The following is a 144,179-nucleotide window of genomic DNA, read 5'->3' as shown; positions in this document are numbered from 1 at the left end:
TTTGGATCCTAATGGAATGATAGAGAACCATGGGACTTTGCTGGTTCCTGCTCTTTATGAGTTTTGTGATTAAATGCCTGTGGCAGTGAAGACTCTTTTAATCTCTGTCTTTGTTTGTTTGTGTCTCGATGGTTTTCTCTAGAGCGTCCTCTCTCCCTCGTCCAACATGGGCCTGGACAAAAGCCTCTTTCAACCAGCCGAATGCGGGATCCTGTTCCAGCCCCAAAAGGCGGCGTCTTTTTAACTCCCATTTACAAGACTATGATGCATATAATATTATGAAATGATAATATGATATTTATATAGTACACTATTAGGATTTACCTGTCAAACATAGACAGTGGGAAGGGCCTCAGTGCAGAGGGGGGAGAAATAAATTGAATCTGGGCCAGGCACACATGTAGTTAAAGAACGATATCTTCCACCCAGATAATTGAATTTCCCAGAAACTCTCTCAATCCCAAGTGGAGAATAAAAGAGAAACCTGTGATTAAGTTGAAGGTGAGTGTGCAGGAATGGAAAATAAACTCTGTAATTAGCCAGTGCATTAGATTTAATTTGAACGGTGTTGAGCAGTATTCCCATGTTTCCTACAGCGGAGCTGTGGGTTAATTGAGACAAACACCTGTAATCATTGCCATATAGCATCTGGCTACACTTGAAATAAAGGACTCAACCTTCAATGAGTACAAATCTTTTCATCTATTTTATGAATGGTAAATAAAGAAGGCAATTTCAAAAACAATAGCTTTAAAGTCCTGGCACTGCAGTCAAAAGCTAGAGTGATGTATTAGCTGATGCTTTATTGGTTTTACACTTTTTAAAAAAATATATAAAAACATTCTGATCTGAGTGACTAAACTTACTTGGTCACCAGGCTTTCCCGGAGCATTAGGTGCCTCACCTGAAATAAAGACTCAAATACTGACATCTTTAGGAAAATAAGCAGCGGAGTTACATCACATTGGCCCACATGTTTAATGAGTGAGACAAAGGTTTAAAGTGTGAATGAAATGAGATGAGCTGTCAGAACAATCACATCAAAGGATTGTCTCACATCAATGAACACCAGGTTGATCTTATAATCAGTTGCACACACGGTTTAACCAAAAGGACTTGATTGATTTAAAGTTATTTCAAAGTTAGTTTAAAGTTTATAATCTGGACTAGCAGAACGGCCAGACTGTGGACTGTACTCACCCTGTAACATGTAAAAGATAGTCGTTCATTTATCCCCGCCACATGAGATCATGCGTTGTCAGGTAAACGTGCTTTAGAAAAAAATTACCTTTTTTTTTTTAAATTTGAGTCACACAGTTCGGTGTTATTTTTGATTCTTCAAGTCAGACACAACAGGTAAGGAGAAGCCGACACTGTCTGTTCGCGCCTGCACATTTCCAAAACCACTATGGACCTTCTGTCTTTGATTAAGCTGCCAAGATGCTGAAAGCAAAGCTATTGGGTACTGCCTGCAGGGAGTGCCGAACAGAGATACCACGATAAGTCTCTCAAGTGTTAAGGCTTCGCAATGGGTTTTTTTACTCCCTATTCAATGTCTCACAAATGCACAGAAGTATTTCTACCCTCACCTCATTATCTGGCAGCTATTTCAATTCTAGCCGCTGCTTGGTATGGTAACAAAACATAAGCTGGTGTGTTTATATATCAAGCTGAAATGTTTTTGGATTTCTCAGGTATTTGCAATACGCTGGTAATGAGCAAAGTGTGATCCAATTATTGGTGCAGCAATGTAAACAGCACTCGCAAAGCCTCTCTCTGTCTAACACAAACACACACAGGCAAACACTGCAGCATGGAAACACTGCCACACCACAAACATCTGTATCTTATTTACTCTTGTATTGAATCTTACTGAGTTTTGACACCTGGTGTTTGTTTGCTTTGTTCCAAATTAGCAGCTGAAGTGTATTGCAACAGTGTTGAACTTGGCTATTGGTTCACTATATGTGCACACTGACGCATCTCGAAGCAAACTACATTTTGTACGCTTCGGTCATGTGCAATTAAATTCTCAGTTTTCAGGTTTATGATAACAGAGGAATTATGTGGGGCAAATAAGGGAATGACACTGTGGCATACAACACAACAAACTAAATGAAGCATCTAGGCATCAGCTCGGAGTCTGCATCATTGCTTTTGTGTTGATTCTCTGATTTATTAAACCAGTGTTCACGTGCAGAACATTTAGAAATGTGAATCAAGGCTGCAGCTATGTGGTACTGTGCTTTAGCAGAAGATAAGATGTGCTCTGATGAGCACCTAGAGCAATTCAGTGACCTGCCATCTCCTTTATAATGAGCTTTGCGAGGAAGCTAGTGTGCTGGAGAGAGCTGCTCTGGGAGCAGGAGCGACGCACTGCTGTCATATGAACAGTTGAACCAACGCAATGAGACGGAAATCTCAGTGGGATCAGAGATACGAGCAAACCTTACACATAACTGATGATATTTAATTCAATACTAATATTAAAAAGTGACAAACTGAGGTTTAAGTCAGAGTTGCATGCAATTACATCACTACGAGTTTGCTTGAAAGTGTGCCAACATCATCATCAGCTTTTAAATTGGACCAAAGATGTCTTCAGTTTGCTCTCATACGGGACAAAGAATACGAGCAAACCTTCAGACTGAAGAAGCTATAACCAGAGGTTTGGCATATTGTGCTTAAAAATGAAATAAATCAACGAATCGTTACAGCTCTATTGATTTCGAAATATCATTTCAGCATGACATGACTTGATCACATATATTGTGTTGATAATTTCAAATGAACAAATATATTCTATATAGTAGGGTTCCAGGTTTTTAGGAGAATACAAATGTTGAGGAAGTGTGAGTGTGAATCTGTTAAAATGGCTGAATTGTTCTGCTTTTCATGTGCACAAGTGGTCTGAACATCATTTCTCCTCCAGCTCAAGGGTTGGGGAAGGTGCTTAGACATAGCACACCTCTTACTGTAATGTCATTTGTTGATGTCAATAAACGTTCAGGCATACCGAAGGTATTAAAAAGTAGGTGTTTAATTCAAAACCACAGCCATTCAACGGGTTCTTTGGACAATGTGCACCAAACTCTCTGAGAAGAAAGGAAATCGACTCTGACAGCCAGATGGTTTGTATGCATCTTACAGGTGGGCAGTTGTGGGCAGGAAATTGGCAGATTTGCTTGTTTCATTAAAAAGTGATGAACTCTAAAATGCTTCTTGCCAGACAGAAAATGTTTCTCTAACTTGACAGAAGCCATTTAAACAAGGATCGGCAGATGACTGCTTTCACAGATGAGCCGCTGACTTAACTGCCATTTAGTTTTTTCTCTGCTCCATTGACATAAATGAGCTGTCTTCTGGCATCACTACAGGCTGCCACGGATGAGTAAAGGGTATTTGCTGAATTATAATTCTTTGTCTAAATCAAGTGTATTGCTTTGCAACAGTGCTGACTTTGCAAACTAAAGTATATTTCCACCACACATGCCCGGAATAGTCTAATACCCCTTATCCCCATTCAACACGCAAGTTATTTCCTATTATAAGCATTTTTTACTTCCCAAGAGCCAAACTGCTCGGTCGGCAGTGAGAATATGAATCTTTCCAACGGAGGAATTGGATTATCAACAGCTGGTGAAATATTAAGGAGTGAAACACCGGCCAAAAAAACTAACAAAATCAAACAACTGTTCGTTATCCAGCACAATGAGACTTCTACTTCAATATTCAATGCTGAAGCAGTGAGTAATTCTATAAAACTCGGGGCTTTTCAAGCAAATGTTAGTCTAACGTAAGAAACGGGGAGTGATAAGGTCAGCAGGATGCCTGCTTAGAAGTAGACACATTTAGAAAGGTTATATAATGTGGAATTTAAATACATTTTTACGTATTTATTGAACAACGCATGCATCGTTCGCATGCACTGAGACAGAAGCATTTGTTGCAGCGCTGCCGGGGGATGCTGCTGAGGAGCATCAGGGAGGAGAGATTCATAAATTAATAATGCAACACTTTGACACTTTTGACTTATTCATGAAGAGCTTTCAGTTGCTGAAATATACTCTGGATTTTCACATGCCGCTGAGGATCTTTGAAAGCCAAACATGCAAATCAAATATCTCCATGAAAATTGAATGCCTGTCTCTTTCACCCTCTCTAAGAATAACACTGAGTGCAAGTCTGTTGTGTGATTAAAGAACATTCACATTACATCCAACCTTTAAAATTACTGTCTTCTTTCATTTTTTCGCCAGTCCTTAAACTTCGGTTTCATTAAAAACCTCATTAGGCAAAGTGTAGAAGGTCCAATCAATGTTGTAGCATGTAGCACGATCCTGCTACCGGTACATACACAGGTATTGTTAATAGTGTCAAGCGTTCCACTTTGGAGATTTATATAAAAGGATGAAAAGCATTCTCACGTTTGTAATGTTTCTCAGGGCCTAATCACAGTTGCTCCTGTAAAGATGAATCAATAAGAAGATGGAGAAGTTCCCACGGATATCTTGTTGAGAAAAAATGTCACAGTTGAAGTTTGTTCTGTGTATTTCAATCTCACAATAGCTCTTAAATCAGAAGGAGAATATATTCCTTGTTGGTTTGTACTTCTAATTCTTCAGCAAAATAACCAGCTTTCTGCTCAAACTTTTGATCTCTTTTAACCGGTCTCAGATTAAATTGAGTATAGTTTAGTTCGGAGTTCAGTCATTAACTTAAAGGCGAGGGTAAGCAAAATAACAAAGTAATAACAAAATGAAAGATTAACAAAATACACAGAATATCGGAAAAAGCCTCGTAGTCAATGTCATTTTCATCTTTAAGGTCATCGAGGGAACAACTTAAAAACACCTCGTCACCAGAGGCAGGGAAGGAAGGAAGAGGGAGCGCCACGATGGACGAGGATGCCATGAAATATAAAGCAGCTGAAGAAGCAACCTGAGCTGTTGGCCCCACTCAAAACAAGCAGACATGAAGGATTATGAAAAAAACATCAAGTGGGAGAACACACCTCAACAGGGAGTTGGCTCCGAAGGAAATTAGTGTTATCAGAAAAACTTCTGCTTCCAGCAGTTTTCATTCTTTTTAGAGAGAACTGATGAACATGATTTAATGTTAGGGAGAGCACCTTCAGGTGAGTAGAAGATTTGGTCTGCTGTAATTTATACAAACGCAGGATATAATATTGCGTATTCGGTGAATTAGTAAACATTACAATCATGTATCAGAATTTCAAATGCATAATGTTTTCACTGCCACTGAAAATATACAGAGTGAATTATGGCAACATGTTGAGGGTAGCTTGCCGTTTTGGATAGTAGGAAGATGATTGATGGATGGATGTGTTTATCACGTTTCCTCTTCCCATTCAGAAGCTGTTAGGCACGTGGAAATTAGAAAACGTGCAAACAACTAGTCCTTCAATTTGCTGTCAGCAGAAAAATCAAACATCATGAGTCCCATGAGTCCATGCCACATTTAACAGTCTACAGCCATGTTGTACACGTTGAGGGCCCCCATAAGGCCGACTGAGGAAGAAAGCACTTCATATTGACAACACAGAGCACTAGTTAAAAAGCACACATCATAATAAAAAGTCCAGCAGTCAGCGTATTCTCATGATCAGAGGGGTGCTTTGTGACACATGTGGATGTTAAAGAGAGCCTTACAAAGCTTCCGCATGTGTGCAAACTGTGGGAGTTTAAGTTGGTTGGGGAAGGATAATTAATAGGAGAGCAAACAGGAGCAGCTCAGTGCTGCTCCATTAGAGGGAGAGAGCATCATTGGCCTAATGTGCCCGGAACCAGCGGTAGAAGAAGAAAGAGCTGTCTGGAGTCCAAGTGGAAACACTAATGAGCTGCTTTTAAAGACAGACATGCAACTGGCCAACAGGCTGAGGCTCGAGGGACTAACACAAAGATGTAAACAGGCACGCACACACACAGACACACACACACACACATATGAGCACGTACACAAAAAATTGTCAACTTGTTATCCTAAACTAAGGCTGTTTCCTCAGCTAATGAGAGTAGAAGTGGGAACAGGATGCGAAGAGACAGAGGATGACTGACAAAAAAAAGGCAGGGAAAGTAAAAGGAGGGTAATGGCTGCTGGATTCGAACAGAAGACGATACACTTCCTCCCTCCTCCTCACCGCTCCCAAAAAAACATCTCAACGTCATGGCACAGCAGTCTACATGCACATTTGTCTCACCCTCCCCTGAGAGTGACTTACATTATTCTGCAGAGAGCTGCTGCTGCTGCTGCTGCTGCTGCTGCTGCTGCTGCTGCTGCTGCTGCTGCTGCTGCTGCTGCTGCTGCTGATGATGATGATGATGGGAGAATATCAAGGACACGCACACTCAAACAAACACGCTCTCAAACATGCACTGACATGCACGCGACCTCAACAATCCCTTCCACGGCTCTCAAGAGAGCAGAATTACAGCGGGGGTCATTTGTCATTTGTGCTCCTCTCCAAATTGTTTTGTATTGCATCAAATCGAATACACATTTCAGACTCCGTGGGTAGAGAGGGTCGACCGTCAACCACAGGGTTGCCGGTTCGATCCCTGGCTCCTACTGTCAGTATGTCGAAGTCAGCTTGAGTGGAACACTGATCCTCAAGTTGCTCCCGGGGCGATTTAAAGCTGCTCCTAAATGCTTCGGATAGGTCAAATTCAGAGGTCAAATTTCATGCATGTACCTGTATGTATATGGAGGATGTATATATATATTTTTTAAGTTTAGACATAATTGTTCATTCATCAGTTGTGCTATAGTGATATTTTACAAATCAACTGAACTTCCGAACCAAGTGGATAGTTTAGAGTTTCAACTATAGATTTTATTCCATATAGAAGTATTTTTTATTTATTTATTTTATATGAAATGTTTGATGTTATAAATAAGTCTACATCAAAGACTTTCACATGCTGTGTATACCATGGCAGCCATTACTTTAATATGTGTTGGGCCATTGTTGGGCCAACTGTTACAAGTCATTCAACAGGACTGGTTTGTTCTACTAGATGTGCTTTTTTGCATTAATGTGATCGAATACTTTATGAGGTATTTACTTGTATTGGATTACCAAACACAGTCTGGTATAATAAATAAACTGTTCCTTCAATGACGTACCAGTATATTCACTGTATCAACATATATATGAATACAATTGTCATGCTATGATGTCAAAATCCATATATCATGGAATTATATCCATTATTTGTATTTGTATTATACTAACATACTGTGAGGTCGAGTTGTTTGTATTAGCTGCAAACAAAATCAATATGGTAACATCACAAAAAGGCAAAGCTCCACCACTAAGCACTTACATGTTTCAGGATATGATCAATAAAAATAAATCAGCTGCATGGGAACATAAAGGAGACACTTGCTACATTCGCACCAGTCAATCACGCACCATACATCTGCTATTGAGTTATATGATGAGCAAAGCAATAATCACGCAGCCAAACAATCCGTTGTTGCCTTGTTCATTTAAGCAGAACATCTTTGTCTGCATGGGGAAACCCAATGTTGAAATCCAGGATGTCCACAAACTCTACCCAGCTTTTTAGAAACAGAACAACAAACATGACCTCACTGTTCCCTTATTCGTGGTACAAGCTGTATGCCATGTCCACTGCCTATTGGAAGCACCAATGACACCTCCAGCCTACTTTTCCTACGATGACAAGTCGAAATGTCCGCTGGGAAAACAAATTTAACACTGCAAATAAAGTTGATTGATTGATTGATTTTGTTAATCATTTACGTGTCTTACATCCGTATACCACATGGGCTTACAAGACCCCAGACGACAACAAACTCGTCTAAACTTCTAAAAGTAATCATCATAAAAAAAGAAATAAAATAAGATCCAATTTACATGACACAAACATTCTGTTATTAAACGAGACAAGAGGCCACCGTGCTCTTTATCTTGCCGAAACAAATATCTTCTCATTTAAGCGCGAACTCAACATTATACAAATTAGGAGAATACCAGATTCTCCCTCGGTTGCTGCAAAGGGGCAGAGACATATACAATGAAATGTTTCCGCAACAAGATCCCCTCTGTAAATACATGAATAACTTTAGCTTCTTAGCTTTCACCATCTACTGACAGACAGCTAATGCAAGCCGATGCATGCTCATTGGGTGAATGAATTGGTCTTATCTACTGATTTTGACATTTTCTTTCGGTGGTTAAAAATATAGGAATCCTAGAATTCAAAATTCTGTTCTCATAAAATCTACTACTTGAAAAAACAGTCGGGAACATTAATAGGTAAAGCTCACACTTCTCAGTCATTTCACAGCACTTCCGTGCACTTAACACTCATTCATTTCTAACTATTGTTGTGACAGAATGCCCTCGGTCTTGTCGCAGCAGTTTATTCATCGATGACTAGGTTGGTAGCTCTGGGATAAGTTCATTGACCTCGGATGTATGTTGTCATAGTCAGAGCTACATAGGTCTGAGGGGAAATTCTAGACGAGTAGTAACTAATTGAAGGATTGAAACAGAGTGGTGAAGGTCGGGTGACATCACTCTCTTGACGTGAGGGGAGCAAAGAGCAGAGCCCTGAGGGAAACAGTGATGGTCCCAGTAGCTGCACCAGACAGATGGCTCGAGTCAGAAGGCTTTAGACCGACTGAGGGTGCTGGAGGCTGACAGACGGCTGCAACAGGGCAGCGGGTCTGCCTGTTGGTTTTGTACCACAACGGTTTAGGTGGTTATTCAAACTGACAAACATCAACGTATGGACTTCAGTCATCAGTTTAAACTGCGTTCGTAGGAACAATCAAAGTGCAAGACATCACAGTGGACATTATGGCAGAGGCCAAATCTCTCAGAGAACACAACACAACTTGTTTTCGGCAGCAGGATAAAATGAAAGAGTTCTTGGCAGACTGCTAGTTGACTGATAAACCATTGTCCCTGTCGTGTGCTGATTACTTGCTGATTTATTATTTATATCCCAAAAACTTGCAGGTTCAATAAAAATCCAAGACGATTCAAAGAAATGATCCACACACTGTATTAAAAGTTCCCAGTAATCTTAAGACACATTCATCCTTCAGGTGAATGAGATCTGTGTTTGATTTTTGTTTTTAAATAATATCTACATACAGAATAGATAAACACTGATCAGATTATTAGTTACAACAGAAAAACATGTGCATTGATCAGATCATTGTTTACAATAGCATGCCTAATGCTACTGTCTTTTAACATAAGCTACGCTGAGCGCTACGTAGAGTAGTAATCACTCACAGTCAAAACAATGATTTAACAAACCTAAAAACTCAGAGCTTGGAATCTCTTATTCACCTCTTTTAATATTCATTTAGATGGCAAAGAACTAAGGACGCAAAATGCTGTCAGTTGATTTTACTCCTGTTATCTTGACATCACAACTTAAGGTACCCTGAGGGGGTTCCCATTTGTTTCTTATAATTGCAATCTACTGGTGTGTATCCTTGAGAACAAACAAAGCTGATGAATAGATTTTCTAACTCAAGTCTTTATTTGAATTGTGTGGAAATGTGCATTGTTTTCCTCAGCACGAGTTATTCTCAACTTCTGATGCCACATTATAGGCACAGTATTGCCATTAAAGGTATTTATGCATTACTATCCTCTGCAGTCATTTAGAAATTGCATCACTTCACTTCCGTGCTTATGAAGCAAAACATTGCTCTACAGCGACAGAAGTGGTCAAACCTACACAAGTGATATTTAATTATTGTCAGAGATCAAGTCGTGTGTTCTTGTCGTCACAATTCAACAATCACGTCACCTTAATGTAACAAAAAGACTTCCTTGAGATCATGTCTCAATTGGTAACTAATTGTGGCTGCGATCTCAGCGGCAGATGTTAATTAATGTAAAATCGAATGCGATCAGTCGAGATCTCTCCGTCTGACTTCCACTTTAATCCGTCTACAGTGTGACTCCGCTATCGGGTCGACTGCAACTGCCTTTCATGAAGGTAACGGCAATTAAAAATAATGAAAAAGCATTAATATTCTACCTTGAGATAACAAGATAATTAAGTCAGGATCGTGAGATTAGAGGAGTTAAGAAGCATGTGGAACGATGGCTCACATATTTGGCTGAAAGACTCGACCGTCAGCCAACTGCATGTTTAATAACCAACTTTTTACAGTTTGTGATCTCAACAAAGATTATATACACAATAAGCCATGGTTTGGAGACAATGTATTATCTCCCTGTAATGAGATACCTGAATTATGATAACAAGAACATAGAGTTTCACAATAAATCTTGATTACCAGGATCACATTTTGATAACAATACATTGAACCAAATGCAACCGTGGCTGCTTTAAACTCAAAGAGACGTGTAGGAAACGGCAACACATTTTAGAAGGTATAGCGCATCATCAACCTGTCAGTTGAGGCCTGACGCTCTGTGTAGTTTCTCAAACTGTGCCGTGACGCAGGCCTTCTGTAGGTTGTTTTTCAGACCGGAAGTTTAGCCGGCATTTGTCAGGCTTCAGTGTGCAGAGTGTGAATCCAGCTCTGCAAGACATGCCAATTGTAATCAGTAAACACCAGACCTCCTGTTGTTCTCACCAAAGGGAGGGGGTGCAAGATTGCTTTGTGTAGGTTCAAAAATACCCTTAAATTGATCGGGGACACAGGATCCCTGGAGCCTAGGGTCGTGTACTAATATGCCTGCTTTGTGTCTGTCTGTCTAATGTGCTGCCCTTTGACTGGCTGCAGTCCCAACGGCTATTTTTAGACTCATTCCCATGATAATGATGTCAAAGTCCTTGATATGTCTGGGCAAAGGCTTATGGGAAGATATATTTAGTATTGTCTGTAAATGTGGACAGCATAGGTTGACTTTTTTTTTCCTCAAAGAGCAGAGCCCTCAGCCATATGCAATATACCAATTGGTTTAACGTAAAACACACACACACACACACACAGAGACTGCATGATTGTTCTTTCCGACTTGTAAGATTTTGTGGAGAACAAAGAAGGCGCAGACAAAACCCAGCAGGAAACATGTGCTTCAGCACAATAAACAACAAACGCTGCCTGAGGATCCCGGTAGAAATACCCATTCCAGGTGTGGCAGTTGAAATGTCACGGACGCATGTGGTGCGAAAGGTCACTGAAGTTCAGCTTGTCCCCTCCGGTTGTTGAATTGGACGGCCCAAATGACTTCTGTCCGGAGTGCAGACTGTTTGTTGTGCTCAAGTGTTACATGTTTTAAATTGCTTTTAATGCGTGTTGTTGTGAATTCTCTTCACGGACCAAATTTCCCTCAGAATAATGTGCAAATTTGAATTCAACAGAACAGAAGTAATTTGAACATAACTAATTTGAATTTCACTTGATTTACTTCATCAAATTCCGAACTGATTAGAACACAGCTGCACTGGGGCGATGACAACAAATGAGACAGCGCTATTGTCAGAAACAAATCAAAAGAAAGACGTGACAATGGTCACTGTGAAGAAGACTATAAACATAGAGAGAAATAATGTGCTTTCATGTCAGTCACACATCCACATATAACTCTCATACATGCCTCAAAACATGGATATTTTGACATCATGACCACCTGGTTATTAAGTTGTTGTCATGTTTTAGCATTAAGGACATGAACCCAACATTTGATCCAAGAGAAGAATAACTGATCAATTAATCGAAATGAAATCAAACCTTTTCCAGCGAAAATGCCAACGTCAAAATAATGAATGATGAACTGGGCGTTTCTTACAGGTACTAACAACTCCTAATGGCATGGCCCACAACACGTTTAGCACGAAAAAGACCTGGAGTCTGAGAGCTCCAGTCTGCCATTTAATAATGTAGGTGCAAAATTTACTTCGAAAATGAGAGGAAAATAAATCTGCTTTTTGAAGCACGGAATTACATTATATGAAAAGAGCTGAAAAGTCCTTCATGCAGAGTATTTCTTTGGCAGAAGCCCTCTTTTAACTCTAGTGGAGAAAAGATGACTGTGTTGTTTTCTTTTTATTCGTCTTTCCTTGTTTTGAGCCGTGTGATTTAGTCTTAACATAATCATAAGTCAGTACAGCTGGGTGTCATGTCAGTTCAGCCAGGGGTCAATGTGGATATTAACTTATTTCTTAACTATGGTTTCATCGTTCAGCCACTCGTCAAATCCGATATACACTGAACTGCCGACGCCAGACTGTGTAACAACACCTGACCCCTGAAAATGATGAGGAGGATGAGGAAGATTGCCACGTGAGTGCATAAATCTGCATCGCAAATGTGAGCAATGAAGGAGAAGATGGAGCCATTATCTCTGAGCGGAGCGTCCGTGTGTGCAACATGTACTGCATACATGCGGCGCTCTAAACCGCAGGGATCAGAGGAGATCAAAGAGTTAATCGACTGTTAAGGTTCCATGATGTAGAGATCAAACACTTGCAAGTCTTACGATCACAATCAGCACCTACTCCATGCCAGCTGCTGCTGGATCCTCTCTGGCAAGGTCACCGCCGACACAACTCTGGATTGGTTTGGACTTCTTGTGCGTATCACGTGTGGACCTGTTGCAATGAATCCTCAGTTGTCATGGTGAAGCCTTGTTTACATGTTGAATTAGATTTATTGGATGAAAATGAAACATCCAAAATGTTTGTTTATCATTTGTTTATCATCTTTAGTTTACAGACAATAGATTACAGAGTAAATAGTTTGTACGTATAAAGTTTGAATTAAATATTCTTACTATTGGGTAATGCGAAGAAATACAGTAAATAAGCAGGTAACACGTTTATGAAGGATCAGCCTGGATCTCCTTTCACAATAGTTTTATTTTGAAAGACAGCTAAACTAAGTGGGACACTTTAAAAACGACTACTTTATTTATATTAACTTAAAATATGATGGATTGACTTTTATTGTGCACGCACCTGGAAGTAGTACAACTTTATTATTTACTTAATTAGCTGTTCCAATATCATCCAAATACCATTGTGATATTTTTCAGGTAAAGCCTTATTCAAACTTTATTAATTTACTGTTTACACTTTTATCTGTTTTAAATATTGATAGAGATAAATTCTGTTGAAGCATAACAGTATTTATGTGGACATAGACTGTGCTGTCTAATTATTTTTGGAATAAGTAATGCTTTACAATATATTACAGTCAGCATTTGATATTTATTTTGTCATTTCACTGGTTAAGTGAACATTCGTTGCCTCAGCTGGAATCACTCATGCAAGCTTTTCAAAATATTTGGGAAAAACTTAGAACACTAGAGAACATCTTGCAATAAAAAAATCGTCCGCGACGCCAAATCGGGCCTCGGCTGCGACGCTATTTCAATCTGTAGACAAAATCTACACAGACAGAAATGTAGACACCTGTTAAAGTCCTTAAAACCTCCTCTGTGGTAGGTCCTGCTACAGTAGGTGTCTCCAGGACCACCTACTGCCACAATGACGCACACACAGACTCACAAGGTGAAAACAACACCAGCTGTCATGGCTGGTCATTAACATGCCATTTGTTAGTGCCGAGCAGCTCACCACACTTTGTTTTTGTACTGTATGCTTTAAAAAAAAGACTAAAAGCTCAAAAAAGGTTTGTGAGTGAAAGTTTGTTTCCGTGTCTTTAATTGCTTTTGATCTAATGATGAGACAGGACATAAGAGCTCCTCTAGGTTCTTCTCTGACATCAACGTTAATTCTTTCACCACAAAACTACAACACTGTTCCCAAGTATATCATTAGAATCTAAAAACCAAACCATTTCATCGCTATAAAGGTGCAAACTTCTCCCAGGCTTCTCCCCCTTGAGTTTTGTTTCCCTGCAATAACAACACACATGTACACTTCAGTATTTAATACTAGAATTAAAATGTTTTACACTGTAATCTACATTTTAATATCATCATTTTAGGATAAATGTTATTACAATATCAATATTGTTACATTGTTACCATGTGAATATTCAAAGGCTTCAGTGTAATTATTTAAAGATGCATCTCATACACCTGAATGTTTATGCCACATAGAGATTTGAAATGATGCTGTAATTTGTAGGCTGTCACACAACATTATCATCCTTCTCCTCAACCTCTCTCACTTCTTTTTCAATCAGGTTTGCTTGTACAACTGTTCCAGGTCCGATTCAGCCAACACTCTTCACAAACTTATTTCAACTTGATGAATACGCCCTGTGCATGTGCAGGTTTGTGAGATTTGATTGTTAGCATGATCAACAACCCTTAATTTGCTTTATAAGAACACCTGTTGTGCTCCATTTGTGAGCAAGTTTCATGGACAACAATGAAGAAAACACATAAATTAAAAGAATAACTTCACAGTGGGATCCTTGGCCGGCTGTTTAAAAATCAGCAGATGAATAAACACATTCAGCAGAATCAGTAGTGGTATCAGTGGGCCTGAAAATATTGCCAAAGCTGTCTACACAGTCTCGCTCACAAAGCCATACTGTGACAGAAATAAAGGATAGGTTCGACAAAAAACATCTTCCTGAAGCAGAGTGGGCCATGACTAAAATGGGTGGCGTTCAAATCGACCCGTTGTCGCAGAGATGGACGACAGAATGTAATCGATTACAGGTTATGTCACACCTGCAGAAAGACACTGTGTGAACATTCTCCGAACAAGAACTGTACAAGATCGGAAGAAACCCATTTGCGCTTTTGACAGCTTTCCTCTCTTCTGGTCCAGACTGACTCTGATTGTCTCGAGCGTTTCCTTCCCAGGGAGAGCAGTGATTCAAGCTGGTATAGTGACCAAGCTGAGCGTTCACCTTTTTAAAACCATATGCTCCATAATCCCCGAGTGAAAGCCCGTGGAGCCCAAGACAGAAGTCATCTTTAATCCTCTCTGGGCTTTTCAGGAAGAAGCCACCTCTCACCACATCTCACACTGTTAGATGTTCAGACATGATGAGGTGTAGACCGGCACAGAATCACATTAGAGTAGGACGTTGTCTCATTTATCTTGTCCCAGATGCTGAAGGTCAGGTTGTCCAGGTGTTTGGCCACATCTGTCAGAGGTCCTGAGAGTGGCTTTGGATTCTCCTGCAGTGTACGCTGCTTGGACTCTTTCCACAGCAGCCTTGCAGTTGTACAGGGATGTCTTCAGCTCTGGGCTCCTACTCCGTGGTTCTGACTGTGTCTGAAAGAGCTTCTATCTCTCGAGTGTCACTCTTCTCCATCCTGGCCTCCTCTTCCTCTTTTTGAAAGTGGTGAAACTTCGTAAACTGCTCATTAATCTGCCTCTCCGTGTGTCGGGTCTGGACACGATTGTGTTCTGCTGTTTGGTCGAACCTCAATCACACTTTCTTTAACTTTTGTCCTGTAAGAGCTTCAGGGATCACTGGAGCAGTGGGTCTGAATCTGTGGTCGTTGTGTGTTTTTGAACCTCTGTAGATTTGACACACGCTGATAGTCCAGACAGAAGAGTTAAAGTTTCTCAGAGTGCAGACTTAAGCTTTCTCATCGCTGTCCTGTAGGCCTCACACAGATTCTTTAACGTCAAGTTTAAAGGTGGTTGTTCCTTTGAAAATCTTCCCTTATAGAGTGGACACTCGTGTTTTTATTCCTCCCTTTTCTCAGGTGAGTCTCGTGAGGGGTGGAGCTTTGTCAGACGTGTAACACAGGTGTCTTTCATTCCAAAGTACTTTTCGGTCATTGCTCAAAGGGAAATGTCGACCGATAATGTGCAGAGCTATAAAACTCATTCTTTGTTTGTTGTTACTTGCTTATATACACACATACATATTAATTATTAATACATAACAAATATAACAAATATAAACAAATATACCACATGCTCCCAAAAAAGAAAGATTTACTTCCATCAAGTACCAAAATATTTAAATATCTGTACTTACTCTCACACGTCTATTGGTAGTTAAACTTTCCTGTTCCAAGGGGGATTTCTCTCAACCTTAATAATTGATAATAACTAATGTTCAAAGTATTAGTAAATGGTCTTAATAACCATTAATAAAGCCTGCTTATGTTTCTGGACTTTCCTTTTTTCCTCCACCTGCAGCAGCAGTGTAGAATTAGCGCAAACACGACAACTGGACCTCTGTGACTGCTGCAGCACATCTGTATGAGAGCATATGATATGCGTTTGTGAATAGGTACCAGTGCATTTGTAATCCAGAGGTCTGCCAGAAGTGCAGGAGCCAGAGGGAATTACCATCTGTTGGTCCTCTGCCAACATCCAACGCAGTACTAATCGTCTTCCTCATGCATAATTACCCCCACACACACTCCACAGGGCTGATTCTTCTCCACGAGATTGCCTCAGTCGCGCTGCCTCGGCTCACTCCTAAAGCCTGATTTAGCAGCAGATTAACACAGCGGAGCGTCAGCAATTGTTTCAAAAGCAGACCCCAGGTCAGCGCAGAACTGATTCCCATGAAGGATCAGGTCTGGCTTTAGTAAGGCTACTCCGAGCTCTGCTTTGGGATGAATTACAAGGCACATTGTGACGCAATTTTAAACTGTTGTTAATCAGTTCCTCCAAATCCATGACTTCCTCTTCATGTTGTAAGTCCTTTCCATAATTAGAATTTGCTATAGCAGGTACAAATTTCACTCTTTTTGGTCAGGATTGTTCATGCACTCATATCTGAAACGCATGAAGGCTGTTGATGAGCAAGAAAGCAAGAAATGAAAGTCGGTGTCTTTCCGCTGCTTCAGACAAGTACGTCTGTCTGACTCGACATTTTCAGTTTGCAGAGATGCTGGAGATTGTCCATAGACTTTTCTGTCAGGTTGACCAATGTTATTCACTGCTGTTGTAACAGGAATCTTAGTTTCACGCTGACCAGAGGACTTGGTTTGATCCAAGCCAGTTACAAAGAGAGGCAAGAGAGGATTCTTCTGAAGACAAATACATAACTAAAGAGGATGCAAAGAGAAGGGCCGACGTATCTGAGAAAGAAAGGAAGGAAGAAAGAACAGATGAAGAGGTTGTTTAGTATGCTCCATGTGAATTTTAAATGTCTCTGCTTTTTTATCAGATTTGAAAATGTCTTGGTGCATGCATTTCTCTCCCTCTCTCTCTTTCCTGCTCTGTATTTCTTTCTCTGTCAATTTCAAAAGCCTTTCTTCCTATCTTCAGATCTTAAATCTTCGACAATCTGTTTCTTTCTCCCCTCTGTCTCTTTAATTCTTGAGGCAGTCAAAGCAGAACAGACAGCATGCTCAGAGAACAAAACAGAGCGCACTGTCAGTGAAACTGAGCCTCCACATTTCACCTCTTGTCTTTCTCATTTTCTTTCCTTCCCATTTCTTGTTTCTCCCTCTAATCAAATGGCCCACCTGCCTTTGAGGTTCGTTTAGGAGCGGTGTCACACAGGGGCTTTCGTATTTATTCTTCTTCTCCTTCTCTCCTCTCCTGAGGATCCTCTGCAGTGTTGATGTGTGACATATCATTCCCCTGGGCGTTGAGGGAGCCAGGTATCCTGTTCAGGCGGTAGGTTCTCCGGGCTGTTGATATACTCACAGCCTGAGGAGATCTGAGGTGCTCCTCTCGTCTGTGTATGTTTGGCTATGGGTGCATTTAAGCTGTGTGTACATGATACGTGTACATAGCAGGCTGCAAACTTCTCAGCCAGCACAGTAAAACATGTTCATTTGCATTCAAATGATTTACAAGTATGCATTTGTACACAGTACACGTGCAAGCTATGCACAAATGAAATGAAGACTCTTATGTACGGTACACATTTGCCTGTCTCTCGTTGTCTGTCACACACAGCGACATGCGTCGAGGTGTAGATGACTCATTAACTCAGCCATGGCCATGCATCCCTGATTGAACTGATGAAGATAGATGGAGGAGGAGGGAAAACAACCTTTCCTATTCTTTCCCTTGCCATTCTTCCTCCCCCGCTCCCACAAACACACACACACCTCTCTCTCTCTCTCTCTCTCTCTCTCTCTATCTCTCTCGCTGTCCCTCTCCTCCTCTCTCACACTGCCTCAGCATCTCGGAGCCACCGGCAGCATCAACAGTGAGGGAAGAGACTGTTTTCACATGCCGCACACAGAGTGGAGCCAGCACTGACGCGCAAACACACAAAAAAAACGCACACACTCACACACATGCACCGCCAGAAAACGGGAGGTGGACCGAGGCTCCAGCAGCAGCATGTCCACTGGCTGCAGTCAGACATGTAGGAGGAGGAGGTGCTCTGCTCTCCGTTCCATGTTTGCATCAGTCCTCTAAGCACCTCCCACCTCCCCCCCCCCCCCCCCCCCCCCCCCAAACGCTCGCTCCCTGGCTCTGCGGTTGCTGAGGGGCTGGCTGGAATGACCCAGGAGAGCGGGAGACACAAGGAGATGCGCTAGACGGGGCTGCCGGCCGGGAGGACTCTCTGATCCTTGATCCCGCCTCTTCTCTAGGCTGACATATACAAGGCTAGACCTCTGATCTGCCCCACAGATGCATGCCCATATAGGAGGGCATGGCTGTGTAGAACGAGGGTCTTCAGCCACAGAGAGGACGACCACCACAGAGACACGCAGGTAAGAGGCATCACAGCTGGGGCTTTTCTGCTGGATTTCCATCTGTATTGATCTGCGCAGATGTGAAGGGATCAGCTATGTGTCGTCTGAGATTACTTTGCTCCTTTGATTCTCATCTGTGTTCGTCCATTGGCTTGATCATTTACGAAGGTTCTGCCGTGTGTGTCTTGTTTGTTAATGCCTGCTGTGCTGCTGTGCTGCATGGTCATTGATTAGAAGGGAGATGGGTCTGTGAATGAGCGCTGTGGCAGCAGGATAATGGAATATGTCTCCTGGAGGACATGGTCCGATATCCATCAGACGTCTGGGGAATGTCAGCTGGAGAGAAAAGGGTAAAACAGGGAGGAGAAAATAGAACATAGACAGACAGCGCCAGAGGGTGAAAGTCCATGGCATTTGAATATGATTTATTTGAGTGCTATATCCTGTGGGCTTCTGCTGGTTTTGGGGGTGACCATTTGGCTTTGCTTTTCCTCAGTGTTTCATTTGTCATTTGTACATATTTAACTCGCACTCCACATTTGGCAAGTTTTTGAATGAAAGTCTTGAGGCTGCGTGTCAGTGTAGCTGAGGGTGCTGATGTTGAAGGAATGCCATAGATGATTTTGGAAAAAAAAGGGTGCTCACTGTAGCCAGAGAGCACGGTGGAAGTTGGGGTAGAAGCCTCGGGACAGAGAAGGAAGCTCTGATTTGCTACATAATTAGAGTTGCAAGCTGAGAAAACACAGGAAAAGGAACACTGACAATCATATTACGAAAGATGTAACATTGCTGTTGCAACCTTGAGACTCTCCCGTGGCTGCCCCTGCAGAAAAGGGAACAGGCCCGTTTACTGCCTCTGCCAACAGAATATTTCTCCCCTCAACCCTCCATTAATAATCTCAAGCCCCAATACATGACTCTAAAATTCTTATGGTGCCTTTTTTCTTCTGTAAAAGTGCATTTCCAGAGGTTGACCCAGGGTGGATGTGCTTATTCAGGCGTGCCTGTCTGGCTGAGAGCGATGAGGTGTCTAGTGACGTTGCATGAAGCATACATCACTGGACGCAGCAGGGCCAGGGACCCAGGAGGAATCAACAGAAGGAAAGCCATTACTCCGATGACCAGACTTCTCGGATCTCATCATGTGACTGGGCAAGTTATAGAGACACTGGAGGCGCAAATGGAAGGAATGAGACAGGTGGAGCGCCGAGGCAGGCCGACAGTCAGAGAGCACTCTCCTCAATGCCATGATTAATTCCAGAGGCGGTACATTCAGCATATGCCGAAAAAATATCAATATTTTGCAGTGTACGACGTGTTTCAGAGTGGATGGTTGCTGATTTAGAGGTTGATTTCAAAAGCCATTCTGCAACATCCATCTAGAATGCCACTCAGCCCATCACTGGTTAGGCTGCCAGTTGATGGAGTGGATGTCTGAGGTTGATTGGGTGTTCTTTTGCAGAAAATGCATGTGTTGGTTGATCATGGTTTTTATAGCAGTGAATATAGACACAAGCGTCATTGGGCAATAGAGGAAACGTCCAAATGTACAAAATGTAATCAAAAGCACATTACAGTCCTGGAATAATTTCTGTGATCTTGCTATGAATTGTACTTTCACATGCAGCTGCTATTTTATCCTCTCTGTAAACTACCCCTTAGTCATTAGAGAGAGCAGAACATCCCAAGGATAGTAGGGTAGAGCAAATTGATATAACTTGTGGTGCAGCCTTCGCCCAAGTGCACAAACAGACACCGAAATATGGCTCACAGAGACGTCCTGATCAACAGCAAATATAAAGCCTGGACATACTTTCAGAATCCAATCAGCAGTCCGATGCACATGTAAGGAGACTATACTTGGCACAAGCTGGCAGCTCTGCAGAGGCACGTGAAAAGCACATTATAAAAACAGACATGGCACTCGACAAAACCTACAGATCACACCAATTACAGTGAACGGCATTTAAATGAGGGGAAACATCACGCATTGTTTCAGTCTCGCAAACACTTGCACGAGTGGATAGCTGTGTTGCAAGACATGTAAACCCTCTCTGGACACGCTCACAACCAACTGCTTCCCCCGTTAGAGATGATTTGAAATCAAAGCACTGCTCCCATCGTCAGTCTTGTTTGGCAAAATGATTTCTGTCCATCTGTAAAAGCTCTGCAAGATCTAAAAACACTTGATGTTTTTTTTCTCACATTTAATATTTTTGTTATTATCGACAAATCTCATGAAAAGACTCAAACCACCAGGGAGGTGATTGTGAAACGAGAGCTGTCTGTGCTGCCACAGTCTCGTGCAGCTAATGCATCTTCCCCATTGATCTCTATTGTAGCATTTGGGTGACACGTGTTTACTGTAATTGCAATGAGCATATAGGCAAATTGATACAACTTGAATGTGTAAATGAAACGGTATCTTTCATCTGTTTTTGGATGGAGTTCAGTGGCATGCAGCTACAGGCTGTGGCTACACAGATAATGCTTGGGTTAGTAGAATTTACTTCTTCGATAGATTTTTGAATACTGTTCATTATGTTGTAGTGTCATACTGTGTTAAACCAGTATGGGCATCTCTAGTAAAACCTCGGTAGAGACATTTTTAACATGTTGTGTAGTTTAATAGGACTGAGTATGATCAGAGGGAATAACTTTCGAAACAGGACGATTGGACTCCGAAACTCCACCATGACGGGTGAAACTGAAATGTGATTAAAGAGGATCACTGATTAATTTACTTCTTACAGAAACCTTTTGTATTTCTAAAGAACAGACAGAAGAGACGCAGAGATAGAAAGAGAGGACCGCACATATCATGAGCAAAAAGAGTAGCCACTCAGAAAACTATTTGACATCTCTCTCTCTCTCGCTCTCGCTCTCTCTCGCTCTCGCTCTCGCTCTCTCTCTCTCTCTCTCTCTCTCTCTCTCTCGCTCTCTCTCTCTCTCTCTCTCTCTCTCTCTCTCTCTCTCTCTCTCGTGGTCACCCCTGACAACCAGCTGTTCCTGCTGCTGTATCATAGGACCAATCTGCCCGAGCTGGATTCATGGCATCAGATGCACATGAGACACAAAAGAATACAACCATAGTAATAAACTGGCAGTGTTACTGCGGCGATAGATATCTGAGTAACAACATGCATATCAATTGGTCTTTTGAGTCAGCACATATCTGAGAATCACGCTAGTGCTCCTCAGATGAGCAATGCAGTGTGAAGTCATTACTTTACTTGGCCAGGATCCCAAACTATCAACTGGGGGAAGCAAAACACTTGCAGCAAATGCAAAAAATAAAACCACACTTTGAAGACTGGATTGTAAGATATGTGTGTGCTCGGACCAGCTTTCTGCCCTAAATGAGAGAGAGAGAACACTGTGCTTTGACTTTAGTGCAAATTGACACTTTGCTAAACCCCGCCCCCTTCCGTTACTCCATCTAACATTCGGAGCTACCATAGAGCCCACACTGTCACTAACTGCACTCCCTGCATAAATATTAGCCTATTTAATTCTCAAAAAAGCAATTTCAGAGAGAAGCCCACAGAGGAGTCTACATTTAGGTGGAGGCGGTATACCGGTTTCATTCTGGTGCCCATGTTAACAGGTTAGAGCAGCCACACAGCTTAAACCTAACTTCCTGTGAAGACGAATGTTAAAATGACACTATGCATGAAACAAGCGTATATTGACACGCCCTCCCGACACAATGAAAACTAGCGCTAGAGGTGTAGTGCCTTGATTTCTGATGCCATGTGGCAATAACCAAGCGGAGGTATTGGACGAGTTGGGAGTGAAATGTGTAGCTCATACTACTGCCAGACCTCAACAGATCATTATCACCATTTATTTTTGGTGAGAAAACATACGTCTGAATATAAATTACTGGCTTCACAAAAGGCCAAAAGTTGAACTGAACGTTGCCTAAATCTTCTTATTCCTGATGTCTTCATTTTGAGCTTTACATATTGTAGCATTCGGCATTAACTCATGGAGAGGGAAATGGTTGAAAGAATTAACATAAACAGTCACGGAACACAAAATCTCTCTTCAACTTTAAAAGCGTTCAAGACAAAAATGGAGACTTCGTGTCCCTAGTCTAGCAACAGCCATAGTTGAAAGTGCTCGGGGTCATGCAGCATTTGGGAGATGTGTGCAGTCTTTGGGGGAAATATTTGCATGCTCTCTTAACACACACACACACGCACACAATTATAATTGTGCACATAACTATGTACGCTTTACCCACAAACACACACACATGCTTACAGTGAAAGCACAATCATTCCTGCTAAGATCATGTTGATGGCTTTTTTTCTTGTTTCACAGGGTACAAACATTGCCAAGGGCCACAAAGCTAATTACATTATTAACTGTGGTTCCATGTTCCCTTTTTCTGTCACAGCGGTGCTCCAAAGGCTGTTTTAAAATAAAGCATTTCATGGTTGGGTATCACAAAACTCCCATCGAGTCCACCTTACAGCGTGTGTCTGTACGAGTCTTCCTGCCGCCTGGTAGAAAACAGATGACTGCAGTGCTTTCTGCAGGTGCAGCCAGCACCTTAACTCTCTTTCTACTGATAATATGAACCAATTAGGTTTGCGTTTCAGCACCCGTCATCGGTCAACGACAAAAAACAGAAGGAATTTAAACGCGTCATAGATTTGTGTGCCGTAACAAGACTCCATTCTGCAGGTGAGGGCAGTTTTAGAAAAATAGCCAGAGGGAAGCTGTACACGGAGGGAGACGTGGTGGGCAGGGATGGGAATTCAGAATGAACTAAATCTTTCAGTACAGTAGGTCTTTCACCAGAGGAATGGCAAACATATTTAAAAACAGATAGATATATTTACTTAATATTTCAAAAGAATTTAATGGCTTTCTCTCTCTCTCTCTCTCTCTTTCACTCTCCATCACCCCAAATCCCTCCTTCTGTGTTGTTTCTTCCTCTCTCTCATCTTCTTGAAATCTGGTTGATGTACACAATGTTGAAATATATATACCTCATGGATATGGCACAGCAATAGCTAATCTTAGCAGCCTAAAATGTTACACTGTTATAATCTTTTGTTAAATGGAGCTCGTGTTGGGCTTTTAATATGAGTGTCAAACATTTGTTTGTTTTTTATCACTATTGTCATGTTGGGGATGTTTTGATCAAGTGAGAATAATGTCGTGGCTATTCACCCCATAAAATCCACTGACAACATTTATGAATCCTTCTTTGTTCGTGTGAAAAATACATTTTGGAAACACAAGGTTTTTACCCCAAAAAACAACAGCACAACCAATATCTCATCTAAGCCTTAATAATTAACAACTGTAATATTTTCCCACTTCTGCCTTTGTTACCCTCGCCATCTTCTCCATCATCCAACGTCCATTACACATCCAGTACCAGTTTGGACCGAGAAACGAACTATCTGTCCTCAAGTAATATGCAGAAAATGATGATCAAGATAAAAGAAGAAGTCAATATATTCCTCGAGTCTGATAGCGGACAGAGAAGCAGACGGAGAAAAGAAAAGAGACGCACATAAGGATGTGTGGAGTTGAAGATGAGTGATGATATCTATTGTTTTCCATCTACAGAGGAGAAAACAACCTCATAGGAGATTTTGACAACAATATTTCAAGTATTTTGAGATGAGGTTTTAAGGAATGCATGAATAGCTTTTCACTGTCGTGCATAATACACACACAACAACAACCACTCCTCACGTGGCTCAAGATTTAAGAAGTCTCTTCTGAATATTTTAATCGTCTCACAAGAGTCAAATCTGAGAACACAATCACTAATAATGATCACCAGCAGTGAATGTGGCGCATTTGCTAACAATCTGTGGGAAACTGAATAGCTTCGCTCTTAAACCAGATATAGCTCTGCAAAGTGGAGCCACCACATCAGCAGAGAGTGCAGCTCTTCCAGCTTTCTCTACATCACAGCCTGCTTGACTCACGACTCGAGGCATCGCTTTTCATACATTTTTATAAAGTCTGGAATAAAACAAACGATTCTCTGTTGCTCAAGACTGCAAATCTTTGAATGGTTCATAAGCTAGAGATATGTGCTGAGAAGATCTAACAGATAGAGCGTCTGTTACATAAACAGCAACCAGCAGGATGATGAGAAGAGGATCGTCGTCAGAGAGGTTTTCTAAATGTTACGACACAACCCAATGCGTGTACTAACTTCAATCATTTATCTACAGAAAGACCTGATATTGTACAAGCAGAACAACAGCTCAATCTTATTTTTCATCCTATGATGACAATTGATTTTAGTGCAGAGCAATTGAGCAAGGTATCAAGCCTTGCTATTCTCCAAACTTGAACAAACTTATTAGAACTGTGGTGTCACAAAGTGGAGGGTAGAGTGACTACATATACCTGTGAACAGAGATTAAAGCCATATGTTCAACACAGTGATTCACATTTCCCACCATGATTACCACACCGTGGCAATCAGTCAATTCAAGAATATAGAAACAGAATATGCCAGTCATACGTTCAGTATTCAGGTGGGCTGCCCGCAGGGTAGAAGAAAACATTAATGAATTAAAGGGGCAAAATCAATTTTCTAAACAGCTTGAAAGGAAGCTAGGACATGATTTTGCATGAACTTGAAAAAACGCATTTGATTAATGGGAGCTTAAGTGTACTGCATTACTGCATAAAAGCTGTTTTTCAACAGCACTGGAGCCAGAAATTCCCATTGCGTGCTTTAAGACACCTACTGTAGCAAGAAGTACCACCGGGGTGGTTTTGAGTTCTTTGCCAGGTGTTTATATGTCTCTCTGTCTGTCTGTGGACAGATTTTGTCACCAGGATAGTGTCACGACATTGCAAGATGCAGTCATGAAACGTAAAGGGAGTGTAGTTGAGATCAAAATGAAGGCAGAGTTAGAAGGTGGGCGTGGTACGAGCAAGGGTGCCGGTAGTAGTAGCAGGTTGGGAAAGGCCCCTTCCCCACACAAATTGGCATTGCGGCTCGTGTGATCCCATCGCAAAATGGTCTTTAGTTTCCATGTATGTTTTGAGTGTTTGTTTTACACTGAAAATCACTCGGTATGTCTGATCCCAACAACACCAGTGTGCTGTAATTATATAAAGTATATATATATATATATGTATAAAGTCTTTCTCTGTCTATTCTTTGTGCAGAGATGAACTAAACAGCATTAAGGGGTGCATTAATAGATGTAACATACATCCGCCTGGATTAAACAACAGGTGGGCGATGTAGTAAAATACCCGACTGAGATCTGTGTTGGTTGCAAAGACATAGACTACATGCTGAAAGGTTTCACTTGACTGTCCCTTTGCTGTAATTATGTATAGAGTGATGCTTAAAATCGTATTAATTCAATAGCTGGCTCAATGTGTTGTGTTCTGTCTACATTTTTGTCAACTGACAAACACGCATACCCATTGTGAGTGCCTTACAAATAGCATGTTATGTGCATTATTGACTAAATATTCATTCTAAGCTTGAATAAAAAATGATCATAGTAAGCAGAGCACTATTCTGTCTGCTAATGACAGAGAACATTGTCATCTCTACAGAAAACCGCTAATGAGAGAGAAAACTCTCTTGGTGATTTGTTGGAGTAAATAAGTCTGAGGATTCATCGCAATCGTTGTTTTCTTTCTGTGGAGATTTGGGAAAGGACCTGATGTTCTAATGCAGGGCTTCACTTCAAAAGGTGTAAACAGAATTAAACACTCTGACAGTGTGTGTGTGTGTGTGTGTGTGTGTGTGTAGGTGTGTGTGTGTGTGTGTGTGTGTGTGTGTGCGTGCATGCGTGCATGCGTGCGTGCGTGTGTTTTGAAACAACATTGCCCAAAGTGAGTAGAAATAGATTTTTCCTTTAAGTTAAAAAAAAATAGACACTTAAAGGTGCAAGATCCGAGATTGGAAGCATTTCAATCTGCCGGCGACTCACAGCTAACTGCAAAACTGCAAAAAAGGGCACAGATTGGGTTAAAGCTTCAAACAGAGCAGTCGCAAAGTTCTGGTCGTAAAACTATTAAAGTACCACAAAGCCGATGGACATGCAAAAAAAGTATATAGATAACTATGTGCAGATTTCCACTAATATTGCGCATCATTAAGAATTAATTATAATAGCCCTTTATAAATTGAGACGTTAATGTGAGCTTTAGTGTTAGGTCATAACAATCACAATTTTATACACACACACACACACACACACACGCATGTGTTATGTCCATAGGTGCGCTATGCCAGAATTATATTTTTAAGAGAAAAGATGTAGACGTGTACGCATAAGATGTGGCATGAATCACAATTAAGCTTAATAAACACAGAACTACAGTTTTTTATATGTTGTGTTTCGCATAATATGAAAATATCATGAAATGTGTTTCAAGATAAATGTTTAATCTGTGTTAAAAGGGAACTACGCCCATTTTCCAAATGTACATAACATTATAAAACATGAACAACTCTTTCTCAAAACTAAAAACTGGAGCGCTCAAACTCAAACATGTGACGTGGAACTGCTTCAGAGACAATGAACTGGCAAAGATGTTATAAATGGCACTGAGAGCACCCAGGGGAATGTATGAGTATATATGTATGAGATCACAAGTTGCAAATGTCCCCGCTGTGGGACTAATAAAGGACGATCTCTTCTTATCTTATCTTTAGTTTAAGACTTATTTCTCTAGTTTCTGGCTTTGAGAGAGAGTGGCTCATGTTCACAAAGACCGATTGAACCTTTCTAGGCCATGGAAGAACATTTTGGAATTCTGAATTTAGACGGAGTTCCTCTTCAAACTGAGGAAGAAAGGTAGAGCTGGAGACAAACTGAGATACTGTCATTCTGAATATGCTTGTAATTGACAAGTAATCCACAGCTTGTACAGTTATTAAACTGATGATAGTGTCTGCTGTGAGCTCAGCGGTCTAAAGATGCATCATGCTATTGCAAAGTCTCCCATTCAACTCAGGTGTTTTCATCATGTCATTCCCCCTCTTTCCATATTTTTTAAATTTGTGTCTGTCAGCTGTTAAATCAATACAAAACGGCATTGGCTTCCAAATATTATTATCCGACTACTTTGCCACAATGTTCATTCATATACAATAGTAGGTTATCATTAAGGTGCAGAACAGATGTGTGGATTAAATATGCTGCTTACTTAGTCAAGACCGACGTTGTGATTCCCCGGCAGATGAAGATGCTTTCTTCCACAAAGCCCGGCTAGATTCTGCTGTCAGCACCACGTATCTATGTACAAACACGAGCTAAGACTTGGACAAAAAGCTCAGATTTGTAGCTGAATGCAACTACTCACATTCTGTTTGAAACAGAGTAAGTGCTTGCGTAACTGAATTGTTTGGAAAACCACACAGACAGGGTTCATGTTTATCTGTTTACTGTTTTTGGGGAATTGTATATCTTTCAGCCCACAGGTCTATTCGCATGCACACACACTGCATGCTGTGTGTGAGCGTGTGCGAGTGTTACGCATGAGTATGCACAGCTAGAGCAGCCCCCCCCCCCCTGATGCGCATACACGTACACACATGGACCGTTTCCCTCACATTGATTGTGTGTGGGTATACGTTCACTCTCATCAGAGAAGCCAATTTAAATTGTTAATGGCTTCGCACTCTTTGAGGAAAATAGAGAAGTGGCTTCACTGAATGCTTGTAACCCTCCACCCGACCCACCAGCCCCGAGGGAGAGGACGCAGCCCAATATGAACATTTCATGTGATTGGACACGCTAAATGTGGTTCTATGCAGAACATGTCCTCACGTAAATAGCACTCTGCCATGCATGAATGACTGATTTAGTTTGAAACACCAGTGTTCTTTTCATTTCTTCTCTCGAAACTTTGAGCACGGCATCGTATTTAGTACCAGACTCATGCCAGGATATTTTAGGTATCTATAAAATAATAATACTCATTTGCAGAAAAGACTTTGGTTTGAGTGCCATCTAATCATTTTGTGAACATTCAGAGTCCTATTTATGTATCACATAAAATTGCTACTTATTGCAATGGGATACATTATTGATCTCTTTGGCTTCCTCAGGTACTTAAAAAACAAACCATTTGACAGTTAAGATTCCAATAAACAAATCAAGCACTGCTCACTTATTTGTTTGATTGTAGGGATCATTAAGTTGCAGCGAGTTGTCGAAAAATCAATATGAATCATAACCAGCAGGACGAATATAAACCAGGCATTTTTGTGTGCAATGCAACATTAATGCGATGAAATGAAATGATTAATGAGATAAACTGGCAGGAGAAGCTTAATGTCAAGAGTATTATCGATATAAAGTCACTTATACTGTGTCCATGGACAAATCAATTAACAGTGAACATCACTGTTTTTGTTTCATTTGAAATGTAATACTTTATGGGTGTAAAAAACCTTCTACAATATGTAAACATACCGCATTAATAAAGAAACAAGGCAGGTCCCTAAAATCTTAATCTCTATTCATTACGACTGACAACATTTACCCCCAAATTCAGTTTCCTCTCATTTCCCTTTTTTAATATTTTGACACCTGCGCTGTAAAAGTATTAGTTCATAATTTGAGGCACACAAATAAGTGAAGGCATTCAACAAAGCTATCCGTACTTTGTAGATATTTTTTGTGATCTTACAGTTGGGACATTTGTTCTCACATAATGTACAGTAAATGGACCTGCAACACACACACACACACACACACACACACACACACACACACACACACACACACTGAGAAACAGACTGAGTCACGCAGGAACCCTCCTTTGATATCGTTTCCCTCCTGACATGAGCTGCTGGTGACTGTCGAGCTGGATGTCTTTTAGGTTGATATATAAAAACAGGATCGCCATCAATCTTGTCCAGAACTTTTACGGCCTCTGACTGATAGTGGTTTGCACAGCCGAGAGCCACTGCCGAGACGAAGCTCTTGTCTGGTTAATTAATGTTCTGCAGGTAATGTGGGCGACCCGGTCTCCAGCAGCAGTGGACTACATCCTCTGGAGAAGGATCCGCCTGTAATTAAGGGCACTTAGACCACCTGCCAGGAAAGCGGCGCCATGATTAAAAGTCACCAAGATTTCCATCTGACTAAAGAGGACCGCATCACAGATGTGCTACTTAGACGTTGTGCTGGTGTAAACCAAAGGGCTGAACTTGTATTCAAATGGAGTGCAAACAGAAGAAACAGCAGAAATGCAGCAAAGGACATGCTGGCTTATAATCTCGGCGTTGATGATGAAGTATCTTCCTGTGAGGCGCACCAGTGGTAAATTGTGCTTTGCTCAGCGTATTCTCATTCAGCGACATTCTCTACTTCGTTTACTGTCATTCCTCTTGGGAATACAGTAAACGCTGGCTCTGTAAAATATATTCCAGAGACAAATGTGCTGACAACACACAGTACAACAAATATAGAACAGGAATAATGCACTTATACGAATGAAAGGAAAAAGTCAAAATTAGACAATATTCATGCAAAAGCCTGTTGGGATATGTACAATATCAAGCCTGGATTTGAATGAGTAAACTGTAATCAGTTTTCAGAGTTTGCTGCAGGAGCCCAGAAGGATGCGTCGTCTAATTTTGGCTAAAGCACTTTCTTCCAGCAGAGGGGTACCATCACAGCTGCTGACCTGCAGGTTTTTGACTGTTTTCCAGTAAACACAATGGAATTAATTATGAATTTTGACGGAGAATGAAGCCAAAGAAAGTCCACGTGAGTGTCAGTAGCATTGTAGAATTTCCTTTTCTTTCTGACTATTGTAAGCACTTCTTGTCCATGTTGGCTTGAAAGGTGAAGTTTAAAATGTATTCTTGACCTTGAAAACAGCAGCCACCTCAGCACACGGTGTCATTCAGTAGCTGTTCTGGAGCTCATTTCAGTACAATTGTAACAGTTCGATGACAACAGGGAAAATTCTGCCGATGAAGATCATGTGATATAGTGTGATTGAAAGCCTATACTGTCCAGCTGGTTGTAAGATTGCCAACTGTAACCATAAAATACCATTGACCATTAGAGCAGCTCTCGTGGTTTGGAGAAATATTCACCAGTGGTGGTTTGCGTTCTACTTAAAGTGCTAAATCCCTCTAACACAGTGACCGTACATGTGAGCATGTGAGCTATACCAATTCCATCTGTCTGCCCCACCATAATATGAATACGTGTGCATTAAACCTTTGTTGGACATTTGGAATAACTGTCACAGTTCCCTCACGTCTCTCATGCCACCAAACTATGGATGAGTCAGCGTTAACATGAAGTCAGCGGTGATGATGGTGATGTTGCTTTAACCGTTGATGACTGGGCTGTGTGATGATGACTGGACGTACTCCGAGTTTGGCCGTAACTGATTGTTTTATGTGAGCGTGTGTGGTGGGTGTTAGCATATGTTTTACATCTTGGTTATTATATCTTATCTTCAAGTCTTTATTTTGTCTACATGGCACATTTCCTCTTGAGAACAAACAGGCTAACGTTGAAGATGATACATTGGTTTTGCCAGTGGTGTTAGGGTGAGATTTGGAACAATGATCTCTGACATCAAGAAAAAAAGCAGAAAATTCCCACAAACATTGGTGTAATGGTGAGATGGCGTCGCTGTAAATAGCCGCTGCCTAAATATAGCTCTGCTTGCCCACCTGCTGTAGTGATAGCACGGGCAGTTATTCAAAATGTCCAGGATCTAAACAGGCACATGTCATGTCTCAGTTCAGAAGCGGTAATGAAACAAATGGACATGTGAAACAAGCTGATAATGGAGCGTAACAGAATATATTAATTTCTGGTCCACAATGTGGATTTGGCATATCTTGTTATTTTCACAATGTTGGCCGTTTTTGCCTGCAATCTGCCAAATGTGAGCTATTATGCTGCATTTCCATCATTCATGACATATATTCACATGAATATAATAACCCGCCTCTCCATCCAGACTGGTTGGCGGCAGTTGATGACTTCATATATCTTTCTGGCAATTTGAGGCTCCAACAGAACATGTGGACCATCTCTCTCTCGCCAAACGTCTCACTGGGTAAAGGTGCCGCTCCCAGCTAAAGGCTGTAATCTCTCTCACACCTGGCTGGTGTGGCCAATGCCAATAACTGCCTGCCTCTCAGGCTCATCAGTCTGGCAGACAGTAAATCAGCCCGAGCCCCTGCAAGAGCCCCAGAGCCGAGCTGCACGTCGCAGACAGCACATTAAACCTTCATGCAGGCTTGCCCCTCTGTCGGAGATGTGCTTGCCTTGTGAACACAAGTACGTGGATGAAGACTTGGGTGTATTCTCAAACACACGATTTATTTATTTTTTCTTTCAAAATGTCCTTTTGATCATTTATGATGCAGGAGCAGATAACAAGCACATCTTCCATCCAGAGGGAACGCTTTTGAAAAGGCTGCGTGATTACTTTGAATGCCGCTGCTCTGGAAGTCTTTTGTCAGAGTATCAGAGAGACACTGACATACATTCCATGTGTTTCTGCTACTGCTGGATTCTGATGCGTGTTTCTTATCAGCGTGCGCCAATGCTTATGTGTGTGTGTGTGTGTGTTGAGTGCTTTCTGAGCCGGATGCAGGGGCCTGGTATGACAAAAGCTTACAGCTTCAGACAGACAGATGTTCCTCTTCAGATGTTGATCTCATCATAGAACACGGCTGTGAGAACAAAGCCGTCTCCTGTGATTACGCTCACTCTACAGCCCGAACCTGGGGAATACGTTGTGCAGTGTACAGTTGGGACCCAGCTGATTGGAGTCACACAGAGAGAAATGAGTAATGCATTTATGACTATTTCTATTTTTATATCTACCACAGTGGCTGTTTGAAGTTTGTGAGAGAGAGAAAGAACTCCGAGCCGCTTAACCTAACTTATATGTGCCTTGTTTTTACTGTGACTTTGAAAGCCCACTGAGATAAGACAGTGGGGGATATGGCAGCTGGCAGAGCAAAGGCTGTTTTTGAAAAGCAGAAACTTCAGAGCCATCTTCTCACCGAAAATCATCCCCAGCAGTTGGGAGAGGAGGACCTGAGCAGGTGATTACCAAAGGCAAGGGCAAGGATGTGACTACATCCCACAAAAGAGACAACGCCCAGTTGTCCTAAAATCAAACTGAAGTGACACTACTTTTCAAAAGAGTAGACACGTGCTCACACACGCTCACACGCAGTATGTACTACGGTACTTCCCCAAAAAAGCGACCCCATTAGTAATTTGTACAAGCAGCTTTTAGCGACCCACATTCAGCAAAAGTGGAAGTGAGGTGACGTCGTATAAAGAGCGGCAAAGTCTGTGTAGGGAGGACTTCGGAGTGGATGGATGGGTCAAACAAACAGGACTCATTGGTACATATATGTACTAATACCTCACATGTGATGACGTTGTATCACATAATTATCTTCCCCATACATGAATGAAATGTACTGCAGGAGATTCCATGGTGTCTATATTTTAGCCAGTGGTGACATATAACGTCAGGAAATCACACAGCGTTGACAGCCAGAGATTTGCAGTCCCGACTGTACAGAGGAAAAGGGCAACTTTGACGTGATGATGCAGAGCAGGGGCCTGACCTGCTCGGCTGTCACCAATCAATGTTCACCTCAACCTTCAACATATTCTGCAGAGAGGAGTCCCTTGTGTGCCAATGGAATTTGACTGTTTTTCCACTCGTATGTCAAGATTTAAAATTTGTGACTGTACTCTGTTCTGTTCAAATGAGAGGTGAGCTTTAGTGGTCCAATGCAGGGGCTCTTTAACGATCTTGGTTTTATGGTGCGACTTAAAGCATGACGTTAGCAATGTGTGACAAGAATGCTGAGGAGGCAAAAAGGATGCACAGTCACCTCCTCCCCTAGCCACAGCCCTCATGAGCTCCTCCAAGCTCCTCACTGGAAATTTGCATATTACATATGCATATTACCCATCAACCCCCGGGGACAGCACTATAGAACATACATTTGTTCAATGGTTTGTAACTGGATGAACTATACAGGGAAGAACAAGAGAGAAGAAGAGAAGATAGGCTTTTTTATCCGGAAACTAAAATAGAGAAGGGTACATGGATTTAGAATTTAAATGTCACATATTATTACGGATTACATTTTGGGTTCTTTATTACAAAACCTAAGCTAAATATACTTCTGTCCATGTTGTGACATCTGGTGCTTTACAGTACGAATATTAAATCCAGCTTTCCAACTTGATGTTTCAACACATTCTTACCCCAACTCGTCAAATACTGACGCTCGGTCAGTGACCCAAAGCTTCAAACTATGATGCCCAAGGTACATCTCTCGAGTTAGTTTTGGGCATGGCAGGGACAGCATGTCAATATAAACTTGTTACATGCTGTCTTTTCAAAATAAACCTCCGTCTTCACAGGAATTAAGGTTCAGGCAAAAAGAAACACTTAGTTAGGATTATGAAAAGCGCTTGCTTGACGTTAACTTGACTGAATTTCGACGCACGTGCCTAAAATCTGACGTGCCAAAATGTCAACATTGACATTTAGTTTCACTCGGGACACAAACAGTTGTCTCTGTTAAGTGCTGTTTGTTTGACGAATCCACCACCTCTGCCACCGATACCCTACGTAAACTATCTCTTAAGCTACGTCAGTTGCTAAGCGTGCAATAATGACATGGGTGGGTTTACATTGGACTTAGTTAAAAGCAAGGTGCGTTGCATACAGACACTAATGGGTGCGCCATTAAACACAAACGGACAGAGCTAATCTTCATATTAAACCACTGTTACATTGCCTGACTCTAACCTACGCCACCGCTGCAGACAAAGACGAGGATTAAAGATCATCCTGTAGCTTTAGCAACGTGACTCTTCCTTTACTTACACTAATAGTTACAGTACAAACCATCAGATCGAGAGCAGCACTCTTTGAGTCATTTAGTCCTCTTAGTGCGTCAGCGCATGAAGATCTCTTCAGTTATCAGTGAGAACACATCATCTCATTGCACTGAGAACAATTTCCTGAAATGGAAAGCGAAGGCCTCTCATTCTCATCACAGCGTTGTGACGGTCCTCGTTTCATACCTCATTTACATAACTCTCTCTCTGCATCTATTTTATGCACTTTTTTAATTTTATTTGCCTCAAAATAAAGTTAACCAGGGATTTGTCAATGTTCTAGCGAGACAGTGACGGCCATTCTACCTTTTTATTGGGATGTTTTTTTTACTCTGACTCAACCTGATTCTGTTCAGTGACATCTGCATTAGGAAAGAAAAATACGTAAGCAAAACTGTATTTATTATCAGCAGATGTAGGCTACCTTGAAGGGGTCATTGTTGATGACGAAATATCTTGTGTGATTAGTTTTGATTGAAAAGTGAACAAAAGAAGAAGAAGAAAAAAAGTTTAGTCGACTCTAGGGAAATTAACGACTGTACCAAACGTATTAGTGTTACGAGCTGCAGTTCATATTTCCTATATCCACAGCATATGGCAAAGCACAACTTTATGACTCACTGTAAAAAATAAAGCCATTAAAGCCAACACAACAATTAATCTCTTTGGTGAGGAAAAAAATAATAGACACCGCCTGCTAACCTCCATTTAGTGCAAAGATAATATACAAACGCTTCCTAGTTTTATCACCCTCCTCTCCCCCCAAAACCACCCCTTATGACAATGAACGAGACAATCTTACACAGTGCCTCAGTAAACCCCGTTAGACAAGCCTATGTTTGCGCAGAGATTTAGTTTTGCTGCATGAGCACTTGTTGAACTTAAAGATAAATGTAGATTGATCCCCTGTAAACACTGCAGGATCACACATACTTGTTTGAGCTTTCAATAGGCTCAATAATAGTGACACCCTTTTCTTGCAAACTCAGAACATGGTTCCAGTGCAGGACCTGCTTCTTGATTTATGAACTCGATTCAACCAGAATTCCTTTCTTTCTGTAGATTTTCAGTAGACTTTCTGTGGATGACTAGTAGGCTAGATGGCCTCAAGCTCTTCAGTGGGCCAAACCTGTTATGATGCAATGCTTTTACCACTTTCCCTTGAGACTTGACTTTTAGAGAGTTCACGGCGGTGCCCTTTGAAGTATAAAGTATTCATTTCTAGTTCAGGTTTACACTGTAGTGTCGTACAGTATGTCAGTGGACTCGTGTTCCCAGTGTGCTGAGGGCCACCTTAAGGTTTCTAGATTCCAAATACATAATTCATAAATATATGGGAGTGTATTCAGTTACAGTCGATGGATGGACATCAAAGGAGGGTTCAGAAGGACAATGAACAGGTAGCTGATTCGTGACAGAGAGGAATAAATTCATAAAATAAGACAGACTACAGGGTATATAAGCTCTCACTCTAGTTTTGATGTTGCTGGCCTGTTGCTATGTAGTTTCTGGCACCCCTGTGGCATCAGGACATCAAATCTTTGGCATACTTGTATATTTGTGGGTGAAAAGTGAACCAAAATAATGACTAGCTCTTGCTTATTGAGCCAACCTGTTATGGATGAAAGACTCATGTTTCCACTGTGGTTTACATGTATTAAATGTTGTACTGCAGAGACATTTCAAGGGCTGCTGGATTATTTACAAGAAAATATTTATCTTTTCCTGAAATGTAACTGATATGTGGACTGCGTAAAATAGTCTGCAGCTCAAAATCCGTCTAAACTAAACTTTATTGTTGGCAACACTTAATGTAAGCAAATGAGTGAGTAACTTTTTTTTTTAAATCAGTTAAGCCGATTATTTGTAATCACAAGAGTTTTTTTGATGGCTCCAAATTATAATTGCAAATCACCAGCAGCCGGATGTTGCCGTCTTCTATACTGCGGTGCTTTGCTGTAAGCCGTAGCAAAGTACAGCATGAATAATAGTCATTTTCTCAAAACGGAGTATCTCTGTGTTGGTGGTGCGGGGGTGTGTTTTGGGCACTGTTTGACATTGTAAGAGAAAAAGGGGGAGAGTGCAGTGAAAGACATGATTAGTCACAGGTGTTCTAGCTGATGACGTAAACTCCTGCTGGTCACAGGGTGCATTCATGTAATAAAGGACAGATTCCAGAGCTGAGATGAGTGGGCTGTAAAAGATACGATGATGTACGCGCTCACATTACATTTCAATTGGGTATTTCATAGAAAGTGTTCATAAACATGCAGAATGACATTGTCCCTCCTTTTTACCATTGAAGCGGGTCCTCCGTATAATACATTATTACAGATTAATGTAACAGAACTCTGCCAGCTGGACAAAAATACTTTTAAGACCAAAGCCAAGCCAGAGTCTCCTGTTTCTAAAAATCAATAAAAGCAATACCCTTACAGTTGTTTTTATTGCACCATGATTGATATTGCACAACTCTAAAAAATAAACCCGTTTGATAACGATGGCTTTCCTAAGTGCACTGAACAACAAGCTAACATTCTCTCACTGTGAAGAAGTAATGAGAAACAATACAGCACGCAGTGTGTGTGTTAATGCTATTTAAGCTATAATGTTTTAGAAAGAGATTGATTGGTTCACAGTTGTTGTTTTTTTGGGGGGGGGGAGTGGGGAGCATTGTAGTGGTTTAATTATGTGTCTCGTTCGTTGGATCATCTTGTAAAATGGCAATATCCTGTTAGATGTGCAATTCTACGCCGTTATGAGCTTTCAGGTTCCCATTTTAGCAAGTATGTTCCCTGATGAAGGTTAAAGGACCAAACGCTTGGCTTTCTCATTAAATAGATGCAGGGACCTCAGTGTGTCTATCTCTCTCAAGATTTAAAGGGGTAGTCAAGCATTTTGGTTTATCACTTCAAAACAGTTGAATGACACACAAGAGACATATTAAAAAAAGAATGGTCAAAATCGAAAAGGCTGACAAATCCTGACTTTTAGTGCCTAGTGTGGGTCAAGCTCCAAATACACTGGATCCTACAATTCCCAAAACAAGAGTGTCTTTCATTAGACGCTGCCTGCCCGTTAAATACTCACTTCTTTAAAACCCCATCCCTCCAGTTTGTAACTCAGGCTTTCAGTTAAAAAGCTGAAGTCCCAAGCCTGAGCTGAGATAGCCATAAAGAAATCGCCAGGCTTGTTTCTTCAGACAGTAGAAAGCTCCTCCAGAGCCACAAAAGGCATTACACAATACAGACGGAGTAGTACTCCTCATGATGCACAAACTGAACAAAGTAAAAACAGTGCCTCTGTAATGTGCTGGCCTTCTTACACCTTCCCATTGGGGCATGAGTGTGATCAGGCTTTCGATGAGATGTGTGCAATGATGATGATGATGATGATGATGATGATACAATGGTGATGGCAATACTTTGTGATCGTTTACGGTGGTGGGAATAAATTATTCACATTTCTTATGTTAAAAATGAACTCATTGCATGGCACAAATGGTAAAACACACATACGGTGTGAATGGTTAACCATTTATTCATGATGGATTGTGTGCCTGTGTACTGTATGCAGCGGTAGAGGAAGTATTCAGATACTTTACTTCAGTAACTGTTATACAACTACATATCATATCAGTGGATTGTTATTACTGATGCATCCGCGTGTAAGCCGCATTTTACTATTATCTATAACAATGTACCTTATAAAGTAAAGTAACTGTAGCTGTCAAATCAATGGAAATACTCAAAGTACTGCAGTATAACATGTGTACTTAAGTACAGTACTTGAGTAAATGTGCTGTAATGTTTCTTCCTCGGATCAAAAGTTATTTGAAGCAGCGTTACAACGTGTCATTCCAGAAATGTTTTGAATTTAAATGCAAGGAGGTTAATGGATGAAGACGGCAGTCTCATACGATTGTTTTGATTAAAATTTGAACTATCTCTCTGGATATTTAAAGATGTGGGATGGATATTTAAAGATGTGGGATCTGATATTTTCTTCCTGATCTACAATGTGAATAGCCAGAGCTCAAACATTGAGCTTTTTTTGCTGTGTTGTGTTGTGTAGACACAAACAAGCCCCAGACAAGTTCTAAATCCGAAGGCCTGCTGGGGGAATCGCCAAATAAATAATGAATTCATCCTCGCCTCCTGACTCAAGCCTTACTTGTATTTCTTAAAATCAAATAAACAAGCTGCTGTTGGCTGGTCGATTTGATGTGGACAGAGAACAACCTGCTGATTAGCCAGTAGAGCAACAAGCAGATTTATAACGTGGCTGTTGCCGGTGTAAAATGGTTTATTTGGATCCACATGATGTCAGCTTCTCAACAACTCTCTTCATAATGTCATTACGGCTCAGCCCGAGCTAAAGTCATCTAGGTCATTTGGATGATTCCAAAGACAAGCAAATATCAGGTGTCCCAAGACTGCAGCCAATTTTACCTTATCTCTGAGGTGTGCAAGGAATTAGAAATTGGAAATCATCCAAAAAATACCATCAGTACCACCACAGACTCTCTGACACACACAAGACTGGATCCTTATTATGAGAAAAGACTACATTAAGTAGTTGCCCACCTTCCTACTCATTGTTCTCCTTTAGGCGCTCTCGCCCCTTTGTATTCATGAGGAAATCATGTATGATTGGCCTGAGGAGTAAACATCAAGCTGCAAAGTAAAGCATCATAATGAGCCTAGTAAGTCTGTGCAACAACTGGCCCTCAGGGGAAAATAATCAGCAAAGCTTCTGTTGGTTACCGATGAGCATTTTTAAAAGTTAATCCTAAATACAAGGTATTTAAAAGACTAATGGAGCGCATGGTATGAGGAGATAAAAGTTGTTGTAATTGTCTGCGTATTATATATAAGAGGCTGCTGTGAGAATCTTCTGATTCGTGCTGGTGGAGGAAAAAAGAGAGAAAAAAGTATAGAAACTACTTCCTTGCTTTAAGACAAACCTCTCAATATTTCCAAAGACACTAATATATATTTTTTGTGCAGTTTTATGGCCACTCTTCCGATAACTGGCATGAACACTTGGGTCATGACTCTTGTTAAGTCTCAGTTTTACTTTCCGCAAGGACGGTCGCACTGACATGAGCTGTGGAATTGTAACGAGGAAACGTTTGGATCTTTTAACATTCTCAAAGCTCCTCAAAGTTTCCTATTTTCTCAGTCAATCCACGTAGTTAGAAAATGTTGGATATGCACGGACAGCCAACAACCTGCCATTTGCGACCCTCGCAGATGTGGCAAGCATTAATTCTGCTTTAAAGCAGCATCATTTTTATTTGTTGTTCTTTTGCCACATGGGGGCTGTAAACACAAAATTGAATTACTACCTCATAATGTTGATGTTGCGATTGTTAGCAAACATTTGCTTGCACATTCATCAGACACAGAGCAACATTAATTTGTAGTCAGTCAGAGCTTCATTGTTTTCATCAGCCAGTCTGTGACTTTGCGGTAGTGTAGAGTGGGCTTATCAGAATGTGTGCGGTGAAAAAAGTGACTGCTGGAAATGATTTGACAAGAGGGTGAGTGAACTAAAACCATTCAGTTGGGAGACAGAAAACCAAAACAATGAGCTTAAAGATGCTAATATGCTTTATAAAACTGAGAGGGATTGCAGAGTTGCATAATAATTATCTGTGTGTTCATGACTGTGAACACCTTTCACATGACACATAATCATTTTCCCTATTGCTAATATAAGAATATTGGTTAAGTGCAGCAGTTTTACATACAATTTGTAAATACATATACTTTGATATTCTTACAAAACCCATGCCCAACATTTGCCAATCAACATATTTGTCTATCACAGTGCCTAATATGATGAAAATCTGAATCCAGATGCAGATTAAACCTTTCAAAATAGTATGTATTCTTAAAATAACAAATGTAGAGGGTTGTAGGATATAAATATGCACTCCTGGAATGATTTCTAATTTGTTTTGATTTTGTTTTTATGCATGACAATGTATTTGTTAAAATGTGCTTGATGTAATTAGCTAATGTAATCTGCATTGCATGTCACGGATATAAAGATGAAAAGAAAATATATACATTTGAAACAAGGATCTACAAATATGTTTCATGCATTGCAGTTAAAATCAGAATGACATGTTTAGGAAATTGTGACTCTGGTAATAGAGTGCTGTATTTTGTCAGGAGCAGTTACTAAACTGTCACGTTTAAATAGCAAAACATGCCAGCGTTATGTTCACCTCATTACTCCATTATTTTACAGCAGTATAGTTTCCACTGGCTCCTCCATAGAGGGCTCTTCTTCTGCTTGCATATTCACAGAACAAATCCACTCTCTCTCTCATCCTTCAGTTTCCATAGACACTTGTAGTGCCCGCAGAGCTGTCAACCTCTCATTCCATAGTGGGCAGAAACTGGCTGCAGAGAACAACCCCCACTATCTTAATTAGCAGGTATTCCTTTTTCCAAAGAGAAGCGAGGAGGTAGCAAGCACATCTAACAGCAGGGTGATCAAAGACACAACACACAAATCAATGTGTACTGTACATGTATGAGCACACACATACTGTACAAAAGTGTGTGCGCACAGTAAAAACTCACAGGCCTGTATTAAATTGAATTCATTTACGCTTGAAAAACAGCTGGACCACTGAGATATCACTGTGTCTGGACACTTCAGCAGGTTTATTATGGATATCCAAATTCAAATAGCTTTCATGATTTTTTACGCTCACAAGCATCCAACAGTTCCATCGGCCAGAGCCATGTGTTATCTAAGTAAAAAGCCAAAGCACCTGCACGTATAACCAGAGAGCCTTTGAAAGCATTAGGATGCATATTGACAGTACAGGACCCTGGACAATTACAGGCCTTATCTTTCTGCCTGACAAACAGTCTGCTTCATTATGTGCTTTTAGCTGACACCTTACCTTAGCCTTCGCCATTGAATCAGCACTGCTAATGTAGAAAATGAAATGGCTAAGAGGTTTGTTAAATATATTTTAATTGTTTAACCGTAATTTTCCTCCTTGATAGTCATTTTAGAGCTTCCATTAGTGAGTGGATGTAGTGAATGACAATTGAAGAAAGGACACTGGGCAATGCAGAGGAGGAGGAATATGTAATGCACTAACTTCTGGAGGACAGCAGGGAGGATGGTGGATTGAAATTGTTTCAAGTGTATGATAATTACTAGAAATAAAGTGGATTCTCTTTCCAGTCTGACTGTGTGAAAATATATCACGAATCGAGATTATAGTTTTGGTTATTCATTGATTGAAAAAATCCAGAGACACTAGTTTTGGCTGGATATACTGGTTGCCAACTAATGCTAGTTAGATCTTGATCAATATAATACTTAAATGGTGAATCTCAATTTAAGCTATGAATATTTAGGTTTATTGAGGAAACTTTTTAAAATAAGGATGCTTTTTTTCTCTTCAGATTACCCCTTTTGGGTGATCATGTATCCTTAAGTTGCGCTCAAATTGTCAGCCTTTGTAAGTAAGTGCAACTTAAGGACTAGTCTATACTGAAATACCAAAAACCTTCCTATGCTTTGAAGCTTGCATATAGAGAGCTTTTTCCTGTAGCATGGTGCCCAGCCATGTAGGATGTGCTGGAAATAAAAGTCTAGTATAACTCTCTGGATGCCTTCCATTGAAAATAAACTCAGTTACGAGATGCAGACATGGTTAAGATATGCCCATGGTGCTGAAATGCATTCATGAGACAGTTGCCATCAGACAGTTTGCTGTCCATGGTGCTGAAACATCTCTACCAGAGAGTTTGCTGTCCATGGTGCTGAAACATCTCAACCAGAGAGTTTGCTGTCCATGGTGCTGAAACATCTCAACCAGAGAGTTTGATGTCCGTGGTGCTGAAACATCTCAAGCAGAGACTTTGCTGTCCATGGTGCTGAAACATCTCTACCAGACGGTTTACTGTCCGTGGTGCTGAAACATCTCAACCAGCGAGTTTGCTGTCCATTGTGCTGAAACATCTCTACCAGACGGTTTACTGTACATGGTGCTGAAACATCTCAACCAGCGAGTTTGCTGTCCATGGTGCTGAAACATCTCAACCAGAGAGTTTGCTGTCCATGGTGCTGAAACATCTCAAGCAGAGAGTTTGCTGTCCATGGTGCTGAAACATCTCTACCAGACGGTTTACTGTCCGTGGTGCTGAAACATCTCAACCAGCGAGTTTGCTGTCCATGGTGCTGAAACATCTCTACCAGGCGGTTTACTGTCCATGGTGCTGAAACATCTTGACCAGAGAGTTTGCTGTCCATGGTGCTGAAACATCTATTAGACCGTTTGCTGTCCATGGTGCTGAAACATCTCTACCAGACGGTTTACTGTCCGTGGTGCTGAAACATCTCAACCAGCGAGTTTGCTGTCCATGGTGCTGAAACATCTCTACCAGGCGGTTTACTGTCCATGGTGCTGAAACATCTTGACCAGAGAGTTTGCTGTCCATGGTGCTGAAACATCTCTACCAGGCAGTTTGCTGTCCGTGGTGCTGAAACATCTCTATTAGATGGTTTGCTGTCCATGGTGCTGAAACATCTACACCGGACAGTTTGCTGTCCATGGTGCTGAAACATCTATTAGACCGTTTGCTGTCCATGGTGCTGAAACATCTACACCAGGCAGTTTGCTGTCCGTGGTGCTGAAACATCTACACCAGATAGTTTGCTGTCTGTGGATCCAACATGCTGAAATTACAAACTAGGGACTGCAGACTGCAATGTCCAGCTTCTTACTGCCTTTGTTGCGGACGTGACCTCTGACAGTGACGTGTTGGGTTTTGTTTTACATGTGCCTCTGTTTTGTCCACTTGTTTGTCGAATGACATTCCGTTACTAAACATTCTGGTCTGGTCCTAACAATCCATCTTAGCACTCATTCATCAGAATGATTATTTATTTTCCTCTTTTTGAGAAAAATTGAATTTCAGGCCCATGAGCTAATGAGCTCTAATTACTGATGATGGTTAACTCTGCCATGAGACATCTCATTATGTTGGCATGGTAACAGAGCGGGTGCCAGCCTTGTGGGTGTAGTATTGATATATGGATATTGTATACAATATGCTACCAATTAATTAAATATGACAAATCTGCAAAGGTTCAAAGATAACAGTATGGTAGTATGACTAGGGGCTTTTCCATGTTGCCCAAACCCTAGTTGACCTTGTTTGGGTGTAAATGGCAGCAGAGTATTTGTATGGATACATTGAGCACCAGGTGTATATGATATGATCAGACTTCTAAGAGAGCACAAAGTCCAGGCTGCATTTGTCCTGGCCACATAAATAATCTCAGTGGAGAGGTGGGTAGGAGAAGAAGGCAGAGAAAAGAAACCGCCGACAGACATTGTTTGCACCGGACAAATAAGACATGTTACAGTGTGTGTCCAGGGAGGAGGGGTGCTGAAACGGCAGAGAATGGAGAGAGGGTTCTGCGAGTGAATAGTCTGGATGAACTGGACAAAGGATCAGGCTCTGTTTAGAAGATACAAGTCAGATGACGGATGGATGGCAGAAGAAGATGAGGTTTAAAGTAAGCGGAGGTGAGTGAGTTGAGAAAAGGAGGGAGATAAGCATAATTTAATTGAGTGAACACAATTGGGGTGATAGATAGATGCGCTGCAGTGACAGAAAGGTGAGGAGCCTCCTAAACATTAGGATATTGATGAATTAATGGAAGCAGGTAGTGAAAGGGTCTGACTATGTGACACTTCCAGAATTCAACAGAATTCAACAGAGAATTCAACAAGCACCAGCTAACCTGGCAAAGCATCTGAACCTGAAACCAATAGACTAAAGCAAATGCCCTCTCAGAGAAAGACCTCACACCAACAAATAGATCTCTCAGGGCCACTGAAGTAAGGGACAAAACAATGAAGTTAAAACATTTGTGGCTTTGGAGATTGTGTGGAGTATGCCTTTCTATGTCTAGAAAAGTGTATACAATTGTATTTGCCAGAGGTTATTCCTACAAAACATGTTCATTATTGAAGAAATGGCAACCATTTCATCACTCAAGCATACATATAATGACTTTTATTGACAAGTAATTACTAAAATAATTTAATAATTCATTAATTTGATTAATACTGAAACCTATGGAAGCCCGTTTCCGCCACTGTGAGGAAAAAATAAAGGTACGACTATCTCGAAATTTCGACTTACTAAGTTGAAATTTGGCCTTTATTTTTTCCTCACAGTGGCGGAAACGGGCTTCCATAGAAACCCACAATATGTGTTCTGTGTATCAGAATTTTTGACCTTTTTAACAAATGGTGCCCCTCCCCCCAATGTGTACAGCATTTCCACATATTCTTTCCACTCTTTTGTCTAGCTCTGTGTTGTGTAAGTGCTCTTTTGACAATTGCAACTAAAAATAAAAACCTCAGCGTCTCTGGACAAACAGTGTCCGTAGCGGTTACAGAATCTAATTTAGTACTATGATATGAGACGCTGTCCCTGCTACGTGCAAGCTAATGAAATACTTACCCACACCATTACAGGGAGCACCACTGGGCCTTGTTTGTGCTAATTAATATCCTCTTACTTTTATGTCAGATCGGATAATTATCTTGCATTCTACATTCAACGTGTACAGAAATCCTCCTGGGTCAGTTGTAAGTAGCAGCGGGAGACTGTTATGTGGGAGTTCTCCAGATCCCAGCGAGTCTCGATCTCGTTCTGCCTCCTGCGATCAAAGCTGTTGGCAGCATCTCTTTGAAACGTACCATTTGTGCAATTATAAAATAAAACTGGAACACTGTGCTCGACAAAAGTGTTTCAGTCTGTATTTAGAAAAGGGTGAAGAAGTAGTCAATCGGGGCATGTTTCGGTGATTAGAGTGTCATTACTTAGCTCAATATCATATTTTGAGAGGGATCTGGACAGATATGTATCAGTCTCGTGTTCGTCATTACTGTCATAGCAGGAATTATGGACACCAGCTATCACCTCGGGCACAAAGAAACAACAAGTTTCAACCTCAAAGGACACTGTTGCTGCCAAGCTGCAGCACCTGCAACGAGATAGGAAGAAGACCCACACAGCGCAGACTAACTTATTAGCTAACTCCTACTCACACCAACAGACATGAATGAGCAAGGTCACACAGACCAAGAAAACCGGATAACAAAACTAAAATTGCATTGGCAAGAACCTGAACCTGTAAAATAATGATAACACAGGAGTTAAACATTACTATATGAAGAGAATGAGTCACTTTCAGTACCTGAGCAAAGCTGAAAAGAAGGCTATGTTGCACTGTCTTATGGTATTACTCAAGGCACATTCTATAATACATGTATAACATTATAATTTACCATCACACAGAGCTATGTCGTGAACCAGCACTGAGGCTGAGCATCAGTGGGTTATTCATCTTCACTGTGATAAGCATTCAAGTCTTTTGTGCTTTTGTGTCTCTCGACAGGGACACACATCACCGCCCAGACGCTTGTGTGTGTTAGTGGGTGTTTGTGGGAGACCACTGCTTTAAAAGAAGAACCTCCTGTCCACCAGTCAGCATTCAGAGATCGTAAGTACACATTTAACTTTCCGTTTTCTCAGAGGTTTTTATGGGCCAAAGCTGTCCCCTCTTTAAAATGATCATTTTAGACAGAGAAAGATTTCAAACTCTTCCTATTCTGTTGGATCTAACAAAAGGATATAAAACCTAATCCTACAAGGATTATATGCTAAATCCTTTATCAATGTGAGCCATGGGCAAAAACTATAGAGTTAAATTGTGCTTCAACACACAACCTCTTTTCTTTCTTGCTGGCTGATCATTTTGCTTTAATAGACCATTTAAAATAAGTCATGCTTAATTATTCCCCGTAACCTTCTGGGTCTCTCTGTCATTCTCAAGAAACAGAAGTTATATCCTGTTTGAGGTTATGAACTCTGTCGTGGTAAGAAGCCTGTGTTGTTATGATATTGCAGTGAAGGTGTGATCATACCACACAGCAGCGGTTTGTGTGTGTGTGTGTGTGTGTGTGTGTGTGTGTGTGCGTGCGTGCGTTTGTGTATGTCCTCTGCAGCTTTTGCTCACATCTGCAATTCTGCATTGATTATATGCCAGTGAGCAGAAGCTGATGCAGAGTGGTGGGTTCTCTGTTATAGCAAGGTGCATCAGCCAATGGCTATTGCCATTACAGGATGTGTGTGAGGGAGTTTAATGCAGCAGAGTAAATGACTGCAGTCAATTCAGTCATCAAATTTGCTGCAGTCATAAGCAATTCTGTGAAAATGTAATATGCTGTTAGAATTATTACAGGTTCTGCACTTTTAGAAATAGATATAACCCTAACCCACGCATTGTTTCTTCTTTTTAATGCATCACAGTGTATTAACCACTGTATTTTGCGAGAAAAAAAAGAGATACTCCTCAACAATTGGAAGCTTTCGTTCATTTGCATATGAAAGACAATGTTCACAAACATCAAACACATGTTGTCTGTCACCGCAGAGCTTCAGGATTATAATCAACTCACAGGCACGCGTATTGTCTCAAAGAGGAGGCAACTTGTGCTTGTTAGGACCCCATCAATGCTGAATCACTGTCCTGTATTTCATTTCCTTGCTTTTCAACTAATTAATATGGGTCAGCATCAGAGAAAACATAAATGAAAAACCCTGCTGTGCGTCGTCCATTTCAGCTGAGAGTGGGTGGCGTACTGAGCTACGACACTTTTTGGAGATGTTAAGATTGTCAACCCACCAGTGTAAACCCATCAGGATCTGTCAAAAGAAATAACATTGACACTCCCAGTGTAACACGGCTGGATACATGTTTAAAATGTAATTTTGTCTGTACGTCACACATAGACTGTAATTATCAAGCCGGCTCAATATATCATGTGAAGTTAGCCAAGCAAGATAACGTTTGCAATTATCTCACAACAGGACTAAGTGGTGCACGAGGCTGCGTAACTGTCATTGGTAGTTTCAGACCGACGCAGTAGTCCTTTCCACGCTCAGTGCCGGGCTGCAAGCCTTTATAAGTAATGCAGCGACAGATAATAAACTGAGTGTCCTTCTACTCAGTAAACGGCATATGAGATTCATCAATATAAGACAATATGGCTGGACCGAATTGTTGGAAATTTCCTTCATAACGTTAACATTAGAATTCTAAATCAACATTTAGATGCTGTGGATCTATGTATTCTGTTCAAACCCTTTCTTTCTGCACAGTTGCAGCGAAAGATTAGGATACACAAATATTATTCGTAATATTTTCATTGTGGAATTATATTCCAGCGTTGACTGCGAATGATTGTTCCTGACTCCTGTGATCCAAACATTGCCAATAACTCCAGAGCATTGTAAAGTGCAAAATTATGATTATTACGATTATTATGAAAATAAAGATGGATGTTATCATTTCCAAAATTATCTACGTGTTATTTTTCTGCTAAAATGTTCTGCTTCAATTCATATTTGTTGGCGTTAAGCCTTTCAAAAACAACATTTCCACTCAGAAAACAGCAAAACTTTCACTCCAATTTGCCAAATCCACAGCAAGGCCCCAGATGTAGGGAACAGAATATGAAAACACCCAAAACACACCAATGATTTATGAAGAGACTAAAACTACCCCTTTGCCTTACTTTGCGCACATATAATGTTCTGTTTAATTAGCAAAAATGGAGTTGGACACGCGGCCTAAATGCACTTTACACCATATACTACAGATCGTTTCAATAGGGCCCTTAGAGTCGACATGCAGCGCAATGAGGCTGTACTTCAGCATAGTTGGGCATGCTAACAGCTGAGGCTGGGAATTAGTTTTTATTTTTTGATCACAAACCAAAGTATTGGATCCATCCAACTGTTGTTGAGACATTTCAGTCTGCACCAAAGTTGTGGACTGACAGACTGAGCAACTGACCCTGCAGCTAATACAGTTAAATTTAAGTGAGAATCAAATACAACATACTTGTTTCCCCTCTCGTTTCACAGCTGCATATTGTTGCATCCCACAAAGAGAATGCCACTCCTAAATATCTCAGGGGTAGCGCTCTTCAACTGTGCTGAGTGGAGGAGGCCACAGAGGACCTGGTGTGCCGGGGATATCGACAACATACATGTAGAAAAACAAATAAGATAAGCCTCTGGTCTGCCAGGGGGACTGTAAACAGCTACTCAAGGATACGGAAGATGTTGCTCTCTCAGACAGGGAGAGCAGTGGAGTTTGTTTTTCACCTGCTGCTTTATATGTGTGGTATGCATATGATGCTTTTGCTGAAACATTCCTAATGTGATCTGTTGCGTCGGCCTTTAATGATCTCTGAATGTATGTGAACACATGTTGGTGAAAACAAACGAATGTCTTACATGCTTTTCTGTGCAGCACTTAGTATTTATCCTCTGGTGGTGTGTGCTTTTGTGAATACTTTTCTATTAATGTGGGATTTACCTGCAAAAAAGACTGAGCAACAGGAGCAGCTAAAAGACACTAACCAGGACCCCATTGAACCATTTGCACCACCCAGAGGCAGGATCGAGACCTGTTAAGATGCTGTAAGACCTGTGAAGATGCTTTCCCAAAGGTTTTCATCAAAGATAGATGTGTCACTGCCATTTAACATTGAATCACCATCTAAAATCAGCAATCCCTTCTGGCTAAAAGGTGTCATTCTCACGTTTGCTCCGGTACTGATATGGGAACTGACCCGATTCAATGGTTGTATTGATCAAATTGATTATAACAGTCTGCCGTTCGACTTTATACTGTGTTTGGTATACTGTGTCTGTCTATTCGACGATCTGAGCTCTGCTTCAGGACCATGATACATTTCCCATGTACCGACTACAGACACCCTGTTCAAAGCCATCAGTCAGACAAACCCATCAAAGGCCAGGCTGGATATTTTAGTGGGGAAAAATGTGCAGAGTGATCCTCAACCCCTGGTAGATGCCAGCTTCTTTGGGGGAGCTAACACCGCTGAGCTAGTGCCAACATGTTGATATCCATAACTGTGGTTAATATTGAGGCAGAGATAGCTGTTGCTAATCACCGCTGGCAAAACTGTACTATTGCAATCAGTCAATCACAGGTAGATTGTACCTTCTTTGAAAAGCTGACTGAATTTAGAGGTCTAATTCTGAAATCCTTCTCTCGATCACAGTGGGCTCTCATGCTTGGTGATGCTGCTTACTAATGTGTGTGTGTGTGTGTGTGTGTGTGTGTGTGTGTGTGTGTGTGTGTGTGTGTGTGTGTGTGTGTGTGTGTGTGTGTGTGTCTTACAAGTATACATCAGCGCGTGTGATCATCTCCAGACTCATCAACATGGTGCTCGTCTCCAGTCACAACACTGTCTGGCAATGAGCGGCTCTGTCACACTGGGTGACACAGCACTCCAATTAATCACAGAGAAGGACCACTAATTAAGTCATTATGTATTCTGAGAGTTTCATTTTGACAACCACTTTTCCCACTAAAGCAATGGCTGATACAGAAATACATTCAAAAGGCTTAAAGGCATAGCGGTAATGGATTAGATGGAGTTTGACAAGTGAAATGTAGCTCTGAACAAAGTAATGCTGCATCTCTGCAAGTGTTTAATTTCACTCTTTTTGCTGATAGTGTTGTTCATTTTGGTCTCACTCATAACATATCAATTGAGATTGTCTTGCCTTGTATTATAATGGGTCGAAGAACAAAGTCCTGGAGTTGAGAAAACTGTCACAGTCAGAGTTGTATCGAACTTTGTTCCTTCTTTGCTCCTCAGACTGCTGATGCAAGATCCACATCAGATAGTTCGCTTCAACTAGTCTGCTCACATGAAGTTCTACAGTCAGATAATAATGTTGAATTAAGTTTAAACGTTTTAGAATAGTTTGCAGCAGAACAGAAAAAGTCTTCTATCTCCTAAACGGTCATCTCCACTTAACACTGATTTAATTAGAGATTGGACAGGACTTTACTGAGCCCTGAAGGAGGGATTACATATCATTTGATGATATATTATATTAGAAACTGAGTACATTTCATACAGTAGTACTGAAATTAAGACGCTGAACTTCAGAAACATCTGTATAAACAAAATGGAGACATATACTGTATTCCCAACTGAACACCAGTATATACAAATGACCTCTATGGTGCGCTAATAGTCAGAGATTTTATGTTTGTTTGTTTATTTTCCATATGGTGTTTCTGTCCTAAAGAAAAACACACCGTATTACCAATGCAGGCACTTCTTAATATGCTCCAACAGAATAATTTCCAGAATTTTTAAATGTAAATGCCACTTTGCTGATCAAAACCTCATTGCTCTGTAATATTTTTCTTATTTTAATATCTTATGCAGTTTTGTAGAATCAAAATGCAACAACTCTCAGCCGACATAAAACACAGTGCTGAGTCTATCCACAGTTCCCACGGCGCTCGGAGCGGCCAAATGCTATTTGTGGCTACATTTTATTGAGCTCTTCTCAAATGAGACGCTTGACAGCCGGCAGGGACGTCCACACAAACATACACACGTTCATATGCATACGTGCACATTTATACCGAGACGGCAAGAGAGAGCGAGAGAGAGAGAGAGAACGAGAGAGGTGGAGAAACACAGAATTAATCCCAGATAGACCATTTGTCGAATACAAAGATAAAAACAGGGGTAGAGATAAGAAGGGATGCCAAACACATATTGATACCGCCTTTCTTCTAAATCAATCAGATTATTGATGATAAATCAAGTAGAGCAGTAACAGCCTTACAAACGCTATCTGCATCGTGCCAATATTTACATCACTATTCATACATGCGCACATCAGTAATTCCGTATACTTGTGCTGACTGAGAACAGCAGAATAAATAAATCATTACAATAAATGGCATTAGCATGTCTTTGTTGAACAATTAATTCAATGGCATACATTAAACTAACGGATGTACGCCTTCAGGTGTGTGCCGTTAGAGTGACATATCTTGATACTGTTCATTTTTGGAAAAAGATATGAAAGAGGTGAGAGAGAGACAGAGACACAGAGAGAGAGAGAGAGAGAGACAGAGAGAGAGAGAGAGAGAGAGAGAGAGAGAGAGAGAGAGAGAGAGAGAGAGAGACAGAGAGGCAGACTGTTAAAGACCAGCAAGAGTAAACAGATGCTGTTGGTGTGTAGAGCTCCGTAATCTCGGGGGTTTGTAAAGTGTATCGTCTTACTCATAACCTCTCTTCATTCCTCAGCCCTGAGCTTTACAGCTGCTCCATCACAGAGATGCTATTTTGCTCCTTGCTCCATGTTGCTATGGTGATCACTGACCTGAGGAATATGTAAATCATGACTTACTGAGCCCACAGGTGTTTTACTAGGTTTCGTAAAATAATGACCGACTGCAACAGATAAACTACCTGGTAGTCTTGAGAGTGTGACCACTGTGTCTCTGGTAGCTTGTGCCGTTTTTTTACGTCATTGGTACAGTTTAAATGTTTAGCTAATTAATTGATAACAGGAACTATATTGACAACGACTTTGATGAGTGATTGTCGTTTTGTAAAGCAAATTTTTTTTCAAATGTGAACATTTGCTATTTGTATGATGATTTATGATTGTAATCTGTGATGGATTGGATTGTTGGTTGGATAAAACACGCAATTTGAAGATGCAAACTTGGGCACACTATTTTTCAACAGTTTAGAAAACAATCCAATAAATGAATTAAATTACCTGCAGATTTATTGATGAACAAAATAATCTTTGATTGTTAGTGTGCTACAGAAATATTAAGACATATAAAGGCTCCTTTAGAATTGCGTCCCAAATCACAGGTGTGTGTGAGTGTGTGTGGGTGTGTATGTCTACAAGAACAAGAACTAATCTTGAGCATGTCCAACATAACAGCACAGAAACACATTTTGTGCTTCCATACAGCTACATACATAAAGACTTTCCATCCGGGATTCATTGTTATGTTTGACTGTATGCTTCTCACACACAGACACCAACTCGTGCTCGTGCACGTGTGTGATGTAAAGGCTTCCTGGAGCATGAAATAAGCTTTCCAAGAGAACAGTGAAGACGAGAGGGGCTGCTGTCCCTCGCTATTTCTTAATTAAGTGCACGCAACCCTCATCGTCAAATCGTAAATGTCACCTCAGAGCTTCTGGCTACCGTTCCAGCTCTTCCTCTTGGTTCTGGCTCTTAAGAAAAATGCTGGCGCAGTTCGAGTCATGCAGCACTTGGCCATACTCTTCATTAGATACTCTGGGTGAAGGGCTCTGTAGCTACAGCGGGTCGGTTATTATTTTGTAATCCCAAAGATAAACTCAAGAATGCAACTTTGTTTATGATGTGTGAACGGAAAATAAAAGCTCATGCAGTGTATCTGTAAAAACGCAGAACATTTTCTCAAGAGTTTCTTTTCCAAACAGGTAAATAGCTTCTCTTTTCTCTCCCCCTCCCTCTACTCCTTCTGCCTCTATATCACATCCAAGGATGGATGATCATGTTAAAAGTGACGTGTGTGTGTGTGTGTGTGTGTGTGTGTGTGTGTGTGTGTGTGTGTGTGTGTGTGTGTGTGTGTGTGTGTGTGTGTGTGTGTGTGTGTGTTTGAGTATGTGTGTGTCTGGACTGTGATGACCCGAGAGAAGGCAGCTCCACGGTAAGAAACATATCGGTGTTCAGCACCTGCCTTCCCGCCTGCCTGCCTCTTGGACTGACTGAGCAGGTTGCATGTGGAGCCTCCCATCATAGTCACAGCACACATCCCCAAAATATAGACAAAATAAAATGTAGTGTGCAGACTTAAGGCTTGGTTTTGCCAATTGATGCATTTTCTCCCTGCGCGCCGTGAAAATGAACCACATCAAATAAGTTTTCGTTGAAATCTAATTTGTTGTTCTGACTTTGACATGGGATCGATCCTGAGGAATGATGAGAGTGAAGTTGTGGCTTTGAAGATGAAGCAGCCCCGAGCCTAAAAAACAAACAATTTTGTCTGGACTCTACAAGCCTCAGCACATTTGTCACTGTGTAACAAAAAGCAACAATTATTTAGCTGACAGGTTAGCTTCTGTGAGTACAGTTAGAGGCCCTTCAGCTTGTTTTACCTGTGCTGTAATGGCTCTGCCATCTCTGATCATGTGTTCCCAGTACATGCAGCTCCTTTTATTGGGCCAGAAAATATCTTGTGTCTTTTCTACAGCACCTGTCCTATCATCTTGAAGGGTTCTATAGCACATAATCTGTCTTTCTAGCCACTGTTTGTATTCCGTTTGTTTTGTATCAGTGGAGGAGCAGTGACACGGCTATGAATGTCATTTCACACACTGTATTATCATGCCCAGCGGTTGATTATCTTAATGCAATCAGACATGTGTTTGTCCTTGGTTCAGAGTAAAAGGCCTGAGCATACGCTTGCATGCCTGCACACATCTCTGGCTCCACACATTGCTACCACTAACGGTGTGTTCACACCAAACATGAAGCAAACATTTCACGAGACACAAATGCACACAAAGTAATTATAAAAAGACGTGAATTTGCACGGGGCAACGCAAATAATGTGAATGACTCAACGCGAATGCGCAGAATTCGCCATTCCTTATTCTCGCAAGTTCAAATTTTAGGACTCAAGTGAGAAATTAGTTTGATGCTGTGTTGCAATATCAGCTTTGAGATTCTCCTCCTGTTTTCCTCCTGACATGTTGGATCAGAAGTGGAGGAAAGAGATAGTTTAGCCGTCTTTGGGCACCCAGAGCTCTACAGTAGTACCTAATATTTGTATAAAGACTGGACGAAACTCTATGTGTATAAATGTATGTGTATAAACCATAGATTGTCTATGGTATAACCAACAACGCCGCTGCCATATTTATGCCTAAAACACCTTATTTTGAGCGTTGACGCTGGGACTTCCACAAGATGTACACAGCAGCTATAGTGTTTTTTTGGGCCATGGTTGAAGAACTGTTGTTGGTATCTACATTTAGGTAAGTCGCCCTCCTCTCCGGCACATCTAGCAGGAGTGATGTGAATAAACAGAAATGTTCCCGCAGTCAATATTGCGCGAGTAACGCAAGGCGAACATTTTCTTGACGTTTGGTGTGAACATAGCTTAACACCAAACACGGATTCTAATTTGATCAATTTCAAACTGTATTCCATGCATAACTTCCTATGTTTCCCTCAGGCAGACCATGCATTGAAACAGGTCATGTCATTTTCCAGCCCAATCCCCGACTTCCCTGTCGCTCCTTCCTTCCTTTTCCCCCCACATCCAAACACATGATGCTGTATAACCTCTCAGTGGCCCCTGTCAGGACTCCACCACTTCGCAATCTACATTTTACTTTCTGAAGCTGCACACACATGGCTGAGCACACACTATCACAAACAGTGCATAAGAGGGTAGGAGACGAGCTGTGACAGGGCCAAGGCCTCAAGGCCAAAAAAAACCTCTAAGCCACTCAGCACCTTATTGACATTCATAAGTCCACTGTAGGTCCTTCACCATGGCAAAGATGTGGAATTTAACATCAAATGTTAGATGAGACATTAGCGACATCTTCCATTCTTTTATGACAGCCTTTGCACCTAATTATGAAAAGATGGATACATTTTAGTGTGTCAGAGAGGTAGAAAATCAAGCTAACACAAAAGAGACCTATGAGTATTATCTGTGACTCAATTAGACTCAAAATATCATATTCTCGCCTCCATCATCATGAAACAAATGTTCCCCAGTGCACCACTTTTTATACAGAAGATTTTCCTCATTGAACCCTTCGAAGGTTCCTGCAAAAGGTTCGACATGACAGACAGACCACCGAGAGCGTTGCCTGCAATCTTGCTGATTATCTCCACATTCACATGGATTATCATGTGGTTGCCCCTTACTCAGTTATCGCTCTGTGGTTGCTGATGTGGAGCTGCGTTATTGATCGCAGCCCATTAACAGTGATAAGAGTGCAGAGTTGCAGCTTGATTCATCGCATCTCATGGCGGAGCCATCACTCAGTGGGCGACTTTCAACTGGAATAAAAATCCATCCACAGGTAGAATGTACTCATGTGCCTTAAACAGAGCTGAAGTATGAGGGTATACTTTTCTTTTTTGTCAGAAACAAAACAAAAAAGTAAATGAGGAAAATATATGAGATGCTATCTTGTAAACAATATTTACACTCTCTCCATTAATTGTGATGGTTGGACGCCTATAGAAAACAAAAATGTAAAACTGGATTCGGTACTGTGCCATGTTGACTCGCCAACAACAAACAAACATTTGGTGGTGAAATGGTCAATTTGTCATGGCTCAAAGGGACAGTGTCATTGATTGAAAGCAGTGGCTTAGTGTAAAGAGAAGTTAATTGAGCATACTTATTTACTCTTTGTAAGATATCAAGTAGGGGTGTAATGGTTCACAAAATTCACGGTTGGGTTCTTTACGATACAGTGGAGCCACGGTTCGGTACGTTTCGGTACAGTAGAAAACTATAAATGCCAGAGAAATGTACTTGATTTTAAAATATATTTATTCATTACAACTAACATCATAAAGTTATTCTTTGACTTTGAACAATGATGGAACTATACCTGAGTGACCCATCTTCTGGGGTGTCTTCTTAGCAACACATAAGCATAAAAAACAAAACCTGCTCCTTAATGTTATGTAGTAGTGTTACTTACATCTTGCTTACATCTTGCATTGTTACTTACATCTTGCAAAAGAGATTTTTAATCTCAATGGGACTACCTGGTTAAATAAAGGTTTAAAAAAAAAAAAAAGAAGAAAAAAATGATTCAAACGTATTCGGTTCGTCATGCGTACCGAACCGTGAGCCTCGTACCGAACGGTTCAATACGAATACGCGTATCGTTACAACCCTAATATCAAGTAACCGTGTCTTTCAAATATTGAACAGTCTGACTAAAGCTGGAAAACTAATTATAAATGACAATGACAGCCGGTACACAAATTGTATGCAGTCAGCGGTTCTGCTTCTATGCAGTAGTCAAGCTCTTTTAGATATGTGCACCACAGCAGGCTACATATTCCTCTCTCCTCTCCTTCGCCCAGGGTGCATTCAATGGATTAAAGCACTAAGAGCAGCCAAGCATGTTCATTTCCTCCACACGGAGTGAGAGCAGCAGACAGCATATTATGGAGTGTCACAAAGTCCCTCGACCATCTCGCCAGATCAAAGATGGAAGATTCAAATCTTTGGAGTAGATACAATCTTCTTCATTCAGCAGCTTTTATGCAGCACTGTGTGTTTGCTTTTTGCCCAACATAAGCATGAGTTACCACACTACTATGTGAGAAAATATGAGTAACAACGTATTCCAACATAGTGGCCAATAGATTGTGTTAAAAACAAAAAGATGATGTTTCTCTGGTCAGGTTTTGGTTTCATGGCATGATTTAAAGTTGAGCATAAGTTAGAAACAAAGAGTAGGCTTAAATTGTGTACACAGTATGTCAAATGACTGAGTAATTCTGCGCAATGAATCACATATAATATGCAAAACTGAGAATCTGTAATGACAATACAGGTCTCTATGGGTTGATACTCGCTGGTGAACTGAAATATGACATTTGAATTTGTGACTTTGTTTAAGAAAGATGTGGTTTTGGACAGACTGTGCCAATACATTAGAAAACCTCAAAGAGAACACACGCTACACAACTGCTGCACAGTGGTGGACTTTGGTCCAAGCTGAGGCATGGGAAGAGTGTGGCCTGGCTGAACCCAAGCAGGCAGGGCAGCAGGGGCATGGCCGCCCAGCAGGCCAGCTAATTACACACCCTGATAAAACTGCCACTTGGTATTCTCTGCACACCTACTAAAACAAAGCAGCACTGGACAATACAGAGGTAAGGGAGAGAGACGGAGAAAAATAATGGGAGGGAGAGCTGCTACAGACGCTCCCAGACCAGCCTGAACCAGACGGCAGGGAGGCTGGGTTACAAAATCAACCGGTCGCCTTGGTTCTGAACCTGAGCCAACCTGCTATGCTAAAGGGCCAAATATTACAGTTTACTTTGATGTATGATCTTCACAATGAGAGGAAACACCTCGTCATGTCAATAAACACAAGCGCTCTCCTCGCAGAAAGCTGAAGGGGAAAAGCAGTTTTGACAAAGAGAGAAGACGCACCCCAGTGAGTAATGTGACAGTGGGGCAGAGCAGAGAGGTCGGGGTGGACATTATGGTTGATGAAGTGTTTGAACACCTTCTGTCCTTCATTATCAAATGTCAACAAGAGATATAGGCAGAGCTGTGGTACTAACTGATTACAGAGAAGCTTATTAATATTCCCTCTTCAGCTCCTTATCTTGCTGTTAAATATACTAAAGAGGAACATCGACATGGGAACATCATTTTCTGTGCGGTTCAGCACGATGCATGAAATCATATTACAGACAGAGAGTTTGTGGAAATGTGTCCCGAGTCTGAATATTTGTTGACAATGTGTCAAATGCAGAGCTGAATGTTAGCCAGAAGCACAAATATATAAAGTGGGGAGGGCGGTTTGTTGGTAGTCACACAAGGGTGGCGTTGGGAGGGGCGTGAGGGTGATATCTCATGGCAGCAATAGGAGGAGGAGGGGGGAGGCAGCCATGCTGTATTTCGAGGAGAATGAGAGTCACTCTATGTCGTTCCGCTGTCGGGCGAGCTGCTGAGAGCTGTGTGCTTCACTGAAGGTTGACAGCAGGGAGACAGAGCCGCACTGCTGCACGTCACAGACACTCTGCCTGTCAGTTTTCAGCTGTGGGCAGCTGGCTGGTGTAACCGGCTGCTGGACCTGAGTGGCTAATCATGTCATTTTCACTATGTAAGTGAAAGCTATGGCCAACTGTTAGCTAATGGTCTCATATATAAAAAAAATACCTTTGTCTTATTTACAGTATCTATACAAATTGAAAGGTTAGGTCGGGTAAATAGACAGAAATAGATCAGGAATGAAAGTTGAATATAGGCACACAATGTGAACAGTGCAGAATCCCATCAGAGCACAGGCTGGTTGGTCGACTTTGGGGAGAGTGCTACGCGGTCCTGACTTTCTCCTTTCAGCTCTGAAACTGCATCTCCTTGCTATCTAAGGAGGATTATTCAACTATGACGGCTGATTTTTTTTTTCCTGTTCTGCCATTTCACTGGTGAAATATTCTTCATTGCTTATTCCTCCGCTCCATATTTCATTTTACATATTTCTGTTTTACTGCCCTGTGGCTTAACCCTTAAGAAACCACGGAGACACAGTTGTCACTTTCAGAAATGTGTTCCATGTGGTCCATTTAGATTGTTTTATATCCCCTATAATGTTCCTTTAAGGAAAAATGGGTTTGGGTTCTTATGGGTTTTAAACTACCGGTACTTCTCTATTGCTGCTCTATTTTTCACCTCCACCGCACTGTATTTCAAAAGTAAGCAAACACATTCAAGTATACGCGCACACACACACACAAAGAGAAGTGTTGGTGTTAAGATCTATAACATAAAGGGTTAATAATATATACATACATACTCCATTTCATTTCAGTTTAATCCATAATCATTAGGCAAAGCAGGAAACATCTGACTCAGCATATCCCACAGGGTGACTGGAGAATGGTTCTCGATGTCTGCCTCTTATTTATACTGAATGTATAATTTACCTTCAGCAGACCAACGGGCGTGGTCGTTTCATGGATGGGTAAAGTGGACCCGAATGGACAGTTAAGAAGATTGCCTCCGTGGCATTCGCCCAATCCCAATGCTATGGAGATGTATAGTTCTACATTTGGCTTGCTTCCCCCTCCATCAGTTTAAAATCGTATTCTCCCTGCTGGAATTTAGATGCAGCTCCTAGTGGACAGCGATTACGGCATTATGCAACGTTTCAAAGAAATGTCAAATCGTGAAAAACTTGCAAAAGTAAATGGCGTATTCTGGAGCAGTGCAGGGGACTGACTGTTCTGTAGTTATGAAGGCAATGCAGAGGAATAATAACAAGACAGTGTTTTGGCTTTCATCAGACATCACCGTCATGTTGGCCTTATTATTCATTTTCTCTACAGGGGTGGCGCCGTCTCTGGACAGCATTAAAGTCTGCCCCTTGCTCTCTGTAAATATTTTCTTTATGGCCTGGGGGAAGTGAGGGAAAGTGGTAACAAGCTATTTCATGGATGAGCTGGATTACTTAACCTCATCCGCCTTTTATCAACGAAGAGTCTGCTCAGTGACCTGCGTTGACCGTCAGAGCCCAACATCTGTTTGGCTAACCTCCTTCACCCATCGTTCCTCATTGACAACATGCTGATCTATCACAGCTCGCTGTCCCTTCCCTCCATATCTGTCTGTCTGTTCGTCTGTATGCCAGAGAGAAAGCCGGGCGATTGAACTCAACCCAATGAAACAGGCTCAGGGTCTTTACAGCAAGGCTGGGCGTTAACTGACGATGGCTGAAGGAGAAACCCGCTGTCAGAAAAAGTTTCGTCACATTGCGACAAGGTCTGTGCTGAATTCTGAGGCCCCACTGTCGAAGTTAATGGCACAGCTTGGTTGAATTGAATGTAGACTGAATGTAAAGCATATCACTTGATGCAGGACTCAACACTCCCAATAACTAGGCTCAGGGGCTGTGCCTAAGATCAACAACAGCTGGTTTACTGGCATTGTGTATCTATAGGGACTATGTACTGCGGGCGTTTGCAATTGTTTGATGATTATTAATCTGTCAATTATTTTCTGAAATAACATTAATCATTTGGTCATGAATATAGTGAAAATTGCACATCACAATTTCCCAGAGCTCTAAGAGACCTATTATTAACCCGCCAACAGTCCCGAAACCCAACGATTTTCAGTTTACAATAATATAAAACAGAATTTATCTGCAAATATGTTGTTGGATACGGTGTTTACAAAAGGGCAAACCATGAATGGAGTATCAAAGAGCTCAGGTGACACTTCTTATTACTTGTTTTAGCCAAATATCGGTCTAGAAAGCACAAATATATTCACTTTACCATCATACAAGAAAAGCATCAAAACCTCATGTTGAATGAGCTGGTCTAGTTGTTTCAGCCCTACAGGCACCACAACAAAACAAAGTATGCCATTTCAGAATCACATGACAATTATTTTAAAACAAGAGTGGGTACACAGCAGGTAAAAGGTAATATAAGAGACTCAGACAGCAGACTGACAAACAGAGCAGGGTGGTGGCGCTGTAACCTTTGGTTCCTTCAGAGCACCTGGCACCAGCATATGGCTACACTTTAGCAGAGGGGTTGTGGGGTGAAGTTGGTATGAAGACCTATTCATTTCCATGTTGTGGTGAAGGACATGTGGTGCGATGATCACATAAATAATGTAGAAGTGAGTCAGAGGAGCAGCTAAGCTCAAGACCAACAGGTCAGCCAAGTTTGGTCAAGTGGAACCAAGGAAGATTTTAAACATGTGGCCAAGCAGATGTTGCAATTTTCAACATATTTTTATATCAGGATGAGCCTGTTGGAGACTTGTTTCCCCTCAGTGAGAATAACACGGTACAAACTTGTGAGCTCAACAGTTGGTCCGACAAAGTTTTTGGGTTCCTTCAGTGCTTGTAGATCTAGCTGAAGCTGAAATCATGCAGATATGTACCCCTTTAAATAAAACATGTCAAAATAAAGACAAAAAGGAAAGATCTCTGGCATTCGTCACAATAAAGGACGAGAGAAATTTAAGCACTCTCTATTGGTACATGTGAATAAATCACTGATGCGGAACATTCGTAGATATACTGTTTATACTGTTCAGATAACGCTGTAGGACATAGCATGATAAAGCCTGTCCGCCATCATTCGTCTTCATTTATCTTGGTCGAGGTGCTAACGAAAACAGAGTGACTCAGAGAGGAGAGAGAGAGAGAGAGAGAGAGAGAGAGAGAGAGAGAGAGAGAGAGAGAGAGAGAGAGAGAGAGAGATGTGACGGGAGTTCAGTTCAGCTGAACAAAGCTTCCACTGAGAGTTTGTTTTCCATGTTTGCATTCGTTGCTTAATGGAAAGTTGACTGGGGTTTCAGCCCAGATGGGTATGATAGTCCGCTTTGGTCATTTGAACAATCAATGGTTGAGTGGGAGTTCTGAAGAACCCAACCAAGGAAATTGTGCAAGTGAAGCAGTGTCCTGTTGCCAGTTTATATCATCAAACCTATTTTTCAGATAGAACAGTGGCTCCCAAACCTTTTTGCCGAATGTACATTCACTGCCCTGTCAGATGAGCTCAGATACACCTTTACCAGCATAACCTGGCATGTTCAAATATATGAAAACCATTCATGCATCACAGCAAATATTGTAGACATTTTTCAGATATTCACAATTGCGCAACTATACAGCACATACTGTAAGAAGGCATGGCCATGCATACACTCCTATGATTCTGTAAACACCTATTTTTCTGAGACAACATAAGGCATCTAACATAACAACCTTTCTCCATGAATTCATAACCTAATTAACTTTTACAAACCTTTAGGCTTGCTGGCCCAGCCTTGGACATTGCAAATAAAGAAAGTGGCTAACTGTTTGACAAGACAAGATAAGACAGTTAAAGAGCTCAACAACTCAGTCAATTGGAAAAATTCAGTGGTCATTTTCCACATAAATTACACTCTGAAGGGCTGATGCTCTCCCTCTCTTTGCTGTATCAATCGCCGCTCAAGCTGTTGCTTTTACCCACAGCCACAATCCATTTTCAAATAGGCAGTCAGCTTTGGCTGTTAGAGGAGAGAGACCAGGTGGTGACAGACGGATAGGCAGACAGTGACAATGGGGAACAGGGAGATTAACAGAGACAAAAAAGCGAAACAACAAAAGCTCAGAAAGTTAAAGTGAGGAACAAGTCAGAAGCGCTCGCTCAATGGATGCCATCTGGCTCTAGCAGGGAAGTCAATTGTGTAAAGAGAGGAAAGGATGCAGCCACACTGGCAGGCAGGCCAGCAGCTGAACACAGCCAGAGACAGACAGAGGAATGGGTCCTGCAGCAGCACAAATCTTTTTGTCTGGATCTGTATTTCATACGACAGAAATGACAATTGTGTGGAGCAAGCAGGCAGCCAGCATGTCAATTGAGGCTTACGGAGATGAGAGAGTTTTTATTGTTTACCTGGTAGTAGGGATAAGAGGGGTTGGCTAGACAGGTCTACCTGGAAGAGAGAAAAAAAAGACTGGGGAAAGAAGATTAGATAGAATAGAATTCATACTATCTTGATCCCTTTAAGAGGGAAATTTTTCTCTGCATTTGACCCATCCCTGTATACAGGGAGCAGTGGGCTGCCAATGGGAGGCGCCGGGGAGCCGGGGGTTCAGTGTATTGCTCAGGGACACTTCTACACGTGACACGTCCCAGTCAGGGACCATTGACCTTCCGGCTCCCAGACTACCTCTTAACCCAGTGCGCCACGGTCGCCCCATCAGATGTGAGATGCATTGAGGAAAGAGTGACTGTCAATGTGAATTACAAAACCTTTCTGTGCGTATGCATGTGTGTGACAGGGTATATGATTGAGAGACTTAATAAAACGGCATAATGGTGAACTACAGAAGAGGAGGGATTTGCAAAAAAGACGGTAATGTGAAATGCTTCCAATTTTGATTGATCAATCAATTTACATTGATTGATCCAATTCTGTAGATTCTGTAAAATACACAATGACGTTTATCGGCAAGGAAGTTCAGGACTGCCCTTCATGTATCAGCCTTCACTTTCCCCTCAGAATGAGTCGGTCGTGTTGTCCTGCCTGATTTCTGTGGGATTGGCCGGGACCGCCTGCAGCGACAGAAAGGATTGGGCTCATTGCCGATGGCTTCGTTTGATTGGCTCTGTCGGTGCAAAGGCCTGTCTGTCACCGCAAGTCACAAATCCCTTCAAACAACAGCACAGATATTTAGGTTTCATCACAGCAATTGAAAACAGATTGGAGACAGTATAGTGACCATGTTGCCAGAATGACTTTAATGTTTCCAGCCTCCTAGAGCCCAGACATGTGACGGGCAGAGTATCTTAGTCCAGGAAGGCTCATTTCACAGTACACTGGGGAGATGATTGTGTCGCCTCTTTCATAATCCTAAAAGGATTTCTGCAGATTCATGGATTTGCTACATTTGATATGAAATGTTGGCAGCCTGTGCTCTAGGCTGACAGAGGATTTCTCAGTGATTGAACAGATGATGGGAGGTAAAGTCAGGGGATCACCAACATTATTAGGAGTCATTGTCTGGGGACCATGAATGTCAAACGTGCATCCAATAGCTAACTAGAGATTTCTGCGGTGCAGTGACCGACCGAATGACATTGCCATCGATAGAGCCGCATGTCAATACAACTTTGTAAGCTATCTGAGTACCGTTGACCATAACCAGCCTATGAAGATTACAGACATTACTGCTGCCATTCATAGCTTCATGATCAAAAGTATTATAAGTCCACTCAGAGCAGTAAACAACTATGGTAGCACACAATCCTCATAAGGAAAAAACAATATTAGATTGAATTGACAAAATGCCAGCGCTGTTGGTAATGCATTCTTATGTTCATGAATTATTTAGTCAGCTAGAGGACAGAAGCTCAGCCTGTTCATCTGTCTGTCCGTCATAAATAATCACTGAGATAGCGCTCACCTATTGTCTGGCTTCTCAAGGCAATGATCCAATAATATGTCACTTATGACTCTCTTCAATTTCCAATTAGTGCTGCACAACTCCCAAGTTTCTGCAGTTGATTCCATCTCTGATTTAAATTACAATTTATAATTCAGTCATTTAACAGATTAAGTTCATCAGAGAGCTTTACAATTAGAGCAATAAAAGGTAAAATAAGTGAAAATTCCTCAAGCATCAACAGGGTAAGTAGCCAGATAATTCATGTGGAAGTGCTATGCCAATTGACACTGGAATGGACTCTTTTATTCCTATTAAACGATAATTAAGAATCTACATTCGAGACACAGAATACTAAAGGCTAAGCGGCAACCCTTGCGATTGGGAATATGCTAAAATAATTAAGTCTGAATAATGTTGCACGAACAGAAATAATGTTCCATTATTTTATCTTAAATGCATAAATCAATGTTGTTAAATCAAAGCTCAAGGTCCTCCATATGAATATGCCTGTTGACAGGTTCAATAAATAGACTATATACACTATTCCTAATATTCTCACGCAATATTCCTAATTATTGTATGTAATCAAATATATTTAAAAAAAAGAATACCTTGTATTCATCGAATTGTGACTTCTTAGAGTAGTTCCAAGAAAAGAAGGGGGAAAAGATATGTATCAAAACAACTTAATATCTCATCTCAATTCTCCCTGTTACTGTTACCGATAATACGATCAATATCCATTTAAAACAAAATCTGTCACCCCTAAATATTTCAGTTTATTTTGGACCCATTTTAAGTTCCTTTTAGATTTTTTAAATACGTGATATTGGCGGCCCAACTACCATTGCGTCTGATTTACCCATATTGAGTTTGTAGTCAGACACTGAGCTATCTTGTTTTAGCTCATCCATGACTACCTCCAGCAATTGTGATATATTAGCTCGGTAAAGGATCCACATACACTGCTTAATTGTGCTCTTCTTGTCCCGCTACAAATCCCTGTACTTTAGAGTTGTGTCTTATTTTCTCTGCAAATGTTTCTATTGCCAAAATAAAAATTAGAAACCAAATTATCATTGAAATTTTATATTTGGCACACCTCAAATAAGACCAGTAGACCCTATCAAATGCCTTTTCTGCATCCAATATAAGAATAAGCATTTGTTATTTTGTCCTTTTCTATTGTTTCTGATCCCACATGTCTCATACCAGGTCATCTGGGAGCTGTTTCCTGCCTGTAGCACAGCCACTTCAGCCACTATGGACAAAGCCTTAGGAAAAGTAATAATGAATGTTAAGTTGAGAGAAATAAAGAGACAGACAGAGTAAAAAGAATAAGAAAAAGGGGAAGGAAGAGAGAAAGCAAGAGAAAAAAAGAGAGAAGAACAGGGCGATTAAGTTTGGTATTTGTTTAGCTGGTGTTTTGTAATTATTAACTAATTGCATCAATTTAAAAAGCAACAACTTGCATTGCTTTATACTACTTTTTTCAAGTTATATACAGGTAACCATACATTTAGTGAAAACCAATAAATAAAAAGTATTTATGAAGCTTATCATAGTTATCTCTCTGTGTTTCTTAAATATTAGCAATTCTGTATGAACACAAATCAAAGCCTCCAGCATGACCTAAGAGTTGCATCAACATCTCTCTGAGTACATGATAAACACTTTATTGGATTGTATGCAGTGCAGATGTACCCAATAAACTAGCTGGTTATATAAGTATATAAAGACTGACTAAGTGGTTGGTTAATTGAACAAATTTAATGCTGGATCAACCTACATCTCTTATTTCTGAACACCCGATCACACTGGAACTGAAAATATTCAGCAATGCTGCTGGATGAAATGCAGCGTCCTTACAAGCTCATGATAACCCTGTTAGAATGCAGGCCTGGGAGGATAACAAGTAAAAGGTTATTCCGCCCAGATCCTGAGGCCCTGCGAGCTGCCGCTGCAGACTGGGACACTGGAGCAGAGTGTGTGATGCCCTGACCTCTAGTGCCCGAGGAAATGTTGGCATCTTGCCACAGTGGCTGCAGGGTGATCGAACAGCGTCTGGCTAGTCCTCTCTCTCTCCCTAGTAGCGGCCACATCACTATTCTCATCCACCCACCATCCCTCCGTCCAGCCGAGCTTCAACGAGCTACCGAGAGGCGTAGCTATAGCAACGGGCAGGCCTTCGGGGATCATTTCTTGACAGAAGTCCTCGGTGTCCTCTCTCAGTAAAAGGTCTGTCCCTCTGCTGAATGGCTGTTTATCTTTGCAGACATGTAAGCTCATCCCCCCCCCCCCCGGCTGCCTTCGTCGCCCTCCCTTCAGTTCAGCTCTTCCTCACCACTTATTTTGAATGCCAAAACTCATCTCTAAATTAAGTGAAGAAAAGCTGTAAATTCTGTGCGTCCTCCACAAAGCCACAGGAGAAAAACAGACGGAGGACATATTCCTCTGTTCCTGATTCAATAACAGTTTTGTTTGCTTGTGTAACGATCATGATGGTGGTACGTCATCATTTCCAGCTGTATGTCAGTGGCCCTATTTGAGCTTGATATGTACAAAAATATCCAATGACTTTCAGAATACAAAAACGGCTCTATGAATAACCGACACGGTTATAAGTGCAGGCTATTCACAACAAGGATATTCATAAAGTCTCCTTGATGAGGTCAAATCTTGGCGACTCTGCACATGAGAAGAGATGCTGAGGAGTTACTGACATTCATAATTACACACACCTGATGAACGGCTAGTCACTGGCCCCTCCTTGAAGATCCAACAGAATGGGTGTCCTTCCAGTAACAGGAGAGGGAGACAGATGGTGGAAAGACAAAGACATTAGTGGGACAGAAAAAATGAGAACAAATGAGGAAGGGTGTGCACTGTTAGAACCATTGGGAGAATTTAAGGTGAAAAGAATCATTCTCAATCAAAAACATCTAAACCTTTTTAGAGGCAAATCCAGCTGGTGATGCGTCGTTTGTCACCGCTGTGCACCTTCGATACAGACAGATGATCTTTTGTAAGTCAGCTGAAAATTAATACAGAATTTCGTATTCAAATTGAGTCTTTTTGAGTGATTAGCATAGTTGAAATTCAAAGCAAACATAATGTAATCGATTTTTTTGTCAAGGACTGAGCTCAATATCAAGCCTATCTGCGATGCATCAACCCTCATCTGATACCATGATACAAGGTAGAGATCAGTAATGCGTCGCTGGAATTGTAAATGAGCTCCCCCATAAGCCACTGTCACAGCAAGTGACAAGAATATGAATCTGAACTATTGATGTGACTCAGCCTCCTGTTACTGTCAGTTTGTTCTCTGCCTGTGGCACTCAGAAAGATATTTGCTCTCCACAGTGTATCCCTGCATAATAATCAGCACTACTGCCGTGGCTTTATCCGTGTCTCTGTTGTAGCTCATCTGCACCATTAACATCACAATCGGCGGCTCGTCTTTAGTCAGCGATGATCAGAGTACTAGATCACAGATATGAGCACAACTATCTGGCTCTCTTTCCATCACACAATCACTTCCATCCATTTTTCTGCAACAAACAGAAACCCACGTGTCACACACACACTGACACACAGCCTTTTAGTAATCTTGCTCTCAATACCTCCCACACAGGCATCTGCAAAAGAGCATGTGTGGTTCACAGAAGCAGCTTTGTCCACACTGGGAGAGGTTGGCAGTTTCAGAGACTTCAATGTCTTAAATACTCTATGTCTGAATGTTATAGGTCCTTGATAATTGCAGTTTCTCAGAAAGGCAGTCCTCAAATGTCAGATGCTTTTAGCAACACAATTACCTACATTTTTACTTCCATCTTGTGCATTTTCACTACAACGCAGAACCTTACGAGGAGCCTAATGCATCTTGTTGACATTGGACAATGTCAAAGATTGTAATCTTTAATGTTACACTTTTTCACCTTCACATCTATCATTTTATTGTTCTGTGCAGCCAAGATGTGGTCAGGAAAACTGTGGCGACAACACAGAAAATGCTTCAAAAGAGTAACATACTGTGGAGAAAGCAGGGTACATTATTCCTGAGATTGTCTCCTCCTGTCTGTTGTGCAGGTGAATGATTGCGAAACATATAGCGGCCTTTGCAGTGCGACCCTGTCCCATGCTGCTCCCTCCTCTCAGGGGATGGCAAAGGTCCAGGATGGACACACGAACGCATGTGACAGGTACGCTGTGCTACACATGACCGTGCCACCTTTTCTCTGAACAAAGACAATATTCACAGCAATTTTCACATAAAGTTGTATCTTTTATCTTATGTTGTTCCTCATATTAAAAAAAGCATGTCCACATTCATTTCTCTTTATTTATGAATGCGTGTGTATACTCTGCAGCTTTGCAATGTTAGAGGAGAGCCAAGATGGTATGGACAGTGGTACCCTAAGTGCTGCCTCAGCTCGACAGGTCACCATCCAGCGCCACCCGACTCAAGGCTTCGGCTTTGTTGCAGGCAGCCAGAGGCCTGTCATTGTACGCTCCGTCTCTGCTGGTTAGTGTGTGCGTGTGTGTGCGTGCGTGCGTGCGTGCGTGTGTGAAAAAGATCCGATGACGACTCAATTTAAAACTTTTCTTTTTACTGTGTGTTTATGACTTTGTATGAGTTGTGCCCAATCTCATCTGCAGACGGCCCCTCCTTTGGCAAGCTTCTTCCTGGAGACCAGATCTTGGCCATTAACGAGGAGACGGTGAGCGACGCGCCCCGAGAGAGAGTCATAGACCTTGTAAGGTAACATCCTTTACTGTCCCAGGAGGGAGGGAGGGAGGGCGAGGAGGGTACGGGCCAGGGGACCAGCAACACGGGCAAGTTGAAGTAAAGTGCACATGAGTGAAGAGGGTGGATCAAAAGGAGCAAACTGTTTCGTGTTGCTGGTGACGCGTTATCAACACAAACCTGTGGATGAGATGTCCTTTCGCAGCTGAAGGACAGAGAGGATATGGCAGAGATGAACCGGAGAAGCTCTCCAAATACCATTCTGGCTGTGACGTTATCTTATCCCACTCCACTCTCTTTTGTCTTTCCATAGACGCTGCAAAGACACTATAGTTCTCACTGTGCTGCAGCCCCATCAGGTAGTATGATGGGAAACTCACTCTCTTTCATGTTCCTCTCCCTTCAGATTTCTCTTCCTCTTCATCAGTCATTTCCTGTCTCTCTGAATCGTAAAGAAACACTGTCCTGTATTCTGTTCCAACAGTGCACACTAATGCAGTGCACACATACATTGGTCTTGAAGGCCATGCCTTCAACTAGAGTACCTTCTTTTTCTGGTAATCCCTTTAACAACAGCTTCATGCAGGCACATACACAACACCTTATTCAATTAAATATCTGTGTGAAAGATGAAATACTGATGTGAAAATGCGAACAGATTTTTTATTTATTTAATTATTTGGAACCTATGTTTGTAGCAGTTCCGCAGGATTTTGCATATGTGTTGGCTCTAACATCTTTAATGTGCTAAGCACAACAATTTAAAAAATATTAAAACTTTTAGCAGGTAAGCTTTGTGTTGGAAGCAGGTTTGCAGTTGTCGCATTGCAGCAGCATTAGCCAGCTCTCAACACACATGTCTTCAGCACTAGCAGTCACAGTGTCTTCTCTTTCATTTGCATCTCTTCATTCAAGCTGATTCAAGAGTGTCTCTCTCTCTCTTCTTCTCCTCAGTCACCAAAGTCTGCCTTCATAAGTGCAGCCAAAAAGGCCCGCCTGCGAACCAACCCGCCTAAAGTGCGCTTTTCAGAGCAAGTGTCCATCAGCGACCCAGACCCAGTAAGTTGAACAAGTCGTGTCTCTCTGTGACATGTGCATGCAAACACATGCTGTTACTCTGTCCCTTTCTCTCCAGCTGTGCATTTAGTTGTTTGATTAGCAATCGCAAAGGCCTCAAGTATTCTCTCTCTGTCCTAATGTCAGACTGAGCTATTCTACTGTGTGTGAGCCCTTGGTCCAGCAGTTTGGCCTTGAATAAATTGCTTTTCCTGACTGATTTGAATTGTCACAGGTGCAACCTGAACCTCTTTTCAAAGGCAATCCTACATTTTGAAAACAGCTATAACGTCTTCTAGAAATGTTTGTGGTTGTTTGACTTTAACTGTCCATATGGCAGGGGTTATAATGTTTCCCCGACTGATTCAAATCTACAAGCAACAGATATATTTTATGTGGCTAGGGTTACACTATTTCATATTGTTCAATTAAGACCTGCTTTGTGGCATATGTATGAGATAAGAGACGGTACACAAATCAATTACTAGGTAGCTATTGTAATTTGTATTTTTGCCAAAGGGATGCTCTTGTCTTTTCTTACCCCATTTGTTTTATTTCATAATTTTTATGAATTCTATTAGAAAGAGATAAAATAGTTACCTCAAAGGTGTCAAACATCTATGGTGGGAGAGTAGGTTACACTGTAAATAAAGTGGGAGCATGAAGATGACAAGAAAGGGACAATCAATAAAGAATCAGAAGTTGGAGGGTAGGGTATTCCATCAGACCATTTTCTATTTACCTGAACTAAATGGAGGAGATAGAGAACAGGATTGCTCATCACATGGACCACATGGTCTCTGATAACCTTTGGGTAAAGCCAACGCAGAGTGTTAGGCCGACAACTCAAACTTGTTTTTAATTACAGCTGATTTTACCATCCACTCTAGTCTGGCAGCCCCGTTAGTCATGTGAACACATAGATTTACTTTATGACATAAAAAATGAAGACTTCAGTTCAAGTGAGAGGTATTCCCACAAACAGCAAAGGCCATCGGCTCCATTAATGGCTAGAGCAATACCGTAGGAGAGTTGGGCCTCTTCTCTCACTCAACCTTCCTGATCTCTTTTAGAATTTTAAATCCAATTGATCATAGCTTAAGAAAACACAGGGCACTGTTGATGTAGAAATAGGAGGTAACTGTTATGAAAGATCAGACACCACCCCCCAATGCATGGCAAGACATTTCTAATCAGGAGCCACAGGTTGCTATTGATCATCTGAAGACCTGGTCAGTGGTGGCCGCCTGCTGTTTGTTAAGAAAAAGAAAGGGGGAAAGAGATGAAGAAATAATTTGCCTCTCCTAACACTTTCCCTACATGTGACAAACAGCCAAAGCTCCCCCTCACTAACAAGAACAACGGTAGTGGCTTGTAATGGGAAGTGATAGACCTTTTGTGGGAACTGATAAGACTTTCGCCGCTGCTTTAATGCTGCAGTATGGACAAAGAGCTGTTCACTCATAACTCAGGCTTTAGTCGCTTCCAACGTGCACAGCTTGTTGAGCCTTCTGAGTATTTAAGTTCCCCAAAAACAGACTGCAGGGCATCTGTTGTGGACACAGCTCTCCATTTCAACTGCTGAGATATATTGTTGCTGAAAATCCAAATCTCTTTAGTGTCATGTGTAATGTCTGCCTACTGTTCTTACAAATCCCACCATCAGATCAACAAGCGTAACTTCACATTGGCTGCATCCACGTACTCACATGCATCAACGCGCTGATGCATTATCTCACACACACAACCTCACAATCACTTGACCTCCATGGCTGAATGAAAAATGAACTCTCTACTGAGACCATTGATGCTTCCCAGAAGAGTCTACAACAAACGGTTCTTGAGTTTGGCCATGGTACATGAATCAGTTGAGAATTTATGCACCTTTTTTGTCAAATGGCATAAATAGAAAGACACAAGACTACGCTAAGATAGGCCGGTCTGTGTTTCGAGTGTACTTAACAAAGGGTCAATTGGGGGGATTTCATCATTGCTATGCATCGATAAAGTCACATTAAAACTCTTTGGTTTATCTTACCTCGCTTAGATACATCACTTCCCTCTGATCACAACTGTGGTTCTTTGAAACTACACAATGAGAACAGTCATTTTCTTAAAAGGCCCTCAGCAAGATAAAAAAGGGAGAGAATGCCTGTCACATCTCATCCTAGCAATAATGAACTGAACTGCATATCATAACTTTTCTTCCAACGAATACTTTGAGTAACCTTGAATCGGGCCGCTCCCCTTATGCCTCCCGTCACGAAACTCTGTCATGAAGGGTTTCAATCCCACCATCCAATTTACTTTGCATGGCATACATATTGAATGGGTAGACTGGAGAAACTTAATAAGCCCTTCTTTGATCCTGATGCAATGCATGGGGTGGGCATCCTAAGGCAGAGTTTTGTACCTTCAAGTATCTCTCCATTGTTCCCATAAGGCATATTTGTTTCTTAACACTCCTCCTTTTTCACTACTTGTTTTGCAAAGCGGGGAACTACAATTACAGCGGATTGTGTTTGTATTGGATTATTAATTCCTTGTTTTTTTACTAACCCAAAGGTGTATTCTCCCTCAATCTCTTTCAGACAATGCTCAAGGACGACTCCTTGCTGCTCATACCAAATGTGTTGAAGGTGTTCCTGGAGAATGGACAGATTAAGTCCTTTACATTTGATAGCCGTACCACTGTTAGGGTATGTATTCAATAAAGCTGTGCACATGGGAAAGGCAACTGAATTTCAACATTGTGATTATTACACAAAGCAGCTATAATCCACTTTCATATTAACAATGGCCTAAATAACGTTTAATGTGTAATGGACGCCCACAAACCCACAGGCAATTATCAGACAACTCTGCAGTTCCTGTCAGTTCTTTAGAGGATTTTAGTTCCAAATTTCCTATTTTTGTTCGCTCTACCTGCATTAAAAGAAAAAAAGAATTTGGTGCTGGGCAGGTACTGTAGTTAGACAGACAGAGATAGCGACTAGCTGGTAAACATAGCGGGACATTTAGCAGCTAAAGAGCAAAAATTCTCAGATGCTGGTAAAGACTAAAACAGAGCTAAACGGAGAGTGACTCCAAATGAAGGATAGTGTCATTAAGATATGTTTCAGCTTAATGAGGCGATAATATGTCGTGGTTATATTTACAGCTTGATGGGCTGCCCCAAGTTGGCAAAGAAAAATCAGTTAGGCCTACTGTAGGTTTAACATTTGGCCTTTTATAAATGCACCCAACATGAGCATACCATAGGTTCATTGTTGACGGCTTTTCCATCATAAAAATGTGAAATTTCAATGAATTTTTAACAATTTATATTATTATGATTGTGTTCGAGCTTCATGTGGATTGATTATCAATACAACTCAGGCACACTGTTACGCTACATTAACACCAACCATAAATCAAGTCAAGTGTACTCATTTTCAGGTTTATATCTCATAAGTAATTGTTTTCAAAAAGTAAATAGAAAAATCTGTTTAATTTTGTGAAACTTCACCATAGCAGTTTTGGGAAATTTATAATCTCAGTGATGTGATTAGAGCCATGAATCAACAAATAAATCCAATCAGACAGAAGTCATTTATCCTCTAAGATGAGTCTGACATCTCTGAGCAGACTCATTAAACAGACTATTAGATTTCACAAATCTCTCCTCTGCTCATGAAGGGAAACCGAGGGAGAAAGGGAGAAACACTGCAGCACTTTAAAGGGGAGATGGAGGAAGCTATTCATGTCAGCCTAATTAAATGGAATTTCAGCAAAACAACAAGACCCAGATCAATAAAACAATGGCACAGATTAAATCAATGGCACAATAGGACTGTCAACTAATAGACTGTCTGTCAACTAAAGAGGCTTTCCTGCAATGTGTTAGGCTACAATCTATAGCATTCTGTGACCTACCCAGGCCTCATTTAATGCAAACTGCACAGGCCAATACTGTTAAAACTGATTATTCCTGTTTTTCAGACAGCTGTTGCTTAGGTTACACCAACAATGAATGACAATTAAACTGTTGATGGTGAGCAAACCATTTGCGTTCATATTTTACAGCTCTTAATGAGCCTCCACACTGAGACTTACAAACTACAGCAACATATGACTACAATAGATTACCTTTTAATGTCCATGCCTCTAATATATTAAGAGGGCAAAAATTAATGAAACCTTATCCTCAGGCATAGCCTAGGGTAAGCTGTGATAAACCGGCAATTTCCCCTCAGAAATATTTCTCTATGTATTTTGAAAAGAGATGAGAAAAGCTTGACATCATTCACAGATACTGATCTGCAAAGGAGCAGGCATTTGCCCTGTACACCCACAAGGATGTCAATTTGACAAACTATCCTATACAAGTTAATTCAGGTTAATTCAGGGTGAAAATAGACTTCAAACATAAAATATATATATATTTTTGTAATGAAATGTATTCTTACTGTGGAAATATATTTTAATCTGAAAATCGGTTTCCATGTCTCTTCTTCCAGGATGTGATCTCCTCCCTTCAGGATCGCCTCTCACTGCGCTACATTGAGCACTTTGCCTTGGTGTTGGAGGCAGGTGGTCTGGATCAGAACCAGATGTTGCATCTGCTGCAGGAGAACCAGCCTCTGACACATGTAAGAAATCCAAAACAGGAAAATGTGTGAAAGATTGTGAGTAAAAAAAGCAATTAAGAGAGATTAACAGTATGATTAACAGTATGAAAGCATTAACAGCAACCCCAAGCTGTTATGAAATGTTCATGGGACAGGGATTTTCCATGGTGTGGCAATACTGCTCTTCTGTTGGTCAGCACATACATTAGAAGTGGTGAAAAATGTGATATTGTATGGTTCTCGCACATGGGTGTGGTTGATAGCGCCCCTTACAATATTTTCACCAAGCAGCCCCTGAATTAAGTTTCACCTAGATGTACGAATTTTATTTAATGTGTTGGGAGATACAAAAAAGCCTCTGGAAGGTGTAAACTGTAGACCCAACAGGCAGCCATTTTGAGATCAATGTGATATTTATGGAATTTCTTGCCATTTCTAGGCACTGTAATTTAACAAACTCCTCCTACAGATTTCACCAGATCAACTTTAAATTTGGTCAGTACAATCTCAGTTTTCATGGAACTATGCAACCATTTGTTTGCAAGTCTTTTATTAACTTTTGGGCGATCACAATTATGTTTGCGTTGATCCGCTTACCTCCGACATGATATATCGTCGATGTAGGTTGTACGAATGAATAGATGTTATGAATGAGTGTGACAAAACACATCAAAGTAAGCATTTGACTATAAAGTGCAGTTGAACAAAATATAACTTCAAAACACACTTAATTTGACGGACACCTCTGATAACACAATGGCATTGTGTCAGGATAGAATAATGTGATATTAAAATAGGCCATCAGATATTGGCATTGTCAAAAGATATGTAATGTAAGCTGCGCAGAATACTTCAGAAGTAGCAATTTCTACTTCTTACCTACAGGATATTCTCTCCTTTGATATACCGTACTTTGATGTAGCAGCTCAAATGTGGTCAAAAATCCTTAAGATTTGGATGATGCTTTATAGTAAAGATTGTCAGTTTTCATTGAATGGCATTGCATTGGCATGGCTGCCATTTTGCACAATTCACCAAGAAGCAGGAAGTTGTTGCAAATTGAAGGTACATTGTCCAATCCGCCCCACGTTTCTTAGGCATGATAAGGCTTCAGGAAATTTACATGCCAATATAGGCTCAGTCATAGCGCCACCTACTGGGAACAGGAAGTTGCTGAAAATTGACCGTACATTGTCTAATCTGCCCCACAACTTCTCATCTTCATAACAGTCCAGGCCAGAAGACATCTGCATGCCAATATTGACTCGTGGTCAAAACGCCACCTATTGGCAAAAGGAAGTCAGTCTCGTGTGACAATTTAATTTACATGAATTTTGAATGTGGTCTACACTTCATTTAGAGCAACATTATGCATGTACTCTATCTCTGCATTGTGGACACAACATTTGCAATACATTGTGCAGTGTCTGGCGGTCGCAGAAATGCATGACGGGCATCCCGCCAGTACTAACGATGTGCCCTGTTCGCCAACCAAAAATTCTACTTTGTTATGTATGACTAAGGCCAAATATGTACTTGGTTATTTAGCTGATATTGTTGTATTCCTTAGGTGGTGCATAGAACCTATTTCCAAGGGATGAAGTGTCTGTTCCGCATCTGCTTCTTCCCCAAGGACCCTGCAGACCTGCTGCGAAGGGACCCCGCTGCTTTTGAGTACCTCTATATACAGGTAAAGCACTGGATTAAAGGGGGATTTACAAGGATGTCATTCAATCATGACATTGTTGAAGAGCAGTCTCCTCGAAGAGCAAGGGCTTTGACTGATTTTACAGTTAGAAAGGTTGCATGTGCCAGAGTTAGGTGGGCAGAATGGGCCTGTTACAGGCTCTCCAAAAACGCCTTCAGGTTAACTTTAGATATCCAACAAGTCTTATGAACTTGGAAGCTGTCCCTGGCAATTACACTAATGCTAAGACTTACAGAATTATTCCAGTAAAACATTGTTATTTGCAGTGATCTTTGTACAAAACAACATGTTAACATGTCCTAACAGAGTCGCAATGACGTCATCAAGGAACGCTTTGGCATGGACTGGAAATCTGACATCACGTTACGATTGGCCGCCCTCCATATCTACATCACTGTGTCCTCCGCGCAGCCTAATCAGAAGATCTCTCTCAAGCATGTTGAGTAAGTTCACAAACTAAATTAGCCTTCAAATGAACTTATGAGAAATTACAGACTAACAGTGATGTATTGCATTTTATACATCATTAATAATTCTGTGTACCATATCAGTGAGTCCCACAGTGAAGTTTGTTCATTCAATAGTGTCTAAATGATTAATAATTACTCCCAATAGTATCAAAAACTCAAATTACTCAAGGATCATTTTCCCTAGGTCGTTATGAGAGGAAGAAATCCATTGCTTTGTGAAATTACATCTCTCCCTCAATTTGCTCATTTATTCTCCAAAACCTCAACATAGCAAGTAATTAGCTTTTGCCATCACAACCACAGAAGCAGAACAGATCCACAGTAATAGACTTAGGGTGGCCATGTTATGCTAGTAGTCAAAGACGATGTATTTGTGGCTCACTGTGTCTTCCCGTGGGACGAAAAACCTGTGTTCTCAGCGGGGACATCTTTCCCGGACTCTGATTAACCACTCCACTGTTGTTTTTCTCTTGTGTGTGTATACTCCTCCATCTTCCTCTTTGCTCTTGATCACAGAAAAGAGTGGGGACTGGAGCCTTTTCTTCCCCTCACTTTGCTTCCAACAGTCAAGGAGAAGAATGTGTGCAAGAGCCTGTCTCAGTTGCTGAAGACCTATCAGCATCCACCACCGTCGGGCAACAAGGTTCATCCATCTAAAACATATCTAGGCAATTCTTTGTGGAGAATTTTACTTTGGGTATACTGGAATTATACCACATTCATAAGCATTGCAAATACAGACCTCTCGCCCATATTGCCATACTCTTACTATTAACATTTAAATCTCAACATTTTACGACTTCTTCAGGGGATATTTGAATTACTTGTATTATATGGCTGTTTGCTCCATAACTAGTCCTTTTTTATTAAGAAGTCCTTCTTCTCTATATACGTAACTGTTGCATAAGACTTCATGATCCACATCTGTGGCTCAACAGTGCCCCCAGGAGGACGTGGGATGTGCTGGAGGAGGCTTCCTCTCTTAAAGATGAGCGTTTCTTGTTTATCATTCTGTTGACAGGTCCCTCCTCTCCAAGGAAAGCTGCAGTATATGCGTGTACTCAACGACCTCCCACCTTTTGGTGGTATACTGTTTCACACTGTTGGACCGGTAATACATGTTTGAATCTTTGTCTACAGAAATACAAATAAACCTCTTTTGCTTAATTCTTTGCTCTATTCCATTTCCTTGTGTGTCTTTGAAGCTGTGCTTCTTAAATAAACCTGTTCAAAATCTGAAGGAATTGTCTAGAAAGCAGATTTTTTTAAAGGTATTATGTGATGTTCCAATATACTGTATTAAATATAGACAAATAATTGTAATCCTATTGTGTTCTTCAACAGGATGAGAAACAATCAGCCACAACACTACTTGTGGGTCCTCGACATGGTATAAGTCATGTTATTGACCTGAAAAACAACCTCACAACAGTTCTGGCTGAGTTCAGTCGGGTTGTCAAGATCCAGCTCTACCGAGAAAGCCAGGGAGTGGCTCGTGTGGAGGTGACAATCCATGAGGCCAAGGTATTACAGCCCTAAAGATGCACACTATAAGTACATATGATAATGACAAGACACCATTTTTCAGAAGGGAAAGTATGTATTTTGCATGCCATCTCTTTTGTGGTTCAAAATTGTTCAACAGTTTCATCAATTTTATTTCATCAGGTCAATACAAAATGAGCAGGCAATGCTCATTGCCTGTCCCCTAAATAGTCTCCTAATTCCCCTCCCTCCCACCCCTTGCAGCCCCTTGTCCTACTCATGGAATGGCCTGATGCCAGTAACTTTGCATGCCTCATCTCTGGCTACTACAAGCTGTTTGTAGACCCTAAACGGACCATCTACTTCCGGACCCCTGGTCAGTCTCAGCTGACCAAGGCAGGTATGTTAGAAGACTTTTTGACTTGTAGTGACTTTGAACACATGTTCTGAATAAGCGATATACATCAAGAAATTACAGAAAACATTATTGTTTACTTAAAAGCTTACGATGAAACATTCATGTCACCCATTTAGAGTTGTATAATTGTCTTTCTTTCAGCATCATATTAGAAAACTGCATGTCTGGCAATATTTGGTAATCTTCATTTTATGTTCAGTCTACATGGACATTGATCTGCTTCTTCATTGGCTGAAATCATTACCTGCAGTAACCAGGTTATCCTGCAACTACCATCCCATGGCGCCCTCTGCTGTCTCTCCTCTCATCTCAACCTTGACTCATTGGAATGGGATTCTCCATATTTTTTTCCCCAAGAAAGATTAACATTATGGAATTTTACAAGTTATTAGTTTCATATACATATATATATATATATATATATATATATATATATATATATATATATATATATATATATATATATATATATATATATATATATATATATATATATATAATATATACTCATCAGACATGAACAGATCTTCTGCCATCTGCTGTAGTCCACATAAAAGAAGGATCATCATACCATCACATTCCACCAGAATTTAACCCTCCAACCTCAAACAAACTTCAACTATCAACATCCATCTTTGAAATAACAAATAAACCCCATGTGACCACCAGCTGTCACCTCTGCTTTCCCATCTGGATCTTCTCTATACCCCTAGTTTTTACCACCTCAAACTTTCCACTGCTCTGACAATTCTATCCTCAGATTACAGAAGCTCCCACCATGCTCACCCACGTTCTGGGGCAACCAGCTTGCCAAGTGGAGGGCGGCGAGGGGACGAGAGGGAAAGCTCACACAGGGAGTCAGGGTCTTCAAGGGCCCTAGTTCCAGCAGAGCCTCAGCATCTGGGCCTGTGTCATGTCCACCTTCGAGAACAACAACAATTTCAAGAGCTCCAAACACACGCTGAAGCTGAACTCGACATCAACGAAAACTTTATTTCACATGAGCCCCCTGGGCGGCCCCGCACTAAGTCAGACCCGACCCAGCAGAGTACAGAGGAAATAGCAGGGGTTTTAGAGAGCCCAGCAGTGGAGAATACAGGATTCAGAATCCGAGCCCAAACGCTGTGTCAATCCCAGAAAACCTCACGATACTTTTGTGACTCCTGCAAAGCCAGGCATAAGGCAGAGGGTCTGACAACAGCAGTGAACAGTAGTGGGAGCTCTGGGAAACACTGCTCCAGTGCTTGTGCCTCCCGACATGGAGGCGCTGTTGACCTCATGGCCCTACCGCCCCTAGGGAATGAAGAGGAGGATGAGGCAGATGGTGGTGGAGAGAAACTGCAACCACCAGCACCTGCTATTGCTGCCCCACCACCTGGCTTCAGGGACAACAGCTCAGATGAGGATGACCAAAAGAGACTGAGGAAGGCTCGAGCCAGTGCCAGCTCAGGGGTCGCCTCTGGGAAGCTGGCCCAATCCAAGGAAGATGTGCCTGTGACCCTAATTGATAATGTGGCCACAAGAACAGTCCGAGATCATGCCCAGGAGCTTGATGACGCTCTGGTGTCCACCTTACAGGCACTAGAGGCTTTGGCAGCCTCTGAGGACTACCCCCATCACCCTCAACAGCCAACACAGACTGCAGGTCAAAAGCCTCAGTTATGCCATGGCCAACATCTCACACACAGTATTAAGAGTAGTACTGATCTAATAGTGTTCCAAAGTGTTACTTGTTTATCAATCAATACTACACAGTACCTTTGCAGTGCACCATCTTTTCATTATCTTGTGAAATGGCAAGACAATCCTGTAATCTCTTAATTTTGTGGTAGCAAAGCATGTACAATAACTGGAAAAAACATAAATTAAGGGAGAAGGTTCAAGACAACTTGAGGTTGCTGAACAAATTGACCAATATCCCGAACTAGAATTATATATTAGTCAAGCTGAAAATGCAATGGAAGCAACAACAACAATAGCTGATAATCACATAATGTGTGTGTCAAAAACATGTTAAAAACAAGCCCCCATTATCAAAAATAAACCTTTTTATAAATGAAAGATTGCTGATGAATTTCATATCAATATAGAGTAAGAACATTTGCTAGTCTTGGCATATTTATCATGTGCATCTGCATGAAAAAGCAGATGTTCTTTCAGGTGGGGTTAGGCAAGCCCACTGGTGCATAGATCTGTCTGGAAGGGGGTTATATATCTGACCCCAAAGCACTGATTTTGGGAACAAATCCAAACTTTTCCAAGACTACTTTTGCTGTCTTGTAATCAAGATGAATCCACTGAACTGAAAATGGTTTGATACTTGACTGACTAGAGTAAATACAAATATAAACGTCCAATATTTTTGCGTTATTAATATTTATTGTGTCTTGATTATCCTAACAGTGTGCTGTTTGCCTTCATCCTCAGGGCTGATTGTCTTAGCTGCCATTACACCCGAGTCATCATTGGACTCAGGCCATGAGACCAACTCTTCTGAATTGACTGATATTTCGGAGATGGTGTCGGCTATGAAGCAGAACCAGAACCAGGCCTACCTGCTGGCTCATCATATCAACAAAGAACGTATACTCTGCCGCCGTGACTTTCCCCTGGCTATCCCTGGCTGCACTGCAAAGACCATAGGGACTGGGGCCTTCTCTGTGGGTCAGATTCGTGCTGGCTGTCCAACCAAGCAAGTAATTCTCAGCAAGACGGTACCCTTTAAAGTCAGTCCCAGTCAAGACTCCGCAGTACTCAATGTTGTGACAGAGCCGGGGGGCAAGCAAGAGACTCAGACGAAACAGAAAGCAGAGATGAAAGCAAACCCTGAGTCCACTAAAGCAAACACCCCTGATCGCCCTTCTAAGTCGCCTGATACATTTAAAGTGTCTGGTTCTTCACTGACAGCTCAAGTCAGTAAAGATCAGAAGTTATCAAATTCTTCTAGGGAGACCCTGAGCCAAAATCTTTCGGAGGCTATAAAGGGGAAGGCAACAGCACCTCTTAATACAGACCCAAGCAACACAGCCTTACCTATCCTCCTAACTGTTGACAGAATTGCTTCTGCCAAGATTTCTCCCACTAATATGTGCCAAGATGCCAAGACTGCCTCTAGTGAGACCATGAAGCCTTCCCGCTCTACAGAACTTTTGCCAGTTGACGACCTTTTCTGCACATGCCCAATGCAACAGGAGCCTGGGCCTCAACTAAGACTAAAAGACCCACAGGTTCAGAAGATAGTGGCGTTTCAATCCTCCTCCCCCACAGATGACGAGCGTCTTCGGGCCAAAGGCCTTCAGCTTGCTAACAGCAAAGAAAATGCAGTGAGAGTAGGAGCAGATCCTAGTTTGGCAAAACCCAGCCCTCAAATACAAACCAAGTACTCCCCTCGTTTACCTGTAAAAGCAGAAAGAAAAGAGGCAGCTGAAAACAAGACTGAGAGTGCCCCGGGTAAATCCCACCCTGAGTCACAGAAATGCCCCATAAAATCATTACCTATTTTAGATGATCTGACAACACCTAGCCCCTCTGTAGATAAGGTATCCACTCTCCCTGCTAGAGACTCAAAGATGCAATGCAGTGGTAAGGGGAAGTCCCAGCGCAGTGCTCCTTTCTTGAGCTTTAAAAACCTTCTTTCAGCTACTTTCCCGGCACGAATGCGACGAGAAACAGATGAGCGAAGGGCTCAGTTGCAGAAAGTCCGCCAGTATGAACTAGAGTTCTTAGAGGAGCTGCTGAAACCCAAGTCATCCCAGGGAGAATTTTTGCCCCAGGGATCCTCACCTGTGCCCTCAGGCACTCCTTGTGCCTGCCAGCTCCGCACCAGCCCTGTCCTAAAAGCTCCAGGTATATCCAGGGAGCAGCGACGCAGCTGTGACTGTAAGCGAATGTGTAGGGGCATGCGACTACCTGACACACCGGTTGGATCCACAACAGAGACACAACACAGAGGCAGAGAGAGACCCATCTCTAAAACCCCTCCAACAGTCTCCAAAGCACCTCACATCCAAGGTGCTTCAAGGAGACCTCAGACCTTGGAGATCAAGACCACACGAATACGCTCTACCAGTCTTGAGTCAAGAGAGCCTAGGGGAGAGCAGGGTTCCTGCTTGCCCACCTGTACTTCTCAAACCGATTGCATGGGAGGTCCACAATATAAGAAGCTCCAGAGGCGATACAGCATTGGAGAGCTGGATAACAGCTCTAGCACGCCTGTGTATGCTGAGGTGAGGCCCAAAGCCAAGAGTCTAGAGAAGGAGATGGAGAGAGTGAGGGCCACAGGGCTGAGGCTCCCCACCCCAGTAGAGCCGGTCCACACACAGTCTCACCAAGCAGAGGGGAAGGTTAAAAAGGGTGTGTTTTTCATTCAGGGAGAAGAGCTATTGCGTGAAAGTAAAGAAGGAACTAGCGAAGTGCTGCTGACCATGCCCAGTGAAGACAGTGATGACAAGGATGAATGCTGCTCATTCTGTTTCTGCTACAGGAAGTGTGAGGCGGCAGATGAAAGCAGTGAAAAGGATGAGCTCTCATACTCCATACCCCTTCAGGTCCTTCCAGGCATGGAGCTGGACTCACATACCTTCCCTGTAGTGAGCAAAACGCTCCAGGTTCTTGATGCAGAGGATTGCAGTGGGGAGGAAGAGGAGGAGGAAGAGGAGGAGCCACAGACACAGGAGATTGATCTGAGAGCCTGTGGTACAATGGAGGGGAGCCTTGCACGGGTACAGGCTCTACAGGATAAATGTTTCAGCTTGCCTGATGGTTTCCTCAATGCCCAGTTGGATGCTAATGAGTTGCTAGCTATTCTGCGTCAGTGTGCTAACTGCCCACAAGCTGAGGGCGAGGCTCGCCTTCAGCCCTCACAGATTGCAGAGTACAAACAGGAGCTGGCGGTGCGCTTCAAAGAATTCAGAGCATCTTGTCGACGAGTGGCAAGTGTTGAAAAAAGCCCAACACGTATGCTTGCTGTTGTCACAGCCAGCTTTCAAGTGTTGTGTGAACTAACTCAGACCTTCATCAAATTGGTCAGGGGGGTTCGTACAGAATCCCAAAGGCTGCAGCTGTTGAGAAAAGTCGAGGAAGTAGCTATCAACTACACTTTGCTTCTGCGTGCAGCAGAAGAATCAATGGGGCACTCAAGCAGCTTGCCGACAAAATCTGTGAGCCCTCAAGTTTCCTCCAACACCAATAACATGAGCTCACTCACTCGACCCATCAAAACTCTGCCTGCCCAGTAAGAATGCATCTGGCAGGGATGCAATCAAAATCGTCCAGACTGTGGGTGGCTCCTCGACCCAAATTCATTATTTGTTTATTGTTTACATTTTTTACAAGACATGCAATCAGTAAAAATTGCAATGCAGCTGTTCCATCTCATGTTTACAGGCCCTGAGGTAGCCTCGTGGATCTTGTTTTGAAATATAAAGATACACCAAACTAATGCACAATGGAAAAAGAACCCGATAACAGACTGGGTGATACAGGGCTAATCACCTTATATCAATATTCACAATATACATAAGTCATTGAAGTATAATATTTTATATGTGATGTATATTTGGGTTGTGTCTACTTAGCAAATAATATAAAGTTTTGTGAAGAAAAAAAGTGAAGAATATATTTGAAATGTATTGAGTTAATAAACGATTATAATAAACCATCAAATAAATGTATGCTCTGGACAAAAATACTTCAGAGATCTCGTCAAGTAGCGGCATCTGTAATTTGCGTAGTCCAAAGCGTTGGCTGGTTAGATGGTGATGTGTTTGTTTTTTGAAAATATTAACTGTTGTAATGCAAAATGGAGATCTCTGTTGGCTATGGTGACAATGTCTGGCGTAGTGATACATGAGTCAAAATGTAAGTGACAGTGTTGGAAAATGAAAACCGCTGAAAGACGACAATGACATTTTAAATTATATTGACTGACAGAGGCCCATTCTCTCACTATAACAGTGCAGGTATGAAACACACCCGCTCTGGGCAGACAATGTAGCAGAGACCCAAGTCACAGTCTTATCCACTGTACAGTAATGAGTGTCGTTACCTCACTCAGCTGTAGAGAAGGGATACCCACACTGTACTAAATAACGCACGGTGTCTTTTACACCATCACTGATCCATGGCTCACTTGCAACTCACTTGTCCTGAATTATAGTTTTAAATATAGCCATCCACTTGCAAGTGGGCAAATGTATCACTAGAATTTTGCACAACCTCTGAAATTAGCTCTGAAGTTGAAATGTATCTTTTAATGTTTGATTCAGTGTTTTTTATTCCCACTGCTGCTGAAAACCTCACTTGAGTCCACATTACCAGTTTTACATAATTCATCACCTCAAAGCTACAGCTTACCCGTTTTCAAGGATCCTTTGTTTTTAATTCGGGTTTTCAGATAGAGTATAAACTAATTTGCTTTCTGTGTGCTGTTATGCATTGTGCAATCTAGCGAACATATAAGAAACACACAAAGTAGTTTTCTATGTATTTTAATAAAACTAACACATCTGTTTCCTGTCTGAAATCTTCTTTGTGTCTCATCCTCTTGTTATTCCTTGATTCGTCAGAGAGACTTTATATGTACTGGTCTACCATGTATAGTGGACATACTGTTAAAAGAGAGCACTGTGAAACAAAATCAATCGTGACAACTGGCCTGTCACAATACTAAAGATAAGAAACACAATATTGATGTTTCTTGCACACAATGTATCGGTCAGTCCTTTGGGATATAATTGGGTTGTCCAATGAACTGCAAAGATTTATAAAACACTATTTATGATGTTATTATCCATCCTGGGTAAAGGTATTTAACTGTTTGGTGGCAAGAAACTAATTTAGGATACTAAGTTCCACACTGTGCAAACTTGCAAATGTCCAATGTTTAACAAATACTATAAATCAAGGGGGGGGGGGTGGTCATTTAAATGCAACAAATATTCTATAGCCAAATTATGGCTTTTTTTTACTTCTGTAAATCTGAGCCACTTACAACTTCTTTTTTCAGCTTTGATGATTGTTTTTAAATGTGACTGTGACAATGTAATTATTCATCAATTTAGCAATATACAGTAGCTCCCCATACCGTAACACTTTTCATTTTACAACGAGAGTTTGACCTCCAATGTATGACAGAAATCAGGAGATCAGCTTTCTTGTACTTTTTTCTTGGTTTCAGAACCCATTGGTATTGTTTACAAGTACTCTCTTTTAACGGTTGGTCCTTTTTCTGTTGCTGTGGCATTTTCCATAGGTATACGCAGTGTTTTCTCTTTTCACAGTACTGCATGTTTTCCTTTACGTATTAGACTTTCAGGGGCAAATACTTTGACCATTGAAGGTGATGATACTGTTTGTATAGATAATTTTCCATTTCTAAAGTGGAAAAAGCAGGCAAAAAATAAATATGTTAATGTTTGCAAATGATATTCAGTATGGAAATGTATTATTCTACACAAATGTAAAGAGTAAGATAACATATTTGAGAGCATAAGACACTTTTAACATTACCTGTAACAGTAAGATTTATCCAAACTATTCACTCTTTTGTAAAAAGGAAAAGATAAAACATGTCTGTAAGGTAATTATTTATAGTAGTAATGTAACATAGAGACTAATAGCATATATTTTAATGAGTATATATCGAGTATAAAGCATGGGACATGTTTATTTTTATAAACAAAAATATCAGACATTGTTCTCTCATCAGCTCTTGAACATGTCCACATTCTGATAAACATTTTCTGTGGTTGTCATTGTTCAGTTGCTTTGTTAAACTATGTGGATTTGTCTGTGTTTCATTCACACAATGAGCCTGCCATGGCTTAATCCATTGTTTATTTATGTGCACCTATTCATTCCTGTCTTTATTTACTGTCAATGATCTTGTCGTCACTGTGGTCTTCTGTCTGTGTACAAAGTTAACTCATGTTTTACGAGCAATAAAGTACATAATATAAACTCTTTCAGAGAATTTGGAAATGACATTGCATGGAGTAAACTTTCAGTAGTGACAAGGTGTCCATGAGAATGACTTCGAGCAAATGACGTCCAGTGAAAGATAAATAGAGCAAAAACGTCTCTGTTGCTGCTGCCAGCAGGTTCTTGCTGCTTTGGCTGTATCATTTATTTGTCTCTGGCAAAAACTGATGTTGACTGAACAGTGCAAACCTTGACACAACACCAACCATCGACAGTAAAATGTTTTTTTGTCGTTGACATTTGAGATATTATTCATGTTATTCCGAAGCATTTGAAAAGCAGATTGAGGCTGAGCCAACCACCAGACTCTCTTGGGCTTCTTTGCCATAAAATTGCAATAACATGTTTTATTATTTAGTAAACTGGAAACGAGAAAGATAATCCACTAAATATACAGCTGTCTGTGGATGTTAGAGATCTCACACTTTACACACCAGTCAAAACTAAACACAGTAATATGCACTGAAAAAGAAAATAAGTAACATTTTCTTGAAAAAAGCTAGGTAACAATTCGCACGCAGAAATTGTGAGTAATTTTTACTCAGATATTCTAAGTAAGAATTGGTTTTTATCCAAAATATGCAAGTAACTTTTACTTGCATATTTCTCCCTGAGACATAAAATGTACTTCGCCTTTTATAGTAATCTTTACTCAGGCTACCTTTGGATCTAATTACAAAACCCCAGTAAAAATCAATTTGGTGTTTCATGTATATTTAACTAGCTTTTCTTTACTTTTTCTGTTGAGAAATATTAAGTAATATTTACACAATATATCTTTTATCTACTACTTCTCTACACAACTATTCAAATTTGACTGTTGCATTTTCTAAACTGGGCTACTGTTATTTAATAAAATTGCTTCTACAAAACACGAAACATCTTCTTTTAAACTGCAGCAGCTTTACTTGTGAACTGTGAAAGAGGTCACTGCTGACCGACACACACCAATACCAACATATATAATCTGGTTGGCATTGCCAGACAAAACATTTCTAAATCAGTGCTGCCAATAACAAATTTAAGGACACAAACGCTTAGTCATTTAACAAACACTTTTAATTAGAAACGATGGGTATTGCTTGACAACACTTAGATACACAGATGAAGCCCATGAGCAGAAGGCAAGCCTTTGCCACACTTTGACAGTCATCAAGAACCTCTTTTCCCTCGATGACGACGAACACATTGTCAGGAGTGAAGCCTTTCTGTGTTGCATTTCCATGGATGACAAGGATCTTCATGACATGTTGAGCATAGTCCTCTTCAATGACATCTTTGAAATTAAAATTGACCAATGTTCATTTTTATGTCTTCGAGTCTGATGCGTTCTCAAAAAAGGACAACAGTGGGGGAAACTAACAAAAATATTGAATGTGTTCAAATGCGTCATTATGTATCTATTCTCAGTGTATATGAGCCCAACATAATTGTGTATAATATTAATATATGATATCTAAACTTTACCAGGCCGGGTGAATCCAGCATGGGTCTTGGTTCCTGCAACTCCGCCCTTTGTCCCAAGTATCTCCATAAAGTTGGTAGTGCAATTGTCCATTTTCGACAAAAAGGTTCGCTCCAGATGAACTGTGGTTATTCTTCTGAACTCCTCATTGATCTGAAACAAAAGGCAATAAAAAACATGATCAAGATGAGGTACCTTGCTAAAACAATTAATGCAGTAGTCCTGCCAGTATAATGTACTATTGAGCAGCAACACAAACTACGACTTCAAATGTATATGTCAAGTTAAACTATAACTGTACTAACTTAGTTGATTTTGGTGAGAGTGAACGTCCTTTAATATTCTGTGAAATATATAGAGAAATTATGTTAAAACATGAACACACAACATTAAATCTGAATTTGGCTTAAATCTTCATATCGATAGCATGTTTTATCCCCGCATAAACAAGTCACCATGACGTTAATACTGAGCTACACAGCAGGCCTGGTCATGTTGATATGTGGCACTAACTCAACACAGTACTGGAACCTTGTTTCATGCACACAGCCTTCATCATCAAGGACACCGCATTGGATAGAGACATAAGAGAAAAGTTTAAAACTGATGACAGAAATATAAGTTGTTGTAAAAATATGTCAGAATATGATAGTGACAAAATAATGTTAAGTGTATTAGACTCGCTCTAAAGTCACTAATTCCACCACGTATGGGATATATTTTAGCACATGACCAGAGTGTGCTCGTTACTGCTCAGCTATGATTCCCTGTCTTGTCACATTTCCCTCATTCGACCTCGGCTGGACTTGAGGATGTCCGAGAGAAAGCGCGCATTCAATACAGTAGTTTAGTAGATATTACTTAGTGTGAATGATTACAATGTACTTGTAAAAATGAGGATACATAATTACAAACAAACACCAAGTAACACATTAAATAAAAGGTGATATTTTAAAGTAAAAGCACTGGAATGATAATTTCTTGTAAAATTTACAAAAATAATCGAGGTAATAATTACAGGGCCAAAAAGTATTTTTTTTCAGTAGACTGCTAATAGTAATAGGCTTTATTAAATGCAGTCAGTGTGAAATGTCACAGTAGGAGGTCTCGGTGTCTTGGCTGGCTCATTGTCACACTTCCTTGGCTTATTAGGCCTACTGGGACATTTGAATTGATCACAGCCGTTATTAGTACCGCCTGTGATTTTCCCACTTTGAAAGGTCAAAATGCTGTAGGCCTACTTACCACTTCTGCATTTCGGTGAAGCACTTTTGTTGAAGTCCCAAAGTTCACCATGTTGTCGCTGAGTTCCTGAAGGGAGTGCCAGAGATCACTGCCAAAATGAGTTAGATTTAGCTTTAATGACAACACAACCTGTTGTGCTACCTGTGAATCTAGACAGGCTAAATAGAACTATATCCAACACATGTGCTATGGCCTAGTCACTGCACGTATCAGTAAAGGGGGTGAATATAGAAGTCCATATTTCCAACAGATTCACAATCTATAGACATTTTTCACCGTTTGGAGGAAAATGCACAGGTGAAACTGATAACACTGTTGAATACACTTATTGTAAGTCGCTTTGGCTAAAAGCGTCTGCTAAATGACTGTAATGTAATGTAATAACATTAACTACAGTTCCATTAAGTTTCATAGGAAGCATTTCCAGTAAGCCAGCATGCACGATACCAGGACCTAAGTGGGATGCTGTCATAGTTAATGCGATTAAATATAACCATGTCAAAATGTCTGCTGTAAGAAAGGTTTATTGAGATTTAGACACAGGTTTACAAACACTCACGTTACCTGACCGCCAATATCCGTGTTTGGTACGTCACAATTTTGAAAATATACTACTAATTTGTGGCAATAACAAGTAGAACTCCAGCACGAGGGGCCGTTAAAACTCGGTTTATCTGCACAACAGTGTAGTGGCGTTAACTCACTTTACGCTAATAAATTGCATGAGCACGTTTAGGTAAGCTTACAAAGGTGAAGGCTGATGTACCTCGCTCGTACGGTCACGCGGCCCTGTTCTTGGCTCCCTCTGCCCGGAATGACGTCATCGCGGCAGAACGTAAAACGAAAGCGTGCGCGCCACTCCGCGAGGAAGAGCCACACGCGTGATGCGTGGGACATAATGGTGGATAGGTAGGGTACAGTCTATCGCTCGATAAGAGTTGCTCATCCACTGTTTCCCAATTCCCACTTGCTTGTCTTGGACCCTCTGACTCGACAGCTGCCCGCTCGTACTGAACGACGCAACAAAATGCCGAATATCAAAATATTCAGCGGTAGCTCACATCCGGACCTGTCTCAGAAAATCGCAGACCGCCTGGGTCTCGAGCTAGGGAAGGTCGTTACGAAGAAATTTAGCAACCAAGAAACATGGTGAGTCGTATGCAGTTGTTGCTACTTGTATAGACGCTTATATTTAGAGGTAACGCGTACCTGCTGCGCAGATGCTGTAGCCTAGCCATATGTAGCGTGATTTAATTAGAAACGTGGAGTCATGGTGAAATTGCCGCGCAGTGTTAGGAACTTGTAGTCCACGCATGGCCACTGAGGTTGGCTTTGTTGCTCGGAATGCTAACAAAGCCGTAGTCCCTTTTAGGAAACTGCAATTATAATACCGTATCACATTGAGGCCCATGCTCTTTTTTTTCCCCCAACGTACCCCATGTTTAAGATCACGCGCCATTGTTTGCTCTGTCATCATTTCCTGCCACGGTGTGTTCACTCCGTGGCTCTAAGTGCTGTTTGTCTTGTCGCCTCTCATGTGGCAGCGTGGAGATAGGGGAGAGCGTTCGTGGGGAGGACGTCTACATCGTGCAGAGTGGCTGCGGGGAGATCAATGACAATTTGATGGAGCTGCTGATCATGATCAACGCCTGCAAGATTGCCTCTGCCTCCAGGGTCTCGGCTGTCATCCCCTGCTTTCCGTATGCCCGGCAAGACAAGAAGGACAAGGTGGGGGTGAGGGACATCTGTCTAATTACTTCGGTCATGCCATTTGCCATCCAGCATCATGACGAGAAGCCTGCAGCCTTGCCCATCAGTAACTACTTGACATGGCATATTTGATTTGATTTTTCCCATGTTCTTGTTCTGTGTGCTTTGCTGAATCAACAGCACTTCCCAATTATTTTGATCTTTGCTTGTTGCCGTTTGCCTGTTTTATTTACTCATGCCTACATTTTAATGACATTGCATGAATGGAATGTTTATTTAACTACCAAATCACAATGTTTATTAATTGTCATGGAAGACCAAAAATCATCCAGGGTTTTCACTATTGCAGTGTTTTTCCCATAATGCAGTTGGGCCAAACATTTATTTTTAACTTATTTGACTGAACAGAATGCCTCTGTGTTTAGCTTTGAGGTCTAGCGTCTAAAAGATTGTAATATTTAACGGGCATAATTTTACTGAATGGCTAAGCTCTCAGTTGAGTGTTATTTTTAGAAACGGGCAATGTGTGCCCGTTCACTTATTCCATGTGACTGAAGAGATCTATTTTTATTGCAGAGCCGCGCTCCTATCTCTGCCAAGTTGGTGGCCAACATGCTGTCGGTATCAGGTGCCGACCATATTATTACCATGGACTTGCACGCCTCACAGATACAGGTGAGTAGCACAAAAGCAGACTTAAACAGAAGTGCACCCTATTCAGTATTAATCTCTCCTTTGGGTGATATGTGTACCTACGTTAGAAACCTGACTTCAGTAGCCTGGTTTATATTGATGTCACCAGAGGATAATGGGAGAAATGAGCCTTGTGTTGGTCCTTCCAGCAGGTTGCACATCTTCAGCTCCTGTAACCTCGGCCCGTATATCTCTTTCCAGGGGTTCTTTGATATCCCGGTGGATAACTTGTATGCAGAGCCAGCTGTGCTGAAATGGATCAAAGAGAACATCCCTGAATGGAAAAACTGTACCATTGTTTCGCCAGATGCAGGAGGAGCCAAGAGGTATGCCAGTAGCACTAGCCACACTGTAGGTGTTTGACCCTTGAGCATCTCCTCTGGAGTTTACTTTAGATGAAACTTTTGTTGGCTCTACTTATCTCTGACACGGTTCTAATTTGACACGTGTGTGTTTACATACACTTTGGCGTGCACACTAGCTCTAACCCGTGGACGTTATTCTCTGCTTCTGCAGGGTCACCTCCATAGCAGACAGGTTGAATGTGGACTTTGCCCTCATTCACAAGGAGAGGAAAAAGGCCAACGAGGTGGACCGCATGGTTCTCGTTGGCAACGTGACCGATCGGGTCGCTATTCTAGTGGATGACATGGCTGACACGTGTGGCACAGTCTGTCATGCTGCTGACAAGTAAGCCCTTTTATTTACCTCCTGTGGTAAATAAAAAGCATTTAGAACTTTACAGCATTAAAAAGCCCCGGACAAGAGGGCTACTGTGGCTTCCATGGTCCTGATGTCAAGCAAACATTACTCAATTCAATTAAGAGACCTCTGTTCGTGACATAATGTGGAGCGTTGTACTGTTTCTCTCGCTATAGACTCATTTCTGCTGGTGCCACCAAGGTGTATGCCATCCTGACCCATGGCATCTTCTCTGGCCCGGCTATCTCACGCATCAACAATGCCTGCTTTGAAGCTGTGGTGGTCACCAATACGATCCCTCAGGAGGAGAAGATGAAACATTGTCCCAAAATACAGGTCCGGTTATAGCATTTATCATTTTAACTATTTCTCTTTCACAGCCCAAAGTGAGTAGTGAAATGTATGGTTACCTAACAAGTAGCTATATTTAAAGTTTTATCATACACAAGTCCTCAATTTCAGGAGCTAGAATTTTTGTATGTTGGTGTTTCTATTTGATAAGTTACCTAAGTCATTCATTGTCTTATGGTCACAACAAGCCATCCTCTCCCTCCCTCCAGGTTATTGACATCTCCATGATCCTTGCAGAGGCCATCCGTAGAACTCACAACGGCGAGTCTGTGTCGTACCTCTTCAGCCACGTCCCCTTGTAACGAATGACGTCCTCCCATCTACTGTGCGCTGTTACACCAAATAAGAGGAGAGGGAATCCTCTGACCCCAAACTCAACTAGTCGCAAAGATGTTCTGCTAACTAACTGAAGAAGAAGAAAAAAAACTGTCATGTCTGTTAGTACTAACGCTCACCCCCCCCCCCCCCCCCCCCCCCCCCACCACTCCCTTTCCCCCTTGAGCAGTGTCCCTTCGTGTCTGGGCACCAAAGCAATCGTAACCTACCAATTTAGGCCAGCATATTTATTGTACTTGGATAAATAGGTGTTTATCCACTGTGAACTTTGTTCCCCCCCCCCCTTCATAACCTTTAGGCCCAGAGTTTCTCCTGACCATTTCACCTCTCCAGAGGGCTGTACTACGAGGGGCCAGGGCTTTAGCTGGCTCTCCGAAAACCCCGATCCGAGATAACGGGAAAGGAGTCATCTGCTTGCTTTGTTGACCCAGGCTGTCTTCCTGACACTCCTGTGTGCGTTCCCATGAAAGCAATTTTATGCGTTTACTACACAAAATGGTCCCATTGCATACTTCCTTCTATAAATATGAAAAGAGATTACAGCAAAAAGCAACACTGTTTCTCCAAATACGGCAAGAGAGGAATGCTGTCAGATTATTACAAACTAAATTCATGAGTTCATATATTTATTTTCTCTCTCTCCGTGCCTACTTTTTATTTTTAACAAAGAGCTGCATATTCCAGAGTTCTTAAACTTTAATCTTGATGCAGCCGATTTAAACATGTATTCTCAAGCATTGCATTTAGGCCCGACACCATAATGAAGGCCAGGTGGAAATCACTTTAGGTTTTGGGCAAATTTAAATTAATAATGTAGTGAACTGCTATGGATGCTACCTTGTTTTAGTTTTTTATTAAAGGCTTTTTTTTCAGGCCAATTTGGGCAAAAGGCCAGAAAACACTACAAAGACATCAGTAGTCCAGTGAGAGCAGCAACAACCTTGTGAATACAACAATGGTTCATCAATAACATAACGTTATGGCTCAATAAGTTTCCATATATACGGTGTTCCCCCAGGTGATGATCTGTTTCTCATAGAGTGACGAGTCACGACAATGTTGCTATTCCTTAAAGCAAATTTCAAGCTGAACCTGGTCCGGACCAGGTTAGGTCTGCAACATAACTTCGCATGGTGCGCTCGGCAGGTTAAAAGAGCCGCCTTCGTAACACGGCAATGTCTGGCTTTAGGCTCAACATACCTTGCTAACCCGCTAATCTCGCTCCGTAGTACAGCCCTCGGGTTTCGTTTTGATATATATATGGTGGAAGAGCTTACATAAACATCCCCGGCAGGTTCCTGTGGTCAGGAGACTCATCTGCCATTTAAAGCTGTTACATTTGCTTTTTGTTACAATGAACGAGTAGTTTTTCATGTTGCTCCTGTGTTCTCTGTTTAAAAGAATATAATTGATGAAGTGAATGTGTATTGAACTAGTTTACAGTGCCACTGAAGCTCCACTCAACCAAAGAGTGCCGCTGCAGTCTGAAATGGAAGGACCCCCCCCCCCCCCCCCCCCCCCCCCCCCTTTATCTAGCTGTTTTTTATTTTGCCACTGGATGAACTTTCTTGTTTCTATCAGGAAGTGAAATATATTCTGGGATGTTTCTTTCAACTCTTGAGGTGCCGTCCTTTGAGTGGAGTTTGCCCAGTGGCCAGAATTTACCCTTGGAGGTTCTGTTGATGGGCTTTCTATCGTGAAGCTGTCAGGTTTTTAGTTTTGGGGTCTCTGCAGGCTGGAGCTTCCGTAAGAAATTCACCTGCTATTTCATTTTTTCTTTTTGTATGTCTAGAGGAAGGATTTGTCATTAGTGTATTGCCAAACCTTTGTTTGTCTTTTTCAGTAGGGCGGCTGCACCGGTCATCTGGCGATGCGTTATTAATAAAAGGAAATATGCCTAAAATCTTAAACCTGGCTCTTGTTTTGTTTCTTGATTTAGTGCATATTACATGTAGGCATATAACTATTATGCATTTAAGCTCTATGAACAAGTTAAATACAACCAGGATCATGGGTAGCTGTTTTGTTTACTCCAAACAGTGCACAATACATTTTTGCAGTGACTAGAAACTCGTTTCCATCTGCAGTCCCTGTCTGGATTCAATCTCGATTTTTGTTCCCGAGATAGTTTAAATTCTTCGATCAAAGGCCTTGGTCTTTGTTATATGCATTTTCCACATTCGGTGTTTGTCAAGAATGCTTTGAAACCGAATTAAGACATTTATCATTGAACGGTTAAAATACAAATGTGTTTGTTATTAGACCCTTAGTTAGAAGGGTAAGGTAAAAATAAATCATTTCCGAAGTAAGCCTGTTGATTTGATTTTTCACTTGTGACGCACCCTTGTTCCGAAGAAAGAAAACACCTTGATTGATGTGCAAGATAACCAATCGTCAACCACGTGACGTAGCTCGTCTTGACCAATAGTTATTCTAGAAGAGGCGGGCCAATCACCGGCAGCTTGATGGTCAGTGCGCCCTGTCATTGTAATACTGAAACTGTCACACGTTTTTGGATGAGGTCTGACAGTTTGTGTCCGTATTCGGGTAAAAACGAGGCAAATTACCCGAAATGAGCTCTCTACGTGCAGTAGGGAAACAGACGCCTGTGCTGCCTTCAGGTTCCAGCAGCAGACGGAGGACATTTAAGTAGACACTAGGCTTTATTTACTGGTTTTTAATATCTACTGATAGCTGACTGGGTAAGTAAACGCATCTCAGATTTTTCTTCCGATGAACGATCCATGTTTTATTCAGAATTTTTCGAAAATAATGATGAAAAAGTGAGATATTATACTGGACTGCCGGACTTCTCAAACCTGCAAATTCTATACCATTTTATAGAACCACACATCCCATATTCTACTTGTGTAAGGACTGGGGGTGTTCACGAGATACGTGTAGATGTTGGCGTAGTTTACCGATGGAAGATAAGTAGGATCGGCACTGAAACGATCTGCACTCGTCGTATAGGGATCCAAGTTACCAATAACCTTCAATTTGGCCAGGTAGCGAACCTTTGATGCACTATCCAGTGATTCAAAGTATGGTATTTTCGCCGCACTTCCTCGTAACTAAGGAGATCGTGACGTAGGTGAGACCACTCTATTGTTCTGATCCCAAAATTACCATGAACATTCATATATTAAGCCTATATATTAATATATTATTTAAGTGGCATTTCTTTGACTGTTTTTTTACCCTTACGTTTCAGCTTTAGTTCTTCTTTGCCTGCAGTCTCAGTATGACTGTCCTTTTGTTGGGGCGACACTGAAATGATTTGTGATTCAATTTTCACTCCGCTCAAGGATGGCAGGAAGCCCTGGCAACAAAGATGAAGGGGGCCTCAGGGATCCAATGGTTCGTTTCCACAGCTACTTGCACGGAGGGACCTCCAGCCTGCTGTCCACCCTCCCCACCCTCATTATCTTCCCTGTCTACAAAACCGTTTTCCGTCAACAAATCCACAACGCCCAGGTTCAGCAGGCCGTGGGACAGCTCCTCAAAGAGGGACCTGTGAAGCTCTACAGGGGCGTGGCCCCACCATTACTGATGAGGACCCTGAATGGCACGCTGCTCTTTGGCCTCCAGGACACCCTCCTCCGCCAGCTCTCTCTATCATCCCAAAATATCCTCTTCACCTCTGCCCTGCCTGCTCTGGCTGGGTTTGGCGCAGGTATGGTAGAAGCTGTGGTCTTTACCCCCTTTGAGCGCGTCCAGAATGTGTTGCAAAACGGCCAAAACGACCGCCATCTACCCACCCTGAAGAGTGTTTTTGTCCGGCTGAAGGCACAGAGGCCGGCCTCAGGGTTCTACAGAGCCTTGCTGCCCATCACAGCCCGCAACGCTCTCGGCAGCTCCATCTACTTTGGCCTGAAGGGGCCGGCGTGTGCTGTCGTGGAGGCACAGGGGCTTTCTCCAGTGGTTTCCTCCTTCATCTCGGGGACGCTGACCTCCATGGCCATCAGCTTGACTCTTTACCCACTGTCGGTGCTAGTGGCAAACATGCAGGCACAGGTGGGAGGAGAGGTGAAAGGGGTGATGGCTTGTTGGAGGATTCTGTGGGAATCTCGGCAGCAGAGTGTTGCTCAGCTGTACAGAGGAGGTTCACTGGTTATTTTGAGGTCGTGCATTACATGGGGAATCGCCACTGCTATCTACGACAGGCAGCAGAAACGTTCAGGTTAAAGAAACACCATTAAACAATAGTTTTACCATTTGTATTGGTTTTAATCCAGAAGAAAACGTTCTCATTCTGAAACCACGACCAATAAATATATTGATAATATAAATGTGGTGCTGATGAATCAGTTGCCTTGCATTTATACTTTCTTAATGGGGAACTTCACTAGTTTAACTCATTAAAGTCTGTTTACTCATCATACTCTATTTATCTATCTATCTATTTATATCTATCATACTATTTGCATATGTTTTTGGTCATTTTCATTTTCATTTACATGTAGAAAGACGAAACTACAGGAAATTAATGGGGAACAAACAACATCCAATAAAGTTCACCAGCCAGTTCAACAGGATGCCCAACGAGTTCTATAGCCTGATGATCTGATTTGGAGACTACAATTTATAGCAGAAACCAATGTTCCCTCTAATTTTTCATGTGTCTGGGCATACACACAAGCTCCCTGAGCACACTGAGGACCACTGTGAGCAACATCAGATGTGCACGCTGTGGCCACACACCAGTATCACACCTGTTCAAAACCTTGGATCATAGCAAGTTACATGGCTTATTAAAATAATCAAATTACAGCAGCAATTTTCACTAGTTTACTTTTAATATAAGTGATTTGACAAACTTTAAAGGAAAAAGACAAAAATCTTGTTGTTCATGAGATGTGTAGTATGTTTTATGTGAGAGTCTTGCTTTGGCCATGGGAAGAGTCTTGCTTTGGCCTGTGTGAGGTCCTGTTGTGGCCTGTGTGAGGGTCCTGTTCTGGAAGAAATGATACATATACACCTTTCAGACATAACATTTTGTTCACATTAAAACATTCACATTTTGCACAATGACGTGTGCTGTAGCTTGTGTGATACAGTGTAAATTCCTGTAACTCTGTCTGTAAAATATGTAATTACTCAGTTTTTTATTATCATTTCTACTCCCCATAAATTATCTAGTAGTAACATAATTTAATGATTAATATCCAGTGGTGTATAAAGTACTCAAAAGCTATACTTGAGTAAAAGTAAAGATACCTTACTGGAAAACTACTCAAGTAAAAGTAAAAAGTCACCTCTTAGAATACTACTTGAGTAAAAGTCTTAAAGTATCTGATATTTATTGTACTTAAGTACAAAAGTACTTAAGTATCAAAAGTAATTTTCTGATATTAAATGTACATCATAACCTGAACATTAAATGAACATCATAACCTGTTCATTGAAAGTAAAAGTACAAGTAAATGCTGTTAATAAAAAAGCAAAGGGTTAGAATTGTGAGAATTATGAAGTTTATTCTTTTAAGTGCTGTGGCACCATGACCAAGGACATGGAGCTGTGTTGAACATAATTGGGTTGGCTGTGATCCATCCAGGAGCAACAATGTTAAACATAATATATTGTACATAAGTATACTTTTGCATCTACTATGAACTTATCATCATAATTCTCCGTAAAGCAATATGACACTATGAAGGAGTTGTAACAGTGCGTTTATAAGTCTGCTCATTAGACTAGAGGATATAGAGGACAAATGCATAATATTATGTTCAGCAAAACATATCCACTTGATGCATCAGGTCAGTGGTTTGAGAAAGGACGCCTGCCTTGTAAACTCCTATGGGCCTGATTTGAATACAAAGGTTTTGCTCAAGCTGAATCTGCAATTGGGCGACTGCTACCATCATAACTCCATCTGATCATCCACAACATGACTCAAATATCAAAACATGATCAATACTAAAGTAACAACACAGTCATTACTTGAAACTGAAACATGTCCTGTTCATCTTCAAAAGAAGTTGGTTTTCAAAATTGCGAGAATTCCGTCTCGCTCTTCTTGGGCTGAAGACTCGTCCTGCGATGCTAAATATCCTTTCACAGGCCGCTGAGGCAGGTAGAGGTGTGTTCAGCGTCACAGACAGCTTGCACACAGCTGCGAAGAATTCCCCGAATGCTGCGCTCTCGCGGCTCCTGTCAATCCGTGTATATAGCTACAGCTAACGTTAGGCAACTAGTGCTGCACAACTGTCAACACTTCCTCAGCTCACTAACTCGCTAGCGATCCACGGGTGTTGGTCTTCGTCACCACCGTCGTTTGTTGCGGGAGTAGCAGGTGCTTCCATTTCTGCTTCCATCATGAAATCAGTCATCGTAGAGTGGAATTATACTCAGGTAGTCGCCCGCTAGCTTATAGCATGTAGCATCCTGGGCATCACTGGGAATCAAACACCGCGGCTTTGAGAGCACTTGTTTGCAATTGTGCATTAACGTGACTGACCAATGATTTAACTTGCTGCTAGGACCACTGATTCAACAAACCTGCTTGCTTGCAGTCTGTGTTCCACCACAGTCCCCGACGCTGCTCTCATGATTCATTTTGTTTCTAAAGATAGATTTGATTTTGTAGCGAGTAACGAAGGTTTCAGGGGAAATGTATCGGAGTAAAAGTATCAGTTTTCTTTGCAAAATGTAGTGAAGTAAAAGTAAAAGTAAACATAAATATAAGTAGTAAAGTAAAGTACAGATACCCAAAAAAACTACTTAAGTACAGTAACGAAGTATTTCTACTTCGTTACTATACACCACTGTTAATATCCATAAGTAAAAAATCTTAATAAATGTCACTAGAATATGCACAAATCTGACTTAAATTTTACCTTATTTTTCACGTCTGTCCTTCTCACTTCTCCAATGGTTGTACACTTTGTCCAGGTTGATGGCTTCGTCTGCTTCTTGCTTTGACTTTATGTCGCTGCCCGTTCGTTTCGCCATGATAAGGGGTTAGCATTTGCGTCTCGTAACTCCGCCGCACTGTTGATAGCTAGCTAACCTGCACGGCGCGAATGGGCAGGGCAATAGTGTCAATGCTATGATTGGCTGCGTAGCGTAAGTGAACCGAATCGTATCATTGGCTGGACACCTGTCACTCACTGAGTTACGTTGCAAAATAGTACAGAAAACAAAATTATTATTATTATTATTATTGGTTTAATTGATTAGATAAGATTAGGACTAATATTAGATATTAATTAATACGTTTATGTTGAATTTTATTTTATGCGCTGCATAGATTTTCTTGTGCGCTGAGAATGTGCGAGCAGTGCGCGATTGCTCAAGCGCGCAGCTTAGAGGGAACATTGGCAGAAACCCTGCATTACACATTGGGTGGTGGATTTAGTTAAAGATGGTTATTTACCAGCTGGGCAACAATGTTGTTTTCAACATGGAATAAAAGTAGGATCCATACATGTTTCAGGTTGGATAAGGCACTAAAGGTCGGGATATCTTGACCACCTGTCTCTTGAAGTGCAAAACCAAATCACTGTAGTTTCCCTTTAACTGCATAAAGGGAGATAGATGCATGTTTATGGTGTATTGTCAATACATTATTTATTTTGTATGTATGAAATAAATATTGCATGTGTATTAAAGGACGAGCAAAACAACATGATAGCCACTCCCTGTGTGGAGTTTGTATGTTCTCCCCATGTCTGCATGGGGGTCCATAGACATTCATGTTACGTTAGTTGGAAACTAAGTTGGTATGTAGCACTTTAATACACTGCCATCTCATCCAGGGTGTACCCTGCCTCTCACCTTGTATGTGGGCCAGCTCCAGCGCCCTGCCATGAGCCAATGGATGGAATAAACCAGTGTTTTCACAATGTAGCCGATGAAAAACAACTGTGTTTTACTGTGAAATAAAAACGTCTGTAATCGCCAAGTATTCCTGTGAAATGAACAGAAAATGACATGATATTAATTATTGCAGAATACAGACCCCCCCCCCCCCCTCAAACTGCATTCATAAATAAATGTTATCCATCGTGCATTTCAAAAGTTTCTGTGATTTTTGTCAAACCATGTCATGTCACAACTCGTCCATTAGATGGTGCACGTGTGTAAAATAAAAATCTGCCAGATCCCCTATAATGTGAGCTCAGTAGTTGTGCTCTACTTTACGCAGGTGAGGGGAGGAACAACTGATCCAAATGATTGCAACATTCCTGCGCAAGAACGAACAGCGATCAGTTCTGTCCAGACATCAGGATTGACCAATCAAAATTCTTCTACTGAGCTTTGGGAGCCAATAGGAGCTGGAGCATTCGTGTCCATTTTGGCGTGCAGAAGGGCGTGTTGTCTCTACTTAAAGCGTTGGCTTTGGACACATCACACAGACGCATTTTTACCTGCTAAGGACGCTGCGCACTTCTGCACCAGGTAATGTTATTCTGAATTATCTCTGTTTAGCAGCCCGCACACTCAAAAAAGACGCCTAGACATTGTAATGTAATGCAAACATTGTTAATGTTAAGAAATATGTTTGTTTCGTTCTAAAAGTTAGTGGGTGTTCAACATTTCTGCTACAGGCCGAAGACTTTCCTCAACAGTTACTTTACTGTCATGTGGATTACTCGGTGTTACTGTGGGGTCTGATGGGTTTCCTGAACGCCACACTCCTCTGCTCGCGAGCTGTTTCGTTGTATGCGTTTGTTAATGGCGCGCGGGAGGGATAAACTAGTTTTTCTGGTTAATGGTGAATTCCAGGGTTCATCTCTTTTTTGTTTAAGAGAGGTGGGGCTTAATGTGCGTACCTGTGTGGGATTGTACACTACTGCTGTCGTCAGTGATAATGAGCTCATGTTTTCTCTCTCGCGCTCTCTCTCTCGCTCTCTCGCTCACACACACAAACTTTTCTCCAGTAGAACTCTTCCAAAATGAGCAACACATGTCCAGTCACTGGGGAGGTGAAGGCGTTTAAAAGAGGCAGTCTCAAGAAGACCGAAACGCAAGAAAAGAACCATCTTCCAACCGTTCAGGGTATGTGTCAAAGAGAAACCGCCCTTGTGCCAGGTTCCACCTTTTCCCTCAGCTCCTTGTTGGTCACAGTCCAACTTCTCCCTGCCTATCATTATTAACGTCAAGCGCAAACATTGTCTTACTGATTAACTGGTACACGCCCAGCTACGTGAGAGCTTGTTCTGCTTCGAACAAGGAACGAGGACAATGTATCAAAAGATCTGTCTTTATCAAGAGACCACAGAGCAAATGGAGCTCCATGCTCTCTAACTATGGGGGGGAAAAAACAAAAGAAATGGAGTCACTTTGAGAGCAATAAGTTCCTTGGCCCAGACAATTTACTGCACAATAAAAAGGCCTCACCTTAGATCTGGTAGTAGGAAGAGGAGTTTAAATTTAATAACCTGCATAAATTTACACACCATCAAGAATATTTGCTTTATATCATCATGGTCCGGTCTTGTGTAACTCTGAGTTTGTAATTGATTAAACACAGGATGATGATGTTTCAACACAGTGCTACATCAATTTGATTTATTGTCCTGACAACAAATTAGGACTGATGCATTTGTTAAATCGACGGCTCAGTTTTAGATTGGTCCCCTCATCTCTGGCTGTCTCTCTTGTGATCACACAGTGATTGATGATGAGAAGACTGCCATCAAAGAGGTAAGTACCTGGAACCTACCTGCCATTATTCCTCTGCTTCAGTCCTGCTCTGTTACCTGCTCTTCCTCCAATTAGGAATGTTCTCCGTCATCTCCGCTTCCTTCTCGGTTTCTGTGAATTTCTCAACTCTGTAGTTTTACAAGCGGGATCTGAGCATAACTCTGGGTCATCTTGCTTTAGTCTTGTATGTTCTGGAATGTTTTTGTTTTTACCCAGGCATGTTTACTTTCATCGCAAAACTAAAGCACATCATTTTCCAACGATACTTTTACTTCCCTGTGGCTTGCTTCACAAAGTAGGGACATGTTGTTTCCTGTGTCTGGCTTCCATAACTCCAGAGTTCAGCCCAGTACTTTTTTTTTTTTTCTTTTTTTTTTGTTGAGGTGGCGCTTGATTTCATACTTCACTGAGTGATGAAATGATTATGGGATTGCGTCTTTATTCTTTCTCATACATTCTCTTTTCATCATGCCATGTTAGGTTTTTTTTTTTTTTTTTTTTTTATGGACTTTTTTTTTTTTTTTTTTTTTTTTTTTTTTGACTTTCAATCATCTTGTTGCCTTCTCCCACTTTCCCCATTAGAAATGCATGAAAGATACACTCAATTCGGAGTTGGACGAGTTTAACGCGTGCACGCTCAAGAAGGCTGAAACGCTTGAGAAGAACCCTCTTCCAACTCCAGAAGGTAGGTGTTTAAAATACATCTGCACTGCCCTTGATCCAGGTTCCTTCAGCTCCTTGTTCGGATACACAACCAACTTCCTGTGAGCTTGTTCTGCTTAATGCTGACATGACATGAAGCAGCAGGAAGAGTTAAAGTGAGGCGAACGGCCCATCATGTCAGTGGGGAGGCGCTGAATCAGCTGGAACTGCTGGTGCAGGTTGGCTTTTTCTGAGCCTTAAACTGTGATTTTATTTATTTTTTCTCAGGAGAGCTATGCTATGTTGTAGTGGAAGAACGAACCTGCTTTGTTTTAAATGTTTCTCATGAAATTGTAATTATTTTACTAAAATCAAATCTCAGATTTTTACTCCAGGGCCACACCTTGACACGGTCTACATTTAATTTCATGGCTTCGTGTTGTACATTGCTGCTGATGTAATATTCAGACGTTACATTAAAGGGGCACTTCATAGATTTTACACACAAAGTTAAGTTAACTTGTCATTACGATTACTATACAACCTGTGAACACTATTTATATACTGTGGGTTCCTAATACACATACTACTATACTATTTAGTCTGTCACATACAGTATGCAAGTCAGCATGCTATTCTGAGCCACAATCCTCTGCGCTGTGGATGTATGACAGAGGGTCAAAGCTTACGGTGTAATTTTATGACAAAGTAGTCCCACTCGAATGCGTACTGTATGCAACAGTACGTACTTTGTAAGGGAAGCTGCCGTATGTACGTACATAAAAGTGTGCCATCTGTAATGCAGGGATACTATCATCTTTGGAGCGGTCTAAATCTGATGTCATCAGGAAAAACGGGTTACACTTGAAGACGACAAAAGAATCGCAGAAAGCCGTAGTGCAGTATCTATTTAACTATTTGCACTGCAGTCGGTGCACACCTGATAATCTTACACACCAGCTGGAATATTTGACAGACGCTTTAGATCATGGTTCTGTGTTGTGTACATCAGAGTTGGGGTATTACATTTATTACTGCAGGATGATGTCGATGCAGAGTACGATATCAATTTGTTTTCTTGTCCTGACAAACAAATTAGGACTGATCTTCGATTAAAGTTGATGAACCTACGGCTCAGTTATTGTTTGGTCACCTCACCTTTTGTCTCTTGTGATCACACAGTAATCAAGCAAGAGAAGATCGCCATCAAAGAGGTAAGTACCTGCCATCATTCCTCTGATTCAGTCTTGCTCTGTTACCTGCTCTTTCTCAAATTAGGAATCTTGTCCGTCATCTCCGCTTCCTTCTCTGTTTCTGTGAATTTCTCAACTCTGTAGTTTTACAAGCAGGATCTGAGCATAACTCCAGGTCATCTTGCTTTAGTCTTATATGTTCTGGATGTTTCTTTCCCCATGCATGCTCACTTTCATCGCAAAACTAAAGCGTATCATTTTCCAAAAGTACTTTTGGTTACCTGCGGTTTGCTTCATAAAGTAGGTTCGTGTATTTTCAGCCCAGTAGTCTGAGGTGGAGCTTGAGTTCGTTCTGGAGTGACGAGATGATGGGATTGTGTGTTTAATCTTCCTCGAACATTCTCTTAACATTTTATCATGCCATGGTGATTTATTTTTTTTAAATCATTTTGACTTTCAATCATTTTGTTTCTCTCTCCGTCTCCCACTTTCCCCATTAGAAATGCATGAAAGATACACTCAATTCGGAGTTGGACGAGTTTAAGGCGTGCGCGCTCAAGAAGGCTGAAACGCTTGAGAAGAACCCTCTTCCAACTCCAGAAGGTAGGTGTTTAAAATAGATCTGCACCGCCCTTGATCCAGGTTCCTTCAGCTCCTTGTTCGGATACACAACCATCTTCCTGGGAGCTTGTTCTGCTTAATGCTGACATGACATGCTAATATCATCTTTGGCGCTGAAGCGAGCGGTCTAAATCTGATGTCGTCAGGAAAAATGGGTTAGACTTGACAACTACAAAAGAATCTCAGAAAGCCGTAGTGCAGTATCTCTCAACTATTTGCACTGCAGTCTTTACACACGACAATCTTACACACCAGCTGGAATATTTGACAGACGCTTTAGATCATGGTTCTGTGTTGTGTACATCAGAGTTGGGGTATTACATTTATTACTGCAGGATGATGTCGATGCAGAGTACGATATCAATTTGTTTTCTTGTCCTGACAAACAAATTAGGACTGATCTTCGATTAAAGTTGATGAACCTACGGCTCAGTTATTGATTGGTCACCTCACCTTTTGTCTCTTGTGATCACACAGTAATCAAGCAAGAGAAGATCGCCATCAAAGAGGTAAGTACCTGCCATCATTCCTCTGATTCAGTCCTGCTCTGTTACCTGCTCTTTCTCAAATTAGGAATCTTGTCCGTCATCTCCGCTTCCTTCTCTGTTTCTGTGAATTTCTCAACTCTGTAGTTTTACAAGCAGGATCTGAGCATAACTCCAGGTCATCTTGCTTTAGTCTTATATGTTCTGGATGTTTCTTTCCCCATGCATGCTCACTTTTATCGCAAAAGTAAAGCGTATCATTTTCCAAAAGTACTTTTGGTTACCTGCGGTTTGCTTCATAAAGTAGGTTCGTGTATTTTCAGCCCAGTAGTCTCGTTTTAAACTGAGGAGGAGCTTGAGTTCGTTCTGGAGTGATGGGGTTGTGTGTTTAATCTTCCTCGACCATTCGCTGAACATTTTATCATGCCATGTTGATTTATTTTTTTAAATCATTTTGACTTTCAATCATTTTGTTGCTCTCTCCGTCTCCCACTTTCCCCATTAGAAATGCATGAAAGATACACTCAATTCGGAGTTGGACGAGTTTAAGGCGTGCACGCTCAAGAAGGCTGAAACGCATGAGAAGAACCCTCTTCCAACTCCAGAAGGTAGGTGTTTAAAATAGATCTGCACCGCCCTTGATCCAGGTTCCTTCAGCTCCTTGTTCGGATACACAACCATCTTCCTGGGAGCTTGTTCTGCTTAATGCTGACATGACATGCTAATATCATCTTTGGCGCTGAAGCGAGCGGTCTAAATCTGATGTCGTCAGGAAAAATGGGTTAGACTTGACAACTACAAAAGAATCTCAGAAAGCCGTAGTGCAGTATCTATTTAACTATTTGCACTGCAGTCTTTACACACGACAATCTTACACACCAGCTGGAATATTTGACAGACGCTTTAGATCATGGTTCTGTGTTGTGTACATCAGAGTTGGGGTATTACATTTATTACTGCAGGATGTTGATGCAGAGTACGATATCAATTTGTTTTCTTGTCCTGACAAACAAATTAGGACTGATCTTTGATTAAAGTTGATGAACCTACGGCTCAGTTATTGATTGGTCACCTCACCTTTTGTCTCTCTGATCACACAGTAATTGCGCAAGAGAAGATAGCCATCGAAGAGGTAAGTACCTACTCAACTTTCTCAACGGTGTAGTGTTACAAGCAAAAACAATGGGGCCTGTCTTTTCTCTTACATTTTCTAGAAACCTGTTCTGTTCTCATGGAACTCTTTGCCCCATGCTGACTCATTTCGCCGTAAAACTGGAGCATATCTTTTTCCAGCTATGCTCTTACGTCCTTGTAGTTTGCTTCTTTGGCCCCGGTGTGCATTTAATATTTTCCTAATCTCATTTGCACGTACTCCTGCTTGGTATTATCACAAAGCAACACAATATATCGTCCACTTCATATGCTGATAACGCACAGTTGTACATATCCCTGTCCTCCAATGATCTCAGGCCTGTTAACAAACGTGTTCACTTTCTTAATGATTCTGATTTCTGGATGTTCAGAAACATTTTATATACAGATGAGACTGATGTATTCGTAGTTGAACCTAAAAGTCAGACAGGAAATGTATTCACACTTGGCATCACTGTCTCTAAAATACAGTGAAAGTCCAGGTATTTTTGGCTGCGGATCTCAATTTTGAAAATCTCATTACTTTTATCACTTTAAAAATAATAACCATTCATATCTCAAACTGATTCTCAGAATGCATTTATGTCAATCGGGTCAGACTACTGTGTCTCTCTGTTTACAGGATTATCCAAACTGATTACTCCTGTACTGAATAATAATGAGTTTTATTTATAGTGCTTTTCAAAAAACTCCATGTTACAAAGGGGATAAAATGGAGAGAAATATTGAAACGCATGCATCATAGAAATAGACTCTGCACTGAAATCACGTCAGTGGCGCCGGGGACGACACAGAATCGCCTTCAAAATCCTGCTAATAGTCTACAAAGCACCTAAAGGTTTATATGAATACAATTGGCATTTCCATTAAATGACCACACATGAATGCAGGTCAATGTTCAATACGGCAGGTTTCCCGCTCATCCCCAGACGCATGTAACTGAATACCTGTGAATAACTCTACAGTGTAACATGACACCACATACCTTACACGCTCTTTGTTCATCGTGAGCCAGTCGGTCATAAAGTAGGTACGTGTTTCCTGTGACTGGCTTCCAGCCAGAGTTCAGCCCTGTACTGTCTTTTTAAACTGAGGTGGCGCTTGATTTCATACTGCAGCTTAAGTGATTATGGGATTGTTATTTCTTTCTCTTAACATTTGATCATGCCATGTTCATTTTTAAAATCTGTTTTGATTTCAATATTTTTCTTTTTGTTCTTTCCGTCTCCCACTTTTTCACATTAGAAATGCATGAAGCAGCCGCTCAATACGGAGTTGGAGGGGTTTAAGGCTCAAGGCAAGCTCAAGAAGACTGAAACAAAAGAAAGCAACGCTCTTCCAACTAAAGAAGGTAGGTGTTTCAAATCGATCTGCTCGGGTTCCTGCCGCTCCTTGTTCGGGTACAACAAACTTCCTGGGAGCTTGTCCTTGTGCTGCTTAATGCTGACATGACATGAAGCAGCAGGAAGAGTTAAAGTGAGGCAAACGGCCCTGACCGGTATGTCGGTGGGGAGGCACCAAAGCACTGACTCAGCTGGTGCATGTCAGCTTTTTCTGAGCCGTAAACTGATTTATTTCTTCTTCTCAGGAGAGCTATGTCGTAGTGGAAGGAGGAACCTGCTTTGTTATAAATGTTTCTTATGAAATTGTAATTATTTTACTGAAATCATATCTTCATTTCAAATGTGCTTTTCAATCCTGTGCCACGCCTTGACACATTCTGCATTTACTAGACAGCCTGTGGCAACAATAGTCTGCTGTCCTCTGTGGTTTCAAAGGGAGCTGTCTTAATCTGATACCATAGTGATAAGAGAAGATAATCCTTTATTAGTCCCGCAGTGGGGAAATTCACACGGTAAAGAGTAATAAACAGTAAGAGTATCAACTAAGTAAAGGAGTACAAAATCCACAGTAACGAAGTATAACTAAAGAATTTAAATATAATATATCTCTCTAGATAGTTGTGTAGTTTACTGGGAGCACACAACAGATGCCATCTGGAGTAGTGAGTTAGTCTTAATGACGACACATTTATCGAATACAAGATGTTATTGAGTTGCATTATGGGAAATGGAGGATCCAGTGTTTTTGGCACTTGCCCCGTGCGAGACACTAACATGTATTGTATCTCTGCCTCTGTAGCTTTAATTTAGATATTCCGTTTCTCTTCAAAGGTTGCAAATGTTTTAACACAGTGCTATATTGATTTGTTTACTTGTCCTGCCAACAGTTGAGGACTAATCTTTGATGTCCAGACTCTGTTCTAGGTTGATCACCTCATCTCTGTGTCTCTCTCTTGTGATCACACAGAAATTGAAGCGGAGAAGAAAGCGGAGAAGGGGGAGAAGAAAGCGGAGAAGGGGGAGAAGAAAGCGGAGAAGGGGGAGAAGAAAGCGGAGAAGGGGGAGAAGAAAGCGAAAAAGGAGGAGAAGAAAGCGAAAAAGTAACAAATGCAACTGTCACGATTCGGCTCTCTCTGTCCTGCTCCTCTAAATCGTAATCTTGTTAATCATATCCGCCTTTGCCTGTTTTCTGTGCTGCCATGTTTTATTAGAAATGGTGTTTGGGCTGAAGCTTTGGGGAAACATCTGTCTGTAATCTTATGTAGAAGTTTGTTTTTTCCGTGCAGTTTAGAAAGAGCTGAGCTGAGCAATATTATTTTCTCAAATGAGAGGAATGATTGTATTAATGGAAAGCAATGTATGATATTACATAGTTAACATTACAAGCATAGTGGTGGTATTGTTAACGTTCCGAAAATGTTCTGAGAGATAAGATGGATTTTTTTTTTCTTTCATAATAAAAATGGATGCATCAAATGTGAGTTGTATTTCAAACTTTTTTTGAACGGATGTAAGCGCTGGACATTGTCTCAATTTTCAAACATGGATGGCAAACAGAAATGAAAATATTAATATTTAAAGCTCTGGTATACTTTAAAGTATTTCACTGCTGAAAATATGGTACTTCCATAAAACTGGGCTGTCTATGCATTAGAGGGCCACAGCTTGACTCTAGGCCTCTTCCACATGCTGTAATTTCTCCGCACTGTATTCTGGCTCATATTCTAAGTAGGCCAGGCCTGAATGTCCGATTCCAGCATTAGGCTACACTATGGCCCTCTTCATACAGGCCTACAAAAAAATGAGGAAGTAGTTTGAACAACAACCCGAAAGTCACGTCGACTGACAGAGTACTTCTGGTGCTCGTAATATGGAGGGAAGTTAAACATTGTTAATCTGTTAATACTACCCACATTGTAATTATACAAAGCTTGTTGAAAATCTGCAAATTTTCCCTCAAGTGGTCAGAAAGGAAAGTTGGGGCAGTTTGGGTGCACTGGGCCACATTTAAGCTGTACCTGTTCATATAGAGTACTCGGTGGAACAATATTGTTTTCCAGTGTTGAGAATAAGGGAACGATGTAAACTAAATACAGTCTGCAATAGAAGGTTTTACAATAAAATGTGTTAGTGTTTCACCATTATGAGCAAAAGTCAGTTTGTTTAACGGTAACCAAAATATTTATAGACATTCACTTGCTCTCCTGTTACTTGACCATGTTTGGCAGAGTAGAAAAGGGTCTTAAATGAGTCTGTTGCGATGTGAGTTTTATTTTTCAAAAATAAAACTCAGACTTGTTTGTGAGCATGCATAGTTCGTTTGCCTTGGCTGCACATCAGCAACATATATTTAAAATGAATTGCGAATAGTTGAGTCAACCGTTCTCAGTCAAAACCTTTATCTGGAATTACAACGGGTCTAAGCCTGCAAGAAAAGAAAAGGGAGGGGATCTGCTTCAGGTGCTACACATTCCACATTGCCATGAAATATTTTTTTTGTTTAAACTAGTTTTAATAAGCAGGGGTGTCTTGTTTATACGTTTTTAAAAGGCATGTAATTACAAAAATGTTTCCATGATTCTTGTATCTTTGCAGTATGACCTTGCTTTGGGGCGACATCACATTTTCATACTATGTGGATTGCTAAAGATGGTGCAGGCTGTGCTTTTCCACAACAAGCCTGTTGAAACATGCTCATACAACAGCATGCAGGTACTTGAGAGTGAAGACATACTTTATCCCTTCTAATTCTCTTTGGTTAGAATTACGTTTCCAAAATTAGAGACTACGGTAATGCAGATTTACAAATCCCCGTCTGTTGAAAGGAAGCCTGTTAAAAACGGATCATCTGCATGTAGTCTTTCAGGATCAGACATGTCTGTGCACTATGACAACAGACGACACGTTGCAGCACCAGAAGAGAAAGACGAAATGATAGGAGGTAGACACAGACTTATGATCTTATTCAGCATCCTTAAAAATCATTCTCAAGCCACATACTGAAAAAAAAAAACCTTTATTTGTGATTGATGCTGCAGCATTGCATTCTCACATGGTTACTGGTTATTTACTGACCTACATTTTTATTGCCTGCTGTTTTCAATTATCGCAACATCAACAAGTGCACATGATTGTCTCTTGCAAAACAAGTTTTACAGATACTTTTACTGGCATCACTACTTCTTTAAAATACCTTTGTCCAACAAATAATCTTTTCGTCATTGAGACAATGAAGACATATTTGAGTAAACTACCATTGCAAAACAACCAATACATTAACTATAGTATCAAACAACTTCTTGTCATTTTTTAACAGTCACACTTTTACTGCATTCATACCACAACTTAGTCGTTTATTTTCTTTTGCAATTTCACAATCCTGTGTTTTTCTATGCACCGATACAGTAAAGTGAAGACATTTTGTAAGTAAGTCTAGTAGGTCTTATCAAGCTATGAAATTATGAGGCGATCATCATCCTCAAATAGCTGAAAGAATGTAAATGACCAGAAACACGGTGAGAATTGTCTGTTTTTAATGTTAGAACACTGGCTGCATTTGAAATGTCCTTTTCTTTTTGTTTGTGGAAACCAAAAAACATTTTCTGAGTTAACTCAAGTAGTATCTAGGATCTATTTTCAGTGTCTGGAGACACTTGCTATGTGTACTCCAGTATAATGGGGTGGATACAGTATTAATAGTTTGAAAAAACTCAACAGCAATGCCTTTTCCTAAGAAACGGTGTGCGGGCTATCATTCCTTCTCATTCTTCAGTGTCACTAATCACTGCAGATACAATTTGACTAATAAAATTATGTAAAAACGCGACACCTACCGGCTACAGTTTATATTACAACAAATTACTTTGCAGTACTAATTATCTCCCATAGGGGGCGCCATATACCAGATAAAGTCCATAGGGGGAGGGGCGAGCGCTGCCGCTGCTGGTCGGTTCATTGGGCTACCTAAAGTCCATCAACAAGCTAGTTAACGTTAGCTGTGAGCGATACGATGAACGCTAATTAGTGATGCTCTGGCATCAAGAAAACATGGACGAGCTAACTGAGATGTATTCCGCTGTATTGACAATCATTGCCTCGGTGAGGACCATTTCAGGTGGTCGTAATTAGCTGCTTCATTCATGCGGTCGCTGGTGCACCGCGGAGTTTGAGCTCTGAGTGTCGGGCAAGCTCAGTCATCAAGCTCGCTGGGGACGACTGGAACAAGACGGCTCACTCACCGGTACGGTTGTTTTTGCTGTTAGCATGCTAGCCGAGCTAACATTAACCCGAGTGCTCAAATGTATCGATAGACTACGATGTAGCTGCTGCAAGTTCACAGCTCGGGGTTAGATGTGATGGTGTACATCATCCTCTCGTAGCTTAGCTTCTTGCACCGGTCATTGCAGTGGGAGACAAAAAAAGTGTTCGGCGTCATGTAAATACATGTAAAATGATTGTTTCCTGAAATCGACACACGTTCTTAATGTACTGTTCAAGTGGCGCATTGATACCAGAGCTAGTCCGTGTGACTTAACGTACGTCCAAAGCTGTGAATGAGGTAGCTAAAGAATATTTATTCACATTACTCATATATTATATATTTGTAACTATGTGTTAAGTTGCTGTTGTGTTGCCCCCATGATAGTGCCTATTCCCTAAAGGTGTAGTCAGCAACATAACGTGAGTTTTACACAAGCTTGGGCTAATGTGTTAATATGAAGACCTGTTGTGTTTTGTCATGATGTAAATTATAATCCCCCTCTTTCTCCCAATAGAGAAGGAGCATGGTGGTCCCGGACAGTGCCAGCATGGTCCCCCAGGCTGACAATAGCAGTCCCACTGGCCCCCTGGAGAGCTCCATGCCTGGGTGCCGGGAGGAAGAAGAGGGGGGTCCGGACCTGGCAGGGGGGGAGCTGGAGGAGGTACGAAAGCTGCAGGAGCTCGTTCGTAGGCTGGAGGTCCAGAACGAGACCCTGCGCAACAGGGGGAGCAAGACCATCGTCCACAGAGGAGCCGGCAGCAACAGCAACCTCACAGACGCTGTGTATATCAACGAGAGGCTGACTTGCGAGGAGGTGACCAACTCCCACCTCAGATTGGAGCACGGTGGGGAGCTGGGCACAGCAGACTTTGAGCTGTCGCCCACTCAGGACAGCAGCAGCGGTGAAGACATGTCCCCTCTGCCCATGGCCAACAGGCTGGAGGATGAAGAGGAGGACCAGGGTCCGTGTGGGGGTTTTCTCACCTTGACCTGCAGCAACGGAGCGGCACAGTCCCTGCAGACCCCAGAGAGCCCCTCTCTGGAAAGTTATGAGTCGGAGACACTTGCGGAGAGCGACTCGGGGGCAGACCAAACTGCACTAGATGAAGTGGACGTCCTAGATCTGGAGGACGAGTGTGCAGACGTGGAGGACGAGGACAGTTGGTATGTTTTGATGTCTGAACTGCTTGTCTCTGGTCTCTTGTTATGTTTTCTCCCTTGTTATCCCAAGATATCGGTACTAGACTGATCGCTGTGCGGGAGCTTCACATTTGCAGATGTGAGAGAGAGCGAGTCAAATCCATGATGTGTAGCAGAGCATAAGAGTTACCTTCAGGGGAAGTAGACGTCTGACAGCACAGGCCACAGCGATGCCATCTCTTAAGTGTGTATAGGTAGAGGAGCCCCTTCAGCCACATGAGTCACTTGTGCTCTTTCCTTTCGACCTTCTTTTCGACTCCCCCACAGGAAGTGACTATGTTCCGTAGCAGCAGTAGGTTATTTGGATTTAAAATTAGAGTTAATTCATGGCCGAGACTGAAACCACTTTTTGTTTTTCCTCCTTATCCACAGAATCTTTTCTTTTACTTTCAGAGCTTTGCTTAACTGTGGCAAACATTTTGAGCACTAGCTCTGAATATTAACTGTAATCAGGAGGAAATCGTGTCCGTGATGGAGAAAAGACAGAGAAGAAAGACACCGGACCGACAAGGAGGCGGTAAAAGAAATGGGCAGCCAGCCGGAGGGAATAAGTTCAGACGCAGCTGACAAGCCTAACAAAGTGAGATCGTCTCTTAAAATAGACTCTGAGCTGTCTGACCGAGGTAAACAACAGGCGCGACTGATGTGCGACCTGTTTGGCAGGTAATGATGAACACATAGGCGCTGGTATTGTTTTCACCCCGTGAGTCTCTGTGTGGGTGTGTCATCGTGGCAGGATGTGGTCCAGGAGACTCCCACGGAAGCAGAAGCACCACAGAAGAGTTTTTCAGTACTTTGCCAGGTGTTTCTATTTCTAAGGACAGATTTTGTCACCACATTAACGTCAAAGCTGTGCAAATGCAGTCGTAAAACCGTACGGGTGTGTAGTTGAGCAAAGTTCGAAGATGGCCTGATGTTGTGTTGCAGCTGCATCATCTCTGGTTTTGTTTGTGTCTAAAACCAGCATGAATTAACATAATTTAGTACCAGAAGTGTTCTGTCAAGCTGTTTAAAGGAGAAAAGCTATTTCAGAAATAATTGGAGTAATATGTGTTGTTATTGTTGGCCTGGCATAGATCTCCATTCACTAAGCCTTGTTACACAATGTACTAAAGATCAACTTCTGCATTCGTTCATTCTTGAATGCCGGTCAGGTGGAAGCTAATAAAAAGTTGTGTTTTTTTTTTAAAAACAAGATGGACTTTGTTCATTTCCTCCAGTTTTAATTGGCAGAATATTACCAAAATGGCCAGTTATAGAGGGTTAATTACTAGTCTATGTTAACATCATGCCAGAGTTCAGTCTAGACCATGTTTGTTTAAGCTGTGCGTGTCCCATATCGTGTTCCTGATGGTTACTTTATTAACAGTCCACTTATTTTCAGTTTCACATCATTAGCCAAACCATGTGTGCTTTGGGAGGTTGTCATGGCCAAAACATCCTGTAATCCTCACGCCGACATAATCTGATCTGCTCTGGGCTGCATGCTGCCGCATGGCTAAACTGCTTTGAGTGGAATTGCACAGCATGTGATCATCTGAGCCCCCCCCCCCCCCCCCCCCCCCCCCCCAGAGCAACTGGTGGAGCTGCTGTTGTGGGAGTATCTGCACCGTTAATTATAGTTCCAAGACCTGATTAGGGTCGGATGTTTTTTTTTTTTTTTATCACTTACGCAAAATTACTCTTAAGCTTCCACACACCAGCCTAAACTTAAAACCTCTGACTCACTCTCCTCACACATGCGGCGTAAACGCGAGTTCTGCATCCTGCCTCTGTGATGCTGCTCCTGGCTGTGGTTGGACACAGATGGGACCCGGCTTGGTTTCATAATGAAAGCAAGAACACACGTTTTATGATGACTATACGATCACTGCTATAGGGTTCGTTTGAAACTATCATGTAGAATAACTGTAAAAGTATGGAACATACAGAAACGGATGTTTACTTCATCCACCGATGCTGCTCTACTTATTTATTTAATGTTATATGATAAAAGCAATTGTGGTGTGGTATATTTTTATTATTTTCATTTAGAATAAATCAAACACACGCATAGAAACTGTTCTCTCTGGCAGGATGCGTGACCTGAATATTGCTCTCTGTTCTGTTGCTCATTCCAGTGGGAAATGGGTGCTTTTGTGTTTGCCCGATGGGAAGATGATCTGTAGTTGATTGTCAGTCCGTGCCTTTTGTGTGTCCAACTCAAAAGGGATCAGCCCGTGTGACTGCCACTTCAAAGCTTTGTGGTGAACCTGATGTCTGTTTGCTCTCACTGGGGCAACGCACACATCACAGTTCCACATTTCGACATTGTGTGTGGCTGCATGAAAACCGACCGTGGCTGGTCGTGCGTTGACGTGATTGTTTCTGGCTGCTATTTCCAAAAATAACTCTCGATTTGAAATTTCCACGTCTGTTCAGATTTGTCCACCCGACTGTGACCCGTCGTGACGGAGTGAAGCTCGAGATGTTCGCCGGATGTAAATGAGGCGAATGTGTGATTGCCGTGTTTGAGAACGATGGCTGAGGCCGTGATAAGGATGTTGAAAGATGTATTGCATGAAGTGTTTTCTCGCTCCCTGTTTGATCTGATTACATCATCACTTTAAAGTAAACAAACCAGCCTTATTTGCTGCTTCACAGTGTCTCACTCAAGGGTTGGGAGTTAATAGTGCTTGTGGCCAGTCACGCCTATCCTATGTTGTGCATGGTGAAGGACATTCTTACCGTGTGCACGGCATGCTCAGTGCTATTAAGTGCATACCTTATAGGCCAGTAATTCACACTGATCTCCATCTTGACAAGCGTGTTTAATAAGAAGTAGATGAGGCTTACTGATCGGCCTTTTCCCGACCCTTTCCATCTCTGTATTCCTCTCCTGGTCCCTCTTTTGCTTCGCGTCATTGTTTCCATTTCCCTTGGTAATGGTTTGTTTTCTTCCTGTCTGCCTCTTCTCTACAGGTTGTATGTGTCTCCAAAAAAGCAAGTCGACGATCAAGGCCCAGAGTCTCCGTTGAAGTGGTGTCGGCAGGCTCTTGACCAACGCAGCCCCGAGACAGAATTAGCTTGTCGGACCCTGATCAGCCGCTTGGACCAGAGTATGTAAACGCAAACATGTTTGCATTAAACTCTTTGAAGTGTGCGAACCAAGTATTTATTATGCTGCTTTTTTAATTTTTTTTATTCATTCCCATAAAGATTAACAATCTGTCAGAGGTGGTTGGCCTAAATCAAGATTAAGACTCCTAACTCAGTGCAGGGTGAAGGTCTTGCCTACCTCTGTGAAATGTCTGCTGTCTTATTCACTGCTCACCTCTCCTGTGTGCACAGAGTGTTTGTTGTAGTTGCATGACAAAGCCCGAGCGCTCGGTGAATGGTTGACATGGTGCGTACGTCTCCACGTGTGGACAGAAGTGAGTGTCTGATCCAACAGGCCCCATATATTATTTACCCGGCTCGCAGCTCCGACTTGCTGCACACTGCAGAACCGGAACAACAGAGCTATTCACACCACGGCTGACTGACTACATGAATCATGGGCTGGGTTGGATTACCCCCCCCACTCCCCTGGGTCAGCTCAGTCTGATTGATGCTATTACACACTGCCATGCTTTGTTTTTACTTGATTAGATCACATGCAAATGACACCAAGCTGCTACAAAATAACCACGCACCTCTCCGCAAATCAGACTGGTCGGTTATAACTCTGTCTTCCGTCTATTTAAGTGAGAGACATCGGATAACTGGAGCTCTTTACCTTTTTTAAAGCTCATGTCTTATTTGATTTCCACATGAAATAGAGTACAATTATGACTTAAAACAGTGTTGGATTGGTGAAATCATATAAATAATTGTTTCGTGAAGGAATTTTATATGTTTATTTACTAATTAGCAGTTAAACGTACGACACAACATCTACCTCTGGCTGCAGTTATGAGGCGCCGCGTGTTCACAGCATCCAGACAACACGATTTCCCGGAGGTCCGACTCTTCCTGTTGTTGGCCTGTTGTTGGCCTGTTGTTGTCATGTGTGGCTGTCGTCGGCTCAGCTGTTGTGCCTCTTTCATGCTTCTGCACCTACAAGAACCAAAAGAGCAGATGCACACAGTTTGCGCGCCCAAGACCTACCGCTTTCCACTAAAAATGGGGCCCTTAATGTAATTTACATTTTTCCAACCATACTTTTATTATGTATGATGTGCTTCATATTTATTTATCTTCATATTGTCCTTTATTTAGCTAGGATGGTCCTATTGAGATACAAGGATCTCTTCTTCTTCTTCCAGGGAGTCTTGGCCATGAGCAGTTTCACGTAAAACAAAATTCCCCTTAGAACCCAAACAATACATTAAAGCACGTCCACTCTCTCTCTCTCTCTCTCTTTTTAAGGTGTGTATGATCTTCTATCTAACCGCTCCTCTCCTGTTCCCTGCAGCGTCTCGATGGAGGAGCCCATCAGCAGAGGCAGGCTCGACCGGCTCAGGCCTGATCTCTCCTGGGTACCACAAATCAACTAACAAATCCCTACTAACCTGTGGCAGCTCAGGTACGGCATGACATTAACACACTGTGCTCCTACTTTTCTGCTCAACACAAACAGTGGGATTGACTGCAGTTACTGTGAGGATGTAGGTCACTTGATATGCGTGTGTGCACTAATGCATATGTGTTCCCTCTGGATCTGAATGGTCATTTTTGGACTATTCTGGCCTTTTTGCATGTTTTGCCCAGTTTACTGTGTGCCAAGTATACTGCACTGTTAAAAACAACAACTATAAGCTCGATTGATTTTCTACTTTTACCTTGCAGACTTTAAGCATTCATTTTATAACTGGAGCCTTGTATCACAGACTCGGTTACGGTCCTTTGAACAGCAGTGAAATTAGGAATGAAATAATAAAAGAAGTGAATACAGACGTCATGAAAGGGCAAATGTGCTTCCTGCATGAGAAAGGTTGCTGATAGTATACAGGTGAATGCACCACCAACAACACATCTGTATCACTGGTATACTTTGGCAATGCTGCCCTGTGTGAAATGCGTTCTGCTGGTGATGTTGACTTTGTGGCGATTGTTACAGTTACTTTGCACTTTTCGTTGTTCCTCACATTGCCTGGCACTTTATGCAGAGACCAACAATGCTGATGTTGTTATGAATTCCCTGTAAATAACAAATCTTTGCATGAACTTGTAAATGCTTGGCTTGTGGGTGGTGACCCTATCTAATCCCAGACTTTTTACAGAACCAAATGCCCCTGGATGGTGATGTCATTTCCCATTTGTGTGAGAGTTAGGCCTGCGTCAGACAGACACGCCCGGCAGGGGAACTTAGCATTTAGCGTTTCTGGGCATCATCAGCATAGACGGTCCTTTCTAGACTAATGCTGCTGGAAGAGTGAAGTCCGGTGGAGAGACGTGTTCATTTAAACAAATGTGATTTGTCTATATTCACACTGTAAATTATTATATCAGAAAGATCTGAATCAGAAACTGTTTATTGTCAAGTACGTTACACATACAAGGGATTTGGCATTACAGTAAAACACAGTGCAATATGACATAATTAAAAAATAGAAAATATGAACATTTACAACATAATTTGGTTAACAAACAAATAAGAGTACGTTAAAACAAGTATATTATTAAAGTGTTATGTGTATGTCTTTATTTATTTATATATATATATATATATATATATATAATTTTATTTATTTATTATATATATATATATATATATATATATATATATATATATATATAATTTTATTTTATTTTTTATTTTTTTCCGCAGTTCGTTCCCCGGGCATTTATTTGTTCAAACCGACCACATGGCCATTATTTCAGTATCTGCTTTGATTCGTGAGATGAAGCTTGTTTAATACAGCGCGCCCACTGTGTTTTCACAGGTGTCCCTACCATGCACTCTGCCCTGAGCTCGCAGTCCTCCATAGACAGCGAGCTCAGCACATCCGATGACTCCATCTCTATGGGCTACAAGCTGCAGGATCTCACTGATGTCCAGATCATGGCTCGCCTGCAAGAAGAGAGTGAGTGGAAGGGTTGTGCACATGCTCATTGTGTTTCCCAATTCTAAATGTCGTTTTTTAACTTTATAACTCTGGTGTCAGGTCTGAGGCAGGATTTTGCCTCCAGCTCAGCATCCGCATCACGCCGCAGCTCCACCGCCTCGCTGCAGTCCCTGCGCCGGGGCGGCACCTACAGCGATCAGGAGTTTGACAGTTACAGCCTGGAGGACGAAGAGGACGAGTTTTGCTCCATGCCCCAGCGACGACATCGCTTCACCCCTTCGCCGCTAGGCTCACCCCGGTGCTTGTCCCCCTCCATCTCCAATCACGGTCAGGAATACGGCAGCCGACTCGGGGCTCCACGCACAAGAGCACCCAGACGATCTCTCCAGGGCCCCAGTGCAGAGCTGATTAAATTTGCCAAGAGCGAGGGTAGGCTATAGCCAATGATTCAGCATGTATACCCTACGTCGAGAAGATCAGAGGGGACCATCACAGATTCTTGTTGGACCGAAGCTGTGATGACGCGCATACTGTTGTTGCTAAATGTGTATTGTATGTGTGGTTCCAGAGGAGTTGAGGCACAGCATGCCTAATCTGGCCCCCCGCACCAGCCTACGTTCCCTGGAGGCAGTCAGAAACAGTCGCAGCATGGAGGCTAACCTCCAGAGCTCTGGCAACCGCATGTCCCACCTGACTCACTCCCCCTCCACAGGTAACCCTACCCTCTTCACCTGGTCCGCACCATTTCTCCAAAAATAATGGCACCTTCCTTTGCCTTGCATATAGTGTCACTTCTATCCTACCACCTTACCTTCTCAAAGCTCTGCATGACCACAGTTTTGAACAATAATCGTCTTAACGATACCCTGTGGAATATGTGACCACTACTAGACGCTATAGAGCAGTTCTCTTTATGAGGAGGTCCCCAGTGTTCTTATATCTTGCACATGGGTGACACGATAAACATACTAGGCAATGGTTTCACATTATTCCACTAAACTAATGTGCCAAGAAATGTCGCAGTGATTGATCGAAAAATCGATTGATCTGATACATCTAACCTTTACCATCCAACCCTAACAAGTCCTGTCATCTATAACAAACTCGTACTATATATGGCTCACAAGTACCTCGGAGTTCCACAAACCATCCCATATTCTGCCCTCCTCCTTCCCTGACATACCCCAGGTAATGAACAGTTAACCTCCCAATATATCCATGATATGCCGGTGCTGCTCCTCCCAGGCTTACCTCCAACTCTTACATGCCACACACAGGGTTTGGATTTCAACTACAGCATATGTATCTTTTGTAGATACTGTATCAACAACATGCATTTGATTTGTCTGAGATAAATAGCTGGTTGAGATTCTGTTATACCGCTGTGCCTTTCTTCCACTCAAGGTATGGCTTCTAGTCAACTGCGTGGCAGCGGCCAGTCACCTCTCTCCCTGCGGACTCCAGTTAAAGCTGTGACTCCCGTGGGCTCCATGGCAGCTGGTCGTCAGCCTTCCAGAGGTCTGCCTGTTGTCCAAGCGTCGTCGGCAGGAGGGGGCCGCAGGGTCCAGTTACCAGGCTCTGCCAATGGCGGAGCCTACATACCTGGGAGAGGCTCCACTGGGGCAGGGAGGGCTGCCGTGGGCCGAGGACAGGCGTCTACCAGGAGTAAACTCTCACAGCCCCCACGGAGGTGAGTGCTTAAATGAAAAGCTACGAAGGGATGTTGAGAAATTGAGGAAAATGTCCATTCAATAAACGTACATTTGTTTCTATTCAGATCATCACAATCTGATACTTGGGCTCTTGAATGAAGACTCACTCTGTTTTATTGACAGGTCTTTCGGCATGACTAAAATGTCAGATGAATCCTGGAAAGATGGCTGTTACTGAGCCCGGCCGGTGATGAAGGATTGTCCACTGCTGCAACCCTCACCTGACCTCTTCCCTTTACCTCTCATAGTACCCTCGAAGAACACAGCCACGTGTCCACACATGTCGTACAACCATTCGGTCCCCATTTCAGACTGGAGCGCTGGGCTGCACTGGATTTGCAGCCGAGACTCGTCTCTTTCCCTCGCATGAAACATTGTCAACCCACACAAAGAGGATGTGTAGGCAGACACGAAGGCACACATGCACACTCCACTTGTGATATAGACCAACTCTGAGCTTCCAGAAGATTTGTCTGTGTCAATTTTACTTATTTTTCTATGGTAATTGTGAAGAAACTGCTGGAATATGGGTTGTATCACTGTTCTCTGGCTGTAATTGATATGAAGACAATTTAAATGAAGTTGTAGGTGGTTTGTTCATTTTCTGTGCATTCCTACTAGATCAAGGTGCTGAATGTTGCATGCTTGGTTTTGTTGTTTTTGTATCCTTATCATGTAACTGCAATATGACCTGTGTGAAATTATGAATGTTTGATTGGTTTATTGTGTAATTATCTTTAGATTTGTGTGTTTTGCTCTTTGCTGACACAGCAATGCAACTCCTGTAAATCACACTGCCCTTATAGATCATTTAAAAAATAAAAAAGAAGGAAAATATGGTTTGTGCCAAGGTGCATTTCAGCTGCAAAACTTTCTAATACCAGACGAATCTTGAATCAATAAAGGTACTGTTATGGTTCTGCATTTTTACTGCATATCAATATTTGGTTTTGAGTATGCTTTTGGATACCACTGTAATGAAGAACATGTTTATGCACTAAGGCCTTGTGCCTTAAGACAGCTATGCACCCTCATGCAGAGTGCTTCTGACAATTAGGAGCTGTAATGCAAATGAATAATAAAGTCTACCCTGAAACTATAATTGCACCATTTCTGGTTGTTCTTATTATCTATGCATGTTAAGTCGAGGTCTGTTTAGTCACACTGCAATCCATCCGCGGCAGCAGTACCATCAGCATCTCCCGGATGTTTCCTGTGTGCACCACCAAACGCCTCACAAATGAGATCTCCACTACCCACCCCTTGTGACAAAATGGCCCACAGGCCTCAACCGTGCATACAAAGTCTGAGTGCAGTCTGCAACCACATTAAAAATATAGATATAATTCTTGATGTTATGTTTAAATCCTGTGCATCACAACCGGGCGTATATATCTTCCCATTATGAGAACGTATCTGTTAATGTAACTGCTCTTTTATGCATGACGCAAATAGTAAGGGATCAGCGGTAAACGAGGCCACGCATTGTCTGCCCCCCGCCCTCCCTCTGCTTGTCAGGAAGCAAGCTGATTGGCCGAGGCCTAGCAAAGGGTGCCCGGGGATCCTAAACTGCAGGCCGCACTTAGCTTACCGTCGAAAATAAACCAAAACAATAACAGACAAAACTGAGAAGGGGGAGAAACACCGATAGAGTCAGAAGACGACGCTATCAGGTAAAATTAATTTGAGTCGGTTAGAAAGGCATGTGGAATAAGACGCAAGGGCCCAGTCGGCCGTAGCGGGCCTCTTTCAGCCTTTTGGAAAAACAACATGGAAGATAATGCGGCACAAGCGGCTTCACCTAGCTTAGCAGGCTAGCTAGCCGATCGGACGGCCGTCGTCGCGCAGATCAGAGCGGCATGTAAAAACATGATCGCACAAGGCATATGTGGTTGTTGCTGGTGCTAATGCATTTATTGGTACGGTGACGTGTGTAGTTGAGATTTCAACGGCTAAATAAGATCGGTTGTTACATTCCTTGAATTAGCATTTATGCTAAAACAAAATGGCGCTCAGGGGACCAGCCCTAGCTTGCTTGCTAGTTAGCTCTAGTGGGTGGAGGGCGGTAGCCGCCTCAGTATGCATTGCATAACGTCTGCGGTACTTTCACTGGCGGCTATAAACTCTGAGCATGTGTAGTCTCATGCGGAGTCCAGAGTACGACACTGTTAAACGACACAAGCGGCAGCACCGTATTAGTTTTTATCCCAATGTAACATATATCCGTGGAAGTCGGGGACCCACATCGTAACTGCAGGTCTTTGCAGGAACTAACGCTACATATACTTGGCTAATTTTGAGCAGTCACGTGACGACAATGCACTTCCTCTCGTGAAAGCAACCAGGACTCATCTTTTAGGAGCAATCAGAGCCGCTGCTCAGTGTTCCTTCTGCACACTGAGCAGGACAGCCCTTTGTCTCGGCTGGGTTGCAGCCATCAGGCTCAACCAGCTCCAGGTGTATGGGTAGCACTGGCTATATGTCCTCGGGTTGAAGCTGCCTGTAGTACTCTTGATAAGCAATGGATGGAGCCAGTGGTCAACAACACAACTGCCCCGTTCTCAGTTTTTCTGCCTTGTGTTTGAACGTTTCTCAACCAGAGGCCATTATTTGTAGTGGCACCAGTGTCCTTCTTATAAACCTGAGCCCATGTGGAAATGTTGTGTGTGTTGTAATGTTTTTACAACACTTAAGCATCACTAACTAACTCATTACCTATTTTCTCTCTCTTCTAACAACAGCGCAATTCTCCAGAGGACTAATTGTTTGTTTGTTTTTCTTTGTCAGAGGGATTGATTACTTTACCTTGATGGAAGGAAGCGCATCAAATATCCTATTGGTTGTATTCTAAGGGTTTTGTCATCAAATGTGAAGGTATGTATTAAATACCAGCCTTGCTAGATGGTGCTTTCACTTTCATTTTTAGTAATGCACATTAACCAAACTCAAGAAAACAGTTAACTCAGTGTACACTGTAATTTTCAGTATCTTCCCAGATTAAAGACATGGATCAAGGAGGAGGGGTGTTGGAGCTGCACACTCAGGAGCTGAAGATGCCCCACGCTATGATCATGCAAGACTTTGGTAGGTGGTCAAATAGGACAAGGTGAACCAATAATCTCGGCATGCAAAATGTAATCCAAAATACCCCACAAGTACAAGCTAAAGCATTACAGGTTGTATATATAGAAACTGTAATTCCCTAAAAGCATGTAATTACTGTAGACCATGATGAGAGACCATCTCCCTACACTTACTAGTCAGGTTGTTTGTGTCACAGCTGCCAAGTTGACAGTGTAAATGCCATTTAGCTTAATCTTCTACCGAAATAATAAAGACACAGTGACATGAAAAGGTCATTGTGACATTTTCACAGCATACCAACAACAAGAAGGCGATACTCTGATATGTTTGCTGTACCTAGAATGTGCAAAAACAGTTTTTAGCTTTTCTTGTCACTTTTGTTTTTTTTAAACTCTTTGTCATGCACCTCTCTCTGTGTCTTGTGTTTACAGTTGCAGGAATGGGAGGTCTGGCTCACATCGATGGCGAGCACATTGTGGTGACTGTGCCCGAGGGTATGCTTCTCTCCGATGTGATGACGGACGAGGGCATCCTCCTGGAGCACGAGCTCGAGGTGGAAGGCCTAGAGACTCATGTGGTTCAAGGCCTAGAGACAGAGGTGGTCGAGGAACTGGAGACCGAGGTGGTGGAGAGCTTACATTCAGATGTCGACTGCTTGGAGGCAGAAGTGGTGGACGGGCTACATACGCATGTGGTCGAGCTGGAGGCTCAGGTTGTCGAGGGCCTAGATGATGAGGTGGAAGTGGAGGGTCTGGAGGCGCACATGGTGGAGGGCCTGGAAACTGAGGTAGATGTTGAGGACATGGAAGCTCACGTTATCGAGGGCCTTGAGGTGGAAGTGGAGGGTTTGGAAGCTGAGGTTGTCGAAGGCCTGGAGGTAGACGTCGAAAGTCTGCAGTCTCAGGGGGTGGAAGCCCATGAAATTACCACTGAAGACATGGTGTCCTCAGAACACTGTGTGATCATGCCTGAGAACATCCTGGGCACAGAGGTCGCAATAGAGGAAGATCTGGACCACCATCACCACCATCATCATCATCATCATGTCTTAACTTCAGACCTCATCCAGGGCTCGAACCACCACCACCACGACATGCCAGACCAGGTGTTTGTGGCGGAGCTACTGTCTGAGCACCAGGACAACACTCTGGACCACCAGCTTGTGTCCGAGGGCTTGATGGTGGCGCAGGCCAACTCCGAGACCATAATCCACCAACAGCTGCCAGCCGAGGCTGTTAGCCTGCAGACAGACGAGGAGGATGATGCAAGAAGCAGCTCTGAGGATTACCTAATGATCTCCTGTAAGACAGCTCGCCATATGGGAACTTATATCAATAAACATTCTTCTTATGCAATGCCATGTTGTTTTTTATTGCTACTTTTTGACAACTATGGTTATTTGTGTTGCTTCAGTGGATGAGGTGGGAGAGAAGCTGGACATAGGAGACACTCCCCTGGAGATCAGCACTGAGGTGATGGAAGACAAGGAGTGTAAAGAGGATGACGGCACTGAGGTCATCAAAGTCTACATTTTCAAAGCTGAAGCGGACGACGATTTAGGCAAGTGGCTTTAAGTTTAATCAATTAAAATCAAGTAGATACCTCCCTGTTAACCCATTCAGACCGGAGGCAACTAATGCGTTAAACTGAATGTAGCTCGTGGCTTCGATTCCATTGTCTCTTTTTTCCTCTCTTTCCAGGTGGAACAGAGGTAATAACGGAGGACGATTACCAGAATGGCCATCCTGACCTGGAAGCTGCGTCGTCGGGCAGACTGGGAGTTGGCCGTGACAAGATGGTCTACATGGCAGTCAAGAACCATCCAAAAGAAGAAGAGGATGATGAGGACGACAGCGATGAGGATGAGGATGATGACATTAGTATGTTCACAGCTTTTAGTCCAGTTTGTCAGACGGGTTGTGTGGCTGTAATGAGAGGAAGGCATCAACCTTCAGTCTCTGGCTGTTGAAAGGAGATCAGTAAGAGGAGGCTTACTCAGATGACTTACTCAACAACAATGTTGTTGTCTATCTCTGGACAGTTAGTACAGTAAATGTCACAGCTTGTGATAATAAACATGTATGTAACATGGTAGTGGCATGAAGCGTATTTTTTAGCATGAGAAGAGTCTTTTATCCTTCCGATAACAAAAACTAAACTGTCTGCAGGTAATACCATTGATCGGGTGAGGAATGGAGCTGCTACGCCATTTCTTCAAATCCGAGAGGGGCTGGGTGCAAACCGTGTCCTCAAACCCAAACCTAAGAAAAAGAAGAAAGGAGAAATCCGACAGTCTCAGACTGGTATAAACAGCATACAATTCTTGGATGATAAAATCTGTATGATTTGATCATTTAAACAATTTTGAAAGGTTAACAGCATTTCCAACCGTCTCTTGCAGCTGTTATAATTGGACCAGACGGTTTGCCTCTGACGGTCTACCCCTGCCACTTATGCGGAAAGAAGTTTCGCTCAAGAGGCTTCCTCAAATGCCACATGAAGAACCACCCGAACCACCTGCTTAAAAAGAAGTACCAGTGTACGGACTGCGACTTTACCACCAACAAGAAGGTCAGTTTCCATAACCACTTGGAGAGTCACAAGCTGCTGAATCACAACAATGAGCGCTCTCCAGAATACAGCGAGTACGCGCGGCGCTACCACGAGTCCAGCCCCTTGGGCTCCGACAAGCTCATCGTCAAGGACCGGGAGCCCAAACTGCACCACTGCAAGTACTGCGATTACGAGACGGCGGAACAAGGCCTGCTCAACCGTCACCTGCTGGCCGTGCACAGCAAGAACTTTGCACACGTGTGCGTCGAGTGCGCCAAAGGCTTCCGCCACCCGTCGGAGCTGAAGAAGCACATGCGGACCCACACGGGGGAGAAGCCCTACCACTGCCCGCACTGCGAGTTCCGCTGTGCGGATCAGTCCAACCTTAAGACTCACATAAAGAGCAAGCACGGCGCGGATCTGCCTTTCAAGTGCAGTCACTGTCCGCAAGCCTACGCCGACGCACGGGAACTCCAGCGTCACATAGAGATGGTGCAAGGCCACAAGACCCACCAGTGTCCACACTGTGAGCACAAGAGCACCAACTCCAGTGACCTGAAGCGGCACATCATCTCCGTTCACACCAAGGACTTCCCCCACCAGTGCGACGTGTGTGAGAAAGGCTTTCACCGGCCTTCGGAGTTGAAGAAACACGCGGAGACACACAAGGGCAACAAGATTCACCAGTGCCGCCATTGTAACTTCAACGCTCCCGACACCTTCACTTTGAGTCGCCACATCCTGTCCTTGCATACGAAGGACCTTCCCTTCAAGTGCAAGCGCTGCCGGCGAGGCTTCCGGCAGCCCGCTGAGCTGAAGAAGCACATGAAGACGCACAGCGGTAGAAAGGTTTATCAGTGCCAGTATTGTGAGTATAACAGTACGGACGCTTCTGGCTTCAAACGCCACGTCATCTCCATTCACACGAAGGACTACCCCCACCGCTGCGACTACTGCACCAAGGGCTTTAGGAGGCCCTCGGAGAAGAGCCAGCACATAGCCAGGCATCACAAAGACATGTTGATGTAATGCCGCCGCGCACACAAACCCACTCCTCTTTCCCGAGTACATCTGTGTCACACACCCAGAGGTCATTTTAGTGTATTGACAAAGAAGTGACGCTGTTAATGAAGACGGCAACATTATAATTGCCGTTGTGTGTTCTGTGTCGTCATGGGTGTAAACCTCCTCCCCCAGGGGTAATGCAAGAGCACATTTTAGATGGGGGCGAAGACTAAAGAAAAAAGGCAGTGTGTACACTGAGTGGGACGGCTGTAAATTGTGTTTTGTTTTTGTTGCAGAAAAATCACATATGAACATATATTCAGGGTCTCAAATGTCTATATTTTTATACCCACTCAGCTGAAATGCTGCAAGATGATGACTGTGTCCTGTAAAACAGAAAGTGGTGCTTTGTGAACGTCATGCCAGTTCTTCAGATGATGTGGAATGAGCACCGGAGAAGTTTACCTCCATAGTACCGACTAGTATCTTTTTTTCCCCTATTAACCAGCTTTTATCCCGACGTCTGTTTTTGGCGGCGTCCGGTCTTTAAGGGGCGGGGGACATGGGGACATTCATCAGTTCAGAAATGGTTTTGAGTGATGTTGACGCATTACGCACCTTAAAAAGATGTTTCAAGAAATCAAACTGTTTTAACTTCCATCATTTTGGATTTCCCTGCCAAGGCTGAACACTTGGAGTTCCATTAAAATTAATCATGTATAATATAGACTGTGTTCTGTTAAATATGTCTTAAAAGTTAAATCAGAAGCTTTTTCTGGTCCGATCAGCAGTGTCTAATAATCGGTGTCTAACAAGGAGGAGAAATGGTAAACTAGTAGAATAAAACAGCCCTTGAGTGTACACAACACATTTGTGACACAGATATCGACTACTATATCTGCTGTGACGGTGCCGAGGGCTCACGGGTGTGTTAGTATATGAACTTCACCGATGGCGGGCTTTGCATTTGATAACCCCTGAACCGGTTACACCTGACTGCCACTGTAAGTATGCACGTATGTGTGATGTTTCCCATGACACAGGTGTGCTCTCTCAGTTAACCGTTTGATTGCAATCATGCCTTACATCTGTTGGTCTTTATCCCTCACGCACTGATGAACACAGCCAACCAGAAAATAAGTGATTTTTAACTCGAACATGCTGTATCAACGCCATTCTCTCAGAGATTGTGTGTTTGAGTCAGTAGAAAGCACTTTAATTATTTCTTTTTGTATTTTAATTGTGTGTGTATGTACATATATATAGATATATACTAGGGGTGTAACGGTTCACAAAATTCACGGTTGGGTTCGGTACGATGCAGTGGAGCCACGGTTCGGTACAGTAGAAAACTATAAATGCCAGAGAAATGTACTTGATTTTAAAATATATTTATTCATTACAACTAACATCATAAAGTTATTCTTTGACTTTGAACAATGATGGAACTATACCTGAGTGACTCATCTTCTGGGGTGTCTTCTTAGCAACACATAAGCATAAAAAACAAAACCTGCTCCTTAATGTTATGTAGTATTGTTACTTACATCTTGCAAAAGAGATTTTTAATCTCAATGGGACTACCTGATTAAATAAAGGTTTTTTATTCAAACATATTGTTTGGTTCGTCATGCGTACCGAACCGTGAGCCTCGTACCGAACGGTTCAATACGAATACGCGTATTGTTACACCCCTAATACATATATATATATATAGATATAGATATATATATATATATATATATATATATATATATACCCTAGATAATAAACAACGACAGAGCTTTGTGGTAAAGGTGAAGATTGTTATCTCTAGCAAGTGGGCACGCTGCATTGCTGCATCAGAACTGAATTGTCATTGAAAGTGGTGGGTGAACCATTTATTGTTTTGTTCTGTGGAAAAGTGATTTGGTTTTGTGTTTTGTTTGTGCTCACTAACAAGTTTCCCAGACCCTCGTCCTGCAGTCCTGAATAATCCAACCCCATCCCACACCTGGGATGATTACCGTGAAGTCATCGGTCATCATATTGGCATTAGTCTTTAAAGTATGCACATATGCCGTCTCCATGAAATTCAATGTGGTATATATTAAACCCCCCCCCCGCCGCATTTCGTGTACCTTAGTCTATATTTTCTTTCAGTCTGATTGTGGATAAACTACTGGTGGGGAAGAACCAAAATAAACAATTATCTTTTTACGCTTTTTGTCCATTCATTGCAGGAATCATCTTTACCTGACATCGTAAAGACACAGTCAGCAGTTTTGTCTCCGTTTAACACAGGTATAATGCACACACTCAATTTATGGCGGTTGGTTATAGCCAATCTGTATTTGGTTGACGCGTTGTCGACTGTGGTTTCACATTTGTATCCCAGATTGTCTCTTAAATTCACCCGAGAGGAAGGGACGGAATCCATATTAGATTGTTCCAGACGTCCTTATTTCATTTAGTGGATTCATAGGCCGGATTCAGGGCAGACGTCATGCAGGACTTTAGTTTTGACACATTTGAGTGACTTCCATGCTCCTTATTACCAGTGAAATTGTCCAGGCAGATGAAAATGAAGCACCCACCACTCTCGTCCTGTTTGGGAACTCGAAACGTGCTTTATCCACAACCTGCTTCTGCAAGTCTTGTTTATTTTGTAAAAGTCGTAGCAGTCACTTCATCAGCTTTGAGCACAGCCCACACGTTTGTTGTGACTGTACAACTTTAGTCAACCATTGAGAAGTGATGAAATACGGCAGTAAGCCTCAGTAACTGCGGTTCCAGCGACCAACAAGCTGTTCGTTGGTTGGTAAACGGGAATTCAAAATGTCACTTTATCACCAGCTCCTCCTCCGACACATTTGTGCACAAATATAGGATTTAGTGTGCGAGGAGGCTGAGTTGTACCGCTGAGTCTTCATACTATCCCAGTGGACAGTTTAGTCTTCCACTTCATTTTGCCAAAAACAGTGAGATTGATACAAAAATCTTAAATGCTCCAGACTTGAAAAACTAAAGCCCCTTTACACTTTGATTTTAACTCATTTTTTCCAATTACAATGATGCACGAGGACACGAGGAGGAGACACGAGAACACGAGGAGACACAAGAACACGAGGAGGAGACAAGAACACGAGGAGACACGAGAACACGAGGAGGAAACACAAGAACACGAGGAGGAGACACGAGAACACGAGGAGACACGTGAACACAAGGAGACACAAGAAGACGACTGAATTTTCCTGAGAAACTCACTTTTTCACTCCCAGGATTCCTCATCGGAGCCTGGGAGTCGAGACATTGATAAGCGTGTCATTTTGTGTTGTGATCAGGTTCAGTAATGTACTCACTTCAAATTCGGACAACTAACTGCAGAACTGGTAACCGCAAAGAAAAAGTTTCAGTGAGAGAGATGGTAATGAACGTGGAGCCACATTTGTCAAAGTCGCCAACATGCTATGTTTATACGGAGGACATGATTGGTTTAGGAGTGTCCTTGGAGAAGGAGGAAACAAACTGATTGATTGAATGGTTTGGGAGTAACCATAGAAAGAGAGGAAAAACACTGGCTGAGTAAGGAAGAAGGTGGAGTGAAGTGAGTTTATTCAAAAGTTTGCAGCAGTAATACGAGTGTGTGTGTGTGTGTGTGTGTGTGTGTGTGTGTGTGTGTGTGTGTGTGTGTGTGTGTGTGTGTGTGTGTGTGTGTGTGTTGCGGGCCTTCCAGGTTGAATGTCCCCTTTAATTCCAGTTGTTTTGTTCATCTGTCAGAGTGACTGCTGTCAACTCTGACTCAGCCTCGTGATTGAAAAAACAACTGCATCGTTTTCCTCTACGCTGAGACTCCATGGGGGGGGGGGGGGGGGGGTTTGACTCTTTTCAACACACTAACACCCGAGCTGAGATGTGTTGCAGTCGTGTCTCGTTTTCGCCTCCGTGTCCCCCGTCTCGAAAGATGTACGATGCCTCGCTCTGAGGGAAATGAGGCTGTGCAGATGGGTTCACACGGGCACCGCAAACACCTGATAGATGCAACCGCCTGTTCATTTTTCTTTTGTTGATCCCACAGAATGTCTCATAAATCACTAACTGGTGCAGCTGTCAGCAGGAACCACAGAGATCAATATGCAGACATACCCATGAAAATCATCCCCAAGTAGCTCTTCATTCGCACCGCACTTATCCAAGAATTCAGCGCGAGCGTGTCGGGTTTGTTTTTCTCTGAACACATGCGATTTAGCAACAGCAGTGGCAGTCAGTACATTTTTCCCATTTCCTGTCGGAGTATGCTGAACCACTATCTCTGTCTATTCTGAATCAGTGGAGCATCAAACACACACACACACACACACACACACACACACACACACACACACACACACACACACACACACACACACACACACACACACACAGCCTTTGAAGGCCATCACTGTGATGAAAATTGAAAAAAATGTGCAACCATAATCCAGCCGCTGCAGAAGGTCAAACTAATTTATTTGATGGAGTCATTTTGTCCATTTTTCTGAGGATCAATGAGCTATTGTCTGGATGCGATTATGATGAAACTGACAGTAGAAATCCAGGGTCACATGCTGATGTGCAGGGATTTTAGAGTCAGCAAGTGAAAAGGTTGATGATTCCGAGAAAAATATTTAAGTCATTTAATCATTTTCAATCACTGGCTTGGGTTAATAGTTGACAATAATCTTTAGATACAGTTTTGCATCAGATCATATTTTTGGCTATTTTTGTTTTTGCACCATGCAGGATTCTGGCGTTACACAGCATATTTTTTCCTGCATATTCCAGTGAAGGGAACTGCAAATGGAGCTTGAGACTATGTGTCATTGACTCATCTCATTGGCAGACAACACTGTCCACATTACCTCCAGATCCTGCGGTGGCCCACGTAACCAGAGTGGTCTGAGCCAGATTGTTGATGACAAGGCTGTAAGTGCTGCAAGCCAGCTGAAGACTGCGAGGTCTTCAGGGAAATCAGTGCCAGATCGCTTGGAGATGGGCAAAATGGGCCTATTAGCCAGAGAGGACTGTGTGGTGGACGACACATGACTGAAGAGAGAGGAAAGGGGGAGGCATACTCGAGCATAAGGAAGCAGCCTGTTGCAGGTCTGTCTGACTCATCAATGCTCTTTATTGGTGTGTTTGCACGTTTGACTATAGGATGTGTCATCTGATGAACCTCAAGCTGAGCCAGTAAGTGGGCCTTGAGTTTTGATTGTTTGGTCAAAAGTTATTTCTTCAGTTTGACCAATGCACAGGTCAACTAAAAGTCATTTCTGTAAACTGATCACTTGTTGAAGATGTTCTCAGGGGTAGCCTAGTTGAAAAAAAAATCTAAGAATCTGAACATGCAAATATTGTTTATTTCCAAACTAACAAAACTGCTGAACACAAGATGTCCTTTACTTCGCTGAAGGCCTCACACTTGAATAAGTTGAATCAAGGCCCTCTTCACAGCTGCCATTTTGACATGTCATTGCAGAGTCAACACAGGTGTAATTGATGATATTAATTATGTCGCTGTTAGGACCTGGTATTGTGCACGCTAGGCTCTCTGGAATGGGTGTGACAGACTACACAGAGTGGGACCATTCATTGTCACACCTGTGTTTACCCTACTATGACATATGGCAGCTGTGAAAAGGGCCTATTGGACCACAATTGGCCTCCAAAACAGTTGCATTGACACAAATCATACATCCACGTGTTTAACTCAGAGTTAAAGGCGAGCACAGATAAACCTCTTCGCTTCAGCAGATGAGTGTGAAAACAGGCCTTTGGCATCAAACTCTGCACATGCATAATTCCGCAGAGTAAAGGTCAAACATCCAAGTGAAGGAGCACATTTTGAGTGTGGGGAGGACTTTAACGAGAACAGTTTAATGTAGAATAACAACAAACTCGCTGTATATCTGAGCAGAATCCATCGTTAATGTTCTGGAGGAGAAAAACAAACTCCACTCGAGCTTTCACTAGATGTCACTGTTATCCCATCCGTCGTTGGGACACAGACCACACTGATTCCTGAGTGTTGCCAAAAATAAATCCATCTAAATTAAATGCAAACCCATTTCTAAGTCAGCGGCTTGGTTTTAATGAGACTCATGCAAAATGAGAATTGGGCAGTCTGATTATTTTGTTCTCAGTTCACTTGTTTATTCAGTCCAAGGAAAAAAATATAAATGGATGTTGGCACCACAGGTTTGGTTGCTGTTATGGTCCCATGTGTGGTAGGCTTATTTTTAGAATGTATGAATAAATCAATTACAGGACAACCTCGAAAGTGAGACTCCCTTTTAAATGGATTCTATGGCCTCATGCATTCATTTAAGAGATCACTATTTCAATCAAACTGTCGGGGAAATGGTCAGACTTCCTTAGCCATGCACCCTTTACGCATATACAGTAAAGGACCTCGCTGACCAATTTACACTGGTTTAGGAGATACTCTGACCTGGATCACAGCAGAGGCGCGTCACCGCACGTGGGCGTGGCTAACCGGAGCGAATAACGCTGTGTCCTCCGTTACGTTGCAGCAGAGTTGCCGTCTGACAAGAGAGAAGAGCTGACCACCTCGCGCAAATTCGGAACTGCATGTGATGGAAATCTTGGAGGTCTTTTTATTCACCTACCTCTTCACTCACTACTTCGGCACCATCCTCTTCACCTTGTGGCTTTACGCCAACGAGACCCCCACTGACATCACCAACTATGGATTGTCAAATTGAAGTTGGGCCACCTGATCCTGTTTGCGCCAGGACAACCCAACGAAATTAGAGCAAGAGAGAAGTCGTTATGGTCAGTTGTGCAAATCGTTCATTTCCTGCTCAGAGAACTGGTGTCAAAAGCGGAATTTCAATCTCAGGAGATCCCATCTGTTTGCGCGTAAAAGGACGTTGACACAACGGCTCCATTCAACGCTGCCTGAACTGCTCTGCGCTATGTTTGAGTGATTATTGGAAAGAATCCGTCGTTTAGAATAGAGGGTGTTTTTGTGAGACGGTTTTGTTTCTGCCTGCTTTGAAGTGAGAGTGGCGGACAGCTTTTATTGCGCGCATACCAATTGTGCGCTGCAGATTAGCCGCTCCGTTACCACGGGCGACCCACCGCAGAAGGACCTAAAATCTTTGACAAGCAACAAGCCTCGCCGAACCACTGTGAACAGGTTCCACTGAAAATCCTATTTTAACCCCTGTCATTTGAACTTTCATTCCAACCGAGAGAGTTTTTTAAAGCTGCAGTCAAGTGCGCCCGTGAGGCAGGAGTAAACCATGGCTTTACCAGATAGTTGCATATCTGGGGAGGAGGTACCCTTCCCAGAGATTATAGAGCTCAATGTTGGTGGCCAGGTGTACATAACCCGCTTTTCTACCCTCACAAGTGTGCCAGACTCCCTGCTATGGGAGATGTTCAGTAGAAAGTCAGCCAAAGGACTGGCCATGGACACCAAGGGTCGCTTCTTTGTGGACCGTGATGGTTTCCTGTTCCGTTACATCCTGGACTACATGCGGGACCAGCAGCTGGTTCTCCCAGACCACTTCCCTGAGCGCGGGCGACTGCAAAGGGAGGCTGAGTTCTTCAACCTGCCAGAGCTTGTCAAGCTACTGGCGCCCAAAATGAGCAAGCAGAACTCCCTCGGCGAGGAGGGATGTCAGAGCGACCCAGAGGACTCCTCACCCGGGATCGACGCGCCCCGTAGCCTCGGCTCCCTGGGCGCTGCAGCCGCTGCCTGTGCCAGCCTGGTGCCCAGTGCCATGGACAGCAAGCGGTCCGGGTTCATCACCATTGGCTACCGAGGCTCATACACCCTGGGTCGTGACAGCCAAACCGATGCCAAATTCCGCCGTGTGGCACGGATCATGGTGTGTGGGAAGACCTCTCTGGCCAAAGAGGTGTTTGGGGAGACCCTGAACGAGAGCCGTGACCCAGACCGCCCCCCTGAGCGCTACACGTCCCGCTACTATCTCAAGTTCACCTTTCTGGAGCAGGCTTTTGACAAGCTGGCGGACGCAGGCTTCCACATGGTGGCCTGTAATTCCACAGGGACCTGCGCCTTTGCCCATGAGCAGACGGACGACAAGATCTGGACCAGCTACACTGAATATGTGTTTTACCGTGAGTGAGACTATCGGCTTTGTTCCCCTGGTCCCCCACCCTGTCTCCAAGTGCCCCCCTCCCCTCCTCCTCCAGCCATCCTGTCCTCTCTCTGATGGCTCCTGCACCAGTAGATGTACCGTAGATGTCGTGCCCCTCCATCTCTCTCTGCAGCCTCTCCAGCTTTCATCCAATGAACAGTACCCAGCAGCTCTGACTCTTCATACCTTCTCTGCAGGTTCCAATCTGCAGCCCCCTCTCTACTCCAGATCCTCCCCCCGTCATCCTCAGGTCCAGCTTTTGCCCTTGCTCAAACCGCCGCTCCATCTAGTTGTAGTTCCCGGTCCTCGACCGCAGCAACCCCACAGCCTTTCCTGCAGAGACTGATACCTTCTATGTACTTTTCCCCTTTTGTACTCTATATATTGCATCTGCCTTGGTGAAGCACAATACTGTATCCAAGAGCTAATTTAGTTAAATAAGCACCCCGGTGTGTCTACATGACTATTAAAGCAGTCATGAGGGCATAAGGTAAAGGGCTTCATAGAGTGGCCGTGATGTTCAGTGCTATACTTTGCCTGCTCACCGGAGCAGATCGGACTCTCTCTCTCTCCTGCTCCTCTGAACTAAATTACCAAATAATTGGACATCTTATCAGCCTTGAGAGACGCGAGCAGCCCAAGCACAAGAAAGAAGTGTAACACAAAAATCTAATTTCCCTCCGTTTTTCTTAAATGTGTCCACTGCCATGCGGTTGTGAACGTGCCATACAGTAGTTTCTGCGGTGCAGTAGTAATCTGTTCAGCTGTTGAGGTGAGTGAATGAGGTTTATGACAACACAGCCACATGGACGGGGAGAGAAATGCATTGAGCTTCTTTTTTGTTGTTGAAAGAGATAAGTAGATTGTAGGTGTGTGGAGTTTTCCTTTTCAAATATACACTGATCGTGGTGCAGATGAACAAGCCGCAGGCTTTGATCAACAACCATATGGAATCTCAAATGTCACAAGATGTCGCGGATAGAAAGACAGAAAAAAAGAGGTTGCCGGATGAGGTGTGTGTGTATTGATTGTGCAATAGAGCTTTCAGTGTTTTAATAACTCGCTGGGAGGGCCGAGCAGATGTCGTTACATCACTCACAGCCCACTGCTCTATTTCTTTCGCTCATTGTGCTTCTTTGACATTTCTTTGCTCAATTCAATATTTAGGAGCATTTTGATAGCGGAGAGCTTCTCGAGACAGGCTTACACCATGACTACATGTTGTCTCCCCTCGTCCGCAAAAAAATAAATGTGGTAGTCACCTTAGCGGATCACGTTTTGAGTGTTCTGTAAACAATAATGTTATTCTTAATACTCCGTTTGGTATTAGTTTAAGCTGTTGCATATTTGACGACAGTGAATACCCACAAGAAAGAGTAGGATGACGCTGTAGCCAGCCATGCCCAATGTTTCTTTACTACTGTAGCAAGGGCACTGTGAGGGCAGTTTATGGGAAGCAGGTATGACTTCAGTTTTAAAGGAGCGAGTTCCAGAGACAGCCTCAGGACAGGCCTGCACATCATATAGCCTACCTCAGACTAAAATACAAACTGAAGGCACATAAGATCCAGCTGAGGACGTGAAATTGCAGACAGTCAGTGAAATATCCCAAATGTAGATGCTGTAACAAGATTATGAAGAAGAAGAGGTGGAATTTGAGAAAGAGCCGTCGAGGCAGCATCGTGCAGGGTTTCTCCTAAACTCTCCGGTTGTTGTCCTGGCAGGATGTCTGACAGTGACAATAAATGTATTCTAAAATGTCTTGAAACGGCAATGTTGTGTTTCAGTGTGATGAAGTGCTGTTGACGTCTGAGTCAATATGTTAGACCTGCTGCAGTGTGTCGCTGCAGCCGCAGACCACTGAAATTAAAAGTGTTCAGCGAAAAAGCGAAATTGATTTGTCAAATAAAAGATGTTTTCTTTCTATTCGGGTTGTATCTTCCATTCATGACGAAATGTTTTCTCTCAGTATTGAATGACATTTAGCACAAACCAAGGACGAAAGTGGCACATGTCTTCATCATGCTGCAGTTTACGTTTTTAATTTTCAGCAACACTACAACTTCAATCACAAGTAAACCAATTTCAATTTAAATCTCACCATTCAAGGAAATGTCCTTGGACACAAACTCTGCTTATATTAAATGTTCAACACTCTACCCTCAGGCACCATCTCTCTCTCCCTCTTCCTCCCATCTGCTTTCCCACTTCTACATTTTGTTCCTCTTTTTCCCCCCTCAGCCTCGTCTTATATTTTTCCGGAAGTTGACCAGAAAGACAGAGCTAGAATAGAAATGAGGACATGCATAAGATAGCAGCCTATTTTAAAGCAGGGTACACAACACTTATTGTGTTGCCAGTAATTGACCCAATTACTATTTACAGTAAAAAAAATCTTGTGAAATACAGTAGCTGTCAAGGCTTCGTAAAATGTGCTTGGTTTACGTCTGTTGCCATTGAAAAAAAACTGCATTTTTATCGACAGACACAAAGGTTGCGCATCATTTTCACTAGAACAACAACCAGGGTTATGTTTATGTAGGTGAGGCATTCTTATGAACGTTTTCTACCAAGGGATTATCACATGCTAATTAGCTTAGCACATGAGACCTCTAAACCTGATCTGAGTCTGCCCTAGATAAAGGCAGAGCAGATCAGCTTCACAAAAACTGTTGAAAGATTTATGTGGCTTCCCTCCTGGAAAAACAGATGATTTTTGCTTTTGTTGCGGTCTGGAATGCATGACGAATCCTCGGAGACAATCCCGCGGCTGCAGTGTCTCTTCAGTCCAAACGAACACAGTCACAGACAGAGTCCCTCAGTCGCTGTCCTCCCAGCACACCGATGCAACTCGGGAGCACAAAGGTCAGTCGTTAGCACCAGCACGGAGAGACACGCCTCGTGTGTGGAATTTCAGCCAGCGGTGTCCTAAACCGCTCTCACTCGTTACCTCCACGAGTCGCCGGAAGACTCGACATTCACAGTAGATGTGTGACAAACGGCAGCGAGCTCCACGGGCCTGTGATGAAACGCTGATGCGTTTTTTTCCCTTTTTTTCTCCTCATTTTTTTTTGTAGCTCTGTGGTGAAACTTGTGGCTGAAAAGTGTTCCCCGCTTCATGTGCCAAACAAGAAGCAGGTTCTAGTCGTGTCACCAGTGGTGTCCCTGTTCTATCCAGAGTCTTACGATAAAGATATTTTACCATGAAATAGCAGATTGCATTACTTGCTCACCACACAGCACACAACCAACTGAATTGAATCCGTTCTTTAGTTGTATTTATACTTTTGTGTTCCTACCACAAGGTTTGAAGTTCATATTTCTCAGTGAGCTTGTGCAATACATTATTAAACTCTTGCCCTGAGAGTGCAAGGCTGTCCTCTCTACCTTGAGGCGGTGATTTGACCCACGTCGTGTTCCCGTGGTGCTGTTGTCACTCTACATGGCACGCCTTGGCTCGGTCTGCTTTTCTTCTCTTGGAATGATCCTCTTGTCTCACAGCCAGCTGGGTCATCACTTCCCCTTCTCTGGAAAAAAGAAAAGAGGGGAGCAGAGGAGAACGGGTGTACGTCAAAGGAATAATGGGATCGGAAAAATGGGGCAAGGAAGCAGAGAGACAGTGAGACAGATAACCAGGTAGAAGTTAGATGAGAGCGGGAGAGTATTTAACCGGGAAGGATTTGGTGTTCTCACCTTATCTGTCTTCCTGAGCAGCATGACACGTCCTATTATTCAGAGAGGTCCTGGGCCATCCTGACAAACAAAGCCTTCACTGGGCCGTGCTGTAATGTGTTCCTCTGTGTGCTCCGTCAACACTCACGGAGAGATTTCGTGAAACCAGACAGATACAGATCCACAGGATTACTCAGTGTGTTTGGGATTAATGTTGAGTATGATAAGATCAAAAGAAAAGTGGGGAAATTTATATTTTACAACAGAAAAATAAAATGCATCCTCATATTATTTAGGTGAATCACGAGTTGTGCCTTTTAAATTGAGTAAAAACAGCCCAGGTTCCCAGACTGCGTCCTCTTTTAAGAATAAATAGTGTGAGTTAGAGTGACAGCACAGAGCGCCACAATGAGTCATTTTCTTCACATCTTAGACTGGGTGTACTATCAGATGCTGCTGTTTCTGTTCATTCAGCTGCAACCATCTGTGGCTCTGCGCTTGTCTGTGTCTTCTCTGCCCCGATTCCTTGTTGACTTTCGGATCCGTGAGTCGGTATATTCTGGCTCTGGCTTTTCTCTTTGTGCTTTCGTGGATTTGTGGCTTGGGTGAGCGTTGCGAGCGTCGGGTTGGTCAGAGTTGGGTTGGTACAGGGGGCAAGCGGGGGCAATGAACTAGGTGCACTCTCTGTCTGGCAAATGTGCTGAGCAGGCAGTAGGCCTCTCTAAACACAGACATACACACGCACAGAGGGAGGGAAGTTGCTAGGAGATGTGCACCAGCCCTCCTGCGCAAGGCTAATGACTCGGAGCTGTGAGGTTTTAGATCTAATTGGCTGCCTTCTTTTCACTCTTCTTTGTGATCAGTTAAAAAGGCATTAGCAGGCAAACAAGTCTTTTGCATCCCTCACGCTCTCTCGACAGCAATAAACCGGAGAAGTCCACGCTTGTGTGGAAAAGCATCATTGCTGCTAATTACCTGGGAGTAGCATCGGCCAATAAGAGCATGTAATGGGTAACTGGAGAGAGCGTGCCGCAGCCTCAGGGCCTCAGCTTTCTCCATCATATGTGACATAATGTGTGTGTGTGTGTGTGTGTGTGTTATGTGCGAAAGTAAGCAGAGCGCTTTGCATGCTTTTTGTTCATTTACATGTACACAAATGCTCGAGCACTACTGTGTTTGTGTTTGTCCTTGACGACAACACGGTTCGCCCACGATGCCATGTAAGCCCACATGCGCAGAGTACAGTGGAGCTGGCTCAGGGCATCTTTATCTGATCGTGTGTTGTGTTATTTATAGTGAGCCAGCCGTGGAGTCAGATGTGTACCGTCACTGCACCGCTCTATCCTCCAGCACGGGGCACACATGCTGCGCCGCCCCTCCTCCTCCACCTCTTCACACATCTCCTGCGAAGAGAAGCTATCACTAAACATATTGGCCCACGAACTCCATCATGCAAGGTCAGGGGGTGGCCATACCCAAGGGGGGAGACGGAGCTGCGAGCTTACAAGGGACACGACCTAGCAGCCGAAAAGGAGCAGATCAGGTTACGAGTAATTTACAGTACTGTGTCTCTGAATCTGTAACTCTATCTGTCTCTCTCCATGTAGCCTCTTTATTCTTCTCTTTGACCTTACAATCCTTTCTTGTCTCTTTTAAGCTCCAAGACACAGAAAGAATAAGTGACAGAGGAAAGCATGAGGGATGTGTGGAAATACAAAGTAGCAGCAGGGTGGGAATGGGGGAGCATGAAATTAGTTGAAGGGAGTGAGTTAGAGTTTCAGAAGCAGGTTGTAGGGTTTCAAAGGGAAAGCAACTAAAGGAGGAGAACTCAAGTGGCAGAGTTCCTCAGACAGTAACATAGAGACCGTATCTTTGGGAGGAAGAGCTAAAAGAGAGAGTCAGGAGCCGTTTAAGGGGAAAAGAGGGTAAGAGGAGAGAGAAAAAGAGAAATGCCAAATTGGGCAAAGTGAGGTGGAAGTTGTGGCAATAACTGACTTCTGAAACAGACAGTTGAACTTCCTGAGCTGAACTCATAGAAATAAAAGTGCTTAGAACCATAAAGGGTTCTGCTTGACCCCAAATGAACCCTTTTTGGTTCCCAATAGAGCCCATTGTAAAGGTTCCACAACCCTTCTGAGGTTCCACAACCTTTCCACCCTGTAAGGGTGCTGTCAAGAACCTGCTGAAGGCGTTCTACAAAGAACCCTTTTATATTCCAAGGGTTTCATCTAAAATCCATCCACGGTGTTCTACCGAGAATCGCTTTCTTCGCCGGGGATTCATCTAGGTCGGGGCGCCCTGAAGCCACAGCCTCCATGTGAAGCGACCGTAGACTGTATCTTATAATTTGGTGGGAAGGCTGAGGATAGAACCTCTAGAGTGGAACCATTAAACCTTAGAAGGATTGCGCAATCTTGTTTTTTTTTTGCAGAAGTGACACGAGAGGGTGAAGCTAAACACAGCCAAATGCCAACGAGACATTTTTAGGGAACTAAAATGTTACAATTAACTGAAAACACACTGCGAAAGGGTTAAATTTGTAAGACGAAAAACACGAACAACTACCACACCAGACAACCTCATGGTGGCGACCTGTCAATCACAAGGTCACGCCCTAAAGTTTACTGAGGTAATACATCACGTGAGAAGTAGAGTCATTTTCTCATAGACATCAATACAATCAGCCATCTTTTTTTGCAACCAGAGGAGGCTATTAGAAATAATGCAAGGTTTAAGGCCCCTGGCTTAACTTTGCAGGCCTGGAGGTTGCTGCCTGGAAGCAACACATCTGTAAAAGTCATAACGCTCAGTCTGAAGTAGAGATGCACTGATGAGGTCTAAAACAGATTGTGATGCAAATTATATCTTGTAAGGGGAATGTAAATTATGAATTACTTGTTTTATGCTGTTGTTGAAGGGTCGCTATTTTACCCCCTCTGACAGTTTTTACAAGGGAATATATTTTGATGTTGTTTTAATCTATTTAAACGGATCCTATGTTTTGGTAATAAGTGTTAGTTCACCAGGATTTGTGCCCTGTATGTTGATATGTGTACATATATTTAGATCTTTATGTATTTGTGCCCGTGGCCTATTGTCTCATTATCCGTTTATAGCTTATGCTAAAGTTTCTTTCTTTGCAAATGAGACAAATTACTCCAATCTAATGAGTTTTAATTGCATGCCATCAGTCACTGACGGAGGGACAAAATATGCTGAAGCGATTTTAAATGTAATTTTGGAATGGAAGGTTTGGCGTCTACGAGTCACAACAAATCAACAAAGCCTTCCACTTCGTGTATTTAATGATAGAGTTACTTGTGACAGGTACACAGTACATCAGTGTGATGGAAACAATGTGACAGAGCCGTGAGCAGTCACTGCGTCTCTGTTGATCGAATCCGTCTTGCTTTCAGCAGTGAGTTGTCAATGTGTCTGTCAACTCTGTTTACAGGACAGCATTCACCTCGGCCAGCTGGAGACTTGGGCTCTAATCTACCCGTCTAATGATCAGTAATCTGGACAGGCAGGTTTGTCCTTGGTGCTGCAGTCCTGAGCAGGGTTGGACCTATGGCTGAAACCCTGCAGGAGAGGAGAAGCAGGTGGCAGGGGGGGGGGGCTGAGGGGGTGCCAGGATGGTCTTTAGGGAGCTTAGTGAGGCTAATGTGCTGTGGTTGAAGCTCAGGGTGTTTAAAGCAGGGGAAGTGGAGCAGGCGAATCAGCAGGACAAGTTTATTGTAGATTTGTGCAAGTCTGCAAAAATACAAATCATAAAATGGAGTTTTCCACACCCAAAATAATTGAAAACCGTGTTTGCTGGTTAGTTATTGATGACTTGGTTTCTTCTTTCCTCTAACCTCTACTCCCTTAGTTGCTTGTCACACTGTGCAGCAGCTTCCCTCCGGTCTCCAGCTGTTCATGCCACACATTTCCTCTACATTATGTAGATTGACAGATATGTAATTGCTCAGAGACTTGTGTGCACGCTCCAGTGATTTTGACTGTGCTTCTGCTTTTAGTCAGAAGAATGTAGTTGTTGTTCCCATGTCTGATTACACCCCTGTTTGCTTTGATGGCAGAAGACAATGACTGAGAAGGCAGTAGGTGGTGATGAGGCCCACTCTGTCATTAGGCGCTGTTTCACAAAGCAGATGTTGGATATCTGAGCTGAATACCAGGTCATTAGATATACAGCATGCAGTTATTGCTGAAACTATGTAGCGTGAGCTCCCTCTGGAACAGCAGGATAGAGCCATATGTACAAATGCACACTCGGGCTCTTCTCAGTCTGAGAGACATTACTGAGCATTCGTGCAGCTCTGGCTCCAGCACAACATTGTGGCGTTACCATGGAGATGATGCTGTCCTCTCCTCTTGTTTGCCAGTTTCCCCATCC

General features: G+C 42.2%; 7 protein-coding genes and 1 long non-coding RNA gene across 14 annotated transcripts; 7 read left to right on the top strand and 1 right to left on the bottom strand.

Annotated features, from left to right (window-relative positions):
* Positions 1-68,149: 68,149 nt before the first annotated feature.
* On the top strand, positions 68,150-83,785 carry frmpd3 (FERM and PDZ domain containing 3; the record flags this gene model as incomplete). Its single annotated transcript, XM_079268211.1, has 15 exons — positions 68,150-68,256; positions 68,425-68,579; positions 68,714-68,816; positions 69,115-69,160; positions 69,756-69,860; positions 72,449-72,556; positions 74,357-74,488; positions 76,038-76,157; positions 76,482-76,618; positions 77,162-77,288; positions 77,667-77,756; positions 77,990-78,169; positions 78,395-78,530; positions 79,309-80,193; positions 80,976-83,785. Exons 1-15 carry the CDS (start codon positions 68,216-68,218, stop codon positions 83,783-83,785), a joined length of 5,175 nt encoding a protein of 1,724 aa, XP_079124337.1. The 5' UTR covers positions 68,150-68,215.
* A 4,535-nt stretch (positions 83,786-88,320) lies between these two features.
* LOC306777178 lies at positions 88,321-90,808 on the bottom strand. Its single transcript, XR_013771965.1, has 3 exons — positions 90,674-90,808; positions 89,239-89,326; positions 88,321-88,336 (listed from the first exon to the last, which is right to left on the bottom strand). It is a non-coding gene; the product is annotated as an uncharacterized lncRNA (long non-coding RNA).
* Positions 90,119-94,940, top strand: LOC306777177 (ribose-phosphate pyrophosphokinase 1). 2 transcript variants are annotated; one of them, XM_079268195.1, is made up of 7 exons: positions 90,119-90,387; positions 90,783-90,966; positions 91,525-91,623; positions 91,843-91,967; positions 92,158-92,331; positions 92,520-92,679; positions 92,904-94,940. In XM_079268195.1, exons 1-7 carry the CDS (start codon positions 90,266-90,268, stop codon positions 92,994-92,996), a joined length of 957 nt encoding a protein of 318 aa, XP_079124321.1. In that variant the 5' UTR covers positions 90,119-90,265; the 3' UTR covers positions 92,997-94,940. The 2 variants fall into 2 exon arrangements, with proteins under 2 accessions (XP_079124321.1, XP_079124320.1); XM_079268194.1 differs by having other exon boundaries at positions 90,783-90,972.
* Positions 94,941-95,626: 686 nt separating this feature from the next.
* LOC306778047 (solute carrier family 25 member 53-like) lies at positions 95,627-97,218 on the top strand (the record flags this gene model as incomplete). Its single annotated transcript, XM_079269403.1, has 2 exons — positions 95,627-95,732; positions 96,339-97,218. Exon 2 carries the CDS (start codon positions 96,340-96,342, stop codon positions 97,216-97,218), a length of 879 nt encoding a protein of 292 aa, XP_079125529.1. The 5' UTR covers positions 95,627-95,732; position 96,339.
* Positions 97,219-101,311: 4,093 nt separating this feature from the next.
* On the top strand, positions 101,312-109,598 carry tmsb1 (thymosin beta 1). 4 transcript variants are annotated; one of them, XM_079268919.1, is made up of 11 exons: positions 101,312-101,436; positions 101,922-102,036; positions 102,653-102,684; positions 103,267-103,369; positions 104,509-104,540; positions 105,020-105,122; positions 105,618-105,649; positions 106,131-106,233; positions 106,726-106,757; positions 108,023-108,128; positions 109,109-109,598. In XM_079268919.1, exons 2-11 carry the CDS (start codon positions 101,934-101,936, stop codon positions 109,222-109,224), a joined length of 762 nt encoding a protein of 253 aa, XP_079125045.1. In that variant the 5' UTR covers positions 101,312-101,436; positions 101,922-101,933; the 3' UTR covers positions 109,225-109,598. The 4 variants fall into 4 exon arrangements, with proteins under 4 accessions (XP_079125045.1, XP_079125043.1, XP_079125046.1 ...); XM_079268917.1 differs by having other exon boundaries at positions 109,088-109,598; XM_079268918.1 differs by having other exon boundaries at positions 101,347-101,436; positions 101,919-102,036; positions 109,088-109,598.
* A 2,506-nt stretch (positions 109,599-112,104) lies between these two features.
* On the top strand, positions 112,105-122,377 carry LOC306777246 (SLAIN motif-containing protein-like). 3 transcript variants are annotated; one of them, XM_079268285.1, is made up of 9 exons: positions 112,105-112,360; positions 112,896-113,545; positions 116,543-116,679; positions 118,017-118,127; positions 119,488-119,628; positions 119,710-120,039; positions 120,179-120,322; positions 121,015-121,300; positions 121,571-122,377. In XM_079268285.1, the coding sequence occupies exons 2-9, from the start codon at positions 112,905-112,907 to the stop codon at positions 121,776-121,778; spliced, it is 1,998 nt and encodes a 665-aa protein (XP_079124411.1). In that variant the 5' UTR covers positions 112,105-112,360; positions 112,896-112,904; the 3' UTR covers positions 121,779-122,377. The 3 variants fall into 3 exon arrangements, with proteins under 3 accessions (XP_079124411.1, XP_079124413.1, XP_079124412.1); XM_079268287.1 differs by having other exon boundaries at positions 121,446-121,712; XM_079268286.1 differs by lacking the exon at positions 118,017-118,127.
* A 501-nt stretch (positions 122,378-122,878) lies between these two features.
* Positions 122,879-130,080, top strand: znf711 (zinc finger protein 711). Its single transcript, XM_079268186.1, has 8 exons — positions 122,879-122,995; positions 124,110-124,196; positions 124,308-124,406; positions 124,838-125,707; positions 125,820-125,966; positions 126,107-126,286; positions 126,575-126,709; positions 126,808-130,080. The coding sequence occupies exons 3-8, from the start codon at positions 124,328-124,330 to the stop codon at positions 127,986-127,988; spliced, it is 2,592 nt and encodes an 863-aa protein (XP_079124312.1). The 5' UTR covers positions 122,879-122,995; positions 124,110-124,196; positions 124,308-124,327; the 3' UTR covers positions 127,989-130,080.
* Positions 130,081-134,530: 4,450 nt separating this feature from the next.
* kctd12b (potassium channel tetramerisation domain containing 12b) lies at positions 134,531-138,037 on the top strand. Its single transcript, XM_079268871.1, has one exon. The coding sequence runs from the start codon at positions 135,248-135,250 to the stop codon at positions 136,097-136,099; it is 852 nt and encodes a 283-aa protein (XP_079124997.1). The 5' UTR covers positions 134,531-135,247; the 3' UTR covers positions 136,100-138,037.
* Positions 138,038-144,179: the final 6,142 nt, after the last annotated feature.

This window comes from Melanostigma gelatinosum, assembly GCF_949748355.1.
Source record: "Melanostigma gelatinosum genome assembly, chromosome: 5".
Lineage (NCBI taxonomy): Eukaryota > Metazoa > Chordata > Actinopteri > Perciformes > Zoarcidae > Melanostigma > Melanostigma gelatinosum.
Note: the sequence above shows the minus strand (reverse complement) of the source record. Positions and strands in the feature narration are given on the sequence as shown.

Coding starts and splice junctions, on each gene's coding strand:
- LOC306777177 (XM_079268194.1), top strand. CDS start 90,266: ATGCCGAATATCAAAATATTCAGCGGTAGCTCACATCCGGACCTGTCT. Junction 90,388..90,782: donor TTTAGCAACCAAGAAACATG/GTGAGTCGTATG, acceptor CTCATGTGGCAG/CGTGGAGATAGGGGAGAGCG. Junction 92,680..92,903: donor AACATTGTCCCAAAATACAG/GTCCGGTTATAG, acceptor CCCTCCCTCCAG/GTTATTGACATCTCCATGAT.
- tmsb1 (XM_079268917.1), top strand. CDS start 101,934: ATGAGCAACACATGTCCAGTCACTGGGGAGGTGAAGGCGTTTAAAAGA. Junction 102,037..102,652: donor CCATCTTCCAACCGTTCAGG/GTATGTGTCAAA, acceptor GTGATCACACAG/TGATTGATGATGAGAAGACT. Junction 105,123..105,617: donor CCCTCTTCCAACTCCAGAAG/GTAGGTGTTTAA, acceptor GTGATCACACAG/TAATCAAGCAAGAGAAGATC.
- LOC306777246 (XM_079268285.1), top strand. CDS start 112,905: ATGGTGGTCCCGGACAGTGCCAGCATGGTCCCCCAGGCTGACAATAGC. Junction 113,546..116,542: donor GTGGAGGACGAGGACAGTTG/GTATGTTTTGAT, acceptor TCTTCTCTACAG/GTTGTATGTGTCTCCAAAAA. Junction 120,040..120,178: donor TAAATTTGCCAAGAGCGAGG/GTAGGCTATAGC, acceptor GTGTGGTTCCAG/AGGAGTTGAGGCACAGCATG.
- znf711 (XM_079268186.1), top strand. CDS start 124,328: ATGGATCAAGGAGGAGGGGTGTTGGAGCTGCACACTCAGGAGCTGAAG. Junction 124,407..124,837: donor TATGATCATGCAAGACTTTG/GTAGGTGGTCAA, acceptor TTGTGTTTACAG/TTGCAGGAATGGGAGGTCTG. Junction 125,967..126,106: donor TGAAGCGGACGACGATTTAG/GCAAGTGGCTTT, acceptor CTCTCTTTCCAG/GTGGAACAGAGGTAATAACG.
- kctd12b (XM_079268871.1), top strand. CDS start 135,248: ATGGCTTTACCAGATAGTTGCATATCTGGGGAGGAGGTACCCTTCCCA.